The following is a 121,896-nucleotide window of genomic DNA, read 5'->3' on the forward strand; positions in this document are numbered from 1 at the left end:
AGAGATTGTGCAACAATACAAAAAACTTGTTGTGGACATAAGAATCAAGCCAGGCCACGATGAGATTGTTAGGACTATCAATGAGCACCTTGAATCTGTAATGAGTAGATTGCTTACAGCAGAATAAGAAATAACTGGCCTAATCGAGAATCATACAATAATCCTTGAATTGTACAGTATCCCCAACAAAGAATATGATTCACCATTTACACCAGGTGGCAAAATATATATGCTGTCCCCTGCACAATTTTATTACCAGTTTTTTGTTGGGGGCACACTTAGACCAATCAAGATCAAATATTGGCTACAACCACAGGCACACCACTACCCTACCTTATCAATAACAAATGCTGACAACAAACCAAAAATCACCAGTGTAGAGTTAGAGGATTTTACAGACCCCAATACATTAGAGACATCTTATGCTGAAGATGATGGCTCTCTTGAATTTAATATACAAATAGGAGACAAATTATATTTAGAAAATCCTGTAGTATCAGCTGCTGAACACCCTATAGTTGCAATATTCTTGTTTACATACTATGTCTAGACAAATTATTGTTGATGAATTACACAGACAAGCCAGACATAATTATAAGAGACTGCCAGTGGTTACAAAAGGCATAGATGATTTATGGCAGTGTGACTTGGTTGAGATGGCAAGTGGACAGCTGAAAAACGTAGACAAGATCAACAAGGGCTACAAGTATCTACTCACTGTCATAGACACATTTTCAAAATATGCCTGGGCTGTGCCATTCAAATCCAAGACTGGATCATGTGTTACAGAAGCCTTCAGGACAATCATCAATCAGAGTGGAAGATCACCGCGCTATCTACAAACAGATAATGGCAAAGAATTCTATAATTCTGTGTTCCAACAATTTATTAAAAGCCAGTCAATACAACATTACTCGAGTTACAGTGATCTCAAGGCCTCTATTGTAGAAAGATTCAACAAAACCCTAAAAAATCTTATGTATAAACAATTCACACTTCAAGGTAATTATAAATGGCTCAGTATCCTACCAGAACTTTTAGATAGATATAACAACTCGGTCCATTCCACAATCAACATGAAGCCCTCTGAGGTAACTTCATCTGATGAGCAAAATTTGATCAGTACTGTTTATTATCCTAGATACCAGCCAACAACAAGAAAAGCCAAATACAAGGTTGGTGATCAAGTAAGAATCAGCAAATATAAGCACTTATTCAAAAGAGGCTTTACCAGAAACTGGAGCACTGAATTATTTACAGTGGTTCAAGTTAAACCTGGGACCCCTAACACATATATAATAAAAGATCACCGAGGAGAAATTCTCAAAGGCAGGTTTTATGAAGAAGAACTCAGAAAAACTAAGCAGCCTGACACATACCTCATAGAAAAAATCATCCGCAGAAAAGGCAATAAAATACTGGTGAAATGGCTAGGACTTCCAGAACACAGCTGGATCGAGGCAGACAAAGTGATACTATGAACACCTGGGATGTTATATAGAGACTGCCACAGCCTGAACAGCAGATTAAGAGAAATGGCAAGCTGCTGCCTGATAATATTAGATGTCTTATTGTTGGGCCATCGGCTTGTGGTAAAACTACACTAATGATTGATAATTTTTTATTGGCACCCAACTGGTTAGACTGGAAAAACAGGCACTTGTATGTCTTCTCTAAGAGCTTGGAACAATTAAAATATCAGCAGCTGATAAAGCTATATGATGGACTGGATGTTAAGCCACTCCATGAATGTCTTGATATAACTGTTGTTGTGTTTGATGACATTATACTGGATAATCAAAACAAGGTTAGAAATTTTTTTACACAGGGGCGGCACAAAAACATAGATTGCTTCTACCTGGCACAGACTTTTTCTAAATTACCGAAGCAGCTGATCCGAGACAACAGCAATTTTATATGTGTGTTTCATCAACATCATACCAACCTCAAACACATACATGATGAATATGTAGGTGGTGACTTGAGCTACAATGATTTTTCCAAGTTTTGCAGTAGGTGCTGGAACCAGGACAGCTATGGGTTTGTCACAATTGATATGACAAGGAAACCCAATAGTGGTAAATACAGAAATAAAATTACCAATTTTCTAGACATTGAAACATATATAAATAACCATGAAAAGGCCAAGCATTGATGATCTTAAATTAAGAGATTATCTTGTAAAAAGATTTAAGGGATGGAAATCAGAGAACCAAGGAATCTATGAACAACTCAAGCAAACAGAACAGCCTATTATTGATGCTATTAGTGAAATAGGTAAAAATATCAAAACTGTTACAGAGCAAAATCAAAATTTGATCACAGAGCTTGTACCTGTAGCTGCTAGGAACATATTAGATTATCCAATCACCCCACTTTCTAGTATTCATACACCTAGTCCTGTTCCTCCTCGAAGAATTGAAGCTACTCTGGATCCTATTGAATTGGGTCTTCTTGCTCAAAAATATTTAAGCACACCTAAAGACAACAAAGATGATGTTTGGCTTATATGCTGACACAGAGCGTGATGGTAGCATCATACATAGAATTGGCAATTTCAGAGTAACATTTGGAACACCTGGATTGTGGGAACTGATGACTACTAAGAGATCTGGCAGCTATACAGATCAAGATTATGAGCATTACAAAGAAATATTAATAAAATCAGATGCTCTATACCAGAACAATGATCCCACACAAAAAAGAGTCAAGTCTAGCAGTGGAGCAAAATACAACAACTTAATCAAGCCCATATGGTCACAGATCAAGACAGGTAGTGGAATCAAATATTACAACACCCTGCCTAAAGAATTTGTGTGGGTTGATGATGTCAGGAAACTTGTAGATAGGTTGCTGGTCATAGCTGGGGAAGAAAATGCTGGCAACCACAATTTTTACAATGAAAAGGTTGGAATTATGGACATGATAAGCACCAAATTGTCTAATTTTATAGTGAATGACACTAAGGGGATTGGATATCTTATAAAAATTATTAATACTCTACCACCTAAATTTTGGAATATCTCTGAGGGTCGGGGGCTGGTTAATGACATCATAAACAAGCTGCCATTTGAACTACACATACCAGGCTATCAGTATTGTGGTCCAGGCACAAAACTAGATCATAGGCTAAACAGAGGTGATCCTGGTGTTAATCCTCTAGATGCTGCTTGTAGAGACCATGACATAGCATACAACACACATTCTGATCTTGACAAGAGACATGTTGCAGACAAGAAATTAGAAGAGGCTGCATTTGGTAGATTTGTAAGCAAAGATGCTTCTTTAAGTGAGAGAATAGCAGCATTGGGGACCACCATAGCTATGAACACCAAACAAAAACTGGGGTGGGGGTTGTGATAAATTAAATAAATTTAAGCCACTTAATTAAGCTATGTAGACCCAGGATATGTATATAATAAACCTAGGATGAAGGCCAAGGGTGTTATGTATCAGATACCTTATGCAGGTCTTAAATCTCTTAAAACTATTGATAGCCTTCTAACCATAAAGCAGCGCAAGAAAAAAAGCTCTTGTCTTGCCAAGGGCCATGGTATGAAATTATTACTTAGTACCCCTCAATTAAAAAAATACAGCATTCCAGGAAAAAATCACATGTAGGTGGCTTTATATTTAGTATCCCGGCCATCTTAGCAGCTTTGGGGGCTGTGGGGAGCTTGGCTGGGGGATCAGCTGCTATAGCAAAAACAGTAATAGATGCCAAGAAGAATAAGGCAGAATTAGATGAATTGAAGCGCCATAATCTAGCTATGGAAAAACAAGGCAAAGGTGTTAAGAGAGCCATGAATAAGTTTTAAAAAAACAAGAGCCGCTTACAAACCAACATATTGAAGCTTTAATCAAGCCACTGGGCATCAAAAATTTTAGAGGTGTGTACATGTCTGATTCTTTACCAGAACAATCACTCAACAAAGAGTGTGGCATAGTTAATTTGGATAAGTACAACAATCAGGGCACTCACTGGATCTGTTATCTTAAATATTTAAAAGATGAGGCATTTGTGTTTGATTCATTTGGAGGTGTTCCACCTGAAAATTTAGTAAAATATCTAAAATCAACTAATCTTTATTACAATAATGCCCGTGTTCAAAATTTCAAAGATGTTAATTGTGGACATCTGTGTTTATCTGTTCTTAGATATCTGTCTCAAATAAATAAACCATCAATTGAAGATTTTCAAAAAGCCTTGTGGTATCTGAAGCATCATGGGAGTATTCCATCTCACCAGCCAAAATTTAATATTGAAACTTAGATTACATGATGATATAGTGTATCCCAAAACAATAGCTCTCAGAGCATTTTATGGCATGTACTTGATCCCTAATATTACACACCACAACAACACAATTGCAGTTGGTGATCAAAAAATTGTTATCACTCCAGGGCAATATAATCTATCCACTCTAAATGCTCAGTTACCCAGAGGTATAGTGTTAACTCAAAATTCTGTCACTCACAGAGTAGAGATTGTGTCTGCTACAGAAACAGTGGATCTGGGTACTATAGGAGAGATGTTAGGCTTTGAGAACAACACAAAATTGAACCAGCCATTAAACACACTGCTATTAATATACCTAAATTCTTAGCCATAGAAACTCTAAATATTCACTGTAATGTGGCCGAGGGTATGATCACCAAATCAAATGGCATAGGCACTCACAAACAAACTGGCATCATTGCAACATTCAAACCTAACTCTGAATTTATGGAACCGATCATCTACACTCCATCACCAACATTATATTTTCCTGTGTGCCATAATAGAATAGATAACATTGAGTTGATGGTCACTAATGAAAAAGAAGAATTAGTTGATTTTGCTGGAGCCACAACAACTGCTATCATAGAAATTAATATTTAAATAAAAATACATACCAAAAAAATGGAAAATATTGAGAGTTATGAGCTACAATCATTCCCCCCAAACCGGAGGACCTTTGCAAATTTAAATCAACCCAACACAGGGATTGAGGTTGATCTTGATGTAGGAGATGGCTTTATACACCCCCACAGAGCAGATCTATACATCACATTTGATGTTGTAAAGCTCGATGGTACAGATTATGCGGCAAATTCAAATATAAGATTGGTAGACAATTTTGTGCCACATCTGTTCTCTGAAATTGAGATCAGAAAACATGGTGTTGTTATAAACAGAGTAGATTACCCTGGTATTACCTCCACAGCTTTGGCCACACTAAAATTATCCAAGACCGAGGCATCATACTACAAAATAGGTGGATTTGAGGCTGGTGATAAAATAATATCTAAGAGCCACACAGTGCTGTTCCCCATGCGCCTGTTGCCAGGATTCTTCTCAGATTACAAAGATATTATGTGGAAGGGTGGTTTAAGAATTACATTTAGAAGAGCTGCCAATGATAATAATGCTTTGATGAGGTACAGTACATTAAACTCTACAGGGGAAGCTCTGCCTAATACCCTACCTGATGAGGGCAAGTGCCTTATTCAGACTATGGAGCTAAGAATGCCAGTAGTTGAATATGAAGCTAGTTATGCTCTTAAATACAAAGCAGATATCCTAAAAAATCCACAGGTTACTTTACAATTTTATACATATCAATGTGTGCAGAAGCCTGACACTGGTAGCTATTATGAATTTGATGCTACAAACTCATTCTCCAGTATACAATATGACATGCCAGATTTTGTGGTGGTACTGTTTAAGACTGGAAGACACAATAATCAGGAAAAAAATTCAAGTAAGTTTGATAGCTGCAACATCAAGAACTTATATCTTAAAAATGGCAGAAATGAGGTGTTTCCTAGAGAAAATTATAATTTAAACATGTCCAAGGATGATTTCCTCAAATTATATGAAGCATTTACAGCATAGAAAAGGGTCACTACTGGCAATACTGACATGTATTACACACCAGATGAATTCAAAGCACAGAGGCCCATGTTTGTCATCAACACCTCAAAAAGAAAACAAGTTGTGGTTAATGACAGGACAAACATTAAAATTATCTGTGAATTCCATGATACACTCCCTGATGACACCATATGTAGTGTTATTCTTATAGGTGAAAAATCATATGTTTATGATGTAAGAAATGAGAGAGTCACAGAGCAATTCTAGAAAGCCTCTGCATATTACATTGTCTTAGTACTAGATATATGAGTAGAGCCTGGTGTCCAATTGAAATATTCGGGTTAACATATTAATACTCTGAACTGACTGTCAAGTATTACACTAGAGGCAATAAGCTCTTATGAGTATCTTGGCTTAGTTTTAAGTGTAGCCAAAACAATATCAAGAGGGGCATATTTTTGACAAGCTTATGGACAACAATCTCACAGATGTAGCTTTTGCACACATGGCCAAATCAATCTGTTGAGGTTTCTTCATTTGTACACTAGAATTCAGGATTCTTGTGATTTTGACAGAGTAGCACACTGTAAGCAATAAGATCATACTGACAACTTGACATAATTTTAAGTGTAGCCAAATCTGTCTGTTGAGGGTTCTTCATTTGTACACTAGAATTCAGGATTCTTGGGATTGAGAGCATATCACACTTGGGCAATTTAGCCATATGGGCATCTTGACATAGTTTTAAGTGTAGCCAAATCGGGCTGTTTAATCATATGGCTCTTCATTTGTATGATTTTTGTGCTTATAATATCACCAATTATACTACTTCATATAACCAATACATATCAGCCCCACATCGTATACTACAGTCCAGCAGAATTAACTTGAGAGAAATGGCCGCTCTGTGAGTGATGCAACTGCGCTCGAATTGGCTAGAGCGGGGGACTTCCCGCTGTAACAGGCCAACGGAAACTCTAGAGTAGAGTTTGTAGAGTTTCTGTTGGCCCGTTGCAGCGGGAAGTCCCCCGCTCTAGCCAATTCGAGCGCAGTTGCATCACTCACAGAGCGGCCATTTCTCTCAAGTTACTTCTGCTGGACTGTAGATATGACTTATTACTTCACAGTTTAAATGGCCCCCCGATGGTGTAGTGGAAACATCGTCGCCTTGTGATCAAGGGGTCCCGGATTCGATATCCGGTGGAGGCAATGGTGTTTCGAAATCCACTTTAAACTGTAGGTCCAGTCCCGATTAGCTGTACATAAAGTGGACTTAAAAACATAATTCAATCAATCAATCAAAAACTCGCAGTTTAAATACTACTCAATTCAAGGTATTATTCTATCATTATATCTTTATTGTATTGGCATGCTCATTATGTTTTTTGTATAGTTTTTATTCTTATTGATTGATTTATTTGGTGTCCACTTTATGCACAGTAAGGCTAATCGGGACTGTATTTGTGCCTCCACCGGGTATCGAACCCGGGACGCCTTGATTACAAGGCTACGACGCTACCACTGTACCATTCGGGAATGTCCTTTTATTCTTATTGATTCACTGTATCTGTGACAAGGGTTGGTTGTAAGAACAACTCATAAAGTCGAAACATACCGCTTAAATAAAAACCTATTTTATTCTATACAACTTGAAATTGAGTGAATGAATGATTTCGTTTATTTTACTTCCTTTCTGCCACTTTTAGCTAATTACGAAGATGAGGATGAGTGATGATACAATGAAATAGATGAAGTCAGAATCACAATACACAAGTCCCATAGAGGATTATACTGGCCATGAGTCCAGACGCCAGAGCATCGTTAGTCTGCAACAATGCAGTCCAGGCTGTGGAAGTGAGGTTGACATTTGACTGTCTTCTGGAAGGGTCGCCCCTCACACCCCTGCACAGCATAATATTCTATATAATTAGAAGAAAATAGAAACTCAACATTTGCTCGAAGTGACACAGGGTTAGAAGATACCAAAAGACTACAGCCATTATAGTAAATTCTATCCACATCAGTGGTTCTCAAAGGAGCTACAATTTTCCTTTGCACTTCATTCATGCTTCTTTGTGCCTCATCATCGACTTCCTCTCTTGTTACTCAAAAGGGAGGTAAATCCTCTTTGCAAAGACGCTGTAAATATGAATTAATCCGAGGTGAAACCGTGAGATTACAGGAACTCAGCTCCATTGTGCTGCATCGGGATTGACTAAGTTAATGGATTGTGGCGAGCACTTCTTTTTTGAGCTCCACCTTCTAAGCTGCTTTTAATCCACGGTGAAGGAGTGTTTGCCTTATTCATTAAGCTGGAAACCCTTTAGAAATTTACCCTCTTCTTCCTGGTGTTGGAGATCTTTAAGTGTACAGTCAGCAGCAAACGTAAGTTAAATACATCATGGAAAAGTAGCTCAGAGACGAGTCTTGGCACGGTGAGTAAGGAAGACTCGTTCTGGGCCTCATCTCAAGTTGCAAACCCCTTTGCCATTTCCATATCTAAAGTTGACTCATTCTCGTTCCAGTCTCGAAGGTGACTGGCAGAAAGATATACGCAAGTCTCCTAAAATGTAATTATTTGTTTTAATAGGGTCCAATGAGGACCTTGCAACTTTGTAAATGTATAAAAATTTATTTGGAAACGTTACAGAACTGATTGTGGTGTCATTTTGTACGGAAATACATCACGTTTGACTAGCGTTATGGAATAATACCGAATTCCGCACCGCAAGCGCCAGCGGCAGGTCGATCAAGAATGGCAGCTTGAGCGAGCTAGCTGTGTGTTTTGGTTTGATGGCCGCATCCACTTCCAAATTGAAACCCCAAAAGTAAAGATCGAGGGGTGTCAGATTAGGTGAACGAGGTGGCCATGCAATTCACCTAACTCGACCTATCCATCGACCTGGAAGTCGGTTATTGTTGAGGATATCCTGGACTTTGGTGAGGTAGTGAGGTGGTGTGCCATCTTGTTGGAAGTGGATGCGGCTGATCATCTTTCTCGATTAAGTAAAGGCAATACAATTACTTTTTAAAACCCTCTTGAGTAAAGCGAGGGTGTTGAATGGTCGACTCACGGTATCATCCTCACCAGACTCGAACCCTGGTCTGAGCGTGGGTACCCCTTCATTAGTTTCACCTATTCATCATTCAATCTCATCTTGTTCCCCGAACAACCTCCGTGGCGGAATTATAATCATCATCACTCAACGTCGCCATTAGCCAAGAATGACAAAAATTAAACCATCTTGTGAATCAGCGAAATGTGGCAAAAAAGTATAAAAGAATAAGAAAACAAAATAAAGAAAAGTTACTTTTTACAACGTATTGAGCACCTTACTCATAATATAGCTACCATAGGTTGTGAGTTCGAATCCCGGCCTGGGCATGAGTTTTTTCTTTGCGAGTGTCCATTTACGGAATCAAAATTCGCCCTCGTCGTAGCGATCAGCGAATAGAGACAGAAAAGCATCGCACAAGAAGATATACAAATAGAAATGGTATGTATGTTAGTCAAAATTCGCTACAAAATTGCAACCGCATTCATTCTTTGATACATTGAGAATTCCAAACACGTGCTTCGTTTGAAGACACCAGGTGGCAGAGTTATCAACGAGACAAAGAACATCCCCCAAATAAACCTTCCTCCCCGCCTCCACCCTCTTTCCAAAATAAACCCTTCCACACTCCACGAGGCAACAATGGACTCGCGTAGCCGCCATGACAACGTGGAAGGTCACAGAAGAAAATGCCCGATTGCCATTACTTTCCCCGGGAATCCTTTGTCCTCGCCAAATGGCGGGAGAAATGAATTCTGCGCGGGAAACAAAAGAGTAGCGGAGAGCGAAGCGCCAGGACTACTTTCCGGGGAGACACGGTTTTCGAAATTGATTGCTTTAATCTGTGAAACGGTTCATAATGGGGAGAGAATGGTGGGAGCCTTTCACGATGTATGATTTTTTTTTTATGCGATGACTTAGAGGAATTTTTACGGCAGAGACATACGGAAGAATGTCATGATATTGTTATATGCAGGGTTGACCCTATGCTTGTACGGGACCTGTGGTATGTCAAGTCTATGACCTGAATTTTTCAGATGTGTGAAACAATCAGAGAGTTTTGTTCCTTAGCCTCAACCGTCTGAATTATGGAATGCTACTAAATGTTTCTAAATTATTGTTCCTTTTGATTTTAGATGTGCCACTGGTGCGACATTCATTATATTTGATTACAAAACTTGCTAGCTCAATTTGAAACTAGTTTATCTTCTTTATAACTGTTTTAAATACACTTTATGCGAATAGGCTAATAGGAACTGCACTTACGGTTTAAACTGGGATCTAAACCCCTGTGCAACATGTCTCCATCGGGTATCGAACCCGGGATCCCTTGATTACTAGGAGACGACGTTACCACTATGCCATCAAGTGCCCTTATTATTTTATCAATCAAGGTTTTAACTTTTAATCATATTAAATAAGATTTTCTATCATAATTCTCTTTTATTTACTTTCAATGAAGTTTTACGCTGAAGGTTGATAGGTTTGATTTATTTTACATCGCTTTTCTTGCCACTTGTGGCTAAGCGCGAAGATGAGGAATAATGACATGATGAAATTGCACTCACAAACACCCATACCGAGCTCTGGATTCGAATGTGGTACACTTGGCTTCTTAGTGCACTGTGATAATGGGGCTGTTCATTGCCAAACTTTTCCGGTGGCGGCGCCACCCCTGTTGTGTCCCTAAATAATTTCGTTCGTCATTTGGTTGCCCTAAGCTTTAACATTGGAAAGCGATTGGATGGCTATTGAAACGTTATTTTCACGGAAGGTAAGAATTTATCATGTAAATCGATAATAAAAATGGGTTTAGCAAAGCTTTAAGATTATGTAGTCAGTCACAAGTTTCCGATAATTACATTCTCCTAAACCTAAGAATTAATATATTAAAGCGCAACGGAATGGTTGCTATAACGAGCTAAATATAGTAAGTTTATGCACAAAGAACACTAAACCTGACGTCATTTGGGTCGTCTCTAGCTTCCATGGGTCGAAAATACAAAAATTTAGATTTTTACACTATGCTTTGATTTTTTTTCTGGTTGCGAGCATGTGTAATTCAACGGCGAATAGGAATCGGAAGAAACTCCGAAAATTATAAAGAAAACATGTATTAAGTGCGTAAACGCATGATATACAGGGTGTCGCAAAACTCTTTCAACAGCGCTTGGGTGCTGGTAGATATCATAAAAGCAAGTAACTTTTCCCTATAAAGTTTACCTCGAAAGCGCTTAGTTTCTGCGCTATAAGCGCTTAAAATCTATCCTGTACGTATGCAACCCAACACAGCAAACGCTTGCTCTGACATAACTACCAGGGGCGCGTGGCAGGGTTGCCACTAGCTTTCCTCGTTATGAGAGACGACTTGAAAACAACAACCTGAGAGTCTTGCCTGGTCAAAATCCAAAACATTAATGATACTTGGCGATGTTGTAAGAAGCATTGACAGTATTTATAAGCTGACCAAGACAAATAATGGGCAGACTAAAATTCAAGATTGCTCATTCTAAAATATATCCATAATTGATTGATTGATTTGGTTTATTTTAATTCGTTTTTCTGCCACCTTTGGCTAATCGCGAAGATGAGGATGATATGATGAAATAACAAATGACACCAATGTCTAGACCAGGATTTAAGCCCGAGACACCTGGCGCCGTAGCGAGCTGTGCTAACCACATCACCACGGAGTGTTTCGTGTATCATGCAATATCAACAATTGCAAGGAACACGTGAGATAGGGGAAATCCACGAACGAACCAATGTAAACATGATGTGCTTGCTGCTTCGTCTCGAACACGCAGACTGTAATGTTATTACAATTTATTTATTAGAAAATTATTCCTATCTGTGTTATTGCTAATCGTGTTCGTCTCATAAGGAAATAATTGCAATGCTCTTTTAATTTAATGATTGATTGATTTGCTTTATTTTACTTCGCTTCTTGTGCCACTTTTGGTTAAATTGCAAAGATGGGGATGAGTGATGATATGATGAATTTGATGAATGGACACTCACAAACATCCATGCCCAGGCTAGAATTGAAACCCGGGACTCTTGGCGACTCCGGCACGGGGGGCGGCTCTGCGTGTTCGAGACGAGGCAGCAAACACATCATGTTTACATTTGTTCGTTCGTGGATTTCCCCTACCTTACGTGTCCTTTGCAATTGTTGATATCGCATGATACATGAAACACTCCGTGGTGATGTGGTTAGCACAGCTCGCTACGGCGCCAGGTATCTCGGGCTTAAATCCTGGTCTAGACATTGGTGTCATTTGTTATTTCATCATATCATCCTCATCTTCGCGATTAGCCAAAGGTGGCAGAAAAACTAATTGAAATAAACCAAATCAATCAATCAATTATGGAGATATTTTAGAATGAGCAATCTTGAATTTCAGTCTGCCCATTATTTGTCTTGGTCAGTTTATAAATACTGTTAATACTTCTTACAACATCGCAAGTATCATTAATGTTTTGGATTTTGACCAGGCAAGACTCTCAGGTTGTTGTTTTCAAGTCGTCACTCTTAACGAGAAAAGCTAGTGGCAACCCTGCCACGCGCCCCTGGTAGTTATGTCAGCGCAAGCGTTTGCTGTGTTGGGTTGCATACGTACAGGATAGATTTTAAGCGCTTATAGCGCAGAAACTAAGCGCTTTCGAGGTAAACTTTATAGGGAAAAGTTACTTGTTTTTATGATATCTACCAGCACCCAAGCGTTGTTGAAAGAGTTTTGCGACACCCTGTATATTATTATACGCTATGACTGACATTATGCCGTATCCGATAATTTAATATTAACGTATTGTATTAAGCAGATATTCTCTCCTCGTATTTTCGTCCTTCTTTTTCTTGGTAACAACAGTTTTAAAATTATGATTTCTGTAAAAAAGATAGCCCTAAAGGTTGCGAGACATGAAACAGAAGAAAGAATATTTTTTGTAATAACTATTGTTGACGATAAACAAAGGACCATATTTACTAGCTACGAGGAAAAGTATGATATCACGTGAAAAAAAGTCAGTTATTAAAAACAACTATAAAAATAAAAGTACAGTCGCGCGGACTTCTTATGCATTATTCTTTACCAGATTCTCAATTAAAGATAACTTAAATTGTGAAAATTGCAAATGACGTTAAAAAGTGCTTTGCAAATTGTAAGGCTTCTTTGAGTTCCGATATCTTTTCTGTTGTTGACGATCGTCTTTTCAAAAATCTTACTTTTACAGCACTCATTATTCAACTATCATGTTCAGACATCATTTCTGAGGTTAAGATTATATTAAACTTTCAATCTAATGTAATAGCAGCACGTTCGGCATCAAATTCCCCATGTATTTAAATGGGAGAACAATTGCCGATCAAAAGCGTGGGGACAGAACAGGGCTGCTGCCACCTACAATAGTTTGCTTTGACCAGCGTAATTATTTTATTCTAGTATAAACTAATAGTGCATTTAACTATATTTCATTGTAATATTTTAAAACATTTTTAAACTTTGTATAGAATATGATTTCAGTAATTCTGAATATTTTGAAGTGTGTCAAGACAATCCGTGAAGTCTGGAAAATCAGATTAGTTACATAATTGGAAGCACCGGCGTCCTATGAACTCGTAATGAACCGTACACATAGATGGTATCACTGTAAATCTTCTCCTTCCATTGACATTATAGCCCTTTTCAACAAAGTGATACCATGTCGTCTTGTATACACAGGTTCTTTCCACGCACAGAAACCGAAACCTATTAATTTACACAATAGCACATTAACGTATATAAACTGCAAATGATGCATTTTTTGTGTGTCAAAATACACACGGAAATGCATATCAGGTTGCTTTTGTCAGATTCTGTTCCGTGTGATGTACTAAAATGCATCAATCGGAAACAAAAGAAAAGATAACAGAATGACACATTTGACTGTGTCAATTGATGCATTAACAGTGCATTAGCCTTGATATGATGCACTTCGAGTTATATGTGCAGCTTATCGCATTCAGCTGTCTCAGGTCTTCACACAGGTTGTCTATGCATCGCAACTTCGACTAAGCGTCAGGTTAACCTTGCAGCAGGTTTTATGTATCAATCCGCGCGAGAACTGAGCTCAGAATCTTCCGTGCCAGTCTTTCCTCAACCGCCGAGCTGCTTACATCGGAGACACTGAGAAAATCTACAGTATTGCCAACCGCACAACACATCAAAACCCGCATGCATGTCAAGTGGATTGTATTTTTGCTTCTCTTTGTCTCCTGAAACATAACATTTTAAAAGTACTTTCTGCGCATATATTATTTAATAAATGTGTCATTAATATAAGAGCGAAACAACTTCTAAACATGAGAGCATGTGTGTATATTTCGAGCACGCAAAAATAAAAATAAACAAAGATAAAAGTAAACAACGATAGGCTCCTCTTGAATTTAATGACAAATTATTGTTTTTGGTTTAGAAAGAAATAGATTTATGAAAAACTTGGTTGCTTCGTTCGCAATACATCCGTTACTGTAAGACACACGCACTTCAAGTTGTACCACCAAAAAAGCATGATTTGTTATTGGTGATATATACAATCAGGTGCATTGTCTGTCGCTATTACTCTGGTTTCAATTTATGAATCACTTCACTAAACCAGGATTCAAATCTTGGTCTGTCCATTTCTTGCTGATAATCACCCTTCCCTTTCTTTGCGCGGAACAGTAAATATGCGCCTTCAACAAAGCTTTCATTGCCGCCAGTGGGTGAAACAATAAGCCTCCCCCTTCCCCTCATCGTCGGTTTCTTCAGCCCTGGCGGTGGTTTTGCATGGTGGTATCCTTCCATGTTTTATTACCCCTTCCCCCACCCACCGAGTTGAAGGACGTCTCGTCCAAATAATAAACATGTTTCTTCTCACTGCGATATATTTTAATACCGCGGAGATTCTTTTGTCGTCAAACAACAAACAATCGTTTCCTCTTGCTAAACTCAAACCGCAAATCATTCAACACCCGTGATACAATTCGTGTGCACATTGACGGCAAATCACCTCACGCCCTGTTTTACTTTGATCTTGTTGCCGCAAGGAGGATTATGCATTTAAAACAACTTGCTTGACTTTGAAGAACATTTCCTTTCGGATGAAGCCCAAAATAACATTCGGGTAAAACCGCGCGCTGAACAGGAGATTCAGCCATTCTCGCCGCTCTACAATAAACATAGGAGGTGCAACACTGGTATCAGCGATTTCACGCGCTCTGCAACGCATTCAGTCTCGCTCGACTCGCTCTAAAGTTTCAATGTCTCTTCAACGCATTACAGATTCGAGTTGGCGAATCTGCGGTTCTAAGTTCGTCTGCACAGTGATTGCAACCAATTAAGTCCATACCTGCTAATCAATGTATTATTTTGTCTGTATATTACAAATTAAATAACTGTTTTCTTGCAAGTATGCAGTTGTGTCGGAATAGAACCCGTCTCAGTGGAACTATATTCTTGCGCGCACGTTTGGATCTACATATGCTAAAACCTGCTGCAAGGTTGACCTGACGCAGGGCTTAGGTATCTTTTCCAATGGTATCTAATTCTTTACTTTCTTTGGTAGCCGAGCAGAGGGCATTCTTTGTACATTACCCAGCCACATGATTCTTTGGGCTTTAATATGTCGCATGGTATCAGCTCCATTTATTTGTTTCTTCAATTTTATATTATTTTTTATTATACAGCCTCCATTTATCTCTTGTACTGGTCTGTATATTCTTCTGAGAATCTGTCTGTCAAAAATTCTGATTGGATTTCCATATCTCTTCGTTAAGAGTAGATGTTTAAGGTCATTAGTTATTCATACGTATTTATTTTAATTTCCGTTTCAAAAGTTGGACAGCATAGTGTTACGTTCCCCGGTTTATTCTCAATTGTTCTACTTACTTTTATTCCTCGACGGCGAGTATGAGACTTATCAACCTACTTTGAAGCCCTCAGGTAGTTGGAAATCAGATAAGGATATGTTCACGTAAACCTTACTAACTCTCGCACACCAAAAATATATTTAGATGTCAGTTAATGTTAATATATTACACTTGCACTCGCAAATAAACTCCTTATTACAAACAAAATTGTATTACGATCATAATAGTTCTTGACTACACAAATTAACACATTCACATTTACAAAATCACTTCCATTATCCCGCCACATTCATCATATCTCTCTCACCTCACAACCCCACAATCAAATGTTTTTAAGGTTAGTCCATAACCATAACAGACTACCCAATTGAACAAAACAAATTACGTCATCATAGACAATTAACATATTAAACACTTAAAATGATACAATAAGTGGGTGCGTATCAATAGTATGTTCTGTTTTCCTTTCCCTAGTGTTTTCTCAACAGCTTCATATTAAATCTGGTGACACACTGTCAGCAGAATCCGAACAAAGTTCAAGTTCAAGTTTCCGCTAAATTTGACTTCAGCAGTAGTAGGCTGTTGACACGTCGAGAGACTTAGACGTGCAGAACGTCGAAATGGCCGAGTTAGTGACGTCGAGTGCGGAATACAATCGGAGAGCGGCGATGGTTGAAAGTTTTCGCGCTGAAAGGTCGCCGACCGAAATCATAAGATCCTTCGTGTACCCGAGCTCGACTGTTTACTACATCACACACAAGTATACGGCCTCGGAAAATGTGGGACGAGAAAAATTCATTCGAGGACCCCGGCAGAACCCAAGAGCTCGTATTAGAAGACCCAGGGACGTAGCACGGGTTCTGAGGGCGGTAGTGTTTAGCCGTGGATGGAAACCGTGGCACCCGGAATGCCGTACACTCAGTACTCCGCCAGTTTGTTTCTTTATACAGCATATTTGCAGAAGATACATCTAAACCTGCAGGTGTATCAATATGTGCTGTATAAAACACATCTTATTACTAACTTCGTTGACCCTGTACATCTTCTAGCAGGATGGTGCACCAGCTCACACGATCCATTTAGAGCAAAACTGGTTCTCCGACAATGTAGACAAGTTTTGGTCCAAGGAATTCTGGCCTCCGAATAGTCCAGATTTAAACCCTCTGGTCTATTATTTGAAAGCGTTACTAACAACTCCAGACACCCCAACATGGGATCTTTCCAGGCCGTTTTTGAGGCAGCATTCGTAGATTTGGACCAAGAGCAGTTAAAGAGGGTGTGCTAGCGTTCCAGGCAGAGAACAGAGGCAGTGATCGAAGCGAAATGACTGGACTCAAAGAACCCTTTCAATGACAGGTATAAGCTTGTTTGGTACTGTTTTGCTAACACACCCTGTTTTACTGCAGCTATTTGCTTGAAATCAGTTATGTTTATTCAAAAATTTATTATATTTCTTTATCTCTGCAAATTGATCTGAATTTACTTTATTTTTTGCTGGGCGAGGTTCAGCTACCATCCAACCCCAAAGTACAAATTAAGATAAAGATACAATTCAATATTACAAAGATATTACACGACAATAAATTACAATAAAATACACTAAAAATACAATCAAAGACAGATAGGAACAATTTGGACAGTAAATATGATCATAAAAATAATTAAGTTTAAGAAAGTTTCAATACATTGAAAAGTTTCATAAGATTTTCTACAACTAGGTGCAGATGTATAAAGAAATTACTAGTCTTCCATAAATAACACTTTTCCTTAAAAGTTTCACCGATAAAAGAACCGTTGTTAGCACAAAGCGCTACGACGCTAGGGGTCCCGGGTTCGAATCCCAACCTGGACATGGGCGTTGTTTGTGAGTCTCCCTTCACTTTCATCATATTACCAAACATCCTTATCTTCGCGATTAGCCAAAAGTGGCAGAAAAAGCGAATAAACCAAATCAATCCATCAGCACACGAGACAAAGGACGGAAGGCGTGCAAGGTTCCTGCGAATAATGTAGAATCATACTATTATCATGATATTATGAGCGTGAACTAGTCTAGAAAGAAGAGGACTGTCATATCCGTAAAGCTGTGGGGATACTGAAAGTTTGTGTCAAACTGAAAAGGTGATTTTCAACATTCCGTTTGATTAATTGCCCCTCTCTTTATCTCATCTTCTTTGCTCTTCGTCTTCCCTCCTCTCTACCTCTCGCCAAATCTCTCATTCTCCCCGTACGTCTCACTTCTATCTCTCTCTTTCTCTCTCCGCCTCTATTCTTCTCTTTTCCTCACGCCTCTCTCTCATTCTCAGCTGTTTTTCTCCCCTTCTCTCTGCCTCTCACTTCTCTATCTCTCTCCCTCACACTCTCCTATCCACCACTGTTCTCCCTTTCCTCTCATTCTCCTCCTGTAATGTTAATCTTCTTCCTATCTCTAGCCTCTTTTCATCTCCCCTACTTCTCTACTGTTCTTCTTCCCTCCTCTCTACCTCTTTCCATCCCTCTCATTCTCATCCTCCGTTCTCTTCTCTCTCTCTCTCTCTCTCTCTCTCTCTCTCTCTCTCTCTACTGTTTTTCTTCCCTCCTCTCTACCCTTTCCCATCCCTCTCATTCTCACCCTCTGTTCTCTTCTCTCTCTCTCTCTCTCTCTCTCTTTCTCTCTCTCTCTCTCTCTCTCTCTCTTTCTCTCTCTCTCTCTCTCTCTCTCTCTCTCTCTAATTCTTCTCCACTGTTTTCTTCCCTCCTTTCTACCTCTTCCAATCCCTCTCATTCTCACCGTCTGTTCGCTTTTCTCTCTCTCTCTCTCTCTCTCTCTCTCTCTCTCTCTCTCTCTCTCTCTTTCTCTCTCTCTCCAATTCTTCTCCACTGTTTATCTTCCCTTCTCTCTCCCTCTTCCCATCCCTCTCATTCTCATCCTCTGTTCTCTTCTCTCTGCCTCTCTCTCTCCAATTCTTATCCACTGTTTTTCTTCCCTCCTATCTACCTCGCACCTCTTTCTCTCTCCCACATTCTCCACCGCTGTTCTCCTTTCCTCTCTCTCTATTTCTGTGTGTCTGTGTATGGTCTCAGTTATCCCTTATCTGTTTCCTTTTCCCTATTCAAGTCGCCTCCGTGCAGTGTGGTTAGTTCACTCACTACGACAGCTGGGGTGCTGGGTCGGAAAGGCACGGACATTTGTGTTGTTCATTATTGAAACCGAGTTGAGAAGTAAGAAAAAGGATACGTATACCTGAAATAAAATTGACAAACAGCAAAAACAAAGGAAGTTGTCACATTAAGCGACACCCGGCACACCCCGTATATATATATACTGATGAAGGAATTGGGAGCATAAAAGTCGAAACATTAATTTGCCTCAAACATCGCTCTGAAGCTCGCAAGTTGAACGCTCATTCACCCCACATTCCACCGGATGCAGAGCCGAGCAACAAGAATTTTCCACTCGGCTCTGCACAGTCAGCAAGGCAACGGCCCTCGCCAGCGGTGAGTGCACCTCCACTGTAAATTTCCATCTGCATCCAGGGATACCCCAGGTGCACAGTGGAGGTGCAAAGTCCACCAACCTATGACTCATATCCAATGTATAAAACCGCTGGAGACAGTAAATCGATCTCTCACTTCGCTCGAATATCACCACCAAACTGATCGACGAGAAGAGGACGACGGCCTGCTGAGAGATCGCGACACTACGAGGCGGCAACAAGCGAGAAGTCCATAAGCAGTCCGGATTAAGCCAACCGAAGAATCTGCAAGAATAAAACAAGTCGCCGAATTGCCTGCCGTCTCTTATCGTCATCTTCGATCTCTCCAGCGGACACCTGTCACCGTGGCCGACGCCAGAAGCCGAGGGCCAGACCAACAGCAAGGGGTGAGTAGCGTTCAACAACACAGGCTCCCAACAATCCTTCATCAGTCTCCTTAAGGGTAGAGGTGGTTAGCCAAGTCAAACTTAAGACCTATTGTATTTATCTGAGCTACGTCCCGGCGTGACTCGATCCCGTACCTTACCCGACGTCACGCTACAATACACACACAGGCGTAGCTACGGGGTGTGCCGGGTGTGCCTATGTGCCTAGGCACACCCTAATGGGCTGCTTTATCAAAGAGAATTAAATACAGATATTTCAATAAGAGAGAAAATAAGCGGCGGTTTGTAAGAAGTTGAAAATGTCATTACTTGGTACAGTGTCTCTCAAAAGTTTTAGGACAACGACATTTTAAACTAGGCAACCCAATTTACACAAGCCGTTGGTGCGTTGCGTGCAGAGTTAGGCTCAATTTCAATTTTGCTTTTGTATAAATGAATCTGTTTCTTGCGCAAAAGTCTTCAAGCTGCAATATTGGGTGGTTTTAGTTTTATAATCATTGATGCAAGGCTACCAGACGTCCGATTCACTGATTTCGTCAGGACAGTACGTTACTTTCAATCCCTGTCCCGACTTTTTCGAACTGCAATCGTGATGCGAGAATGTCTCTTTATTATTACTTTTTCTTAACTCACAATTAGACATGTTCTTTATTGTATGAATAATTTAAGTACGCAACATGGAATTATCGTAACCTTTTAATGGCGCTCGCACTATTTGAACTATTTTGTAATATCTGTCTGTCTGTCTGTCTCTATCTCTGGTCTACGTCAATGACAGAAATGCAAGCAATATTCTTATTTATTTTTAACCCAATTAAAGGAAAGTGTAAGCATTTAAAAGAAATAAGAAAGATCATCATTGTTGCTCTTCCTTAGAAATTGTTGTTCTCCGAGGAAGAAAAATTAGAAGGATTTACTCCAGCACCTTAACACAGTGTCCCACGAGTCTCTCTTGACTAACACTGTCAAATGTGACATGATTTTATGAATAAAATTTTCCGCCTGTTTACGTATAACGTTGCACAGATTTGGTAGTTCGTACACGGTGTAATTATTTCGTGTTATCTTACGCAACAGCAAATACATTTCATAAGACTGTTCTGGACACAAGACTTGCATCAGTAAACAAGCATTTTGTCTGTTACAGCATCACAGGAAAAGAACATCGTCCTGTAATGTTCAAGCCTCTAGATATTTTCCATTAGTAATGTCTAATCACAATAATAAGTTAGAAGAAATAACTCGCATTTTCACAACTACCAATATTCTCGTTTTTAATCACTTCGAAAATTATTTCTCGAAGATATCGGTTATACTACAAGAAAGCAAATCAAAATTAAAATAAAAGTTCAACTACACGTATACCAAACGACATTTACAATATTGGAGGGACAGAATACTTAAAAAAAAATTGTTGTTTCATTCGAAGGTAAAGGCGTGGTGTAGTGGTTCTTCTACCTGGTTTAAGGAGCTAAAGCTTGTAGGGTAGTGGCTACCGTTCAGGATTGTCAATCTGATGGTCGTAGGTTCAAAACCTTCCGGTGGCAGAAAATTTTCGTAGGTTTTAGACATATCCCATTGTGTTCATTGTCCACGCCGTGTGAAACGGAATGATTCAGTTTGGAATTAACGATGGGGGGAGGGGAAATATTGAATTACAAAATCTCCATTTCAACGGACCGAGAACTGGATAAAAATTGAATAATTCTTATAAATATTAAAAATTACATTCATTTTTTAGTGGTGTAATCGCAGGTAAAATCAAAGATCTTACATGGAAGATTTTAATTTGCTCTGAACTCAGCCAAAAGGCATTTCGCACCGATCTAATATATTCTCCAATACATTTCAAAATGTTATTGAATGTTTCATGTCGATAATTTGACCAATGCATCCATTCTTGACGCTCAGACGATATTTTCTGCAACTACCTCTTCTCTCCAGTTTTATCTCCTTCTTCTCTCCCCTCTTTCCGTTCTGCTTTTATCTCATATCGTCTTCCCTACTTTTCTCGCATCTTATCTCCATCCCACTCTTCTCCAATCCTCCTATCTCCTTTCCTGTCTTAGATTTCCGACTCCAGTGCACTATTCTTCTCTTTTTCTCTCCTTTGCCCTACTCTCCAATTCCCTCTTCTCGTCTCCTCCTCTCCTCTCCTCTCGTTTTCCTCCTCTTTTCTCTTCTTTGTTCTTTTTTCCTCATCTCTTCTCGAATCTTTTTCCATTCTCCTCACTACATCTCCTCTCCTCGTCTATCCTATCTTTCTTCTCTCCTCTACTTTTCCTCTTCTCCTTTCGATTTCTCTTTCTCCTCTCCTTTGTAACCTTTCGTTTCCTCTCACCTCTTTTCCTTACTGTAGACTCATCATGAAATACTAGAAAACCTATTTTTTCTTTCAGAAAGAATTTTGTCATTTGCGATATAATAGTGATATTTTTAATAATTTTATACAATAATACTTATATATATTTCTTTCGCGTATTTTATAAATATCTATCGTGCATGTGGCAACCCTGAAATTGAGCCTAACTCTGCACGCAACCCACCAACGGCTTGTGTAAATTGGGTTGCCTTGTTTAAAATGTCGTTGTCCTAAAACTTTTGAGAGACACTGTACAAACGTGTGCATTATCACTGATGAAACGAGTGTCTATAGATTTTCGATTTGTTGATGTCATTGGAGATAGAAGATATTTACTGCATTCTACTCTGTACTGCAGCGCTTTTCTTCTATACCTGTCACACGCTGCACGTGTGTGAGAGAGCTTTCTCCAAGCTTACCCAAGTTAAAACTAAATTAAGAACAACTCAGAAGCAGGATAGATTGGAAGCCCTGCTCTTGCTATTTGTGGAACAGGAAAAAGCTTAGTCTATTGATGTAAATGAAACTACTGATGAGTTTAAGAACATTGTACCTTTTGACAGACGTCTCTTGTTATAGATGACGTGTATTTTGTATTTGTTTGTAACATTTATGAACATTTTGTGTGTGTGTGTGTAATTTCTATGCAATTTGATTTTTTCTACTACATTTATTCAGAAATTTTCAACACTGTCATTTAGTGAATTTATATTCCTTTACAAACATCAGTGGAGTTAAAGAGCCAAGTGATTGTGTTGCAAAATATGCTATTAAAAAGGTACAAGACCTCATTTTTTTTCATTGTGCACACCCAAATATAAAGTCCTTGCTACGCCTATGTATATACTCACATACAAGAACAAAAGACGATGCAATTCTCAGACAGTAGCCAAGGTCAGAAGGCTGCCGAGAAGGCGCCACGAGAGCAAACAATAAAAAATAAAACAAGAGAGAGACTCCGCAAAAATGAAGCAATGCGGATCCCACCCAAGAAATCTGGATAAGTTGCTGGCAAATCGAGACGCTGGCCAACTTTCGCCACGGCGCCGTAGAATTCATTCAGAAAACCTCCGCAGTACAACGGAATTCATTCATAATTCAGGCGCAGAGACATGAAGTTGTGAACCCGGTCATAAATTCAAAAGCATTCAAGCCGAAATGTCTGGTTCAACCACCGTTCAATAAGTGCTGGAGTCTGGTCTGCTTGTTGTGCTACCCGCGTCGGTGTATATCTGCTGACTAATGTAGCATGTTCACCATACGCTATATAATATGCAAAATCTACATAGATTAAATTTTATTTATTACTTTCGCCTTTCAAAAATCTTCGAAATCTCGCTCTACACTGAAAAACAGAAATCGATTTTTTTATTGTGAAAATATGAATTTATTAATTACTTGTTTACGAACGCAGATGATGATGATAAATAGAGAGCGGAAGTTGATGAACTGAAAAGTATAGGTATATGACCTATAGAATGTCCTAAAAAATTGGGGAAAAATGACGTAAAATGACCATTAAATTTGTTGTTGAACATGGAATTCCTACAAAAGCTGCTCATTCTATGAAAGGAAAAATTCCATAGGAAATTAATTAAAATTTCTGATGTATGAAAATGCGTATTCATTTCCACCTTTCACGTGTACAAAGGCAGCTGTTACTTCACGATACTTGTTTAATGTTTTGCACTTACATTAGGATTTGGTACAAAATTGCCTTTATTTTTTACAAAAATATTCGGTCGGAACGAGATTTCTAATAAAAATGCCTTATTTAATGTTCCTAAAAAAAATGTTGTTATTCAAAAATTAAAATTGCTATTATTTGACGTTACACTTAATCAAAAAAATATGATGGTAAGTTTCAATGATTAATTGTGTGTTGAAAATGTGTTACGTAATAGTAAGGTTTGTTGCTACCACATTCAATTAAAATATGCAACGAGGATTTTCAATGGAAACGACCGAATAATTTTAAAACAATTTAATGAAAAAGTCCTATACACTGAAGGAATTTGTGTAAAATGCATTAATTCACCTTAGTGAAAAGACTCAAGAATATTACCAAAATGAAAGAAGTGACAATACGACGAAACAATACACCCAATTTTGCGAAAAATGACGGGAAAATGCCGAAAATCGGGGGAAATGACCTAAATCGTGAAAATTGGCAAGAAATGCAAAATAATGCACTTTACAATTACCTTTGTTTGGTTCTAGACGAAGTGTAATGTTGTGTATATTTAATGGGCATCGTGTCCGAGATGTCAGAAAAATATGACATTTCATCAAATTCTCTCCCTATTGATAAATAAATTCGTTATGTGCTCAATTTCCAATATTGTGTAAACAAACTGATCCTTTCTCCCCTTTAACCAATAGGTAAACGCCGGATCCCAATGTTAGGTTCGCGGTGCAGGTTTCGACTTCTTAGTGTTTACCTAAGACCTTTTGGATCTACTTGAAAGCAATGCCCTTGACCATTATAATAGCGTTTGGTTGACTGATTTGTTTTTTTTAAGTCCACTTTATACACATAAAGGCTAATCTGGACTGGACCTACACTTTGAAGTTGGATCCGAACCACTATATGCCTTCACCGGATATCGAACCCGGGACCCCTTGATTTCAAGGCAACGACGCTACCACTGCGCCATCGGGGAGGCACAATTTATATAAGCTTTTTGGTATACCTTTGATATGTTCATCGAATTCAAGGCGATTTACTGTTTTAAAAAAATATTAAGTATGTCACAGGCATCTTTATTTAGAAGAATAGCTGTCATTTACGCTATTTTGTGTTTTAAAACACCACTAGAGTGCGCGTCAAATCTCTTGCATATGGCCTTGAACGGCTGAACAGCACCAACGAATCACAGACGTGCGGCGTTGCCGGGTTCCGTGACAAGGTATTTCTCTCAACCACGCTGTCTCTTTTCCGTGTGAGATTTCGACATGGCACCGCTGCAGTGCGCTGCTATTGGCTATCGCCATATGCAGGAGATTTGACGCGCACTTTAGCAGAACATTCAATCGAGGGACATAGACCAGAATTCAGCAACACAGAAATCATAGCCAAAGCTTCAAACTACTGGGACAGTATTATCAAGGAAGCAATAGCCATTTATGAAGAAAAAGACAATCTTAATCGCGACACGGGGTTCGAACTGGACCCAGCCTGGTTAGCGTTAGTTAACCAGATACGCGCACGTAGCAGACACGCCTCACGATTGGTCCGCTATTTTCCCCCCGGATCCCCCCCTCCACGAACGTATATACACTGGGTTGACGCTCAGAACTGCACTTCTATAAACTACTGATCAGTGATCGGTTAGTTCGTATGAACTTTCCAGCCTAATTATTGCCTATTTTTGTGGGAGCAGGAAAAGGTTTATTATCCAAAAGGTTTATTATCCAGAACTGCACTTCTACCCTGAAGATGAAATTGATATTAGCTCTCGAAAGCTTGAAATCATTTCCACAACTCACCTGGTCGATAGCCCGAGAGAATCTGTTCAACGCCTCATAACCTATTATAGTGACGTCATACTTCCAACACGTCAAGCTGATGGACCAACCTGTATGTTGCTGCTTAACACGGAAGCTCCAATAAAATTAAGGGTCGCATATTCCAATGACAGGAAAAAAAAATTAGTTGTACATGGGCCACAATATCTTTCGTGTACCAAATTTCCAACATATTCAGTTTTTTCTCCGAGTAAAATCATTTCCATGTTGATAACTAGGGCTCGAAAGTTGAGGAAAAATCCTTTTTTCCCCTAGTGTCCGAAGACGAGGCCAGCATAATATATGTTCATTTTGGGTCATTGTAGGCCAGAAAAAGGTGGGTTTTATTTGTCCTTTTTTGCCTTTTTCGGCGTTTTTTGGCTTATTGGTCCTTTTTTTAGCCTTTTTTTAGATCTTAACGGCTTTTTTTTGTAACTTCACCTTCTTTCGACTACAATTTTCCTGCCCATTCTCAATTCGAATCATCATCAGTTCATCACCTCTTAAACATCCTTTCTGTAGTAAAGAAATGAAAAAAAGATATAGTATATTTGAACCATCCCTGAAACGAGATAAAAACATTTTTGGACGACTGAAATAGGATCCGATGTCCTATTTCTGTAACCCTAGTGTAGTTAGGCGAAATATGATTCTTCAAATATGATTTTTCAAATTATGTTAATCTAAAAAATATATAATGTCTGAAAGAAGATGCATTTCATTCATATAGTTTTTTTCGCACTGTGTGTTCCATATCACCAGAATTTTGTATTTTTTTATTCATTAAATATGTAATTAAAACTGAAGTTATTAATTAATTTGGATCACATTTATACGCCCTTTTTTCAGTTTTTAGGTCCTTTTTTTATATATTTTTAGGTCTTTTTATAGGTTTTTTTTTGGCAATTTATAGGTCTTCAACTTCCGAGCCCTCTCCACATGGCGATTAACTCTTAGCAAGACAAGGTACCTAAGCCCTGCGTCAGGTCAACCTTGCAGCAGGTTTTAGCATATGTAGATCCAAACGTGCGCGCAAGAATATAGTTCCACTGAGACGGGTTCTATTCCGACACAACTGCATACTTGCAAGAAAACAGTTATTTAATTTGTAATATACAGACAAAATAATACATTGATTAGCAGGTATGGACTTAATTGGTTGCAATCACTGTGCAGACGAACTTAGAACCGCAGATTCGCCAACTCGAATCTGTATTGCGTTGAAGAGACATTGAAACTTTAGAGCGAGTCGAGCGAGACTGAATGCGTTGCAGAGCGCGTGAAATCGCTGATACCAGTGTTGCACCTCCCACTATTTTAACCCTATGTTTATTGTAGAGCGGCGAGAATGGCTGAATCTCCTGTTCAGCGCGCGGTTTTACCCGAATGTTATTTTGGGCTTCATCCGAAAGGAAATGTTCTTCAAAGTCAAGCAAGTTGTTTTAAATGCATAATCCTCCTTGCGGCAACAAGATCAAAGTAAAACAGGGCGTGAGGTGATTTGCCGTCAATGTGCACACGAATTGTATCACGGGTGTTGAATGATTTGCGGTTTGAGTTTAGCAAGAGGAAACGATTGTTTGTTGTTTGACGACAAAAGAATCTCCGCGGTATTAAAATATATCGCAGTGAGAAGAAACATGTTTATTATTTGGACGAGACGTCCTTCAACTCGGTGGGTGGGGGAAGGGGGAATAAACCATGGAAGGATACCACCATGCAAAACCACCGCCAGGGCTGAAGAAACCGACGATGAGGGGAAGGGGGAGGCTTATTGTTTCACCCACTGGCGGCAATGAAAGCTTTGTTGAAGGCGCATATTTACTGTTCCGCGCAAAGAAAGGGAAGGTTGATTATCAGCAACAAATAGACAGACCAAGATTTGAATCCTGGTTTAGTGAAGTGATTCATAAATTGAAACCAGAGTAATAGCGACAGACAATGCACCTGATTGTATATATCACCAATAACAAATCATGCTTTTTTGGTGGTACAACTTGAAGTGCGTGTGTCTTACAGTAACGGATGTATTGCGAACGAAGCAACCAAGTTTTTCATAAATCTATTTCTTTCTAAACCAAAAACAATAATTTGTCATTAAATTCAAGAGGGGCCTATCGTTGTTTACTTTTATCTTTGTTTATTTTTATTTTTGCGTGCTCGAAATATACACACATGCTCTCATGTTTAGAAGTTGTTTCGCTCTTATATTAATGACACATTTATTAAATAATATATGCGCAGAAAGTACTTTTAAAATGTTATGTTTCAGGAGACAAAGAGAAGCAAAAATACAATCCACTTGACATGCATGCGGGTTTTGATGTGTTGTGCGGTTGGCAATACTGTAGATTTTCTCAGTGTCTCCGATGTAAGCAGCTCGGCGGTTGAGGAAAGACTGGCACGGAAGATTCTGAGCTCAGTTCTCGCGCGGATTGATACATAAAACCTGCTGCAAGGTTAACCTGACGCTTGGCTTAGCAATCCGTTTGATATATTGATTCATTGAATTTAAATTTTGAGTTCGTCAGCTCTAAGGCTATTTTGCACCCGTCACATTATGCGGGGTCCAAAAACTAATAAAAAGTAATGTTGAAGAACTAAAATAACAGTTGGGCTGAAAAGTTCGTAGGCTGACTCATAGATGGCGTTACTAGAATTAAATCCATGTGATTTTTACTTAGTACTAACCTTCAAAAGATACGTGTATAAATTTCACAGCTGCCGGATAATTAGTTCGTGAGATATAGCATTGTGAGTGAAGCAGCTTTTGTTATTGTGAAAAAATGGATAAAAAAGAATTTCGTGTGTTAATAAAGCATTGCTTTTTGGCGAAAAAAAAATACTGTTGAAGCCAAGGCTTGGCTTGATAAACATTATTCGGACTCTGCACCAGGAAAATCAACCGTTGAGAAGTGGTTTGCTAAAATTAAACGAGGCGAAATGAGCATCGAAGACGATGCACGCAGTGGACGCCCCAAAGAGGCTGTTACCGACGAAAACATCAAAAAAGTCCACAAAATAATTTTAAATGATCGTAAAGTGAAGTTGATCGACATAGCTGAGACTTTAGAAATATCAAAGGAACGTGTTGGACATATTGTGCATGAATATTTGAACATGCGAAAGCTGTGTGCAAAATGGGTGCCGCGCGTGCTCACAATCGATCAAAAGCAACAACGTTTTGATGATTCGGAGCAATGTTTAGCGATATTCAACCGTAATAAAATTGCTTCCCCATCCACCATATTCTCCAGATCTGGCCCCCAGTGACTTTTTCCTGTTTGCAGACCTTAAAAGAATGCTCGCTGGAAAGAAATTTAGCACTGATGAAGAGGTAATCGCCGAAACTGAGGCCTATTTTGAGGCTAAAGAGAAATCGTACTATAAAAATGGCATCGAACAATTGTATGACCGCTATAATCGTTGTATCGCCCTCGAAGACAACTATATTGAATAATAAAATCGAATTTTGTCAAAAAAATATTTTTTACTATGTTAGCCTACTAACTTTTCAGCCCAACTGTTATGCTTACTTGGGTTAAAAGCTGAGGCTGTAGAGAGGCACTGAGCACACATAAGGACAAAACACAGGATAACACACAACAGAGCCTTACAGATGATTATACTGGTCATAGGTCAGTTAGCCTACGAAATGCAGTCCAGGGTGTACTGCGTGGAAGGGTCGCCCCTTACACCCCCCCCCCCCCCGGTTTGAAAGAGAATGAAGTTATAACATAATTACTTGATGTTGCTTTTAATAAAAAAATGTTCAATACCATGTAAATTTAATTGAGGAGTTGTAAATATGGATGGGCTTCATATTTTGCAAATTTGTAAACTGTTGTGAAATGGGAACAAACCTTACTATTACGTAATACATTTTCAACATACAATTAATCATTGAAACTTACCATCACATTTTTTTGATTAAGAGTAACGTCAAATAATAGCAATTTTAACTTTTTGAATAAGAACAAGTTTTTAGGAACATTATGTAAGACATTTTTATTAGAAATCCCGTTCCGACCGGATATTTTTGTAAGAAATAAAGGCAATTTGTATAAAATCCTAATGTAAGTGCAAAACGTTAAACAATTATCGTGAAGTAACAGCTGCCTTTGTACACGTGAAAGGTTGAAATGAAAACGTATTTTCATACATCAGAAATTTTAATTAATGTCCTATGGAATTTTTCCTTTCGCGGAATTAGCAGCTTTTGTAGGAATTCCATGTTCAATTATTTATTTATCTGTCCACAATTGAAAAAAACTTCACAACCAACTCAAATTGTTTCATGTACGAATACATTTTTTAATGGAATGTTTGTGAATGTTTGTATATTAATATTTTTTCGCGAAGTAAAGGCAGTTTATCTAGTACGAGTGATAGAGAGCCATCTACCGAGTGTTGTGGGGAACTAATTTTCACGAACCAGACAAGCGAGCTAGCGACGAGGTCTCTGGTGGTCAAATGGAGAACTAGTTGCACAGAGATCCACAAAAGGTGTTGTGTAATTCATTGAGAATTATTATTAGCGACTGGCGGGAGGATGTACCCCCAACCTACCAGTCCACCCCCTAAATATCTTGTATTCATATGGACTTTTACTCCAAATAAAGATGTAAAGAATATGATTCCCTATTATCCCGGACACACACTCATGAAACACTTTCATCAGCTCACATCTTCAGTTGCTTTCTTTGCCGACGTTAGGGAGATTTCAGACTGAAGTGACACGTGGCAAGCGGCACTTGTCGCTTCCAAGCAAACTCTCAGCAATCAATGCTACCTTTGTAACCAATACGACACAGCAATCTGCTCATGTCGCTTGTTGCTCGAACGGGGCCATTTCCACAACAGGACATTTGGTGTCGGTCTGGTCTGTTGTTTGCGCATGCGCGGTGAATGATTGCTTATAGACTGAAGGGACTGTCGCATGCCGCTTCTCACGGAACAAAACTCCGGTGTCACTCGTCGCTACGGTCTGATTCGGTGTCAGGTTCTATTTCTACTATTCCAAAATGGCGGCTTTCAAGATGGCCGCCCCCCAATACACATATCCGAAGCTTCATCGTCCTCCGTCAAGCTGTTTTCAAATTAAATGGGTGTGCTGGACTTTTGCCTGCAGTGTGCGAGCAAGTATTTCATTAATTGCCGTGGAGTAATTGACTAAAGAACCGACTTTGTAGTAAAAACCAGGATTGTTAAACTTCCAGGAACATAAAAATTCTAATGAGTTCTATTGGGTTCCGCTCCAGGACCGGAATCTTTTTTCTCGCACAATTTATATTCGGTCCAAGTTGCGTATTGTTTCATTGAAGAACGGTTCCTGGACCGAATTTAAATTGTTCCTGAAAAAAGGTTTCTGGACCCAATTTAAATTGATGTAGGGAAAAATGTTCCCGGACCGAATTGAAACTCTTCCGGAAAAAAGGTTCCTGGACCGAATTTAAATTCATCAGGATAAAAGTTTCCTGGACCGTATTTAAATTGATCCGGAAAAAAGTTCCTGGACCGAATTGAAATGCTTTAAATATGAAAAGGTTCTACACTGTCTAGAACTCATTTACGTTTGCTGATTTTCTCTCCCAGTCCGGGATTGAATTTATTTACAATTCCTGAACCAGGAATTCGGCAACAGATCTTGAACGAGCATGTGATAACTAGCACATTGACTCTTGACAGTCGAGTAGCGAACCTTGATTGCGCTCAAAATTGTATAACGCTCAAAATATATGCTTACAGGCCGAAACCAAGTGTTAGGTAATAATCAAAATCTAATTATTGATAACAACTCGTTTGAACCAGTTTCCAAATTCAAATACTTAGGAGTAATATCAACAAATGAAAATTATATTAAAGAGGAAATAAAAAGTAGGCTTAATTCAGGAAATGCATGTTACTTCTCTCTTCATAAACTTTTGTCTTCTCGTTTAATATCTAAGAAACTAAAAGTTAAAATATACAAAACAGTAATTTTGCCTGTAGTATTATATGGGTGTGAAACTTGGTCCCTTACATTGAAAGAGGAACATAAATTGAGAGTATTTGAAAATAAGATCCTTAGGAAAATCTTTGGACATAAAAGGGAAGAGGAGACAGGTGAGTGGACAAGGTTACATAATTTAGAACTACATAATTTGTATTCATGTCCAGATATTGTTAGAATAATTAAATCAAGAAGATTTGGTGGGCAGGCCATGTGGCACGAATGGGAGAGGAAAGAGGAGTTTACAGGATTCTTGTTGGGAAACCTGATGGTAAGAGACCTGTAGGAAGGCCAAGACGAAGATGGAGGGACAACGTTGAGATGGACCTAAGGAAAATCGGTAGGGATGGAAAAGAGTATATAGAACTTGCTCAAGATAGGGAAAGATGGAAGGCCTGTGTTGCTGCAGCCATGAACCTTCGGGTTTAAGAAGGCTAGGGAGTTAGTTAGTTAGTCATTAAACTCTTAAAAAGTAGAAAACTGGAAATAAGTATAAATGAAACTGTAGGAAGTTCCTCACTTCCTACATGGAGGAATCGCCACTTCCGTACATGTGTGTTATGTGACATTTTTCATGCTTTGTAAAAAATTTCATTTACACTTCCCGTTACATCTGGCAACACTGCGTGGTCACTAATAAAATCCAATCATTGTTCCCCGGTTTAAAAATATATGCATGAACAAGGCTTCAATGTGGTATAAGGATTATATGTGTACCACTTCCGGTTCAAAAGTTGTACTATCCCCAACTCCGGGTTGCGTTGTAAATGGAACACCCGATATTATTGTTGTACTGTATAATGTTTATATTATTTTTATTGTATTATCATGATCAATATGTATTTTTTTTTGTTTGTATTCGCTTATTGTATCTCTGACAAGGGTTGGTTGTAAGAACCGCTCATGAGGTCGAAACACACCTGCTTAATAAAGACAATTCTATTCTATCAGGACTTCCGTTTAACCTTACTACAAGAATACGAACGTATGTATTTCTACACCATACGTAAGGTCACAGTATGCAAAATTACTTAGTGTAGCTACTACACGACAGAATGTAAGACCATGTAATGTATTTTCTTATTTGCGCATGTACACGTACATAAATTCACAGCGTACTATGCACTGAATGTGCAACGATTGTGATATAAATTCTCATGTACCGTATGTATCTATAAACGTGAACAAAGAAAGTTAAAAAGGAAGTGGTTAGCACAGCGCGCTACGACGTCCGGGTCCTGCGTTCGAATCCTGGCATGGGTGTCCATCGTGAGTGTCCGTTCATCAATTTCATAATTTATCCTCATCGCCGCGATTAACCAAAAGTGGAAAAAAAGTGACACTAAATAACAAAAATAAAATAGAATTTATGTTCTTAAATATTATTTATTATTGTCCAAGTAACACTGGCATGAAACTATTTAGGAATAACGATCCCATTCCAAAGCATATTTTCGAAATTAATCTTTCTTTCACTTTTAGTGTAGCGTAGTATGCAATAACAAAGGTTTACAATTTCAATAAGGTCACATACACACACACACAACACACACACACACACACACACATATACACACACAAACAAAAGGCTGAGTGTTGTGTCAAACTTGCACTCCTATACGAAAATAATTTTTATTTTTACCCTAGGGTCAGGATCAGGGGCAGGTGGGCAACTGCATTCCCAAAAATTCTTCTGCCCACCCGAACAAATTCAATAAGTATTAATAAATGTTTAGAAAGATATGAATGCCACAATAAAAATATTATTATTGTCTTGACTCCGTGCATATTTTCCGAATTAATATTGTCGATACTAGAGTGTGCGTCAAATCTCCTGCATATGGCCTTGAACGGCTGAACAGCACCAGCGAATCACAGACGTGCGGCGTTGCCGTGCTCTCCTTGACAAGGCGTTTCGCTCAACCACGCTGTCTCTTTTCCGTGTGAGATTTCGACATGGCACCGCTGCAGTGCGCTGCTATCGGCTATCGCCATATGCAGGAGATTTGACGCGCACTCTAGAAAGGCTAACAAATTATCATCCTATAAGATGTTTCGCTGTCTTTTGATTTGCATTAGTTCACAGAGTAAGATAACGAAAATCGTAGCAATATATGGTGACTGATAATACATATTTCTATATAATTCATTTTATTCCTTATTTAAAACTTGAAACAAAATGCTTGTTGTCAAGTTAACACTCCCGTGGCTATAGAAGTAGCAATACCGATCTACGGCGAAGGTGCAGGTTTTCAGAGGTGGGAATACAAAATCATACATGATATGATAATAAAAGTATTAAGAGAAACCAAACCAATATATAAGAACATCTTCGATTCATGACCTAGCGTTTTGGGTAATAATGGATGACTTATTTCGCTTCTGTGAGTAATTGAAACTGTTTCAAAGAGTTTCAAAGCGTTATGAAGAAGATAAATTGTTCTGCTTCGTTCGCTTAATAAAGTGTATAGGCTATGTTAAATCCCTTCTTAATTTAAAGGGATGATTATAAAATATCCACTGCAGAAAGCAGTCGAAAGGCATGGACATGGAGATATAAAAGGGCAGGGACACTTAATGAGAGAAATAGGAAGGTGACATCAAGATTGACACAGGTAAGATAGCCAAGAGGCTTCACAAAGGTGACCACACATAGAGTCCCTTCGCTATACTTTTTCTAGATTGGAGTGGATAGAGAGAATTTTGATCGGGAGATTTGACCCACTCGTCCATGTGTGTGAAAGCGAAAGAAGAGGAGGGGGTTAATGCAAGCATAGGAAAATTGTGGAAAAGGATAAATAAGCAAAAAACGAAAGAAATATAAAGGAATTCGGGAGAGCGAGAGAATGTGTGTTTATGAAACGCTTAAACTTTACATCTGCCCACCCTAGTTTATCAGTATTTGTTGGGCAACCACAATAATTTGACCCAAAAACGGGACACCCGAAGGAGATTCGGTTCGGTTAGGACTAATTATAAAATTAATATTAAGGTATACATAATCAGATAGATCATATTCTCATTGATAAGAGAAGGCATACTAGTATAATTGACGTTCGTACACATAGAGGTGCTGACTGTGCCAGTGACCATTATTTAGTAATTGCTAAATTAAGAGAAAGACTCTCAGTGATAAATCATAAGCAACAAAATCTAAAAGTTCTAAAATTTGATACAGGAAAGTTTACTGATGAAAGAATTAAGAAAGATTACCAAATTAAACTGTCAAATAGATTTGATGTTTTGCAGGATTTAAATGATGATGAAAATATAAATGAAACAGACGTAAATAAGAATTGGGAGCACATACGTAATGCAATAGAAGCAGCAGCTAAAGAAAGTATAGGATACCATAAACCGAGAAAAAGTAAGCCATGGTGTGATAATGAATGTCATAATCTAATAGAAATAAGAAATCAGGCTAGACTTAGGTGGTTAAATAACTCTGATGATACAAAACTAAACAATTATAATAGAATAAAGCGAGAAGTTAACCGCACGTTTAGAAGTAAAAAAAGAGATTACTTGAAAAGCAAAATTAACGAAATTGAAACAAACAGCAAAAATAAAAATATCAGAGATTTATATAAAGGTGTAAATGAGTTTAGAAAGGGGTGGCAACCTAAAGTAAACTTGATAAAAGATAAAGACGGTGATTTTCTAGCTCACCCAAGCGATATTCTAAATAGATGGAAGAACTACTTTAATGACCTTTCAAATGTCCATGTAGGAGATAAATCAGAAGTAAATGAAGTACACACAGCAGAACCTTTAGTTCCAGAACCTAACTTGACTGAAGTTAAAGATGCTATTAAAAGGCTAAAGAATAACAAAGCACCTGGCATTGATTTAATACCAGCTGAGTTAATTAAATATGGTGGAAATTCATTAATATGTCAAATTCATAAATTAATTTGTTTAATATGGAATAAAGAAGAAATCCCTCAACAGTGGAAAGAATCCATAATTGTTCCTGTGTTTAAAAAAGGGATAAAATGAACTGCAATAATTATCGTGGAATTTCTCTACTCTCAACAACATATAAAATATTATCTAACATTATTTTAACAAGACTAATCCCATATGCTAATGAAATTATAGGTGATTATCAATGTGGATTTAAACGTAACAGATCAACTACAGATCAAATTTTTCACATCAGACAGACGCTTGAAAAAAAAGTGGGAATATAATCAAAATGTCCATCAGCTATTCATTGATTTCAAAAAAGCATATGATTCGGTCAAAAGAGATAAATTATATAATATATTAGTAGAGTTTGGAATACCTAAGAAGCTTGTTAGTATGATAAAAATATGCACCAGTGAAACAGGAAGTAAAATTCGTGTGGGTATTAATATGTCTGACAAATTTACAATTCATGATGGGTTAAAACAAGGAGATGCATTATCTCCATTGCTCTTTAATTTTGCCTTCGAATATGCTGTAAGGAAGGTAAAAGAAACTAAAGAAGGACTAAAATTAAATGGTGTGACTCAGTTGTTAGCATATGCAGATGATGTAGACTTACTGGGGGATGATGTGAATACAATTAAGAATAATGCTAAAATATTTTTCAAAACTGCTAAAGAGATAGGTTTGGAAGTTAATAAAGAGAAAACTAAATATATGCTTACAGGCCGAAACCAAGTGTTAGGTAATAATCAAAATCTAATTATTGATAACAACTCGTTTGAACCAGTTTCCAAATTCAAATTCTTAGGAGTAATATTAACAAATGAAAATTATATTAAAGAGGAAATAAAAAGTAGGCTTAATTCAGGAAATGCATGTTACTTCTCTCTTCATAAACTTTTGTCTTCTCGTTTAATATCTAAGAAACTAAAAGTTAAAATATACAAAACAGTAATTTTGCCTGTAGTATTATATGGATGTGAAACTTGGTCCCTTACATTGAAAGAGGAACATAAATTGAGAGTATTTGAAAATAAGATCCTTAGGAAAATATTTGGACCTAAAAGGGATGAGGAGACAGGTGAATGGAGAAGGTTACATAATTTAGAACTACATAATTTGTATTCATGTCCAGATATTGTTAGAATAATTAAATCAAGAAGACTTAGGTGGGCAGGCCATGTGGCACGAATGGGAGAGGAAAGAGGAGTTTACAGGATTCTTGTTGGGAAACCTGATGGTAAAAGACCAGTAGGAAGGCCAAGACGAAGATGGAGGGACAACGTTGAGATGGACCTAAGGGAAATCTGTAGGGATGGAAAAGAGTATATAGAACTTGCTCAAGATAGGGAAAGATGGAAGGCCTGTGTTGCTGCAGCCATGAACCTTCGGGTTTAAGAAGGCTGTTAGTTAGTTAGTTGTTTAAAGTATGGGTCACATAAATTATACATCATATACAATAAATGAACCATGACGTGCTGTTGTCAAAATGTATTAATTATTATAAACCCGGTATGACTTACATAGTTTTTCTGGTTCTTTCTGATCACCCTTTGATGTTATTCCTACGCTGAAGTTGAGTAGTGCCAGAAGTATTTATTAGAGGAACGATTGTTCTTCAGATCAACTTTATGCTTCACCAACTGTTCATAAGAAACACATATCTGACACAGAACGCGAGATTTGTCTCTTGTTTGTGTTAAGATAACTAACTAACTAACTCTCTAGCCTTCTTAAACCCGAAGGTTCATGGCTGCAGGAACACAGGCCTTCCATCTGTCCCTATCCTGAGCAAGATCTATAGCCTATACTCTTTTCCATCGCTACCGATTTCCTTTAGGTCCATCCTAATGTTATCCCTCCATCTTCGTCTTGGCGTAGGAAGGCCAAGTTTCGCATCCATATAATAATACAGGTAAAATTACTGTTTTGTATATTTTAACTTTTAGTTTCTTAGATATTAAACGAGAAGACAAAAGTGACATGCATTTCCTGAATTAAGCCTGGTTTTTATTTCCTCTCTAATATAATTTTCATTTGTTAGTATTACTCCTAAGTAGGGGAGGCGGGGGCTAGTTGAAACACTTTTAAAATTTTCAACTTCAAAAAATTGTATAATTTTTGCTTTTCAACATACGTCCACGAAGCTTTGTAGTTGAGAGGCGGGATACATTCCACTTGCACAGAAAATTTGAGAACCTCGACACTCATGTACTTTTTTTGGAAATTTAAAATTTCCAAACACCTAACTTTTGTTGCAATTTGTCCCGTATGCGGGGCAAGTTACAACAGTGGAACACATGGAAACATAAATGAAAGTAAGAACGTATATCTTAATTTATTTAACAAATGATACAAAAAACGATATGAATATTTTGTTAGAAACTGTTCAACATATGCTGACATTGTAACAATATTTTAAACTTCAAGTAGGCCTAGACCTAAATTCAGCATATTTGAGGTTTACAAATGTAGATAAAGGAATATACAAACAAACAAAAAACAACACTTTCTTTAATCTGAGAAACAATGATGACAGACATAAAACGCATCTTCTTTCGCACATTTCTTGAAATGTGCCAACTCTATACACTGTACCCACTCCCTTCCATCATCTTCATATGCCTGTTGCAACTTACCCCTCACCCACTTTACTTAACAGAAGGACGAAAATGTCTTCAACATGAATCTCATTGTAAACATGGCTGTTATTCTTTTACAGGTGAAAGTACATGTGTATCATTAATAGCAACATAGTCAACGACAGTTATTTGTCCTAGTCGCCAGTCACTTCAAAATAAATTCTTCAAATTTTATTCACCTGGTCTGAAAACAACAATTCCTCTTTCCTGTAACTGTTATCAGCTCGCGTACACCAACAATCTAGAACGTTTCTTCCTCCACAAAATGCGCATGCGCGAAGTGCAAGTTCATTCTCTTAACTCTTCACGTTGAGGAGATATTAACAGTGCTGCAACCTACCCCTGTTGCAACTAGCCCCCGCCTCCCGTACTTGAATTTGGAAACTGGTTCAAACGAGTTGTTATCAATAATTAGATTTTGATTATTACCTAACACTTGGTTTCGGCCTGTAAGCATATATTTAGTTTTATCTTTGTTAACTTCCAAACCTATCTCTTTAGCTGCTTTGAAAAATATTTTATCATTATTCTTAATTGTATTTATATCATCCCCTAATAAATCTACATCATCTGCATATGCTAACAACTGAGTCACACCGTTTGATTTTAGTCCTTCGTTAGTTTCAAAATTAAAGAGCAATGGAGATAATGCATCTCCTTGTTTTAACCCATCATGAATTGTAAATTTGTTAGACACATTAATACCCACACGAATTTTACTTTCTGTTTCACTGGTACATACTTTTATCATATTAACAAGCTTCTTAGGTATTCCAAACTCGACTAATATATTATATAATTTATCTCTTTTGACTGAATCATATGCCTTTTTGAAATCAATGAATAGCTGATGGACACTTTGATTATATTCCCACTTTTTCTCAAGAGTCTGTTTGATGAGACAAATTTGATGTTTGTGTTAAGATGCAGGAATTTAAATTCTAGTGTAAGTTCACTATTGAAACTACATATTATATATGCTTCTTGATCAAGCTTATTCGTTGCTCTACAAATAACGGAACTCATACAAAACAATACAACTCGGGACGCGAGGTAGCTTAAACAGTAAACTGCTGTCTGTTCGAACATTCTCGACCATGGGCGTCCGGAAGGGGGGGCAAGGGGGCCGTGCCACCCCCTTGGAAAATGAAAGTCTACCAAAAATGATGTATTTCACACATAAAATTTCATTTTAGCCACAATAATATGTGTTAATTATTGCATGAACACCATATATTCAAATTTAAGCAATGTTTTTTTTAGGGAACAACACACTTTTGGGGGAAAATGTGACTTGTTTGCCCCCCCTGGAAAAAAATACCTTCCTTGCCCCTGCGAACGCCCATGTTCTCGACGCTAATAGTTTAATTCCCCTTGGTACATAAGGTTTAGCATAGTGCGGAGGCAAATATAGCAAAAAGCAGGGAGAAACCGCAACCCTGATTAACATAAATTACTGACTGAAATGAAATTATTTGTGCGAAAAAATATAACTTTAGATAGACATTCATTTTCCAGGGAGGCTGTGTCCCTCTTACCCTCCCCCTGGATGTCCACGTTGATATGTATTAAGTCTCATTTATACTCCAAGAAAGTGGAGTAAACATTGAGATACACCTTGCAGTCTTACTGAACTATGTAGTGAAATACAAAATTAAATTATTTTTGCCTTTAAAAACACAATTTTTGAACCTTTCCAATGTAACAAATGGAGGTACAAAATACATGTAGTATAATACATAATATGTACCTTCCGTCTGCCACTTCAGGACAAAGCGCGAAGTGCACAGCAACTTCGTCTTCGTTAAAATCCCTTCTCTCACACTATCCCCAACAACGAACTGTAAAATTTATTCTTGAACATTGGGCCTCTTCCTAACAGCTTTTGAAAAAGCCTGAAGTGGTACGCTTACTAGACATGTTACGTGAAACCAGTACGGGCGATTGGGTTCCAAAACTGGGTGGGGGGGAGGGGCAGTTTACTTTCCCTTGGTAGATAAGGTTTAGGATAGTACGGGATCAAAAGTGGTAAAAAGTGAACGGGGCAACTGCCCCCCCCCCTTTCATCCCTTCTAATCGCGGCCATTGCGTGGAACAAATACATAGAACGTATTAACAAGAAAACTACCTTCACGTTACAACTCCCATTAAATAATTTCCCGAGCACGACTTGGTGATACCTTGAAAGCAGCTGAAATTTTTGCTCCAGTGTGAGGAAGAACAAGTAGGCGTAAAATAAACCGTTTATCAACAATGCAAAACAAAAAAAGAAAAAAACATAACTCTCATTAAGCTATAGGCAATTATCGAAAACCACAAACAGACCACTTGAAGAAACAGAGGAAAAATATCATAACAACATTGCTGATGATAGAAAGAAAACGGCCGCTGATCTTACCGCCAGTACAGAAAAATATGTATATCGGCATCTCTTTCAGTGCTTACCTGTTGCATAAAATAATAACGGTCCTACTTCAGTACCTAACATTCGGCACTCAGTATGACATGACAAATTATGACACTCTAAGGTTTAGAGTTTTCAGTGAACGTAGGGGGTTCTGAAGGGGGTGCGGAAGAAAATTAAGAAAAAAATAAGAGGTGAGCAAGTACCCACTGGCGCCGCCCCTGCTAATAGATCATTTGGATTATGAAGTGCTTCAAACGCAGTCCAGCTGTTTGCTACAGAATTGCCGTGACGCGTCTTTGAAAAAGCAATTTACATTTTTTTTTAGCAGAATTTAGACTTGGTTTTCAAGCTAACTCCTAGACTTTTATAAAACGGGAGAAATCGTGTTTTTTAGATAATATCGACGAGACGACCGGGACACGCCTCTGAAACGGGACTGTCCCGGTCAAAACGGGACGTATGGTCACCCTAAGTATTTGGCTTCCACCCAGTCAAAATTTTCTGGTGACGCCCCTGCTGTAGGTCCAGTCTCAATTAGCCTCTTAAGTTCGAGCATAAATTGTAATTTAACTTTAATAATATAAACAACTGTGCCGAAAAACATTTTCATTGTAATAATTATGAAGTGAACCGTACATTTAGATTTCTTAATACGGTGCTGAAATCTAAAAATTTCACCCGGAAATTAATTAACATGTTTGTTTTATTCTTTCATGTTTTGCATTTCCATCGCGCTCCCTTATAAATATCACCCTCCATAAGGGTCAGTTGTAGTTTCTTGAGTTGGTGTTTTAAGTCCACTTTATGCACAGTAAGGCTAATCGGGACTGGACCTACAGTTTAAAGTGGGATCCGAACCACTTGTGCCTCCTCCGGGTATCGAACCCGGGACCCCTTGATTACAAGGCAATGACGCTACCACTGCACCATGGGGGAGGCCCAGTTGTAGTTTCTATTACAATCTCGTCTGATTGAATGTAATTATAGTTTACTGTCGTCTGATTGAATGTAATTATAATTTACTGTAGACGTAGAGGATTATTCCCTGGAGCATGGAAATCCAAACTCTTCCAGCTGTTCTTTGCACTCGCCCCAGCCTTTGCTTATCTTGGTTGTCTTCAGTTCTGCAGGATCGGCCAACCAATCAGTAAGTAGAATTATCTCCTTTGCACACACCTGCGCCGGAAAGCATATTTAATAGACGAATGGCCATTATATAGCATAGCTTTCCCTTCCATTATCGTTCCTTCTTCCATTATTTAACTCTACACAGATTTGTAAAACTGATGTACACGTTGGCTCTCCGTGGGCTACCCCCAGTAAACTGGACGCTCGAAGCAGACGACAAACGAGCTCTATGAGTAGTGACGTATTAACATGGCGGGGCGTGTTTTTCAGCGCAACGCAACGCTAGCCTCGCAACTTTGGAAGTCTGGTTTTCCGCTTAAACTGAACGCAGAAAAATGCGAAAAATTGCAGGGGTCATTTTCTTAGGGCGTAGTTTTTAAAATTGCTTTTAGAAAAATGAGTGGAAATTGTGAAAATTGCAAGTCACATAAAAAAGTGCTGTGCAAATTTTAATGCTTTTTTGAGTTCCGATATATTTTCTGTTGTTGACGATCGTCTTTCCAAAAGTCTTACTCTTACAGCACTGATTATTCAACTATCATGTTCAGACATCATTTATGAGTTCAAGATGATATTAAACTTGCAATTTAATGTAATAGCAGCACGTTCGGAAACGTGTGGACGCAACAGGGGTTTGCTATGACCAGGCCCATTCGCTTTTTTGTGATGTAGTGCAATTTCTTGTGATTTTTCACTTTGCCTATAGTGCTTTTTGGTGATTTTTAAGCTGGAATCAAGCGCGTTTGTACGCTGGCATTTGGCAACCCTGCACGTGACGTAGTTGGCCCCGGGCAGTCTGGCCGCGGGCAACAGCTGACTGTCAACCGTGAACTACTGAAGTTTGAACTTTGTAGCACGTGTGAGCCAAAACTAAATTAGTCATTTATATTGAACAAGACAACCCAAGAATAAAGGGTGAGGAGCTGTAAGTATCCATTTGTCGCTTTTTAAAGAAATTTTGTTTGCTTGTTTTTCTTTATTAGATATAGCCAGTTTCTAGTAAACGTTAACGATAGAAAAGTGGAACCATCCGAGGGCTGTTTTGACAGGTGCTTTTCAATCTCCACTCAAGTCTGTCATTTTCTAGGCCCGGTAAAATTTTCGTATCCGCAAAACGTATTTCTTCAATTTTACAGGAGAAAGTATTTACCGAACTGACTTTCCATACACTTTTGAAAGGTCGTGGAAGTGTTTTTTTCCCATCGGTTAATTTATTTCGCCGGTAAATCATGTATTTATTAATGTGTCTCCAATGCACGAAAGCTGTTGCCTCTATGTCCTTCCACTACGTGAATTAAATGTTGTGTGCGTTCGATGATGTAACCCCCGGTCAGTGTTTCCAACCACGCCGTTATTTCCAAGAACATGACAATTTTGAAGATTACAATTTTAACTGTTTGCCTAACCTAACTGAACCTAACCTTGCCGTGCATGGTTCGTGGGGCTATTTATGAATGGTTTGTGGGGCTATCTGTGCATGGTTCGTGGGGTTTTCGAACCTGAAAAAAATACGAAATCAGTAACACGAAAGTAGGTATTTTTCGATGAAGGAGGTTGCAACACTGCATAACCACTGATCATGGCCAACGCTAGTCAAGATTTCTCCGCCATATTGCGTGTAACGCAAGCTAAAACCAACAAACAAGAATTACTCGATATGTCAAAAATTGAGATTATTTGCGTAAAAAAACTAATTAAATGTTAAGGATCCCCGAAACGGCTGGAATTCTTTTTTCTTCTTTTTCACATTGGTACTTACGTATTCTGCATTCCTAAGGATTCTTAAAGGTGCCATTTCGTTTTTTTCACGCAAATAATCTCAATTTTCGACATATCGAGTAATTCTTGTTTGTTCGTTTTTGTGAGCGTTACATGCAATGTGGCGGAGAAATCTTGACTAGCGTTGTCGATGATCAGTGGTTATGCAGTGTTGCAACCTTCTTCATCGAAAAATACCTACTTTCGTGTTACTGATTTCATATTTTTTTCCAGTTTCGAAAACCCCACGAACCATGCACGGCAAGGTTAGGTTCGGTTAGGTTAGGCAAACATAGTTAAAATTGTTAAAAACATTCATAAATAGCCCCACGAACCATTCATAAATAGCCCCACAGTTACATGCACGTTCATTTACGTTATACTACTGTTACACAGTAGGAAAACAGTGTGTTTGGCAGTGGCGATGCTACATAAAGGGCAACTAGGGCACTGCCCCACAACAATTTTAACATAAAAAGTTCATCTGAAGAGACGATCGGTATATACGCGTAAATATTTTTTTTGTTTTTTCCCTCAACCCCTACGTTGCTGCAACCAGACTTACAGGGCATGCACCCTGTGCGAGGTTAATATATTTCTCCGTCCTGTTGGAGAGAGTCCAATTTCGGCTCTGCCCTGGTGACGTGACGTCACTGACTGATCCAAACATTTACAGCATAGGCAAGGGACGGTCCCCTCACAATGGAAAAGCGCAAAATTCGTAGCTTTCTCTGGGCAGTAAACGAGGTGCCCTGCCCATTCATGTTTGCCTCATTCACCGTTCAGTGTTTCCAACGCTTGGTAGGCAGTTCATTCGTTCTTCCAGCCTGCAGCAATAAGATAGAAAAAAAAACCCTCAAATGCTTTTCTTCGCGCTTGTTCCGGCGACCTGAAAAGTTGACAACACTTTTTATTGCACAAACTAGTCCCTCGTATTTTCAAAAAGATCCTCCTTTCCTCTTTTCTTCCCATTGTAATACGGATTTGGATTTGAGTTAGTGTGTGAGTTTGCGTTGCGTTCCGTCTGTGCGTATTGGTCGCTTATGAAATAATTAGTTTTTCGAGATTTTATAGTTACTGTGCGTGTTTATTTATTTGTGTAATTGTGTCTTTGTTCCAGCAACTTGATATGCAGAATATCTTCGTAAGTATAAACGAACTTTTTGGGGGTACATGGCCAATGTAAAGTGTTGTAACTGAACTTAACGCTGCATCATCTTCCTACTAAGTCATTGATATTAGTGGATACTTGGTGAATATGACATTGAATCATGTAGAAACTTTAATATCTACGCCTTTCAATTCATTGACAATGGAAGAGAAACTGCAGTGTAACATTTTCCTAATCATTCCAGTATCTACCCAAAGTTTAGTTACTGCAAGCGACGTCAGTATTCGAGGGTTTTTTTTATTCATGTATTTTTGTTCCATATGTTGCTGATTTTTCGTATTCCTACGTAGTGAGTATTTAATGCTCTTTGGAGAGATATCTTGATCAGAATGTTAATTTTATTCCAAATTGTTCGAACAATTTACTTACTCCATATCAAGGAACTCCCCTCAAAAACCTTAAAGAGGAATATAGAGGCTAACTGCCCCCCTCCCCACCCAAAAGAAAAATGTGCCCTGCCTGACTGAAAAGGCACGCGCCGCCCCTGGTGTTTGGAAACACTGACTGGTTGTTACGTCATCAAGTGCACGCAAAATGGTTCACGTAGTAGAAGGACTACAATGGAACAGGTTTTGTGCATCGGAGAGACATTAATGTTGAAAAATAGATGGTTTTCCACGAAAATTCATTCAGCGAGGGGAAAAAACACTTCCGAAATCTTCGTAGAGTATACAGAAACTCTTTTCGGTAGGTACTTTCTCCTGTAAAATTGAAGAAATACGTTTCGGCGATACTGAAATTTTACCGTGTTTCCAATCTTATTCACTGAAAAATACCTACTATCGTGTTCGTCACGTGTGCAAATTTCATATTATGCACAGGTAGCTGACGGATAGCCCCACAAACCATTCACGGATAGCCCCACTAACCATTTCCAATAAGGTTAGGTTTGGTTAGGTAGGCAAGCATAGTTAAAAAAAAGGGGGTTGGAAACACTGACAGGTGTCATCAAATGTATGGAGCATCCGGTTCACGTAGGAAAGCAATGGCAACTGTGCGTCGGTGAGATATTTCTCTTGCAAAATACATGATTTCCCGGTCAAATAGATTCCACGATGAAAGAAAATACCTTGGCGAACGTTAGAAACCTTAGAAAAACTCATTTCCTTAAGTAGTTTCTTGTGTAAAAATGAACAAATGTGTCTCCGATATAACGAACTGTAACTGTCTTTTTGAACAGGCTTTCCCTATCCTGTGGGTGATGTGTATTTTAAGTAAAGATACCTTACCCACTCATTGATAATTCTATAACTTGGGTAAGCTACAAGGTCGTTCAAGGTTGACTGGGATTTTCGTACGTAAAAAATCGATGAATAGCCGGATCATGATGAAACGTGCGGCTGACGTATTCCTTCGCGAATAACTAGCGCCTGGCATGACGTATTTCGCGCATGCGCAGCAGTTGCAGCGAACATGGCGGCAAGCAGTGTGTCTGTGGCTGTGGAGCAGCGGTGTGTAATCAAATTTCTCGTGAAGGAGAAAGTGAAACCAGCTGAGATTTTCAGACGATTGCAAGCACAGTATGGTGAACAAACGATGTCGCGGACAAGAGTGTACGAATGGTGTGAGCAGTTTCGCGAAGGACTGGAGCTGGTGACAAATGAAGCGCCTTTTACACATTCGCCCGACTGCAGTCACACCAGTGAATATCGCACGTGTTGAGCAAATGATTCTTGAGAACCAGCGAGTAACAGTGCGGGATATTGCTGCCGAGGTGAATATCAGTGTCGGGAGTGTTGAGACAATCATTCACGACCACTTACGCTTCCGCAAAATCAGTGCAAGGTGGGTTCCCCGCCAGCTGACATTCGATCAGAAGTGGACACGCAGGATGGTCTGTGAACAGCTTCTGAATCGCTTTCGAGCAGAAGGTGATGAATTGTTGCAATCCATCATCACGTGTGATGAAACATGGTTGCACAATTCAACCCCAGAGGCCAAAAGACGCAGCATGGAGTGGCGGCATAAAGGTTCCCCGCCCCCCAAGAAAAGCAAAACGCAGCCGTCCGCTAGAAAGATCATGGCTAGTGTCTTCTGGGACATGAAGGGCATTATCCATGTGGATTTTCTGGACAAAGGGAGCACGATTAATGCCCAGTATTACTCCACATTGTTGAGTGGTGCTGTACGAAAGGCCATTCGCAAGAAAAGACCTGGGATGTTGTGTGGAAATGTCATTCTTCTCCATGACAATGCCCGCCCTCACACGGCCAATGTGACAACAACAACTCTGGCCGACATGCACTGGGAAGTTCTGCCCCATCCCCCCTACAGTCTGGATTTAGCCCCCAGTGATTATCATTTGTTTGCACCCCTTAAAGACCATCTGGGAGGGAAGAAATTCACGACAGACGAAGCACTGTGGAGCGATGTCCTCCAATGGCTACGACAACAACCAAGTTCTTTCTACGCCAAAGGAATTCGGGAGCTGCCAGAACGATGGCAACGGTGCCTCGGCGCGCACGGAGAATACTTTGAAAAACTGACATAGTTTGGTGTTTCTTCTGCTACCTATTTCCTCTGCAGAAATAAAAGTCCCGGTCAACCTTGAACGACCCTTGTATATCAAGATGGAAGAAAGCATATATATCCATGTGTGTGTGTGTACACAACTGCTCTGGTGCTTGCCACGATGGTTGAATGGTAAATTTGAAATCTGGTTAAGACATGGATATGCCGCTCACATCATTCATCTTTATTGTCATGATTAACCCAAGAACTAGAAAAGCTGTGTAAAGATAGAGAAAACCATTCTAAGATTTTGTTCTAAAATGGAATTTGATAGAATAATAGCTTAATTTTGGTTTTTAAATGTGCTCACAGATACTGTTACTAGTGATGTTCTAATTCCATTCAAACATTTTGATAACCATGTGCAGATGTCATCATCATGCTGAAAATGTATATGGATGGAAGTTCAAACTATATCTAAAACTTTTCAGGAGTTGCTAGAGGAAGTGGCTTGGTCCCATACAGCACACATCTCCAAGGGACGTCCACAATGTCCAATTCAGATCCTTGGACATTATGGATGTCCATAAGATGTCCTATGGGTTCCGGTCTCTATATCCAGAATGAGATATCCAGAGAATCTCCCATCCTGGATATCCATAGGACGTCTCATTCTGGATATTCATGGGATATGTGGTATTACGTCCAAGTGTTATCACAAATTTGAAATAAATATTTTGATATCGGTGTAAAGAATCAGTCATAGTATCTGGTGTCAAGTATGTTAGCACTCAAACTCTGTTATGCAAAAATGATCCACAGGATGTCCAAAACATGTTCAAAAATGATCCAAGAATATCCTAAACATACCCAGAATGTCCCAAACACATCCAAAAATGATCCACATAATGTCCAAAACACTTCTTTCCTGGATAGCTTATAGACGTCCCCTGGATGGATGGATGTCTACTGGGCATTCCGGGACATCCTATGAATATCCAGAATTTTATATGGATATCCAGAGGACGTCCATTAGAAGTCTCTTGGATATGTGTGTGCTGTATGGGGTACTAGAAATGTCAAATGTTAGGTATAGTGGTCATGACATTTATCGATTTAGAGTGTAATGCATTAGTGAATAGTGATCATGATATTGTCAGTTTTGGGTAAATTTGCTTGCTTGATCATTTTGACAGTTGTGTTACCATTTGAGGATAAGAAAACTCTTTAGGATACTGGAAAATATTTTTACTTACTTGAAAATTGCAGAAAGACACCACCAGTGTGTCTGGGTTCAGTTCCTGGCCACATAATGGATGTTTGCATGTATCCTAATTCTCACTCACGCTTATTGTGACTTAGAAACAGTGGTGTACGCAAGGGGGGGGGGTTACGGGGTTTAACCCCCCCCCCCTTGAGCTTGTGAAATGTTGTGAAAAATGCCGAAGAAAAAATAAATGGCCAATTTACCACAGTCAAAGATCTGGGGGACAATACTATTACTACTACTACCACTACTAATAATAATAAAAATAATAACTTGAATTATTGTTTCCATGCACCACGGAGAAAATAACAGCATTCCAAACACATGCGTCTTTCAGAGAGAAAACCTTGAAAATTAACAAGTATTCTTGAAAATAAAATATGAGGGCAACTATGATTTAAAAAAGAGAAAACTTGTTTTGTATCTCAGTTTCAACATTGTTCAATACACTGGCGTACGCAGGATTTTTTTTTTCGGGATGGGCTGAAATCGTAAATGTGGATAGCACATGACAGTTTTGGAGGGCAGGATGCATAAAATATTTCGTATTTTTGGAGTTTTTCAGTCTATTAAAATTGTATTCAAAGACAAATGGTAATCGGGACTCACTTTAAGACAGATTTTTCATTTACACATTTTTATTTTTTAAAGTTCTTAACGGATTTTTATTTGAAAATTCTGATTTTCTCAAAATTTCGGTAGGGGCTGTAACCCCATCAGCCACCCCTCTATGTACGCCAGTGTTCAATGAACATGTATTTTTTTGTGTGAACAATGAGAATTAACTAAAGAAAGTTCTTAGTTCGTTGTAAGCGGCTAATGTATAGACAAAGGCTAGGCGGACAAGAACAGTCACCAGTCCGCTTCCCGTTGTTTACTGCAGCATGTTTGAATATGTCTCTAAAATGTCTCACCTTGTTGACTAGACAATTATTCAAACAACAATAAGCTTAACTATTGTAAAATGTTTTGTTGGCAAGAACAGAGAGACAATCCAGATGTGAATTATCGGGAACATTTATGCGGGGAAGAAGCTCCAACCAATTCCGGGAATTGAACCTGGATCTCCCACGTGGTTGTCAGATGTTCTACCGACCAGACACCGCAGCTCCTTGGATGAGTTCCATACTTTGATTATTTTAATTTATTAATATATTTTCTTGTTTTTCTTCACACTTAAAATATTTCACTTCGTTGAGCAGACAATTATTTTGTAACAAAGAAACAAAAAAATGCTCCCAGAATTTGATAAAAATCGAATGACTAGAAAGTGATACTGTTCTATTGCTTTTGTAGATACTATATTTATGTAGATCTCTACTACTTAATAGTAGTAGTGGTATTAGTAGTAATTTAGCTAATTAATTAATTATAAGTATTATTAATTAATTAGTATTATTTAATTAAAGTATAAAAAACAATGGTAATGTGAATTTGGAGAGTTTTAGAAATAACCCCCCCCCCCTTGATAAAATCCTGCGTACGCTACTGCTTAGAAAAGTAATGTAAAATAGGAATTTATATATGCTTCTACTAATAAATGGGTTCTACTTATTAATCATAAAAATAAAAATCCAATAAATAATTTTCTTAGCCCACTTTGCAGGTAATGGATTGTTGACCTTTGATAGTGATGTTTGAATATCTCCTCGATGTTCTGGGAGGTATTCAGGTGTAACTCAGTCTTGAAGGATAGCAGGACTTGCATCTTCGTGCGAAGTTATGGAGTTCAACATATCTTCCACTGTAAGTTTTCTTTGCTTTATGCAATTATGAAACTAGCAATCTGTTTACTTACAGTTCTGAATGTATAATGAATTTTGCAAGTGTTTTAGATTACTGGAAGTCAGTGGCGTGCCCAGGATTTTCGAAAGGGAGGGGTTATGTACAATTTTTCTGGTAGTCAGCCCTCATTTCCCCATCTTTTCCTACCTTTGATGTTCTTTTTTTTTTAGGAGTATTGAGGCAAAGTGGGGGGTTATAACCCCCACCCTTTGGGCACGCCACTGCTGGAAGTGATAGCTGCACTACATATTACTTACTAGAGAAATTGATTTGAAACATAGTTTATGCTAGCTTATGTGCTTTCCAGTGAGTAGCTATTCTTACTTTACTGAAATATTGTTGGGGATTTTCACATGAGGTTCGGAGGGGGTATCATGCATGAGACCAGATATATGATTTAGGAACATTATGTTAATGTTAGAAGCCCACAACTGGACCTACCTCAACTTACAACAAAAGCATTTAGTGACCTTACTCTGTATCTGCAAACTTAGCCTGGTGTTCAATAGTCTTTAAAAATAATGATTGCCCTCTGATATGAGCATTGGTGGGAGATGGATCTTAAATTTATGAAAAATGTGATGTGGATATTATGTATGATTATTGATTGGGGGCTTAACATCTTGTAGCTAATGGAGCAGTGGATATAGTAACTGCCAAATAATTTCACACCCTCTGAATGCCATCGCAGGACCACTACATTTCCTGACACCAGGATAACTACTAGTGGCGAATCTTCCAGTGTAGGTGTTCTGATAATTGAGTTGGCCCTTCTGTTCAATTGTCAAGTTTTGTGTAGGTAGATTTGCTTCTCATCTTTTATTGCTAATAGTAAACAGAACTTGTGGATTATTGAATTGCATTGCTTTCAAAATTTTGTATAAAACTATAATTTAAAATATATTAAATGCCAATTATTACCTTTTTTTATTTTTGTTTGTTTATACGGTAAATATTTACTATCACACAAACAAATTTCTTCATTTTTACAGAAGAAACTACTTATGGTAATAAGTTCCTGTAGCATTGTCTAACACCTGGAAGGTGTTTTCTGTAATGTGGGAATGTATCATAGCGGAAATTCATGTTTTTTGTTGAAAATGTATTATCTGACGCACAATAGCCTTGGGCGTGTACACCTTCGTAGATTATCGCACGTCGTGCTTTTGTTTTGTTGGTGTTCATTGGGTATGCAGTGTTTCCAACCTTCTGTGTTTCAAACCAAAAATACATAGTTAAAATCCGTTGAACCATTCACAAAGCCCCAAGAAACATTACGTAAGGTTAGGTTAGGCAAACATAGTTAAACGAATTTTAACTGTTTGCCTATCCTAACTAAACCTAACCTAACTAGTTACATGAATTTTAACTGTGTGCCTAACCTAACCTTACGTAATGTGTCTTGGGGCTATCGTCAATGTTTCAAAGCATTTTAACTATGTTTGCCTTTTTAGGGTTAAGAAGGTTGGAAACACTGCATACCCAATGAAAATCGACAAAACACAAGCACGTCGAGAGATGATCTACGAAGGTGTACGTGCCATATTATCTTACACAAGCGAAATAACTAAAATAAAGAAGTACTTGTAATGTGAAAAATTGAAATTACTTTCATGAAAAAAACGTCAATACACCTTAAAGAATGTTCCGCGAAGCAGATAGGTAAGTACGAATGTTAAAAATGATAAACAAAGAAGTTAATGTGTTTGTGGAATAGTAAATTTTTACCGTTTATACTTCATAGTTTGAGGATTCAATAAATTCTATTCACTTATACGAGTATATGAACAAATTAAATTTAAATATTGAAATTATCTAGTGTCTTTTCATAGCATGTCTGTGATAATCGGACAGAATTTGTCACATTTATTTGGTAATAAGTTGAAATTTTTATACTTTTCATTTAGAGTTGCTGTTTTATTCATAGCTAAAGCTTCAGCAATTTGTATATATAATAAATTAGTATGTGATGGAATGTGTTCGCCTGACCTACTGTGACCTTTTAAATGTTGCTTCAGTAGAGCTTTAGTATTGCACTTTTTTTTTAACCCTTGTACAATGCTAACTTTGTTTTGTAATTTTATCTATCTCGTCTTCATAGAGTATATAATATTAGCTTGTTGTTCAAAATTGAACTTAAACTCTTTTAAAACAAAACTAAGAAAAAGAAAAAGCTATCAACATGGAACAAAGCATATATACGAATACAACTTTCTCTGCCACTGACCTTCATGGTAGAATGGTAAGTTTGAAATCTGGTCAATGCATGTGTGTGTCAGTTTTTCTATCACCCATTTCATCATTCGTCCTCATTATTGGGATTGACGCAACAGCTAGTGAAGCTACGTAAAATAAATGAAAATAACTATTCTGTAATTTTTCTTTTTAGAATTTGAATTTGACAGGATAGTGGAAGATTTTTTTTTTTTCAAAAGTATGATCATAAATGTGCATTATTATAAGAATATTAAACAATTCTAATTTTCATTTCAGGTGAAATGGATAACTTTGAGTGATGTCCTCTATTCTGTTGAAGCATGTGGATGGAAGTTTCAAATTACATCTACCACTTTTCAAGAGTTTCGTGGAAGGCTTTTAGTGACTTAGGGCTAGAAATGTCAAATGTTAGGTATGGTGCTCGTGGCATTTATCTATTTAGTGTGTGTATTATAGTTGTAAGTTTTGGGTAAAGTTGCTTGTTTGATCATTTAATAACTGGGGTGTCCATAAGAAAACTAAGATACTGCAAGATATTTTAAAGTTAGTAGAAAATTGCAGAAAGACATCACCAAAGAGTCTGGGTTCAATTCCTGGCCATGTGATGGATATTTGTCATAATTCTCATTCACACTTATTGGGATGATTAAGAGGCAAAACAGTAATGTAAAGTAGGAATTTATACATGCTTCTACTAATTGTAATTTAACTTTGTATATAATGAGGCATTGACCCTTGATAGCAGTGATTGAAGATCTTCCTGGGAATTTCTACTGGGTGTTCTAGGAATTACTCTGGTCTACCATGGTCTTGAAGGCTGACTAGACTTGCATCTTGGTACAAAGTCTGGAGTTCAACTTCTCTTCCATCGTAAGTTTTCTTTGCTTTGTGATTATGAAACTTTAGCAATGTGTTGATTAAAAGTTCCAAATGTTTAATGAATTTCATCTTTGGTTGCTTCCTGATAGCGTTGGAGAATTTTTATCCATTGTTGTAGGAAATGTGATCTTATATTTATGAAAAATAAGATTCAGAACGATTACTGATTGTAGACTTATCATGTAGGTGATGGAGCTGTGGGTATAGTGGCTGTCCAAGAATTTCACACCCTCCAGATGTCATTGCTGGACCATCATATCTCCTGACAACGGAACAACTTCTAGTGGCAAACGTTCAACAACATATCTCCTCCCAGTGTAAGTGTTCAGAGTGTTGAATTAGCCCTCATGTTCTGTTGGCAAGTTCTTTGTGTAGGTAAATTTGCTTCTCATGCTTTACTGGTAATAGTAAATAGAACGTGTGGCTACATTATTGTAACTACGTGTTATTCATTAAATTGAATTGCTTTCAGATTAGCTACATTACGAATAAAACGATTTCCTAGTAATTTGAAGACATTTGGTGTCCACTATTGCTTTTTTGTGTACAATTTCAATAGTTCGATTAACCCGCGACAAATCCTACTCTTATTTATAAAGTAATTGCATTTATTTCTCATTATCATAAAATTAACAAGTATTCTTTCATAGCATGTGAATATCAGACTACATTTAAGAATTAATAGCTAAGCATTTATACTGTTGTTCAACTTTCAAATATTCTGTTTTCATTTTGTATTTCTCGGTTAACAATTTTAGAATTGAGCACTTCAAATTCTTATATTTGGATTTTTTTTTATCATGTATACATTAAATTGTTTATTCCAAATCTTGTTTAACAAGTGTAATTACTTTTTTTCAGCCGTCAATATTCTTCTCATACCTATGGACAATGAAGATACAAATAATTCTTCATTGGAACTCCTTGGATGTCCTGAAGATGGAACAGCATGGTGTTACGGCAAGGTACCCATACCATATATTTTTTACAAAGTATGCATTATCATCTCTGTTCAAAATTGACTTGTACCCTTTTTGCACGTCAAATCTTTTGAAGTTTATTCTTGTGACTGGTATAGCTTGGCTAGTCCATCTTCCTCAAACATATTTATTTTTTGAAAAATGTTTATACTAGCGCACACATTTTCCAGTAACTCTTATTAATAGATTTGGAGCTTTTTTAAATGTGGAAACTTCATGCATCTGACATAATTCCAGTTTAAATTTTACGAAAGTGTTAAACCCATTATCATTTGAGTAGTAATAATTGGCCGTAGTTCATTTTGTTTGTGATTCCATCATGCTACACGTGCATTAATTACATGGTTTGATATCTATTTATCTGTTAACACATACTTTAGTGTTTTAGCAATTACTTTTTGCATGTTTCCATATACTTGGTATAATACTTTTATTGCCATGAGCCATTTGTTTTACTGACTTAGTTACAGACTGCATGTTAAGCCTCCCCGATGGCGCAGTGGTAGCGTTGTCGCCTTGTAATCAAGGGGTCCCGGGTTCGATACCCGGTGGAAGCACAAGTGGTTCGGATCCCACTTTAAACTGTAGGTCCAGTCCCGATTAGCCTTACTGTGCATAAAGTGGACTTAAAACATCAAATCAAATCAAATCAAACAGACTGCATGTTGCCATCTAGGTCATATGTGTGGAGTGTGAAGGGTTTTTACGAATCTGTGTTAACATGTGGTGACCTATTGTGTAGCTTTCTTTTACTAACTTCTCTGAATGCTTTCGTAGTTAGGTTGGAGGGTCTCAAACATGAATTTTGTGTGGAGAGTGAGTATCAAGTAAATATGGAAATAGTCTGTGAAATGCCTAGTCGAAGGGAAATGGGAATGTTTGCATAAGGTACCTTTTTCTTCGATAAATAGGATTTTTTGGAAATGCAAACGGTGCTAATTATTTCACAATCGTTGTCACTATTCTGTGATACTTCATTCTTTTAGGAACAAAAAATTACTTATGTGAAATTTAGAAAATTTCGCACTTCCACGTTGCACAATTTAATGGTTAAATCCTATTAATTTCAAAGATCCACTGTCTTCATTCACAAAAGGGTACGGCGTTTGAAGCAGAGATGGTACCGCGTCACTGCATTGTTTGTTCCCGGGTGGCGGTAGTATGACAGATCATAAGTTCTCTAGTTGAAAATGTTGTATATAAAAATAATCACGCTGTACAAATTACAACTTTGCCAGCAATGTGTAAAAAACTACAATGCCAATCACGCTGTACAAATTATAACTTTGACAGCAAGATACAGAAAAGTGATATTGGCAATCACATTGTATAAAATAGAGGAATAGGAGGGTGGAGATATTCTGTGGCTTAGCTTAATGGAAGCGGTGGTTGTAAGTTTATGCGATGCATGTTAATCGGATTGTTTTCTAACAAATTTCAAGCATGTTTGCATGTAAAAATTAATAAAAATCTGAATTTACTAACACCAGACTTGTTTTTGACATTTTTCATGAGTTGGCGTATGTAGTTTAAGCCTGAAAGGTAAAAATCCAAGTAAGGAAGTTGGTCCCCTGCGATTCTCAAGAAGTTGCGAGAAGTGCTACGAGAATAGGTAGGCGGTCGTAAAAGATTTTATGAGACTCAGTACGCTGTCTCAAAGATTATAATGTGAAATATTTTACATTATCATCGCAACTAGTTTGCAAAAACGAAATATGTGATTCCACGATTGTGATAGTGTTCAACTAGTTCTTGTTTGGTGCAAAGTGAACTTAAGTTGTTTTACGTGATAAATAAGAAATATGGAGCAAATATTGGCTGAATTACGAGCAATCTCGAAGTCACAAGAGGAACTTAAACAGGAGTTAGGACAAGTGAAAGCAGAATTTAAGAGTGATCTAAAGAATCTAGAAAAAAATATAAGAGCTGATCTGAACATCCGACTGAATGTCATGCAGAAAGATGTGTCCCTATACAGGCAAGAATGCATTTCTAGGAATGAGAAGGTTAGGAGTGAAACCCAGAAAGTTGACATGGAAGTGAGAAAATTGATAGAAGAAAAGGATGAATTGCGTCAGGAACTGGTGGTTGTGAAAAACAAACTTTTTGAACTGGAAGAAAGAATAGAAAACAATCAAGCCAAGACTGTATGGTGTCATCGTCAAGTACAAGTACAGGAGTCTGTCTGCAACATGCCGCCAAAGACAAGTGGAAAAGCCGCCAAAAAGGCCGGAAAGGCCCAGAAGAACATCTCCAAGGGAGACAAAAAGAAGAAGCGGAGGAGGAAGGAGAGCTACGCAATTTACATCTACAAGGTGTTGAAGCAAGTTCACCCTGACACCGGCATCTCCAGCAAGGCGATGAGCATCATGAACAGCTTCGTCAACGACATCTTCGAGCGCATTGCCGCCGAAGCTTCCAGGCTCGCTCATTACAACAAACATGTCAAGCTTGAGCAATTACATCCTATGAACATATATGAACTCTTAATGAGTTTCCATGGATGTCAATGTTTGTCCTCCCTAGATTTGGTTAATGCTTTCTGGCAGGTCCCCTTACACCCCAAAGCAAGAAAGTATACTGCTTTCAGTTTTCAGGGAAAACTTTACCAGTTCACAAGGGTAGTGTTCGGATCAATCAATGGAACGTCTGCTTTCATTAATGCTCTGACACGAACCTTGGAAGGTACGGAATCTTTTACAGTATGTTATGTAGACGGCGTAATTGTCAAAAGCACATCTTTCGAACAACATCTTTTTCACTTAAGACTTATTTTTGACAAGTTACAAGATGCCAACATGACACTGAGACTGGACAAATGTAGGTTTTGTCAAGTCAAGGTGGAATTTTTAGGGCATTCTATCAGTGCACAGGGTTATGAGAAATCTCCCAAGTATGTTCAAGCCATAAAAGACTTACCTGTCCCTTGCAATATCAAGCAACTGCAGAAAGTCTTGGGAAGTTTCAATTGGCTATCAAAATATGTTAAAGATTATGCCATCATGGCACATCCCTTGTACCAGTTATTGAAAAAAGGCAAAAAGTGGGAATGGGATGAAAGTGCACAATGCTCCTTTGAGTTGTTGAAACAGTCCATTATTGCAGAAACAATGCTTTACCATCCAGATTTGAACAAACCATTCTTTGTTCAAACTGATGGATCAAATATAGGCATTGCAGGATATTGTTTTCAACTGGTAGACAACAACTTGCGTCCGATTGGATTCGTGTCAAGGATTTTGAAACCTTTTGAGAAATCATATACATCCACTGAAGTAGAAGTGTTAGCAATACTCTTTACACTGGACAAATTTAAATCACTATTGTTAGGTAGAAAATTTACTGTTATCACAGATCATAAATCCCTCACGTGGTTAGAATCTGCACACACTTGGAACAATAGGCTGACTAGATGGTTTATTCAAATACAACAGTACTCATTCCATGTCGAGTATTGTAGAGGTAAAGAAAACCTCTTGGCAGACCTGTTGAGCTGATCTTTTAATGACCATAATAATGAACTCCTTTTCATGAATAACTTTGAGTATCTTGATGAGTCATTAATATGTGATAAAAACAATTTTGTTAATGAACAAAATAGTGATCCGTATTGCAGTGGTGTTAAATCTGTTCTCGCTGGTTGTGAAAGTTCACAACAGAGCAAACATCGAAACTGGAAGAATATATACCTTATTCGCAATGATCTACTTACCATCAAAGATTTTCACAATCCAAACCGGATAAGAATATGCGTGCCTCAATCATTAGTAAATCTTGTACTGCACAAGTATCATGATCAAGGTGGTCATTTTGGTACAGACAAGACACTCGGTAAAATTTACCAAATATTTTACTGGCCTCATATGAAAAGACACACAAAATCTTACATCACTGATTGTGAAATTTGCATGAAAAATAAACCAGATAAACATCCTCCTAAGTATCTGGAAATCATGCACAAACCCTCAAAACCAGGTGAAATATTATTTATTGATTTACAAGGTCCATTCATACGTTCCTCCAAAGGTGAAAAATATTTACTAACAGTATTAGATTCTGCTAGCCGTTATCTTGTGGCATATCCTATTGGCAATAGTACAGCTTCCATCGTAACTAGAAAACTAACACATTCTTACTTCATCCATTTGGGAATACCAACAATAATTATATGTGACAATGGTCCACAATTTCGTGCAGAACATTTTACAAAAGGTATGAATGCTCTCAATGTAAAAATTTTTTACATTCCCAGTTATCATCCAAGTGCCAACTTAGTGGAGAGATATCACCAGGAAATAAATAGATTGATGCGTATATTTTGCAATGGTAAACATAAGCAATGGTCTAGCCATGTTGCTGCCATTTTACATCTGTTAAATAATTCAATTTGTTCCAGTACAGGTTATGCTCCTATAGAACTCAGGCTAAATATTGAACCTCAAAATATCTGTAAAAAAGTACTAACGGATCGCATTCCTGATGTAGAGATGTGGAAAAATAAGCTGCTTATGGCAGAAACATGTAGTTTCAATAAGAGACAAAAACATATTATAAAACAGCATGAAAAACAAGCAACAAAAAATCCAGTAAAGCAAGGCGATCTGATCTTCATAAAACTGCATCCTCAAAGTGACACTATCACTTGCATTATAAAAAAATATTGTAATTTATACCAAGGTCCTTTTGTCTGTATGCAAATTCATGATGATAACACAGTGAAAGCCATATGCTGCAACACTGGAAAAGACATTGCAAATATTTCCGTAAAAAATATCAAAGTTTGGCATTGTTCATTGGACAAACAAAAACTTTGGATAAACAAACTTTTAAGCATGCGTAACGATTTGCAACTTCATGAGTTAGGTTTGGAGCAGTTGCATGATGCTGTCTAACTATATTTATTAAGAGCATGATAACAAATTGTAAATTATAGTGGTACCATATTTGTGATATGTGGAGTTTGTGCATACATGTTGTCTATTGCATGTTATGAATGTATGCATGCTAATTTATGTATGCGAGATGCATATGTTATGATTTTATCTCTGCATGCAAATTGTACTTGATGTGTTTTCTTTTTTTTACTGATGAATGTAAACTGCACGTGTGTTGTTTTGTGTTTATGCATGAAAATTGTACAAATTTGGTTCTGCGATTATGCATACACACTCTACATATGTGTATTCTGTTTTGTGTTTATGCATGTTAAGTTATTTAATATATGAATCTGATATTTTGTCATAATCTTACATGTTATATCTTTGTTTATGTGGTGTTTGTTTTGTAACTAACTTCTTGCATGTAAACAATGTCATAATTTTAGTAATGCATGAAGTATTTGACATTTCTTCTTGATTCTCAGTAAGAAAGTCAAATTTCCCAACCCCAGGGAATTTATGACAGATCATAAGTTCTCTAGTTGAAAATGTTGTATATAAAAATAATCACGCTGTACAAATTACAACTTTGCCAGCAATGTGTAAAAAACTACAATGCCAATCACGCTGTACAAATTATAACTTTGACAGCAAGATACAGAAAAGTGATATTGGCAATCACATTGTATAAAATAGAGGAATAGGAGGGTGGAGATATTCTGTGGCTTAGCTTAATGGAAGCGGTGGTTGTAAGTTTATGCGATGCATGTTAATCGGATTGTTTTCTAACAAATTTCAAGCATGTTTGCATGTAAAAATTAATAAAAATCTGAATTTACTAACACCAGACTTGTTTTTGACATTTTTCATGAGTTGGCGTATGTAGTTTAAGCCTGAAAGGTAAAAATCCAAGTAAGGAAGTTGGTCCCCTGCGATTCTCAAGAAGTTGCGAGAAGTGCTACGAGAATAGGTAGGCGGTCGTAGTAGTTGCGATTTCTCCCGTTCTGCGGCGCTGGCGTGTGCATCCTGGTTTGAGTCGTCTGCTTCCTGTTGTCAGGTGGCGTTGCCACTTGGTGGTTGTGGGGCTGGGCTGTGTTGTTTGGCATGGTGCAGTTCATGTTCCCCACGTGGCTGGAGGGGGTCGAGTATGTGCACCGTATCATGTTCGTTAATTCATTCTTGGATAGTGCGGATGGTTCTGCCAATGTAGGTGTAATAATTTTCTAAATTTGATGTAAGTAATTTTAAACTGCGTTTACCGCATCCATCATGAAAAATTACTTGTTGATGGGAAGAAGAAATGCTTTCTTAAGGTAGTTTTCATGACTTACTTTTGCTGATAAATTGAACTTTCGGAACTCCAAACAGTGGTGTTTACGTTATCAATGTTGAAATTTACTGTAACAATCATTTAGAGAATTCTGCGATACTTTGCCTTTCTCCTATGAAACTTTGAAAAAAAATCATTAAGCATTTTGAACAGTTACCTAATAATTTCTTGTTACTCTGCTGTGACAGTCTTTAGAGCCTTTTAAAATGGTGTGGTCATAGTTTCATACCATTTTCGATTCTCTCAGATATTGAACACACACACAGGTGCAAAATTAATTAACAAAGTGACCCTTTTATTCATTTTGATATTTGTTTGTACAAAATGCGATATAAATTGAACAAGTCGTTGCTTGTCTTTAAGAAATGTGCACTTTCACCAAAATGCAGTTACAATTACAGAATAAATGCACTCACTTCATAACAATAATTTCATAGGCTTTAACACATGCATTCATTCAAGCACAACAAAAAACTCGCCCAGGGAGATAACTCATAATTAGGTTACAATTACAACATACAAGCACATGCATTACATAATGCGAGAGATTTGGTTACTGATATTGTTGCAGTGTTACACAACGACTTGATATTTTACCATGGAATGTCATACTTTTTGTTAGTATTTTTTAATTGCTTTCCTATTAAATGTATTGAACGTAAACAAATAATTTTACACTTGATTACTTCAAAAAAGTTAATTACATTATGATCCTTTGAAAAGAAGGAAGCAACCTGCAAGATTTCACATTATACAAGTAGACGAACAGGTCGATGTTGCAGCACCGAAGCAACGGCCTCACTGCCTGATCTCTACAGTGAGGAGTATTGGGAGTGAGGTTCAACGCTGTTGTTCTTATCCTCGCACCTAAGCCGAGAGCAACATTGTGCGAACAGTATGCAAGGTCTTACTGTCCCGTGTCGTAGAGCAACAGACAAAATGTCTTGGGGAGAATTTTAACAAAATTTACTAACCTTACCACCAATCCAAATTCAGTTTAAAATATATGTAACTTATAAGTGGCGAAGCCTCCGGGCTTACCCTAATATATTTGGCTATTACGGATTATTTTATTTTTTATAATTTCATTGAACGACGCCTTAATACAAGAAAACTGAAATTCTCGGCCTTACGATAATTTCCACAAATTTCTACCCCTGCCAGAGGCTCGATCGTCGCATGTCGAGCCAATTCTCCGAGGGCCTCAGCTGGTCCCATAACATTCTATGTGATTCATGCGGGAAAGCATAATTTCAGGGGCACGTTTGCCCGAAATGGACACAGTGAGTCCAGCCTCACTCAGTGATACCAACCCTAGCATAATTGTGCAAAACGTAGTACAATTTGAACTTCGTTGGCACCTAGCACCCTGTGTTTGGGATAATAGCATCATCTATAATAATGTGCCCCTGGGAGACAGATAAATTGAATTCAGAAGAATATAATTTGAAAAAATAAATTTAAAAAAAATCGCAGATCTCATTAGTTTCAAACAAGAAGTAGCATGCTGATCCAGCCACATCTGCTCCACCGTCTTCTTGTCATATTTTCTTTATCTTTCCTTACTTAGCTCACAAGGAATATTTTATTGAAGGAAATTGCTAGAAAGTTGGGGGTCACACACAAAATAATTTGTAGTCGTTGAATTTTCTCAAACTTTTTCAAGCGTTATATTAAACCAATTATAGTGGTTAAACCATTGTAATTAATTTAATGGGGGAAATTACCAATATTGTGTAACTAATCAACAATGCATTTTCACATCACAAATCCCCCCAAAATAGATGCATAAAACGAACTTAAGACTTAAGTCATCCGAGCACAATTTAGTTGCATTTAGCAAAATTTAAGAGATTAATCGGCACACTTTTCCTGATTGGGAGGTTGGCAACGCTGGACACATGGTACAACCTGGGCTTCACATCTGTTTCTTGTCCAGCGTGGGACGTCCAACGAGGGGAAAGGGAAGGTGAGGGTAGAAAAGCAAAGACAACTTGTTCCGAGGGAGAGAAAAATATTTATATCACAGTGTTCTGCATTTTCGTTAGTTTCTCGATTTAGTCCTGTTGCATTGTTGTTTTATTGTTATACTTTTGGCTAATTTGTGAAGATGGGGAAGAATGTTGATATGATGAAATTGACGAATCTATGCTCGGAAACATCCATGCCCAGGCTGAGATTCTAACCCAGGACCCCTGGCGTCGTAGCATGATATGCTAACCACTCCACCACGAGGGCCGGCTTTCATTGTTGTTAGTGTGAAGTGAGCAAGGGAAATAATGACTTGTATTACTCTGGAATGTTGCAAAAACAAGCATAAAAGCCTATTACTGGGCATAGGAAGAAAGAAGGGTCATCGGAACATTCAGGACTGCCACTCGAATCTAAAGCATCAATTTTCAATAAAATGAAGAAATACGATTTAAGAGTTAGCACACATCAAGAGTTACTATTCAGGTACGTTGGTAGATGCAAGAATATGTTACATTTTCAAAAATAACTTTAAAGGTTATATTTTTTATATTTTAAAAAAGTCTCACCCATAACACAAACTCACACGCCTGTGCCTACCCTTCCAGCAACACCACGCTTCGCCACTGCTTATCATATACAAGTCGAGTGCTAGTTATCTTCCCTGGTGTTGTGGCGTGGGTGCTTGTTCTAATAGTCTATTGTTATAGTTGCGATATTTAGTGTACTGTCTAACAATTTAAAATTGTTCAAAATCGTGATTAATATTATTGGGTGAGCCCAATTAGAAGCATCGATTTATCGGAGTTTTCCTTCAAAATATTCAACAGTTGAATCTGAACATTAAAGTACTTCTTACGTAACACAAAAAACACAATTCTGTACAATATTGTTGCCGAACAAATGGAAACTTGAAATTTTGCATGATAATTATTAATTATGCCACCTCAAGTATCACGTCGCATTTTGCGGATCCTGAACAAAATACAAACGATACATCGACATCGGCTCAACCTGAATATAAATACATATAAAATTATGAATATATATATTCGCTGCAACCACCAACATTCCAAACCACGAGCCGCCACTGAACTTGGTGGAGTGGTTTTCACAGCATGCTACAATGTCAGGGGTTCTGGGTTTGAATCCTGGCCTGTGCATAGGTGTCCTTTGTCTCCCTTCATAAATTTCATCATATCGTCACTTACCTTCATTGCAATTAGCCAAAAGTGACAGAAGATCGATGCTAAATAACAACAGCCAAATAAGGGAATGCTAGATACATGCATACATATTATGCATATGTAGGAGTGATGGTTGTTTTGTTTTATTTTTTTTTTTTTTATTAACATGTTTATACAGTGGAACCTCGGTTTTACGTTTTTCAGGGGATCAATAAATTAAAACAGAAATTTTATAACATTTTGCTATGTTGGGAAACTGTAACATCCTGAAACATAAAATTGGGGTCCCACCATATATTATTTGACCAACGAAGCACAAACTATTTCTAGGGTCAACTTTTTCTTTATGCCCCTAGAGATTTTACTATTTGTAATGAGTTTGTCTGGTCGACGTAGATCGTTGAATATTTTCTGAATTGAATATTGATGATTTTAGCCATGTTTCAATACACACTACAGTATCATAACTGTTACTAACTACACTAAGAATAGCTTAGTTTTGTAATGAATTCATCTTAAGATTTTGATGATATTTACGCATCCTGTGATTTTAGATTGTCAATGTAGTATTGATTGGAATTTAATTGATGCCAGTGGCTAATTTTCTAGAGCTTGGGTGTTTTGTATAGTCTGCAAAAATGCCACGTGCACTTTCATAAAATCTGAGAATCCTGGAAATTATGTAAAATGCATAACTTTTATGTTTGTGACAGCATTGTAGAGAAATTAAGTAGTTGATTAAATTATCATCTCGTACAAATTATATTTCAGAGCGATGATAGTTACATTGGAATATTTACATTAGAGATGGACTGATGGGAAGATTTGGTAGATACCAATACTGTGATAAGGGATATTCTGCCAATCCGATATAAAATTCCAAATGGTTCATTGACCTCCCTCATAAATGTGTTACCAGATGAATCAAGCTTTTGCAATGCAAAAGAAGCTGCATATTTATGTTCTTACTTCTAAAAAAAGTATAGAATGAAGATTATATGTTTACATGCATAAAAATTGCAAAGAAGTGGCACAATATTGTCTAAATTGTAAGATGTTTATAGATATATTGGGTGGGTAAAATTATTGGTAATTTTACAGATAAAGCAATGTACTGATGTGCTTATACACATTCGCCGATACCAAAAACAGTATTAATTAATGTGCCCTATTCCTAATTTAGCACAGTACATTAAGACTGCAGGGGTCCTGGGTCAAATCCCGGCATGGGCATTCTTTGTGAGAGTCCTTTCATCTTATTTCATCACTCATCTTCATCTTCACGATTTGCCAAAAGTGGCAGAAAAATGAAGTAAAATAATCCAAACCAAACCATTTCCTAATTTACATATTGTAATTAGGATGCAGATTTTTGCCCATTTGCCTTTTTTTATTCCTTTGTAGTAAAACAAAAGCTTTTAATTTAGTTTCTAGTCCGAAGATGCATTTTATAGTGCATATATAAATGCCTGTTTTGCTTAATTGTGCTAATAGCCTATATTCTGCAATTTTCGCTTGCTTCAACATTTATTTTTCTTTGTTTCTTTCCTTAAGATGGAACTTATATTCATGTTGAACTGACTGAAATCTTGTATTTACCAGATTTGAGGGTCTAAAGGGATGACATGATCTTTAGAAATCCCTAATGTCACTTAATCAGGGTAAGCAAATTGGACAAAGATTCATACTTGCACAAAATGACACAAATTCCCCCTTTTTCCCAGCTGAAATCTTGTAGTCTATCATGATTAATTTGCTTTGTTGTGTGTGAAAAGAAGTAAGATGGTTCCTTCTCTGTATAAATCGGTGCTCAAAGTTAGGGGAATGGTACCCTGGAGCTAGCAAAATTTTTGACAAGTACCCCTCAGCTGTCTCCGTATTAAGTATGTGAATCATTACCTTACTTTTATGTATAAACTATAATGCTAATATAGTATAACTGTGCATTGGAAGAAGCAAATTGAAATAAGTTCATGTTCAATGCTTATTTAATGTCTTTTCCCATTTTTATGGTGTCTTTTTGAGTGCCTATTTTCATACTTTTGGTGCCTATTTGCCTGCCTATTTCAGAGGTTTCTAGTCCCTATAAATCCAGATCCTAGTAATTAATAAATATCCTGAACTACTTTGAACTGTTGCAATGTCCTCCCGTTGACACAAAGTTAGTCCGTTACTCCTTGTGTTGGGAACATGAGAGACTAACTCTGTAGGGCTTACTGCGTTTACATGGTTCTCAAAGATAGACAAAGTTTTATAACCCCATTCCTATAGAATAAGAACACAAAAACAACACAGATTTGTACACATTTTTTTTAATTTTGTCATTTGATACCTGAAGACTCAACAAGAACAATTATTTTAGCATTTCAAATCGCAATCACTAAAACACAAGTACATATAGAATTAACGTTGGACAAGACAAACAAAAATACAAATTTCTGAATGTAATTATTTTCGTGTATAGCCAGAAAGAAACAAAATTAATGCATACCAATAACACTATTCTTGCATTTTCTTTTCAGTAACCATGTTCTTGTTGATTACCCACCTTCACTTGTTTTGTGACTCAGCCCTTTGTTAGGTGAAAATATTCAGGCAGGTCCATTCACTTCCTCTGGCAAGTTGGAAATGTGACATCAAGACTGGCAGATTATGATGCATTTCAGAATGTTTCAATTTCAATGAACTGCTTTACCATCTAATTATACTTGTCTGTGATGTGATTAATATAAGTTGAAATAGCAAATGTTTAAAAAAAAATCTTAACATCTCAACAAATATCAAACCTTAAACACTAAGTATCAGTACACTGTTGTAATTTCTAATATTTCCATGGGTTATGGGGTAGATAGGGACACAACCCTAGCTACTATTATCATTTATGTTTTGGGAAAATGAGATGTAGTAAATAGAGGAACTTTGTTTGTTCTATTAATTTCGGTGGCTACTGCCACTATCCTGATTGGGACTTACTGCACTGTTGTTTTATGTAGAACTGTACATGGATAGTTGTACACTTTCAATTTTGATTAATGAAATGTGTAACTCTACCATAGGCATGTCCTAGTCTCATAAGACTTCTACTCAACTTCCGAACCCTGATCGTAACCACTAACTAGTAAGAAACTTAAAAAATGTTGCTGGATTTGTGGTCTAAAGGGTACCCAGCATCGAATAACATGTGCCAAACTTGAATGAAAGGCTAGTTGCGAAGATAGCTTCATTTTTAAGAACTATCTTCACTAAAGTATAAACATGCTTCAGTTCCACTATTTTGTAACTTTGTCATAATGCTTTTTCATATAGTAGTGTGCCCACTGACCTTCTGAAGCCAGAAGTCTCCAATTCAAACCCTGGTCAGATGCGGATATATCTTTGTCCTAACACTATTTCATCAATGCAGTGTTCATCCTAATCATTGTGATTAATCCAAGATTGTAAAATTATACAGTTGCTTCTATGTCGTTTGTCTTTTCTTTTGTTAATTAAGAGAGGAAGCAAGGAGAAATGTACATTCATGTAGCATGTTCAATACCCGGCAGGTTCAAATCTGGGAACTTTTCTAACGTAGGAAGCGGTCCCGGCACCCACCCAGCATCGAATAACATGGATACCTGGGGGAAACCCTGGGGGGTAAAGGCGGTCAGGGGCGTGATGCTGATCACATCACGCCCACTCACGACTCACGAAAGTGTGGGGGCGTTACCCCCACACCCCCTATACGCCTTCATGGCGTGGTGCTAAGCACAGGGGAGCACTTTACCTTTTTTTTACCAGTGTGCACTGAATGTTGAGTGCTTTTCTACCCTTTCATGGTCACAAGTGATCAGATGTTGAGAATTTTACTATTAATCTGAAGCACCCATGATAATTATATGAAATGAAATCAGTAGTGACAGTTTCAAGCTTGTATAGTAATGCAAATTTGATTTTGTAATGTTACCACGGCTGAACTATTTTTCAGTCAAATGCTAAAATTAATCTCATGCTCCACAGACTGTTACATCTAAGGATTAATATGAATGACAGAATTATTGTCTATATATCTTAAATATTGAAAATAAATCAATTCCTGCCTTATGAGTTCTCATCTTCCGAAGTGTGTCAGTCAGTTACGCAGTAGCTTCACAATCCTTGCATTGGAAATACTGAAACCACTGGAAACTTATCTTGATTTTGCTTTCTTGCTGTGTCTGTCAATCCCGAAATTTTCATCTCTCTAATATTTTACTAATTGGAGGAAATACTTTCTTTCAAATAACTGCATGAGAAAACCAGCCAATAAATTACTTATCAAATACTAAATTAATAAATAATGCTTGACAGTTTTACATGTTCTAAATCCCCTAACAATTACTTGTTAGGCTTAGGCTGCTGTTTTTTGCTTCTCCTGACATCAGATTTTTAACTATGAATTTTATTGCAATATGTATTTACATAATTTTTTGAGTTTACTAATGAAGTAGAGTGTAGCAAATTTTCATGCTCGAACACTTTGAGGTCATCAAGCAGAAGGAATTAAGGATAAAATGAACAAACATCTCAATGTTTTGCAGTGAAGGTATTGAGAGTTTAGACATTTCTTCCATTCAATTTTTCATGTAATGCTACTCATTTTTCAAATATTTAAATTTTCATATAATATTATTAACAGTTAGGTATGCAGTTAGAATCCATTCCTGAATCCTGCTTCGGTTAATTACATTCACATTCCTCAGTATTTTCATAATTTAAAAAATCATCCTGCATTGAGATTTTTCATACACCATTCATGTAGGACCACATGCATGTGGTATGAATGATCAGTCTGATGATTTCCCCCCCATTATTATGATAACTGTAATCAGGCACTTCATGTTATAATTAGTCAATTTGGATAAATTTTGCAATTAAAGTCAACTTCCAACAAGAACTATCTTTAATCAGCATATGCATAGAAGTATACAAAAGGATTATATACAGCGCGTATCACCTGAATATGTAGTGTAGGAAGGGACAAGATACACATAACTAGAGCCCGGAAGTTTGGCAAAATGCCTCTTTTTATCTACTGCATATATTGATAAAATTTTTCCGGATATAAGTTTTTTATGTTGTTTCGAATGTTTTGGAAGCCTTTTCATTTTGCCTATTTGGGACCCTACTGCCTATTTTTAATTATAATGCCTTTTTTTGCCTTTTTCAATGAAATTTGACATTTTTTTTAAAAAAAAATGTGTATATAAATTATTTTTCTCCCAAAAAACGTTGTTGACATTTATTTTTCTTCCGTTTATTATGTGAATAATTTTCGCCTTATTTAAGTAATATTGAACTCACGCATGTTTCAACATTGCTGAAGGAGAAAAGTGTGAGAAAAAAGTATTTCATGCTGAGTCAGGATATTGCCTTTCGGTTAACATTTCTTGTGCATGATTGACTGCTGAAGTGGACAGGTTGATTTCGAACACAAAGAAAATATTTCTGAAATCTCCCTCTCGAACCCGAAAATTTCAGGAAGTTGCGATTGAGCTTAGTTTACCTCAGCAACCAGTCTTGACGAGATAGGGAACCTGGATATCAGCAGCTATATATTATGCTAACAACCTTGAAAAAATCAGTGAGGTGATCGATGCTCTTCCAGAAAATGAAGAGGCTTCAATTCGTGAAGTGAAAAAACTCCTGTGCTATTCAAGTTTACTTTTGCACATTATGGTGCATTGCCAGAGACAATTACAATTATAGCATCCATGAAAATCTTCGAGGAATCTATGCAGCAGATGATGGAAGTGCCAGGAGAAAAGGGGTGAGCTGTTGCGGAAAAGTGCTAACGGGTAGTGAGTGCAAATGATGACTTGAAACAATTGAAAACAATTTGTGATATTCTAAAAGGTGAAAATGCTGTTACCAAAATGAGTCCAGCTACATTAGCTTGTTATATGTATGCTCCAATAACTTCTGTCAAAGTAGAAAGATCATTTTCTATTATGAAAAACATTCTCTCTGACGGACGACTAACTATCAATGAATGTTGAGAACTTAAAAAACACCTTGTAGTTATGTGCAATCAAGACGGAGAAAATTGAAATGCTCTTCCCAATTTAGATTTTAACATTTTGCCAGAAATTATAGATAAAAGTAAGCGACTTCTAAATGTGCCTTTTTCCGGTTTATTTTGCCTTTTTTTTCATTTTTAGTGCCTATTTACCACATTATAAATGCCTTTTTGCCTGCCTATTTTAACGAAAATAAATGCCTGAACTTCCGGGCTCTACACATAACATTGATAGATACAAAAATCTGTCTGGTCAGACTACCAACAAAAATCACACATGCAGTGTTGCATCACTTGACAATCCAATCTGATTTTGTGTTGCTATGTACCAACACTTATACTTATCAAAATTTGTTCAACTTATTAATTTGGGAATGTGGTTGCTGGGTTGATTAAGAGCCATCCATTTCATAATCTACTTTCATGATGACCTTAATGTGCATATAGAGCCACGTGGGGAGAACAGTCTTGATGTTTTCAAGCAGGATGTGAGGAGACTTCTATTACATGTGTTTGTATAGGGATTATTTTATATTATTGTACTATATTGTCCTCCCTTGATAATTTACAACTAAAATTGCTTATGGAAGTAATGAATGAAAATTTAGATAGGAAACTAGACCAAAACCTGCCAAACAGCATTTCACTAGGTGGTGCCTGATCAGCACATGACCGTCTAGACCCGACCCTGTTACCCCCAATTGTATTGATGCTGTGTCTGTCCGTACCAAAATGTTTCGAAGAGTCTGCAAGGAACTGACCCAGGACTATATGCACCAAAGTAGCACTAAACACTAACTATTCAACTAGTAAGAAGTTTTCACATTTAGGTACTTCAATACATTAGAATCAATTAAAAGGTAAAAATATTAAGAGCAAATTGGAATTTTTGTTTCTGTATAATTTAGAACGTGCAAAACTGTTCTCTTTATTCAAATCGACGATGGTTTAGTTAATTTGAATGTGTTAACATTGATTTTGTGTGGAAGTCTTTAACGTAGTGGTACCCAAATTTCATGCAAAACTTTTTTAGTAATTCAAAGAGATGAATGTTGTTAACAAAACCCAAGTATTTTATTGATCGAGCAGATTGTCTTCTGTTTCAGTAAAAAGGGAGATGTTTTTTAAGTTAACTGCAGCTGGTAGAATGGCTACTATGCTTGCACACTTATCTTAAGATTCAGTAGTGAATGAAGATGCCCCTTAATTTTCCATGCAATATTTTTATGTAGTCTAATATTTGATATCATTTGCGGGATTGGACGACTGAGTGCAATAGGTGTACGACTCAACAGTTGACCACCCACTCCCTCGACAGGCATAGATAGCATAGTACCTCTGGGTAAAGGTAAAGTGTTCCCCTGTGCATAGCACCGTGCCATGAAGGCGTATAGGGGGTAACGCCCCACACTTTCTTGATCCGGTCGTGAGTGGGGTTGATGTGATCAGCATCACGCCCCTGACCGCCTTTATCCCCCAGGGTTTCCCCCAGGTACCCATGTTATTCGACGCTGGGTGGGTGCCGGGGCCGCTTCCACCGTTAGAAAAGTTCCCGGATTTGAACCGGCCGGGGATCGAACCCGGGACCTTTAGTATGGTAGTCAGACACGTTACCGACTGAGCCACCGCGGCCACCATAGTACCTCTGGGTATATGCATATAGTGTGTTCGCCAGTGCCTAGGAACACACGTATGACTGCTTAATGTAGAACAGAGATTACAAATTGATATTTTTGTGTGGACTGAAAGATCAAATTATAATTGTAATAATTAATTACATTTGGTAATAATTCACCATTGATAACTTTTCTTGAAATCCTGGTGAACCTGGTAGAAAATTTATAATAACATTAGAATGTTAGGTCTCTAAGTAAAGCAGTGTAAACAACAAATCAACTCCATTCCTAATGTATATTTAGTGTTGATGGAATTTGTGGCATAATTCATTGTACAGAGGAATATCATTTTAAATATCCAAGGCTGGGGTAACTGTGGTTAGGTATGATGGTGATAGATTCCCATGCATCCTTGATCTCATCACACCCACGATGAAGGTGATGTATTCAGTAACAAGCTTAGTTTACCCTTTACCTTGCACTGTGGCTCCCAGGAACCCATTGATGAGTCAGGTTGAGTCCAGAGCTCCATGTGCTGATACGTTAGATCCTACCTGAGTTGATCCACTCTGGTAATAGAGCCAGTATCTCAAATGTAGCAGTTAGATACCACGTTCAGATTAAGGATGGTTCTATAAGGATATGAAATCAACAAGGTCCTCAACCGTAACATTTTTTGATTCTGTTGAAATTTGTTATATTGGAAGGGACACCTGAGATAGGAAAATATGCAGAGTTGCAGATCCATGTCTTTTATTTTTTTTTTTAAATAATTTCAGTTTTGCAAACTGCTATTTTGACCATTTTTTTCCAACATCTTGTTAATTAGTTTGGACTGTGTTGGAAAGGCTTTTTCACGCAAGATATAGCATGTCTGTCAGAGTAAAAAAAGCAATTGAAGGTGGTGTAAAGAGCATTTGGTAGCCATTTTCTTAAAAAGTGGGTCTTTTAATTATTTATGGTTTTTGCAAAACAATACAAATTGCATCAACACGTTACTCAATAACTACATAATTTAACAATGGGACTAGGGTTACCAGATCACAATGAGGGAAAAGTAGGACACATTTGTCCCAAAATGTAGGACACAAACATTCACAATAAATATACATTTCTATAACACTTTAGAAAGTAATTCAAAATTGATACTCTTCAGTTTGAAAATGATATCCTAATGAATTCTTAAATGCAAAATTTCTAAACTTGTAATTTGTTACTAAACTACACACTTCTTACTACATGTCTTAACTGGTACTTCTCAGAGGAGCCAATTTTCTAAAAAAAATCAGGTTTAGTCAAAATATATTTATGAGAGACTGCACAGTCAAAGTCTTTGAATATAAACTGAACCAGTACCAAACTTTTTACAGACGCTATAAAAAAAATATTTCTCTCATAAATCGTTGTGCTGGTCATAATGAAAGTGCTCTCTGAACATTTACATTATGACCTGGAATTTAATTGCAATTATTCAGCAATTACCATGACTTGAAATAGTTCAAGTTTTATCTGGGGTAGTTTTTAGTTCAATAACTTTGTTCTCTGTACCCCCTGCTTTACAGTCAAAATATTGAATAAGAATGGGAAACACCTTGTTCCATCAGTATATAAACCCCAAGGCAAGAAATTTCGCTCAGGCACTGAACACTGACATCATCAGAATATGGCCTCCAAAACTTTGTTCATAAATTGCTTCCATTTTTGTTCTAGCAGGACAAACTTTTATTTTTGGGCAATGTCTGAATCAAAATAAATTCCACTATTTGGTTTGGGAGCATAGTCAACAGACTTGTAACATGCATGATTTAATGTTTCTTCAACTGAAACACATATTTTCCAAATTAACATTACGTGATGCTCGAAATGTAGGACATTTATGATATTTTTCAAATTCCACTTGGACAATAGGCTGAAATGTAGGACATATCTGGGGAAAACAGGATGTTTAGTAACCTAAATGGGATCCGGAGTTATGTTAGATGTAGGCTAAGTTAGGGCTGATAACAGATTTTGATACACATTTCTATAATTCAAAAGTGAAAGTCTAACAGGAAAGAAATACAATATTGTTTGAATTATCATACATGAAGGTGACGTTTACAATCCAGTTATTAAAAATACAGGGTGATTCAAAAGTCTGATCCCATTGGCAACTCTGTTATTGTTAACATAGAAAAAAATGGAAAGAGGTAAAAGTTGTTGGAAATGCAGGAGTTTCAATCTAAAGTGCATGAATTTTCAATGTATCGTGCAGTTGAAGAAATGCTTCAATTATTTGAATATTATTTAATGTACTTAATGTTTTATCCTTATTTAATTTCTTTCGCACTTGATTTCGTGAAAGTTTATGGCCATAAACTCCTTAGCAGCTCTGTGGCAAGCACCAGCCTCAATGCTTGCAACTGCTCTCTGGAAAAAGAAATCATCCAAAGGAGTCACATAGCGAAGTGCGAAATTCGGGTGGAACTCAACCGAAAGCAGAATTATACATTGCCAGCAAAACTAGAAACCAATATTTGTTTTCATGAATACGTAAACAAGATCATGAATGTAATAATAATTCTTAATCATAAAATATCTAAGAAAAAAGTTATCACTGTTATATTACAGATTATTTTGGATTTCACTAATTATAAAATGTGTCAAAAAATTGAAATTGGGAGTTTGTAAAGGCGAGAGTTTGTGTTTCGAGGATGTGGAATGTTTGCATTCTGTATCCAGCTCAAGTTAAATTAGCAGTGTTGACCGCTACCATTAAGTCAGTAGTGCTTGCAACTGCCAAATTATTTACACAGTAATTCAAGTGAACTGTTTCACAAATTTTACAACTGCAGTCAATAAATTTAAGACTTTCGGATAGAACTTGGGGTGAAAATGAACTATGGTATCTACTGACATTTGTAAACAGCACAAAAGTGGATCATGTAATTTCTTTTAGTAACATTATGTACATACTCTTTCTGCTGTAATGATTGATTCAATCAAATTCCACAGTATAATTTCTAACTCCAAACTGATATACGAGGGTTGGAACTTAAATAGTGGCAACTATTTATTCACAACCGATACACAAGAGTTACATGTTTGTACCTGTTACTGTCCTTCAAAGTAGTCACCAGCGTTGTGTAGAACCCGTTGCCAGCGATGTGGAAGGCATAGTATACCGTTAGCAGAGCCTGTTCTGTTGATGGTGCAAATGGAGCGGTCTACTGCCTGTTGAATCTCTGGAAGAGTTCTGAAGCGAATGCCATGAAGTGGTTCCTTCATCTTCGGAATCAAATCAAAGTCACAAGGACTTAAGTCCGGGGTAGTATGGTGGATGGTACAGTACTTCCCAGTCCCATCGACCGAACAGAGCAGCCACAGCTTGCGCTGTATGCGCCCGTTCATTGTCGTGCAAAATGATGGGTGGGTTGCGCAGAAAGTGTCGCCGCTTCTTTCGCAAAGCTGGTCGCAGTTGATGCTCCAAAAATGAACAGTAATACTGGGCATTGACAGTCTGCCGTGGAGGAACGTAATGCGTTAGGATAACACAAGCACAGTCGTACACGAGAATCACCATAACTTTCACCACACTGTGGCTCTGACGCACTTTCGACTTTCGCGGCGACCCATAATGACGCCATTCGTTGGATTGGCGTTTCAGTGTTGGCTCATAAGATCTGGCCCATGTCTCATCCAGTGTTACGATACGGCGTAAGAAAGCCTCACGTTCGCGCTCATAGCGCTCCAAGTGCGTCTGAGCAGCGTCGTAACGCATCCATTTCTGAATTTCCGTCAACTCATGCGGAACCCATCGTGATGCAATTTTGTGCATGCCCAGGCGTTCCTTCAGGATGCGAAGCACAGTCGTATGCGCTAATCCGGTTTCGTGGGCGAGCTCACGAATCGTCATGCTTCGATCACTGTCCACTAACACGGCAACAGCTTGCACTACTTCTTCAGAGACGCTAGGACAACCTGCCCGATGCATGTCTGCCACAGTTTGCCGACCTTCGTTGAAGGCTTTTACCCACCGTGCCACTGTTCTGTACGGCAATGCCGATTCCCCGCACGCCTCTTGAAGCCCTTGATGACACTGTCGTGCTGTACGACCTCTGGCACATTCAATCTTGATCCAACTCCATTGTTCCTGTTTGGAAAACATAGTGACCTTCACGTTAGACCGCTCGCTCACAAGTGACTGTGTTTCCCTCGCTTGTGTGCCTGCCTGTGACGTGGGACGGGCGAGTCCATTTGCTCGGAGGTTAGGTAGGTATGTCAACAACGTGTGCTATTAGCGCCACTACTACATTCCATTGCATAGTGTCTCCACAGCAGTGTTGCCACTATTTAAGTTCCAACCTTTGTATCTTTCCTTCCTGTGAGTGATACAATTAAGCATGTAGTTTGGTATCACTTTCTGTTTCAGAGATTTTCAAGTGCTCTTGTGTGGATGCTTTGCAGTTGTGGAAAGAGCATGGGAGAAAGTTAGTGTTTGTTGCATTGTGTTTTATGCTCTGAATTTATTGAAATGAATAGGTATTAAGGAACGTTTGAAGTTAGTGTGCTCAAGCACAAAATATTGTGATCTGAATAACTGCACAATGCATTAGAGACATGAAAAACTAGCTCATTTTTAAATGCTTATGACATTTCCACTAAAGTACAAATACGAGTATGCTTCAGTTCCACTATTTTGTTACTTTTTAATTTTTTTTAAAAATTTTTTTGGCCGAACCCTGTGGCTGAGTGGTTAGCACATCACGTTGCGACACCAGGGGTCCCGGTTTCGAAATCCCGCTCAGGCATGGTTGTTTGAATGTCCATTCATCAATTTCATCACCCATCCCAAACTTCGCAAATTAGCCAAGAGGCACAAAACGCGAAGTAGAATAAAATAAATCAGTCAATCGATCATATGCTTTTTCTTATAGTAGTGTGTGTGCGCCCACTGACCTGAAGCCAGAAGTGTCAGATTCAAATCCTTGTCAGATGTGGATGTACCTTTGTCATATCACTATTTCATCAAATCAGTGTTCATCCTCATCATTGTGTTAAACCAAGATTTAGAAATGCAATGTAAAATGATACAGTTGCTTCCATGGCATTTCTTTTTTGTTAAGAGAGGAAGCAAGGTGAGATGTATATTCATGTTAAATTCTATGATCAGCCATTGTGCACTGAATGTTTAGTGCTTTTCTACCTTTCAAGTTCACAAGTGATCAAATGTTGAGAATTTTACTATTAATCTGAAGCACCCATGATAATTGTAACACTGAAATTAAATCAGTAGTGACAGTTCGAAGGTCGTATATCAATGCAAATTTGAATTCATCATAATACCACGGCTGCACTATTTTTCAAAGTCAAATAAAGGTAAAAAGGTAAAGTGCTCCCCTGTGCTTAGCACCACGCCATGAAGGCATATAGGGGGTGTGGGGGTAACGCCCCACACTTTCTTGATCCAGTCATGAGTGGGGGTGATGTGATCAGCATCACAGCCCTGACTGCCTTTACCCCCCAGGGTTTCCCCCAGGTACCCATGTCATTCGATGCTGGGTGGGCGCCGGGGCCGCTTCCAACGATAGAAAAGTTCTCGGATTTGAACCGGCTGGGGATCGAACCCGGGACCTTGAGCATGGTAGTCAGACATGTTACCGACTGAGCCACCGCGGCCACTTTTTCAAAGTCAAATACTAAAATTAATGTAATCTCATGCTCCAGAGGCTGTGTTGCATCTAAGGATTAATATGAATGACAAAATTAGTGTCTATATTTCTTAAATATTGAAAATAAATCAATTCCTGTCTTGAGAGTTCTCAATTTCCAAAGTGTCTGAATCAGTTATGAAGTAGCATCACAATCATTTAATCGAAAGCATTGTACGGTGGATTTAATCGGCTCTGGAGACTTGCCTTGTTTTTGCTTTGATTCTGTGTCCATCGATTCGAAAGTATCTCTTTAATATTTTAATAATTGGAGGAAATACTTTCATTTCAAATAACTGCATGAGCAACCGGGTGAATAAATTACTTACAAATACCAAATGAATAAGTAATGCTTGACAGTTTTACATGTTCTAAATTTTTGTTCTTTTTTTAATAGGGAGCTCTCCTGACCTCAGATTTCAACTATGAATTTTGTGGCAATATGTATTTACATAATATTTTTAGTTAACTAATGGAGTAGATTGTTGCAAATTTTCATGCTCGAATGACACATTGAGGTCATCATGCAGAAGGAATTAAGGATAAAATGAACAAACATCTGAATGGTTTGCATTAAAGGTATTGAGAGTTAAGAAATTTGTCTCCCATTTAATTTTTCATGTAATGCTATTAATTATTCAATTACACTGATAAACAATGAAATACTCCTTTAAATAAAACTAAGTGATCTTTATGTATTCAGATGTGCTGATAACGAATATCGCATCCGTTTTCCTGTATCACCTAAAGTTTTTACAGAACACCCACATTTTATAGTTTTATGGTTTCAGGTCTCCGCACCCTGCTCTGTATCCGGCTTAACGTTTGGTTCCTAGCAAATGGATATGAACCTATTAGCAACCTTGTGTGCTTATTACTGGCACTTAATATTTCGTGGAGGAAACATCTGGCAGTAGGGTAATTTCCTGTTTCTCTCTTAAAATTTGTTCTTTTGTGGGTTAGTCGAGTCTTAACTTCCTTACTTCCTTTCCGAGTAGCCTTCGCGAGTAGCCGTATTTTATGTTTGTGTATGTTCGTGAAATTGTGAATGTAATATTGTGTTTAGTGAAGTGAAGTGTAAGTTGTATTTTAACAAAACGATCAGAGCATTCATAATTGTTTTTTTAAAGAAATATATTATAACTCATTTAATGAGTTATTTTCCTGTAGTTTACGGTTATTACAAGCATAAGAAAACAGTTTTTTCTTTGTGACGTTTCAGGAGAACACACGCTCCTTTCATCAGACATTTATTTTCATTTTGACTAAAGATACAGTTATAACAATGGTTAGTAATTTTTAAACAAAAAGAATCTGTTATATAATGGATGTTGTCAATGTTACATTGTTGTAATATAGCAATAAATGTCTGATGAAAGGAGCGTGTGTTCTCCTGAAACATCACAAAGAAAAAACTGTTTTCTTATGCTTGTAATAACCGTAAACTACAGGAAAATAATTCTATCATGCAAGCAATGCGTACATACAAGAAAAAAAAATCATTTAATGAGTTCGCCATGTAACGCGAATGTGTAAGTAACCCGAACTTGTTTTGTTATGTTTGCGGGGAATTTACTCCGAAGTCACAGAGAAATACTATCACTCCTATAGTGAAAAAATCATATGAGTTGTATTTTGGAAGTAAAGTAGACGAGTGAAAAAGCTGGGCACCAGGTAAAATTTGTTGTAATTGTTCGCGAAATTTACGTGGTTGGCTTAACGGCACTCACAAATCGATGCCCTTCGTAAACCCTGTAATATGGACAGAACAGAAAGATCATACTACGGATTGTTACTTCTGTTTAACAAACATAGTGGGATATAGTTCTAAATCAAAACATTCTATATTTTATCCTGATGTTCCTTCAGCCAATAAACCTATGAGTCATGATTTTATACCAATTCCTAAGCCTCCTAAAGAATGGACAGTGGATGAAACAGAACCAAGCAGTGCTTCTCCAGATGACGAACCTGGACCCTCATGTTCAAACACCGATCCAAATTTTCCTGATCCAAATATACCTCACTTTATTTCCCAATCCGAACTAAATGATCTAGTCAGAGACCTCAACCTTTCTAAAGTTCAATCGGAATTATTAGGTTCTCGTCTCCGAGGGTGGAATTTATTACAAGATGGTGTTAAGGTGTCATATCGGAAACGCCAACAATCACTGACACATTTTTTTTCTGTTCGTAATGAGTTAACTTACTGCAATGATGTAGAAGGCCTTCTGCAAGAACTTGGAAGGAGTCACAACCCAAACGAGTGGAGACTATTTTTAGATTCATCTAAGAATAGTTTAAAAGTAGTATTGTTGCATAATGGGAATATATACCTATCAGTACCCCTTGCCTATTCTTCCACCATGAAGGAAACATATGAAAATATGAATACAATGTTAGAAGTGATAAATTATGAAAAATATGGTTGGCAGATATGCGGAGACCTCAAAATGATTGGTATACTGTTAGGCATGCAGTCTGGGTTTACAAAATTTTGTTGCTTTCTTTGCGAATGGGACAGCTGGGCAAAAGATAAACATTACAACATTGTGGATTGGCCCATACGAAAAAACTTAATTCCTGGAGAGAAGTGTGTTAGGAATCACCCTCTACTTGAGAAAGACAAGATTTTGGTACCACCGTTGCATATAAAGTTAGGGCTGATGAAAAATTTTGTTAAGGCTTTGGATAAACATGGTGAGGGTTTTGGGCACTTGAGGAAAACATTTCCTAAACTCAGTGATAGTAAGTTAAAAGAAGGCATATTTATTGGGCCGCAAATCCGTAAGATCATTCATGATGACAACTTTGTGGAATTGCTAACAGAAAAAGAGAAATGCGCATGGTTAGCTTTCAGACAAGTATGCTGTAATTTTCTTGGAAATGTGAAAGCTTACAACTACAAGGAACTTGTTAAGAACTTGTTGAAGTGTTATCAGCGCATGGGGTGCAATATGTCCTTGAAAATTCACTTTTTACATTCGCATTTGGAATTTTTCCCCCCTAACTTGGGCGCGGTTAGTGACGAATGCGGCGAGAGATTTCACCAGGATATTTCTGTCATGGAGAAACGATATGCAGGAAAATCGGTACAGAACATGTTAGCAGACTACTGTTGGAACCTCAAGGAAGAGGTTTCTGGTGGCAGTTACAAACGGCAGAGTTCAAGATAGAAATTTGACAATGTGAGTAAAAATGTGTTTTTTTTCCTTTTTTTTTGCATGAAATTTCTTCATTGAACAGTCAAAATCGGTCCTATATATTTTTTATATTTCATAGTTATTCACTTCAATATTTAAATCTTATTTCATGAGCAAACAAACAAAAATAATTTCAAATTTCGATGTATTATTACAAAGTGAATTAAATTTTTATTAAAAACAAAAAAATGAAAATCCAGGGAAAACGATAGGTGATACAGCATTTCTACTTTCAGATTTGGATTCAGCGGGGTCGAATTATAAATAATCACCTATTTTCGTTCAAAGGAGCAAAAAAAAGTTTGAATTTGTTCATCAGTGTTATTTAAAGTTTCATATAATGCTATTAACTGTTGGGTATGCAGTTAGGATTCATTCCTGAATGCTGTGTAGGATATGTTCAGGGTGTATGTAGGATAATTTGGATGGCTGACCTCAAAATATGTGAACATCCCGTATTTGAGATTTCCTTTTGCTCAATTCCATTCACATTCTTAAATAATCCTCAGTATTTTCATGATTTGAGAAATCATCCTGCATTGAGATTTTTCATACACCATTCATGTAGGACCCCATGCATGTGGTATGAATGATCGCAGCGTGATGATTTTTATGCCCATTATTATCCAAGCTATAATCAGACATTTAATGTTGTTATATTAGTCAATTTGGATAAATGATGCAATGAAAGTCCAAATTCCAACAAGAATTTTCTTTAATCACCGCACATGTAGAACTAAACTAAAGGATTACACATGTGTATCACCTGCATACACACTATAGGAAGAGACTAGATGCACAGAATATTGAGATACAAGAAAGAAACTGTCTGGTCACAGACTACTAACAAACATTACACATGTACTGTTGCTGTTGCATCTCTTGACAATCAGACTTTGTTTTGTTGCTGTCGACCAACACTTAATATTGTCAAAATTTTTTCAACTTATTAATTTTGAAGTTTCCATTTTATTATGGAAATGACGTTACTGGGTTGCTTAAGAGCCATCCATTTCAAAATCTAATTTCATGATGACCTTAATGTGTATTTAGAGCAATGTGGGGAGAACACAAGTTTTAATGTTTTCAAACATCTTACATTATGTATGTTTACATGGAGATTATTTAATATAATTGTATTATATTGTAGTCTCTTGTTAATTCAGATCTAAAATGAACTAATGAATAAATATTTAAGATGTAGATAGAAAACTAGACCAAAACCTGCCAAACAACATTTCACTAGATGGTATCTGGCCAGCACATGGCCTTCTAGACCAGACCCCATTTCTTCTTAAGTGGCTCCCCAATTGGATTGATGCTGCATCTGCACCACATTTTTGGGGGAGGATCAGCAGGGAATTGGCCCAGGATCATCATATGCACCAAGTCGAGAAGTTGAACCATTCAGAAATACTAACATTTCACATTATACTTGCATGCTCAGTACGTTAGAATCAATTAAGATAAATATCTTAAATACTGTGGAGAAATTTTGTTTCTTTATAATTACGAACATGTAAAACTACTTTCTTCCTTCAAGTTGCTTTAACTGATGGTTAGGGCCCGGGACTTTGTTATAATATATTTTTATTTGCCATCGGATTGAATAAAGGGGCGAGATCTTTACGTATCTGATGAAAATCAGCTGAAATAGACTAGCTTGATAAGGCATGTTTTGACATATTTTACAATTTAGCGTTTTTTACAACATATTTCTGCAATTTTCTTGTATTAAGACATATTTCTGTATAATTTCATAATTGTCTTGCATATAATCGTTTATTTTATAATTTATTCTTCGTACCTTTAGCACAACGGATAGTTTATATTCTTCTTTGTAGCTAATCAGTGGTGATTTATTCATTCTAGTTTTTGGACTTTTAACCACAGTTATTTTTTAAAGAGATTTACCTACGTTTCGGAGGCTGAATCTGCCTCAGTCTTCAGGGTAGCGTGTAGTCTGTTAGATCATATAAATGGTTGTCTTGGAGAATTATTCTTTGTGGTCTAGGCTCCACCATGTCTGTCTGTCACAAGGACCTCTATATACAAAAAGTTGCCAGGTAGGATTATCAGTTGCCCAGGCTCCACTTCGTCAGATGTCCACGTCAAGGTCACGATCAAGGCTTCGTGTGGCACTGTTAGGTTTCCGCCTTGACCTCCGGGGACTGGACCGCCCCAGATTGCATTTATATGATCTAACAGACTACACGCTACCCTGAAGACGGAGGCAAATTCAGCCTCCGAAACGTAGGTAAATCTCTTTAAATAATAAGTGGTTAAAAGTCCAAAAACTAGAATGGATAGCTTGTATCAGGTGTATAAGCTTAAATCTGCTGTTTGCACATAGATGCATTAGTGAGCGTATGAAGCTACCATGGGCATGCCATACCTGGTGTTTGTATGAGTTGGACAACTGCCAACACGAATCAGTGCACATCGTCAGCACATGCATACAACAACAGACAGTGTTCCTGTGGTAAGCATATGCGGGAAGCTCTGCTTTTCTGCTTCCATTTGAAGAAATCTGCTGCCGAATCGCATTGAATGCTTTTGGAGGACTATGGTGACAGTGCTGTATCGGAAACAACGTGCAGGGATTGGTTTCGTCGGTTCAAAGACTGCAATTTTGACCTGAGCGACAAGAAGCGTGAAAATCGGCCCAGGAAGATTGAGAACCATCAATTGCAGGCTCTTTTGGACGAGGACGTTACCCAAACGCAAAAGATGCTTGCCGAGCAATTGTGTGTTACTCAAGCAGCCATTTCCATGCGTCTACGTGCCATGGGAAAGGTTCAGAAGATTGGAAAATGGGTGCCGCATGAATTGACTGATCGGCAGCTGGAGAGACGCCAAAACACATGTGAAATCTTGCTTGCCAGACAAAAAAGAAAGTCTTTCCTGCATTGGATTGTGACTGGCGATGAAAAGTGGATATATTTCGAGAATCCTAAATGAAAGAAATCGTGGGTTGATCCCGGCCAACAATCAACATCTTCGAGACCAAATCGCTTCGGCCGGAAGACGATGCTGTGTGTTTGGTGGGATCAACAGGGTATCGTCTACTTTGAGCTGTTGAAACCTGGTGAAACTGTCACTGCCCACCACTACCACCAACAACTGATCAAATTGCACCGTGCTGTGTGTGACAAAAGGCTGGATTATCAACAAAGACATGACAAGCTGATTTTCCTCCATGACAACGCTCCATCGCACACGTCAAGACTGATCCAAAACTACTTGGAGACATGCAACTGGGAGGTGCTATCCCATCCCGCCTATTCACCAGACCTGACCCCTTCCAACTACCATCTGTTTTCGTCAATGGGCCACGCCCTCTCTGAGCAGCACTTCGATTTGTATGCAGACGTCCGAAAATGGCTTGAGTGGTTTGCCTTGAAAGAGGACTTTTTTTGGCATGGTATCCACAAATTGCCTGATAGGTGGGCAAAATGTGTAGCTTGTGAGGGCAAGTACTTTGAATAAATTTCTTGTAGCTTTCTATGAACAAACCATGTGTTTTTCTGACTACAAAACATCAGATTTAAGCTTATACACCTGGTATTATCGATGGTGGTAGGATAAGGAAATTACGGACAAAGAAATTAAAAGCAGATGCCTTATTTCTTTTCAAACTTGTACAGAACAATAATAACCTCCCTCATTTTTATCCCGCCGACAATCGATAGCCATACAAACATTATTGAGGAAATATGTTCTCAGTCATTGTTGTACGTTCATGAGAATCACCGAAAACAAATTTCAATTGTTTTCATTTCTTTACTTTTTTCCACTTCTCATAACAATCAGTGAAAAGTAAAAATAATATTTGGTATATTACAGCTTATACTCTATCGGCAATTGAGTATGGGACTTTCAAGATCACTTGTTGTTTAAGCCACACATGTATACTCTGTCTCTTCTATCTCTGGAGGAGGCAAAGGAAACCCAAGTCTCTGCGCAAGTAGTTATGCAAAAAGGCTCCACCACACAGTTTCCACAAAGGTGTAAATCTGACATAATAGTAAATTAACCTTAGGATAAATGCAGTGAACATCATGATATTTTCAGTAATTCCCCACTACATTCTTCGGTTAAAGGGACTCTTAACTTCATTTAATACCCTACCTCCACCTTAGTCGATCTTCCTTGGAAGATACTGACTTCCCATATAATGAAAAAATTGAAAGTACTGTTGTGCATATTTTTGGCTTTATTGGGAATATTTTTGCATATTTTTCAATTTTTGACATAATTACATACATATTTTATAGTTTTATAGGATATGAAGTCCCGGGTCCTACTGATGGTTTAGTTGATTTGATGTGCTAACATTGATTTTGTGTAAAAGTTCTTAAAAGTAGTGGAACCAAATTCACTTAATATTTATAGTTTCTCTTAAAACTTCTTTTAGTAATTCAAATAGATGAATGCTGTTGATCAAACAAGTATTTTTTTAATGGAGCAAATTGTATATGGTCATATATCGTTCCTTATAAAGTAACAGATGGTTTTGAAGTTAACTGCAACTTATCGAATGGCTATTATGCTTGCACACTTACAGCTTGAGCTTGTGACTTGCTACAGTTAGATATTTTGTTTCTTGATTTACAATGCTCCCGCCACCCCCTCCCCAATACACACACACACACACACTCACTTGGAACCTCTAGCGTACACAGGATTTTTTTTCCCCAAGGAGACCAGAATTGTAAAAGTTTGTATCACATAGCTGCTTTCTAGGTAGGGGCAGAATAAACAATAAAATATTTTGCAATCACTTCTTTAAAAATTCATTTTAAATGCTGTTCAAAGACAAAAATAGTAATAGATCATTTTAAGAGAGTTCTTTAAAGCTTTCATCCAAAACTCAAAAATTTCGAGATGGGATGTAGTCCCCATCAAATCCTCTGCCGCAACCTCGCGTATGCCACTTCTTGGAACAAGAAGACACAACTGATCCTTCACATGCCATGCCCTTGACATTGAACCGCGTGAAATTTTTTTGTCTGAATCTGTAAAGCTTTCCGCAAACTTTCTTTGTATGCTGAGATGACAACACTTGTCGTGCTATGGATCTGTAGAGCATGCTAGCAGACTGTTTTCCCGAGGTACCTCCCGCATAAAAACCGAGGGGCACAGTGAGTTGTATTCAGGTGCTCTACGAAGTGGTGAAAACGTGCTATGAAGCCAATAGCCCAGTATCTTGTAGCTTAACAGCATGCTGAAAATTTTTGAGCCTCTTAAACCTCCGTAACCTGCACGGTGGCACTGAGTGCCGCATTTTTTAAAATCTTGAATTATTTTCCTTACCAGCGGAATAATGGTCGGGAAAGCACTAGGTAACATATCGAACACTTGTAATGCATCACAAAAATTGTTGTTTCTCTACAAAACTGTAAAGTTACTTCACAATATGTTCAATAATAAACGTACAGTAACATCGTGAAACTGCTTCAATCATTTGTAGACACCCTGTATTTAGTAGGTGTTATAGAGTTTAGAAAGTTCTTGCATAGCAGGGCCATAGCCAGGCTGAGCTCCCCCCTTGACATTAGGTAAAACTATTTTGTATAATTTGTTTGCAGTGAAGAGTGAAAATGTAGACAGGAGAGATTATTTTGCTCACAGCTTGTTGAAGGATAAATTCACAGAACATAAACTTCATCTTGTTTATGAGCTGAAGTCGAAGTAGCGGCACGGCAAGTATTTAGAAGATTCTCTAGACTATAGAATGACCTTTCACAGAGGAGCTTCTTTATCCGTACCTTTGCTGCCCCTGTTGCGGTCTCCTGTTTAGACAGAAATCTGTGACTTAGACGTCATCATTCACATTCCTTACATATCTGCATCAAAGGTCAACAGTTCCTAAGTTTTGGGAACGAAGGGAAGTTTTATTCCTTCAGCTGGGGGTGGAATGTGCGGTAGGCACTATGATTGAACGTTATTCATTTTTTTGTATGATATAAATATCTGTATCATCAAAAGTAGTGTGTAGTATGTAATAAGGGATGATGTCAATAGCAATTAACACTTCAAGAGATGTTTTAGAAGATACCTATAGAAAAATGTACTATTAGTGTGATTTTTTTAAATTTTATATTAACTTAATGACCCCCACACACACACATAACTAACTGTAATGTTCAGTTTTCATGTTTTTTAAAGGTTTTAGTAAGCAAGAATATGGTAAAATTATACCTAGGTAGTATGAAAAAAGGTGAGATGCATTTTACTGTCAATTTTTGTCATAAAATGGTGTAAAATGAACTGGAAAATGCCAAATCAACTTTTAAACATGAAATTCAGACTGTAATTACCAACATGACACTTTCTGAAGTCTGACTTATCCTGTGAGTCATGAAAATCACAAAAATAATATGAATATATCATCGGCTGAGTCCCTTCAATTTAGCAATATTGTATACTTACAGCCTTTGGAATCACCATCCCGTCAAAAGAGGAACTAACTATTGCCAATGCATATCTGAAGAAACTTAATTCCCCTGATACTTTTGAAGAACTGTACAAAGCTAGAATGGCCTATGAAGATATTTATGCTCTACTTGCTCGCATAAGAACTTTGCACGCAGTACAGCATTGTGTAAAACCACTTTCTCTGTGTTAACCCATATCAATAGCCATCAGAGACTCAATGTGCAGCAAGCGCCTGGCAAATCTTGTTTTTCTGGCATTTGAGAAGAAACTAGCATCGAGCATAGATATGTCGAGACTGCTTAACAGGTTCAACAACATGAAGAATCACAGACTACAACTTTTTTTAGGCAGAGGTATGTACTGTAGTCACCATGATTGAATATTGTACATTTTTCATATTTGATACAAATATTTGTGTCATCAAAAGTAGTATGGAGTGTTTAGTAAGGAATGAGGTCAGTAGCGGTCAATTAACACTTCAAGAGATGGCCATGTTTTAGAAGATATTGGAAAAGAATGTAGTATTTGTATTACATTTCTAATGTTTTTATGTTTTATAATAACTTAATGACCTCCTTAACACACACACAATAACTTACCAGCATTTATGTGAAACTTTTTTTAAAACTCACTCATTATATAGTGATAAACTGTGAGCCCCCCTGGAGATTAATTCTGGCTACGGGTGTGTATCGGCATCGGTGAGCATTGGTTGATTTTCTTTTACTGATACCATATGATACAAAAGATTTTCAGTGGCTAGAAGAGTGGGCAAGGGCAACAACTTGTCTCAACATTTGTCCTTTTTAAAAGTTCGTTCACCCTTCCTTGTGACAGATTGGGAGACTAGCACAGGAAGTTCCATAGATTTTCCCAGAAACACTGAATAAAACCACATCCTCCTAGGGAGCAGATGGCAAGATCAAAGGCATGGGTAAGTGATAGCTTAACCAAACATGACCAGGAAGGTATGGAATTGCTTAGTTAATGCTGTAGGAAATAAACCATTCATTGCCAATTCTTGCTTGAAGCTCGTGGTGGTAAGATAGGTGGATTGTTTTTAAACCATCTGCTGTGCCAATACCGAGTCGGATAGTTGCGGAGTTCTTGGAAAAGAGTGATGAAGCTCACTGTGAAATTAGCTTTGTTTTATCTATGTTCAAGCGGGAAGGGGATTCAGCAATTTCTTCTTGTCCTCTTCCCTTCTGTATCAGTCTCTTGTGCGACTGCCGGTATCCTCCAATGGCTGTTAATGATTTCCGCCGAGATTACATTGGGAACATACTGCTTTGAATGACAGTACTAAGGAAGATTGAATGTTTGTTTCAAGTCCACTTTATGCATAGATAAGCTAATCGGGACTGGACCTACATATTAAAGTGGGACCCAAACCACTATGTGCCTCCACTGAGTATCAAACCTGGGATCTATTGATTACAAGGTGATTGTGTTACCACTACAACATCGAGGAAGCCCCTCTAAAAATTTATGCACACCACTACTTACAATAATATACATAAAATATTTATCAGGAGTTTTACTTTTCATCAAATGGACGTACCATCATTCTTTTTGTTATTCAGTAAATATTCAAATTTATATTTATAGCGTCCTTTTACTATTTATGTAATAATAACAATAGCTTTTAGTCAAGAAACAAAGAACAAAATATGTATTAACGTTGTCTTTCCTCCATTTCTTAGTCTGTGGTTACATACAACAATACTCCATATGCATCGGAGAAATTAAGTACAAATTAATTAATTTACATATTACGAATCAACCTATAATTATATTAACATATTAGATAGAAACACTTTTATTATTATTATATTTGAGACACTTGGCTCAAACTGGCTCTATAAATATGTTTCTTGATATGTGCCTAGTAATGTGAAGGGTTGGTATGACTCTGTAACTAGCCATTGTTTTTTTATACTGGAATTATACAAGTATTGGCATCGGTAGGAATCGGTCATGGTATTGATATCGGCAAATGGTGGTATCAGGTCAGCTCTAATTAGTACACATTGTTTGATTCAATGAAGAAATTGCTTTTGTATTAATCTGTTTCACTTGACAGCAAAACAAATTCATTGTGTGTGTACTTTCATATTTTGACAATGCTGCTTTTTTTCATTGTTCAATTAATTTTGAAAGGCCACTGCCTTTATTAACACAGGCTACAGCATCTAGGATGGAGAAGATAGCGTGTCACTGTTTTGTTTACTCATTGTTGATAATAGTTCTGATTTTGCCTATCTAACAACACTGTTGGATGTCGTTTGTTAGGTTGAGTAGTCTGCTGTGCACTCACTTGAGTGTAGTTTTCATTTTCATCTGGTGTGCGTTGATAGCTGTCTGCTGTGCTGCTCTGTGCAAGTGTTTGTGCTCGTTGGGTTGGTTGTCGTGTGGCTGGTCTGCATTTATTTTTTCTTGTTTTACAGGTCTTTTGAAGTACAGGGTGGCAAGTGGGGTGGCAGGGTTGCTACTCACTGGGAATTATGCGTGAATTATTGGATCTGGAAATTGTGTATATTTTTCTTTGTAGACGTGAAAAATTGCAACATTTATTAATCCAAATCCCATTGAATTTATACAGATTTATAAATGTTCGGAGACAAGTATTTCACAGTTTAGCTTTTATTTTTATCAAGGAAGGAGGAAAAAACTGCATGAAAAAACAACAGAATTCTCTACTTTGTTAAGTGTCCTTTGCAAAACAATCTGACAGACAGAAGATCATTGGAAGATACGATATCTTGAAGTTGATTAAGTAATTTTGAGTCTGAAATTCTTATACAATTAACAATTTCTCGTAGATTAGTATATCCCATAACATTTGTGACTTGAGGTTGTAGATATATTTAGTCTTGAGTATGTGAAATAGTAAATGTAAGCTCCACACCTTAACTTTAATGTTTTAAATATATATATTGTTTAATTAAATTGAATTAGAATTTTTGGATGCTTTGAATCACACATACCCTTTATATTGTTAATATATTTATGTGTCTCTGTGTGTGTTGGTAGTGAGAGGTGGTAATACGTAAGATTCAAATTGTACCCTTTAATATTGCCAGTTCGCCTTGAAAACCTAGAAATATACTTGAATTTTACCATGGTGCTAGAGTAGCCACCCTGGGTGTGCTTGTCTGGTGCCAAGTTTCTGCTGGTTGGTTGTATGCTTTTTTTTATATTCTCAGTGAAGGAACCTGTTGGGTGAAGTACAGATGTGATAGAATGACCTGTGACATTGAGGTGTTGTGCAGAGTTTGATCTTATATTTTTTTCTTGGCATAATTTAAGTGCTCTTGTATCCGTCCTTGTACTGTGTGAATTGTCTTGCCGATGTAGTGGCACGTAGCCTTTCAAATATTGAGGGATGTAAGCTTCGGTAATTAATATATCTTGGAGTTCAGTAAGGCTCTTCCAATCTGGGATACTAGTTAGTGTGCTATTTTGATGTTGAATAGTTTGAATGCCTTAGTCTACATCAATGGTTCCCAAAGAGCGTGTCTGGCTTATAGGGGTGCCGCAAAATGTTTCATTATTTTCACTGAAATGACACTTACTTGTTAGTCTACGCATGATTTTAGAATCTGACCATCACATCAATCAAACTATATGCTTATTTATGAAAAAATATAAATATGCTGACCAAGGCAGTAATTTATTTTTTCATAAACATGGAAACAAGGCTTAATGGTGATATGCTTATTTAGTACTTTTTACATGTAAAATGTTTCTGAATTAGAAATGTGTGTTTATTTTTTAATGGAAACACTATTAAACCTTGTTTCCATGCTTAACAAAACACTAAAATGCTGACCAAGGCAAAATTTATTGTAAAATATTTGTCGTTTATAGTGCCTTATTTTATATTAATTTTGCCTTCGTCAGCACTTTAGTGTTTTATTTTTTAACTTAAGGCAAGCAATTTAACCACACTGAGTGTTGCAAATGTTAGATAGGCCTACATTCTAACTTGGGCGCCATGGAAAAATCTTAACACTAAAGGCGTCATGACACGAAAAAGTCTGGGAACACCTGGTCTACATGATGGTTTTGGGTGGTATGGAAATGGCAATCCATTTGGGTTCTAGGTTTGGATCATCTCAGCATTGTGGGTGTCTGAACTGGATGACATCAGATTTTGCACACAAGCCAGTCATTCAGTGTATCTGTTGTTCACTCTAATCTCTTGTGATTTACACTAATACGTTTTGGAGGTTGTCAGCCATGCAACAAATTTTACTCGAGTCTAACAATTGTTAATCAGTATATGGAAGAAATATGATTGTTTTCTCAGAACTTGTGCCAACAGTTTGTGTAACGAACGGAGCAAGTTTTCAGTGGTTTGTACAAAATGCACTTGCATCGAAGCAAGCCCATAGCTTATGTCCTTGTACTTATTGATTCACATTAATAAAAAAAGATCACAAGTGTAAATGTAATTTATTTCAACATAGTATGGAGAGAGTAATAAAGTAATTAACATATTGTTTGCTCGTGGCATCTTAATATTTTTTCCTTAATAATTTTTGGATATCTTTCCATGTAAATCTAAACTAGGATCAAGAGCATTTGGAGATCTTGCTAACTACAAAACAAAAGGGACTAAATAGCCATCTTGCAAATCTTCTGAATTTGTCCATTATTAAATTGAATACTTAGATAATGGATAACTTGTTTTATCTCCCTTAATGAACTTCCATAATTCTGGCTTGTGCGTAAATTGCCTGAAGTTTTAATTAACCCATTATCTGTGGCAGAGATCTCTAAAAGTGGTCCTTTTTTGTGGGGTCATCTATATGTAGATGGTATTTCAAAATTGTTGTATTGCGGCAAATCATTTTTATAGACACCTTTTTTTCATGCCTTTTATTAGTCTATCAGCAAACAATTCATTGTTTGTTGGTTCCTGAAAAATATTATTTTTGTAATGAGTGTTTTCCAGCACATTAATTGATTGATTTGGTGTTTTAAGTACACTTTATGCACAGTAAGGCTAATTGGGACTGGACCTGTAGTTTAAAGTGGGATCCGAACCACTATGAGCCTCCACCGGGTATCGAAACCAGGACCCATTGTCTTGCATGTTAAATTTATGACAAGAGTCTGCATATAGATCGCTTTCCTAGCTTCATTATGTGCTTAGTCTTCTTATAGTTAATTTTTACATTATTTATGATGAAACTAATTTGCGGTTGCATCTATATAGAGATGATTTCTTTTTGGAAACACTTTCCTTCAGCATCACTGCAGGAAGGGTCACAATACAGGCAATTAATGGTGTCAATTTAAATGAGATGTTGAAATTAGTTCTTGCACTTGCAAAAAGTAGATAAAAAATTATTTCAGAAGTCTGTTGCCAATTTGTTGCACCATTTTTTTTCAGTAAGCTTCAGTTATTGAAAATTTTGGTCTCAATTTGGTCTATTTCAAATGCGCTCTGTCCATAAAATTTTTGTTACATTATTGAATGTTGAAATCATACTACAGTGTTTATTTTTATAATCCACTGTAGTATATAAACATTTGACTCAAATGAATTGTACATATTCAATTATATAAAAAATTGCATAGCCTTCTAAGGATACATGCTTTGCTGCATACAATAGAAAAGGTCACAGGTCATGCATTATCCTGAATGCATATACAGTGTGTGGCAATGAGTCTGGCAATTTTAAATACTCCACACTTAAGACAAAATAATACATATCAGAACATACATAATTAAGGCGAAATGAACTACTTTATTCATTGAAAAATACATAACAAAAGAAAATACAGATACAATCCTTGCATTTTGATTTAGTTGAGAATAACATTATACTATGATGACCTCCATTTTGTTCCACTTACTGTCTTGGGTTAAGACTTTGAGCCACCTCTTCTTGATCTGATCTTTAAATTCATTCAGGGTGGAAGACTTGCTTTCAAATACCCCCAAAGAAAATAATCATACGCCCACAGACCTGGTGATCTGGTGTGTGAAGAAGTATCCAGTTGTTGTTTTTGGAATGCATCTTGACATCCAATGTGTGCAGTGTCCTGTTCTACGACAATCCTAATTAAATGGTAAATCGGGAACTGAAAGATGGCGTTAGTCTCAAGTTACCTCTGACCATGGACGTAGCTAGGTTGATCAGTTTGGGGGCCCCAAATGTAAGATTTTTTCTATCAAACTATTATAAATTAACAAACTATTTATACACCATATAGGCCTAATATGTGCATAATGAGTTCAAGCTAGGCATCTCATGTATACAGTTCATACCGGAATCGAATCCGGTATCTCTTAGTTCAAGGCGACCGCGTTAAGCACTATTCTAAAGGGCTGGCACAAGTCTTCTATGGCATCTGATTGTTCACCTGGGATATGATGACGATAAGAAATTATATGCACATGTCTAATTTCTTAAAATTAATCTTATTTGTGTGTGGAAAACTGAATATATGATGGCACTGGATAAAACAAAATTCCCACATGCTCAAATGATTACGTTCTCGTCTTTGGTTCGGCAGGTTCAAGAACCTGCCCGGGTTCGATTCCCGATGGAAGCACATAGTTGTTCGGATCTCACTTTAAACTGTAGGTCCACTCACGGTTAGCCTTACTGTGCATAAAGAGGACTTAAAACACCAGTTCAATTAATCAATCGAAAGGTTCGATCCCTGGTGGTCAGGCCGGTAGCCAGAATTTGATTTTGGAAGGGGCTTATCCCTTATCGGCAGCCGCCATCTAAAGACGAAAAGGTTGGGGGGAGGAGTAAATGCGCTGAAGATGAATTTCTTGGTATATTGCAACTTACCATATACAAGATGTTTAATCCTGTTAATGAAGTAAATTTAATTACTACTACACATTATTAAAATCGGATATTTGTAGGATTTCGGGAAAGGACTACAGCCCCCGAGCCCCTTCCCTGGGTATGTGCCTTCTTGTATTAGTTCCCAAATTTCTGTGCTGTTCCAACATCGTGAGGACAATTTTTGGAAGTATTTGAAAGCGATATAGAAGCATATTCTGCTCTCGAAACTATGGGAATCGATGTGATGACCACGTGCAACTGAATGAAAGAAATCTTCACAGGCCTTGTCCCTTAATATTAATTTTACTGACTAATTGTAAGTTTTTCTCGGCCTCCTTGATGATGCAGTGGCAGTGTCGCCACCTTGTAATCAAGGCATCCCGGGTTTGATACCTGGTGAAGGCACATAGTGGTTCAGATCCCCGATTAACCTTACTGTGCATACAGTGGACTTAAAACACGAACTCGATAATTGGAAGGTTTTAGAAGAACTAAACATGGCTTTTTATGCATCGTACAACTTTGCTTCTTTTCACCCTACTTTTACAGTTTTTCTTCCTAAGAATTCCACTGATGTGAGTATAACACGCTACGAAACTAGAGGTCCAAGGTTCGGACATTGGACAGGTATGGTTTTAGCATGTCTGTCCCATCGCCATTTCTTCGGCTCATCATTCATCCTCATCGTCGCATTTAACCCAAGAGGTAGAAAAGCAACGTAATATAGAAATATATAAATGATTGATTTGGTTTATTTTACATCGCTTTTCTGACACTTTTTGGCTAATCGTGAAGAAGAAGATGGCAATGAGTGATGTGAAATTGATGAGAGGACCATCATAAAGAACACACACGCCCAGTCCGGAATTCGAACCAGGACCCCTGGCATCGTAATGCACCTTGTTAACCACTGCACAGCAAATAGAAACAGAAAATGCTTGATAAGTTATTTGCTTCTCCATAACTCATGATTATATTATAAGTATTATTCGCTGCATGACTAGGGATTAATTATATTTGTATGTCTATCCAACCTAGGCACCTAAGCAGCAGCAGCTTCCGCATTTGCAGGTGGAGGCTAAATGAAGAAAACTCACAAAGTCAGAAATATATACAAATTTTGTAACATAATACTTATAGAGCATGCAGACGGCTGTAAAAACAATTGCTACATACCTAGTTTCCTTCCTTAATTGAAACATTGTTAGAACGCGGAAACAATAGAATTCTGTTCTTGGAATTTGAAACGCATGGGGATATCTTTTCTGAACCATAAAGTAACCCAGAAAGTTCTAGCCACTAGTAGCTAAATCTTCCTGTTTGTGTCGTCTTTTTTTTCAGTGCCCATGGTGCCAGTGCAGGGCCAGATGAAGAGAAAGTGCGGGTTTTGAGGGGGATCCTGGATCTGGTGTGCAGCAGGGAGGAAAAGTGCATTTTCAATAGGTATCAGATTTCCCTGACCAGGGCAGACCACAAAACCATTAACTCCATCCCCACCCAATACATCTGTTTGTGTTCAACAAGCAAGGAACAGGGAAATAGGAAAAAAATGCCTTGCTTGGGTTCGTGCTACTGAAAATTGAAGAAGTGTTTCAAACTGCAAGCAAAATTTACTGAAGAATTATTTTGCAATATTTGTCATCATCAAAGTAAAATTTCCAACAAATACAGAACAGTTTCCCGGGGCCACATGGACGTTTGCTGGGGCCAGTGCCCCCGCGTGCCCCCCCTAACGACGTCCCTGCCTCTGACCCAGCTACTAGTCAGTTGCAAAATCACCTGATTCATTGCCACACCCTGTATATGTAGAAAGCTGGAAAGCAGCAAACCTATGAAAGTATTGTCAATATTATATATATATATTTTGTTTCGAAGAACAATTTATACTGTACAAAGAAAAGACATGGATAATTGGGAAAGGTGAACTCAATAATGTGTGTCTAAAAATGGAAGATCCATTTTTTTCTTTACTTGTCTTGTTCTATTTTTAACTTAAATGCACTGAAAACCTTAGTTCGTTCACATAGTTTTAAGAAAGATTAAAGTGTAGGGGAACCTGTCCTAAAATGACACTCAGATAAAATGACATACCTTGAATTTCTCGTTACTGCCGCAAGGGGCAGTACTTTTCAGTCTCTGATTGTGTACTGTAGTAGACAACAAAGAACCTGTGTGAGTGGCGGTGCCATTGTGTAAACGATTTCAGAATAGGAGTGTAATCCTCAAATACGGAGTTGTAAAAGTTTGAGGTGATCAGATCATTGTTTGATGCCAGATTTCTACAATTACAATAAGCGGACCAACATTTGTATAAATAAGGTAAGGAATTAGTTATATTGTGCATATTATAAACCCATTGTAAAATCTTGCAAGTATTCATAAACGCGAGCATTTACACACCTGTTTGAGGTTATGACAGAGGGTAAAATGACATACTCTTAACTAGGATAAACTGACATAGTATGTCATTTTACCAGAGTAAATATTTTTGTGGACCTACACATTTAATAGGAATTCTATTATTGCCAAGGCGTAAAATATGTAAGTGTTGAAAGTTGTTCAATGTGTATATAGTACCAGTAATGGCTACAGTTAATTAAATAAATCACTATTGCAACTGAATTATTGTAGATATTATGGAAAGCAGACTGAAAATGTTTTCTTTCATTATTATTTTAGGCTACAGAAATAATGGTTGGAGAGTACGTAAGAAAAACTGACAGACAGTCATGGCATAAGGACACTATGCAACGTGCTATAAATGCAATAAACAATGGAGAAATGGGTTTGCAACGTGCATCCAAGACATTCTGCGTTCCCCAGGCTACTCTGCGGAGGAGAGTGCAGGGGAAAAAGAAACAGGTGATTGGAGTTGATAAAGGATTGGGTCGTTACCAAACAACTTTTCCGCCGGTGGGGAGGTGGGACCCAGCCGGGAATTGATACACCTGAAACTGCGGCCGAATCATCATCATCTCCAGCTTTGACTCCTGTAACCGAAATTGCACAATCTTTTCCTCCGCCATCTGCAATGCCATCACCTTGTGGTACCACATCTGTAACTGCAACTTCATTACCCTCATTGCTCAGTCCAATCGACATATCACCACTACCCTCTACATCCCAGGCCAGGTCCTCCAAAAAAAGGAAGCATAAGGGACCACAAGTCTTAACAGGTAGCCCTTATCTCGCCGAAGTGAAGACAAAAATTTCAGAGAAGAAAATATTAGAATCAAGATGGGCAGCTCGACAAGCCAAGATTAAACTTCAGTTTGATGATAATGACGATGATGATTCTGAGCTACATGATAGTAATGACGATGCGCCATGCAATGCCATTGCAACGACATATTCAGTCATTCGAAACCTAACGAAACATGGCTGAAGTGCATACAATGTTCAATGTGGGCGCACAATTAGTGTGCTGGTATACCAAAGACATCAAGGACATTTACTTGTGATTTATGCAAGTAAAAAGTTTCAATTACGTGTTATATGAATGGGTATGTAAGATTCAATTACGTGTTATAAATGGGTATGTCATTTTATCTAAGTACCTCAGGTAAAATGACACACTGTTGCATTTTTCAAAAAACCTTTGTAAAGAGCATATAACATAACAAATATTATTTTTAACTGTACCATATAAAAGGTAATGCTTTGAGTTCTTAATATGTAAAAAATAAACAAAGAGTTGCAATTAATACACTTGCTACAGCATTTTTTCCTTACCGTATGTCATTTTAGGACAGGTTCCCCTAACTCTGCTTGTGTCAATGAATGTATATACCCATAAAGCTACAAATATTGTTATTGTATTCAGTTTCCGCTGTTACTTTATGAACTTGCAGAAATATTGTTGTGTGCTACTGTAAAAATGAAATTGATTACTACTGTCTGTATTATGTAATGAATATGATCACAAGTGTGAAAATGAAGTTCCAAACTTGTTGAATTAAACATTTGTTGTAACCTGTTTAACATCTTTGGTGTCACTGAAAATCAGTTTTGTTGTATTATTTATTAATAAAATTATTTTTGTTCATGTAACCTCTTGTAATGTTCTTAACTTTTTTATATATTGCTTGTATTCATCTTGTATAGAAACTTTTTCATGAAATCTGATTTGAATGTATATTAATGATCTTGTAATGTGTTGATTTAAAAAAAAAAAAAAAAAAGTTTACATTTGTAGCCAAAAACACATTCTTAGTTCTTTTATTTTGAATAAAACAAAAAAATGTTACAGTAGAATATTATTTATTACCTCATTTAAATTGACACCATTAATTAACTGTATTGCAGTGGCTTGGCATGGGATTTTTAAAAGTATTACCGGTTATCAGTAGGACATTTAAGGGAGGAGCCATAAGACTTGGGTGCCTCCCCACCTCATGCCCCCCCCCCCTAAGTCTTCCAAGTAGTTCATATAATATTAATCTGGTACGTCTGCAATTCAATACTAGATTTTGGTAAAGTTATTAATCAGGAAAAGAAATGACATAAGAACTGAAGTGAAATCGCAAACATTGGTTGTTGACACAATAATACGTAATTTGATACTTACAGAAACATCGAAGGCTACTTATAGAGCAGATAAATCCGACGACTCTTCTTTGAAAATAGTTATATGATGCTGGGATCCCGGGTTCAAATCCTGACTTGGGCATGGACGTTTGTGATGTCTATTCATCAATTTCATCATATCATCACTTATCCCCATCTTCGCAAATTAGCCAAAAGTGGCACAAGCAAAGCAAAATCAATCAAATCAAAAAAGTTCTATGATGCTGTCATAAAGTGAAGTTTTTCATTTGAATTTGAATTTTTGGGTGCGTCATGGTCATGGTCCATGTTATCCACACCTGAATTCCACACTTTTTTTCACCCGAAAATAGAGCTACATGGCCAACAAAACAGTTTCGACAACTGCACATAACCACGGATAGTAGTTATACCACGAAACATTAAAATGTCGGTCATACCCAGCAGACGACTTGGTTTTTAAATCGTTCAAAATAGGCTTTGGCCTCCCTTCGCCACAATTTTGCTTTTTTCTGCAAAAGAACGAACCGAAAGATTGCTTCAAAATATCTTCTATCGGACAATTACACACATTGTTCAGATAGGATGAACCTGCCACCTCGGAACTGTGAGGAAGCTCCATTCCGCTTGTTAATTAATTGACAATGCCCGAAAACAACCAAGACGAAAGACACCACTCACAAAACTCGCACTGCACAGTCCCTCCCGCAAACCGTTGTTTACTTTTGTAACACGTGAAGCACCCTCCTTTCCCCCTCCCCTCTCAGCATCAGCGCTTCCCTAATATTTCCTTCGGAACCTGCAAGAAATCCAGTTCTACTACTGTTGCCATTTTAGTTCTTTTGAAACCAGATTTGCCCAAATCGCAAAACTTTTCGCTTCAAATAAGACGTATGTAGAGTAGATTTAGTCATCATCTGTTTTCTGTTTCCTAACTACTCCCACTCCCATGTTTCGCTAAATCCACAGAAATCTCGTTTCTGACACCACTACTATTTTATATATCCCTTGCTACCTTTAAGGCTTCCGCTTTATAGGATAATCGTGACGACGAGGATGCATTGTGAATTTTTGAAATAAAATTATTATTTTGTGTATGTAATTATTAATTTTTATAATTATGTAAGTAAAATAACAACAACAAACCTTGAAATAACCATTTCTTGCTGAGGATTCGAACCTGCGACACCTGACACTTCAGAGCGTGCTAAGATGATAATCGGGAAATTATGCTTGTAAGTAATGTTTTCACCCATAAACATTACAGTACTCTTGTAAGAGTAATAGTGCTTGACATACAATATTATTTTCAGAGGGACATTTATTTCTTTTTTAAATAAAAATTACCATACTATACTTGTTAAAATGTTATCTGTGGTATGACTTTGTCCCAGAGTTTCAAAACTCGCTTATTCATATAACAGTAACAATACCAATTTCCTAATCTTAAAATTGAGGTCTAGTAAATATTGATAAATAGTGCAAAATAAAAGTGATAGTAGACCTAAATTGAAAGTATCCACAACTTGTCGATCAGGTAATCACTATTTTTGTGTGTGCATGGTGTGCACAGTCAAACAACTTCAAATTTTCAGGCAATTCTTTTATTTTTTCCATAAAATTTCCCTTTTTTTAAAACCTAAATTTGGACCTGAATTTTTTCCCTTCAACTAGAAACACTGCCTCTGCCAAGTGCAGCACACACAGCAGAAACGAAGAAGCAGTGTTCTCCCGACAACACTGTTTGGAGTGGTGGAACTGACACCCTGACTTGCCAACCTGGATGGAGAACTATCAGTGGCGTGCGTAAACCAGTCTAATTCTTTAAAAATTTATTTAAATTGTGGTTAGAAGCTTGGTTTAATAGTTTGTGTAATGTATAACTAGCAAATACTACTGGGTGTTCGAAAATGAATATCTGGGTTTCAATGAAGTGTGTCTTCTATTACATATACATTACAGAAATGAAACATACCTTAAAAGGAAGGGTAACTCAAACAGTTTTTGTTTCTACTTCGCAGGTGATGTTTCGTAACTCCGCCTGCAGCACGGAGCTAGTAGTAAAGATGGAGATGACTCCTGAGCATAAAGCCTTGTGTGTCTTGGAATTCACAAGGTGTAACTCTGCAATTGGAGTGCAACGTGCTTTTCGGCGGGAATATGGATGATATCCCCCATCGGATAACAACATCTGAAGATGGTACAACCAATTTAAGAATATGGGATGCCTGTGCAAAGGAAAGAGCTGCGGAAGACCACGTCTACCAGATGAGCAAGTGGAACAGGTCAGAGCAAGTTTCGGTCGGAGTCCCAGGAAATTTGTAAGGCGGGCGAGTCGATATGATATGATATATTTCATTTCTTTGACCATTGTACAGTGGTTGTTTTCCACACATGGTATGGAACATGTCGGTACATTACAGTTAATAATTATTTTCAAATAGGTACAAGTATGAAGATATTATGCATAACATTTAAAAAAAACATTGATTACATTATAATTGATTCTCCTTGTTCTTGCTAGTGTTAGTTGCAAGGTTTACATTAATTTACATACATAGAATAGATAAAATCAATACATACATATACATGTCCTAGGAGTTCATTTAGGATGTGACAATTTGCAATTTATTGTCAGGTACTCTTTAACATAATAAAAACAATGATCTAATAGATATTTTTTTACATGCTTTTTATATGAGGTAGCTGATTATATTATTTTTATATCACTTGGAAGGTTATTGAAACAGTGAACAGCCATGTATTTCGGTCCTTTCTCAAATAATGTGGTGTTGTGTGATGGTATTGTAAGGTTGCTGCCATTCCTTGTATAATATTTATGTGAGGAGTTGTTACATTTGAAGGAATCGTCTAAGTCAGTTTTTACATACATCAGCAGATGAAGTATATACAAGCATGGTGAGGGTAATATGCCTAAGTTTTTAAACAGTCTTCTGCAGGGTGTATTTCTCTTAGCTCCTGCTATTATTCTGACAATTTTCTTTTGCAGCACAAACATTTTATTACTATTAGTGGAATTTCCCCAGAAGATTATACCATATGTTAATAAAGATTGAAACATGGTGTAATATAGTATTTTCAATGTTTCTAAGTTTGATATTGATTTCAGTGTATTAATGGCAAATATAATTTTGCCTAGTTTTGCGGAAAGGTGATCTATGTGTGGGTCCCATTTTAAGCTTTCGTGAATCCATACTCCCAGGAATTTGACTGTTTTAACGTGATTTACTGTCATATTACCTAATGTAACATTTGGTTCATTTATCATTTTATTCCTTGTGTGATGGAAATTGATAGCAACAGTTTTGCTGCTGTTTAATACTAAATTATTGTCAGTAAACCATTCGCTGAGTTTAATTGTTACATGTTTGATATTAGAGTTAAGGGTTTGTTCCTTACCACCGGTGATGGCTACACTTGTATCATCTGCATAAAGAGTGGTTTTTGCTGAATTTAAATTTATTGGCAAATCATTAATATATATTTTATGAGATCATGACGATGGGGGAGTTTTCCTATGATTATGTTAGTGTGAGTGAGGTTACGTAGGTTGTGTTTAAGTGTACGGGTTACGTTGCACCCTTGGTTTTTCGCAACATCGTTTGTCCCACTGATGATTATAACATAATCATCCGAGCCTAGAGTTTTGTAATCTTTCAGTAATGTTTCTGTGACTTGTTGCGAGGTCGCACCTGGGTTTACTACAGCACTGCAGTCTTTTTTGAGATTCATCATGGATAAGTTTTGCAAATGCTCGTCCGTGACTGTCTGCAAAAATGAGAATTTTGGTATTGTCGTTTTGTACACTTTTTACACTGGCTGTAGGTACAGTTTTTTTTCTTTCACACGGCACAGGATTGGAGGCCTGCGCTTATGTGCACTGATCGAGTTGTACCCTACCTGAGCATTGTGTATTCCGTTTGTCAATGCTGTCCACGACTGTTTGGAGGGTGTTACGAAAGAGACTGCACATGAGGCTGGCCATACCGTCTACATCTGTTACAAGCCCTAAAGCCTGAAGATAATGTGACCCATGCCAACTTCTGCAAAAATGTGCTGGACATGGAAGATGATTTTCTTACACGTGTGATCTTTAGTGATGAAGTCTCATTTCATCTTAGTGGACGAGTGAATATGCATAATGTGCTTATTTGGGGGTCTGAAAATCCACACCAAACAGTGCAGCACATGAGGGATTCACCAAAAGTGAATGTCTTTTGTGCTCTATCCAAAGGACAAGTGTATGGACCTTTCTTCTTTGTGGAAAACACTATCACTGGTACTGCTTATTTGAACATGCTCCAGCAATGGTTCTTCCCTCAACTGGATCGTGAGCAAAAAAGGAACATCATCTGGCAACAAGACTACGTGCCCCCTAACTTCCATCGTGAAGTACGGAATTGGTTGAATGCTGTTTTTCCCCAACGATGGATCGGTTGTCATTGTGAGGATGACGTGGCTCTTCTGCAATGGTCACCAAGATCTCCCGACCTCACCCACTGCAATTTCTTTTTGAGGGGGTATGTAAAGGATAGTGTATCCGTGACACCGCTACCTGCCGACCTCCCTGAATTGTGACGCAGGATTGATGCATCTGTGGAGTCTGTTACACCAGACATGCTAGCTTCAGCGTGGGAAGAAATTGCCTACAGACTAGATGTGTTCCGTGTCACAAGGGGATCCCACATTGAACACTTGCAACTTGTGACAAAAAACTCTTTGAGTTACCCTTCCTTTTAAGGTATGTTTCATTTCTGTATTGTATATGTAATAGAATATACACTTAATTAAAACCCCGATATTCATTTTGGAACACTGTGTATATTAAAGCCTAACATATAAGAGTAAAGTCAGTTTACCGGAGGTAACATTGAGAACACTCCACTGATGCACAGCTCGAGCTTGCTTGGACAAATGCTAATGTTTGTGAAGCTTCCCATACACCATATAATCTTGACCTTCTTCACCAGGCAGGGGTCAGGAAGGCTGAGCGTTCCTCCCTCCCCTCCCCCCCCCCACACACACTGCCTTCAGCCCCCTTGACATTATACAAGACTATTTTCTGTAATTTGTTTGCAGTGAAGAGTGAAAATGTAGACAGCAGATATTATTTTGCTCCCAGCTTTGGTGAAGGATAAATTCACAGAACATGAACAACAGCTAATACTTCCTTTTACAAATAAGATGAACAAATGTATAAGTAGCGGCAAGTATTTAGAAGATTCTCTACTCTAGACGGTTCTTTCACAGGGCAACTTGTTTATCTCTACAGAAATCTGTGACTTTAAAATGACATCATTCAAATTCCCTCCGCATCTGTGTCAAAAGTCAAGAGCTCCCAAGTTTTTGGAACTAAGGGGAGTTTCATTGCTTCCACCGGGGGTTGAATGTACTGTAGGCACTATGATTGAATATTGTGCATTTTTTCTTGTGTGATATAAATATCTCTCATCAAAAGTAGTATGGAGTGTGCAGTAAGGGTTGATTTCAGTAGCAGTCAACACACACACACACAAAAAAAAACCTTCTACAAGATATAGAAAAAATGTAGTAGTTGTATGATATTTCTAAATTTCATATAACTTAATGACTCCCCCCCACATAATTTACCTTCATTTAATACTGTTAAACTTTTGAAAATTGGACTTGGTTTACATAGCCCCCCTGATAACCCGTGAACCACCCCCTGGAGATCAATTCTAGCTAAGGGCCTACCTTTTTTGGTCGGGAAATGTCGAATTTTTCCCGTTCCGAATGTCAGGATTTAAAAAATTTCCTGTCCCGACCAAAAATATTCTGTCCCGCATAGCCCTAGAGAAAATAACCCCTTTTCTGCCCACTGTGACCATGCTGCTATTGAGTTAACAGAATCCCCCCCTCCCATATTTTCTTCTCCCTCGCAATTGGTTCAGCACTACTGGACAATACATATAAACGGTTTCCAATCGCAGGAAGGGGATGAGGGAGGAATTCCCCCTTCTGCTTGATAAATGTTATCCTTCGGGGGAAACAATCATTTATTGGTGATTTAGTTAGGGGGACCTTGCCCCCAACCTTGGACGTAAATCATATCCAAAGGGGCCAAACATTGAAGTAAAAACAAGCAGGACAAAATATATTACTCAAGATGGAATTAGTTTTCTCGTATTTCTTGCATTTTTTTCTTCCAGACTGCCGAGAGCTGAAATCTATTCAACTATTAAAAATAAGTTTTCTTCAAAGCTTTTGTTTTATAAGAATCAACACACACAACGACGTTTGGCTTGACTTCTTTCGCCATATCCAATTTTAAAATTGTCAAGGTAACCCCCTAGCGGGTGAGTTTTTTACCTTGACACAACGAAATATCTTGAAAAGTATGCATCTGATCAAAAAAAAGTTCTGAATAAAATTTGTTCGTCTCAAAGGGGCTCATCCAATGATGCCAAACTCCACCCCCAACCCTACCTCCTGGGGGTGGGGCGAGGGGCAACTTTAAAATCTCAAATGGGAACCCCCATTTTTTCTTGCAGATTCGGAGCCTCCAGGCAAAAATACGTAGGTTTTGTCAAACTTTTTTTTGGATCTGTGATAGATGGCGCTGTAATCGCAAAATTCGGAAATGGTAAAAAATGCACTTTTAATCGCAAAATGACATGAGGCATGTTGAATTTTTATAAGAAACTGCACCCAGGAACAACGACGTGGACGTAGCAGTATTTTGTTCCCATCGGGGTGCTTTTGTAAGGTGAGTCCCCTCGCTTCTCACCATCGGGGTGCCTGTTTTTAATAATCATTTTACATTAAGTGCTCGAAAATGTCACCACCCACTTCGATACACTGATTTATCCGCACTTGGAATGATTGGACACACCTGAGAAGCGTGCCCGGTGTAATCTTTTGACATGCATTTGTGATTCGCTCAATCATGTTCTCACGCGTTGTTGGCAGTTCATTATCAACTTCACTCTTCACGTAGCCCCACAAGCAAAAGTCAGGCGAAGTAAGATCTGACGATCTTGCAGGCCAAGACACTGGACCACCTCTTCCGATCCACCGACGGTTCTACACGCGATCTAATACTTCCCGTGCTGCAACGGAATAATGTGCTGGACAACCGTCATGTTGAAACCACATTGTTTGTCGCACGTCTAAGGGAAGGTCTGCAAGCAATACTGGAAGTTCGTTCTGCAAGAAGTTTCTATATTTCTCACCATTTAAGTTCCCATTGATAAAATATGGACCAATAAGTTTATCGCCAATTATTTCACACCAAACATTTACATTCCAAGGGCGCTGATGTGCAACTTGGCGTTACCAATGCAGATTTTCGACACTCCAATAATGCATGTTGTGTCGATTAATCGTACCGTGGTTTGTAAAAGTCGACTCGTCAGAGAACAAAACGCGAGTAAAGAAATTGGGGTCTCCTTGTATTTGCTGAAGCGCCCATTGGCAGAATGTCACTCGGTTCTGAAAATCATCGCCATGAAGTTTTTGATGCAACGAAACATGAAACGGATGATATTTTCTACGCTTCAGTATTTGGCACACAGTAGTCTGCGAAATTCCCGATTCACGACTTATTTGTCGAGTACTAACGTGGGGGTTATAAGCCACTTCATCTAACACCGCAATTTCATTATTTTCTCCAGCAATTGTTCTTCGGCGATTCCTTTTTTTTTTTTGGTTGTACAGTTCCCTCGGTGGAGAACTGTTGAACAACTGCGAAAAGAAGCGTGCGATCGCACCCGGTCTGGTAAACGTTGAGCATAACGAATCACAGCATCATTGATATTCCTGCCACTTTCTCCATAAATGTACACCATTTCAAGTTTCTCTTGCACCGTTATAGCCTGCATTATAACCACTATTGGAGTCAAGGAAGAAAAACACTACTTCCGTCCTCTTCTTCAGGCTTCGTGGCAGATTATGCCGTGTCTGTTTGACTAGGAAACAAGGTCAAATGGTATTTAGGAGAACACATGCGGTCTTGAAACATGCTCGGCAATCTGTTCAAAACGTTGTTAACCACTTATAAAACTGTAAAACGTTGAAGATTTCAAAGCTCCGTAAAAACCTTTTACCACGTGAAAATAAACAATCTCACCTCCGCGGAATGGATCGTCGAGTTACTCGTCTTCACAGCTAATGTTGTGCTGCCGATGGCTGGTACTGACCCCGCCCACTTGCTTCCTCCCTACCCCTCCTTTTCCCCGCTACTCCTGAATTATTACGTCATCCCCCCGCCTTGGAACTCTTCTATCATCATGAACGCTCGTGTCATTTATTTCGTTACATTAAAGCCTATTTGATTTTATCTTCTCATTTTGTTTAACATCTTTACCCATCTTTCCTCTACATTCCCTTTCTTCAACGTTTTACAGTTTTATCATTGGTTAACCTCGTTTTTAACAGATTGCCGAGCAAGTTTCAGAACCGCATGTTCTATCTTACAAACCATTGCACCTTATTTCCTGGTCAAACAGACACGGCATCATCTGCCACGAAGCCTGACAAAGAGGACAGTATTTCTCGAGAATTGCGCAAAATCTTGCTTTTTGTGATTACAGCGCCATCTATCACAAATGCAACAACATGTTTCAGACAAAACCTACGTATTTTTGTCTGGGGGTTCCCATTTGAGATTTTCAAGTTGCTCCTCGCCCCACCCCCAGGAGGGGTGGGGGTGGAGTTTGGCATCATTGGATGAGCCCCTTCGAGATGAACAAATTTCATTCAGAACTTTTTTTTGATCAGATTCGTACTTTTCGAGATATTTCGTTGTGTCAAGCTAAAAAAACTCACCCGGACAATTTTTTATATATATATATATATATATATATATATATATATATATATATATATATAAAAAGGTAAAGTGTTCCCCTGTGCTTAGCACCACGCCATGAAGGCGTATAGGGGGTGTGGGGGTAACGCCCCACACTTTCTTGATCCGGTCGTGAGTGGGGGTGATGTGATCAGCACCACGCCCCTGACCGCCTTTACCCCCCAGGATTTCCCCGGGTACCCATGTTATTCGACGCTGGGTGGACGCCGGGGCCGCTTCCAACGTTAGAAAAGTTCCCGGATTTGAACCGGGCGGGGATCGAACCCGGGACCTTTAGCATGGTAGTCAGACGCGTTACCGACTGAGCCACCGGCCACCATATATATATATATATATATATATATATATATATATATATATATAGAGTATAAAATCATTATCACATGCTCATGGACGTCCGCAGGATTTTTTCCAGGGAGGGGCAAGGAAGGTATTTTTTTCCAGGGGGGCGCCAACATGGCATATTTGCCCCAATAATAGTGTTCATCCCTCAAAAAACATTGCTCAAATTTGAATTTATCATGTTCATGCAATAATTAACCCACATTATTGTGGCTGAAATTAAATTATATATGTGAAATATGTAATTTTTGGTTGACTTTCGTTTTCCGGGGGGGGGGCACGGCCCCCCCTTCCGGACGCCCATGCACATGCTGTCTCTAGACAGTCAGCAAAATTCCCCCCGGAAATTTATTAAATACCACACTGACCAATCCCTAACTTGAATGTTTTAAAATAGCATTAAACAATTGAAAAATCACTGCTACATACCTTGGCAAAATGAAGCAAAAACTACCTCGAATTACCAAAAATTAATATGCCATTAACAGGTTAAATAGCAATCGCTTCCAAGGGGAAATTATTAATTGATCATGCTCCAGAACGTATTTTTGGTTTCATCCTGTCTCACACCCTGGCGATAGTTTCTGGAACAATTTGTGCAGTTGTCCTTTGTGAAAAAGGTCTAATCTCGCACAAGAAAAATAAACTTTTTTTTTCGGAAGGTTCGCTATTTCTTTTATTTCAATTTACAGGCAATACTATGAGGAAATACTAGTAATAAACCATTCAAAAGGAAGTAACAGCGTAGCCTGGTGGATAAGGCAGCTGATCCAGAGGTCGAGGGATCGAATCCCCGCATTGCCGAGAACTTTTTCAGAAGTTTCCGGACTTGTATTATTTAAATTCACAGAACTTGGTATGAGGAAATAGCAGGAAAAGTTGATGCCGCAGTGTGGCCGAGAACCAGCCATTAGACCCCCCAAGCGCATGTGAAAAAAAAGGTAAAGTGCTCCCCTGTGCATAGCACCACGCCATGAAGACGTATAGGGGGTGTGGGGGTAACGCTACATAAGATAATTAAGGAAAGAGAAACTACACAAAAAAAATAGATATTTTTCATGAAACTTTTATGTGGTAATCTTGTGGCAGTCACACATAAGGAACGAATTTAAAATTATATCCTGATGTAGAATACAATGAAAGTTGAAGTGCCTTTGTATTTACGGGGACCATATGTTCCGAACAAGATTCCAAAGAAAATATATCACCGTTATTTTGATCTTCCACCTTGGAGCGCTAGGTAAATATTGTTACGTTCAAACAATAGCGGCGTTGCATTCAACAATGAGTTCCTACAATTGTTTCTTTCGAACATGAATGAGAGAAGCTGTCATTGTAGAGACAAACAGAAAAGCAGTTTTGATAGGGAGAAGGGATCAGTTCAAAGAAGTGAATTGAGTTTGTCAATTTGTATTGCGTGTGGGACATTTAAATATGTACGCCTGAATGTGTAGCGATCCTGTAGAAGCGATTCAATTGTGTGTCATTGTTTTATCAAATGGTGATCACTATAGTTCATTGGCGAAATCACTCTTTTCGAAGTCTTTTGTGTGTGTTGCACCGCGTCACCAATTTGTATGCAAATGTGCCGGGTTTATTTGAATTTTTCATTGCATGAAGGCGGTACAGTTGAAAGCAGAGTGCGGAGCGACTTCGAAGCGTCAGTTCTACTCCGCTCCTCGCTCCGGAGGAGTACAGCAGTACTCCGCTCGGGAGCGTGGTGCTTTTGACAGCACGCTCCGATCCGGTTAGGAGTTTTTTTTACACGAATGCTGTAATGCAACTATGAATAATGGGAATGTGCAGTACATTAAAGCCGACTTGCGTGACGGAGTGGTTATAGTTCCCACGTACTCTAGTTGTTTGTCTGTATGATTGCTCCCGCTTGGAGGGGAGGGACAGAGTGGATCATGCTTCCTTATGGCCCTAGTCAAACGGGTGAAGGGGGAGGTGCGCGGGGACTTTTGGCAGAAGCTTTTTTGTTTGTGGTCGCTCTACACCACAGCACCCTACGACGTCAGGGATCCGTGGGGTGGTTCAAATCCCGGTATGGGCTTGTACAGGGTCAACGAAGTTAGTAATAAGTTTGTTTTATAGAGCTTACGTTGATACACTTGTACGTTGAATTGTATCTTCTGCAAATATGCTGTATAAAGAAACAAACTGCCGGAGTACTAAGTGATGCGAGTGTACAATCTTTGTGTGTATCGTTCATCAATTTAATCATGACATCGATCATCCCCATCTTTGCGATTAGCCAAAAGCGACAAAGATGAGAAGTAAAATCAACTAAAGCAATGAATCAATCATGCACATTAAACATTGGTAAGAATGCTGTTTTGGCTCAAGAGAGAGAGAGAGAGAGCTATAGTACGTAAATTGTTCATTTGATGTAAGTTGAAATATGAATTACGTAAATACCATAGTACCGTGCGTCCATTTCGATCTTCAGCCGAGAGATCGGGAGAAGCGTGGCGGGCGGCGCTGACGGAGATGCCGACATTTGTGTCCTGTAATGACCGCTTATTTTTATGGACATATGCATACATTCATATAAATATTGCAAAACGAGCGCTAACCTGTGTTATAATTCATCATCTGTAATTCATCCAAGTTCTGCCCTTATATACACAAAAAATACGCTTTAGAAACGATGTTAAGAGCCACAGATAATGAAACATTTTAATCATAGTTTTGACCAGTAACGTCCTGCTTAAGTTTATATCCTTGAAAGAGTTTTGTGTCGATCGTTTGGAGGTTTCGAATGTGCAACACTGTATCAAGATTACGCTGCAGACAAAACCGTTAAAAGTCAATGGTTTTCGTGAGCTTCCTTGCAATCCGAAATCTCAGAGCTCGAGTTTTTTGTTCCTTCGTGACTAGATGAACACAGAGCTGTGAATATAGTGGCGAGCAGATGTAAACCAAGAGCGTGTTAATTTCGTACTGTGCCCAAGAGTGTTATTCTTGGTTACTTGCAGTTACTTGTTTCTGTTATTGCAGTGTGTATGTGTGTTGTGTCAGTGAGACGATTGGAATGCCAGCCGCAAGGTTCACGTTAGAACAAAGAATTCTTATGTATGACACTTACGTGAAAACAGACTCGTGTCGAGACGTGTGTAGGCAATTTGTACAGAAATTCCTAGGCGTTTCACCTCCACATAGAGATACGGTTAGATATCTTGTCCTTAAATTACGTGAAACTGGATCGTTAAATTTTAAAACACCTAAGCAAAAACGACGGATTCTAAACGAAGCACACTCGATGAAATTGGTGCAGCGTTAGAACGTTCTCCAAACAAACCTCTACGCCGTGAGATGGACGTGTCAAAATCATCAGCACATACAGCTACTAAGCTACTAAAATTAAAACCGTACCCTTATAACACAGGTTAGTGCTCGTTTTGCAATATTTATATGAATGTATGCATATGTCCATAAAAATAAGCGGGCATTACAGGCTGCAAATGTCGGCATCTCCATCAGCGCCGCCCGCCACGCTTCTCCCGATCTCTCGGCTGAAGATCGAAATGAACGCACGGTATTTCTGTATTCGGATGTACTATTTTGTATTGTGACTCTTAGATATAAGAGTTTGAATGTTATGTGTTACGAATAATGTCAAGCAATCAGTTTTTCTGCTTTGCAGATTTGTCCGACCCACCTCCTCCATACAATAGACAGCTTCGTTTTGTGCCGTATTCCGTGTTCCTTGCAGGTGACTCAGTGCAATCGGCTAGCGCATTGATCTTGTGCCCGTTTCAAGAGGGGAGGAGGGTGAAACTGGTACATAGCTTGTTTGTGCATGCTTTCGGGGCTGAGAACTTCGTTCGCTGCGCTGTACGTTGCGTTCGACTTATCCAGTGTTGCCAGTTGTATTAGAATTATGCTACACCAATTCTGGCTAGATTGTTCTATCTTAAAAGTATTACTTGCGCGAGTTGTTCTTCTCTTCACTGTCAAATACGGTAAAGAGGCCTTTAAAAGCTGTGTTCTCTTGTATCATTACATGCATATTATGTGTGCTTGTCAACGGTGATATATAGACATTTAATGAAATTTTTAACGCAGCTGATACATGGACGTCTTCATGATTTTTTCCAGGAAGGGACAAGCAAGGTATTTTTCCAAGGGAGGGGGGACGATGACAATGAGGCAGAATTTCCCCAAAATAGTATTACTTCTTTTAAAAAAATCTTCAGTTTGAAGTTATCATGTTCCTGCAACGTCCTTACAATAATTAACATATAACTTATTACTGTGACTGAAATGAAATTATATGCGTGAAATATGTACTTTTTGATTGACTTTCATTTCCGGGTGGCGTGGCCCCCTCCCTTCCGGAAGTCCATGCCTATGGAGAAATCATTCCAACCAGTCTCGGTTAATGGAATTATAAGGTGACTAGATTTGTTAAATCAATATACAAGAACAACAAACAAAAATCCGTAATTGTTAATTCTGTGTATCATAAGCCACGAGAACCATGGAAGATCTATACTGTAATAATGAATTGAAGGAAATCATGCCGAGTTTTTATTTATAGTCTACCTGTTCAAATAGGAATGGAAAGGTGCACAAAAAGAATTACAAAAAAATGTATGTAAAAGAAAACCAAGTATTTCGATCTAGTTATTTCTATAATTGTAATCAACAATGACAAATTGTACTTTCAACTAAGTATAAGTTTCAATTTGTCTTTTCCGAACTATTACCTTTGCCTTGCCTTTAATCGTATATTTCTCATGATCCGTAATTTTAAACAAATCCTAGATAAGTCGGTAAAAAAATAGGACACCGAAACTATGGAAAAGAAATGTACTGTGATAGAGAAACAAACACAAAGGAAACACCAATGACATTAACGCGGGTCAAACCAACACCATTTGTCGTTGAGAGCTGAACTCACATCCACGAACTCGCAGAAATATTCCCATGGAATTCGTTATTCGTCTGATATTGAATGCCCAATGATGCTTTGTGTTATGTAATAGACACTTATAAGCGAATACATTATTAGGACTTTGCCAGATTTCAGAAAACACACACACACACGTAAAAGATGTAAATAAGAGGTTGTTCATTTGGAAATTAATTTCCAAGTTGTATTTTTATGCTCTTGTGAATAGATGTAAAGGAAAGTGAAGTCTCTTATTGTTAAACAGAATTACAAATTTATATTTGCTTAAGGATTAATTTATCACAATATACATTGGAATTATACATTCAACACATGTTGAAACAATGTCTTTTGTTATGGACTTTTGGTGGATTTAAGACTCAACAATACGCTATCGAGAATAGACCTACAGTTTAAATCCTACCTAAAGTGGGATTCGAGCTACTATGTCCCTCCACCGGGTATCGACCCCAGTGCCCCTTCATTACAAGGCGACGTTGTTACCACTATGTTATCGGAGCACAGCGCGCTACTTTTTTTTTCAGTACACATTTATCAATTCTCTCATTATCATCGTCGCGATTAGCCAAAATTCAAAACTAAGAAACAAAAATCAAATCAAATGCAATCAGTGAGGAAGGCCCGTATTGCTCGCAGCCCTGTTTTCAAAATGAAACCATAAAATTCAGGACATGCCCCTATCCAAGTAGGTAATATTACATTTTGTGTTTATCACGGTTATTAAGATTTATACATCTTGTTTCGACTTATCTGCTGACTACACATTGTTCATTACTGAAAACTTGCTTTCAGTTTGCTGTGTACAACGTACTCAATACAAAAATTATTAATTTTATATGTATACGTTTTCTGGCTTTCTAGACTCAGAAAGTTAAATATAGCAACATTCCATTCGTCGTTTTTCCAAATTTTTGCAATTTTCTTATAACCACCATGCCTATTTCCAGTTACTGCTTACAAATTGAAATATTAAGATATGACAACCACACATTTCTGTCTTTTATAAGTTCCCTATTTTGTAATATACGTGTGTAACCATTAAATACCTATTTTAACTTCCTGCCTTTAAAATTGGGGAAAATAATCGATATGACAACCCTATATTTCATACTATTTAAATTCCCCTGTTCGGCTGTATAAACAGCATTCCGATTTTCGACTTTATACCTTCATAAAATTAAACCAAATGTGGCAAATTACATTTTTGGTTAAGCCGGTTTTCAACTTTCTAGTGTCGGGATTTAAAAAAAGTTAGATATGACAACTCTGTATTTCAAATTAAAACGTTTCCTAATTGGCCGTGTTTACGGTAACATTAATAAGCATGATTCCGATATTCAACTTCATACATTCAAAAATCGAAAAGTTAAAATTAGCAACCTGAATTTCCAATTACTTTAAACTTTCCTCTTTCGCTACATTCAAAGTATCATACATAACCAGCGTAAAAGAAAGTTAGATATGGCAATCATGCACCAGCAAGTGTTTTGCATGAACACCCGTCTGCCTTTTATATTCATCCGTACAAGTTGCTTCGCCTTTCCTCTGCGCGCTCTTGGCCTTTAGAACAGAAGGTCGAATGGATTCTCTCCAGTAGTTTCGCCAGTGTTACTCGAACCAATATTCCGGAATAACTCACTTCTCCCGCGGCGTGGACTGTAACGTCGGGCCGATATGCCGAAGTGCTTAGCCCGAACCAGATGTTGAACCGAAATGAGTTTCAGTCACGATCCCTGGTGGCAGGAAATGAGAGTGGTTCCATTCTCTCAACTTATAAAACCACAGGTGGCACACCTGCTATTCAAATATATTGTCCCCAGAAGTAGTAGTAGAGTAGTAAAAGTTATACTGAAAATAGTAATAATAATAATAATAATAATAATGGTAACAGTTTCATACATCGGAGACACATTTCTTCAATTTTACACAAGAAACTACTTACGGAAATAAGTTTCTCCAAGGTTTACAACCTTGGTCGATATATATTCTTCCTAAAACTTCATCGTACAATGCAGCAGAACAATAAATAATCACTTTTCATGTAATAATATTACGCATTTTGTGAAAATCGACAACATCATGCCGTTGTTTCCAAGATGTACCTGCAGATGGCTCTAGCGTCGGAAGTCACGCGATCTCGCTAGTGGAATCAGGGTTTCCAAACGCGCGATTTTTTTCTTCGAGAAACGCGCGGTTTTTTTGTCGAGAAAGGAAAATGGTTTTTCGATGAATTTAGGGGTGAAATGGGTGCTAATGGAACCTAACCTAACAGGCCTAACCTAACCTCGTGTGAATGGTTCGTGGGGCTACCCGTGGATGGTTTTTGGGGCTAACGTCAATGGTTTGTGGGGCTACCCGTGGATGGTTTTTGGGGCTAACGAACAATGTTTCATCAAAATGTACAATTTCCAGACGTGATCCCCGGTTTATTACAACTTTCCTGCACAATAGAGTTGGAAACATTGATATTCGAAAACAAAAGAAGCGTTACCATTCGCAAAGCAAGCGATATCGCACCGTGACGTGTTTTCCGTAGAATTAAGGAAAATGGTTTATTTTAGCAGAAAAAGTGTTTGTTTTCGTGCAAAAAGCATAATGGCACCTTCCACTATGTTCCGCAATACATAATTGGTAAGTACTAACCACGAGAAAGACAAAATATCTGATTTAAATGTGTCTCCGATGTATGAAACTGTTAATATAATAATAATATCGCTCTCTGCACGAAAACAGTCCAGTGAAGATCGAAGCTTCCCCTTGCCTCCTCCACACCCCTGGCCCTCCAGGTTTGCCACACTTCTTCTACGCTTCACAGTTGACACATTGCGCGTTGTACGTGTGCGGTTGAGTGTGCCTTCCCTGGTGTATTGTGTAAGGCTTATTCCTTGCTTATTGGCAACACTGTAGGTGAGTGACGTGATCTTGACTGGACTGTTTCCGTGGCGTTAGCTTTAGTAATAATCAGTTTTATAACAACAATAACGGGCGATTTTCAAATGCCGTACAAATTCCACAAACAAAATTACTAATGTACTCGGAAACTTTGATCGTTAGTTTTCTGTATACACTCGTATTATCCAACCTCGGAGCGCTCCGGAGCGGAGTGGTCAAGTTCTTAGAATATCGCTCCTCGCTCCGGAGCGTGGGCAACAGCCGGAGCGTTGATCCGCTCCGCTCCGAAACCTTGGTTGAAAGTTGTGTTAAACTCTCCTGGTGACGGGTGAATCTTGTGGATCACTTCCAGGGATGCTGCTCTAGGAATCTTACGTATCTCTAAATAGATTCATTCTTCTGGAGGTATGAAGAAGCTTATTTGTTGTTTCAAGTAACCCATAGGAAGATTATCGTTGAAGGATACGTGCTTATACTGGTTGCGTAACAGCAAGAAATCTTAATCATCTTTTGGAGATTGGAAATTATCCGAAAATCATTATTTGATGTGCTCATACTGTTTGTGAAATTAAAGCACAGATGGCAGAATGATCATTCCTTTTAATTAAGAGCTTAGACTATTGAATTTCAGAAATAAATTTAAAGAATGCATAGGCAAAGTGATCACATAAAATCTGCTCCGAATGTAATAATCGGGTTTTCTTTTGAAGTCACTTGGCCAGGGTTATATAAAAGTTATTTAGTCGACGATCCCCATTTAAGTATCTAGTTTTCGTCAGGATAATTATATAATATTTCGCCTACAGATAGCAACTTTCTACATGCTTCATGCAATCATTTATTAGTGCATGTTCCATTGTTTAATATTTTGTTTCATTCAGACCTTCTTTTCAGGCACAAACGGTAATTCTTTTAATAAAAAAAATGAATTTATCCTTAAGCCTACACAGAGACCAAGAATAGCGCACCTTTCGCAATAATTCAATAACTTACGAGGTTCTCAATTTTGTAATAGTCCGTAATTCTTCATGTCCTTAATTCATTTATTCAATTGACATTCCTTTAGATCCGAAAGCGTCATAATACCTATAGTGTTCCAGTTTAGTGCACTTCATTTCAGAGCCCCATTGTATCTACATATAAAAATACACATTATTTCGTTACCTTTTTTTATATACACGTCGCTGCTCATTAAATGTAGGCAAAACTTATACGTTGCTGTTCATTCTTATTTGGTTTCAGATTTGCCAAATAGGCGGTACTTGACTAATTTGAATCAACGAAACTTAGAATGGCATTTGTTTCTCTTCGATTAGATATTAAGCACAAGGGCGCCCACAGAGGGGGTGGAGATATCTGTAGCAACTTCACACAATTAAAAATTTTAAATTGTAGCGTGAAAACATGGACGAGGGGTGCCGTGAAAGATAGCAGATTAAGTGCCTATGCAAATTATTCTAGTGGTGGGCATGATATATGAAAATTCTCTTATCTGGGGGAAAGCAACACCCCACCTTTCCTCCTCTAAGATTATTAAGATAGCAAACCAACTAAGTTTATCCCCTCTCTAAGTTCATATTAAAGTTTTCTTCACGAATCGAGTAGCAAGTGGTTCTCAGTTGTAGGAAAATGCGAAGTTTCGTTGCATAGAAATGAAGGAAATTTAAACTTTTACTTTTCCATTACCTTTGTAGATTGTGCTTTTAAATGCCTTCCAGCATTATAATTTGCTCAGTACCATGAACACATGATTAACAATCACATATTAAAATTATACCTTCTTTATTCTAAAGAAGAAATGTGTTCTTTAAACCCCCCCCCCCCCAAGCGGACGGGCAAAACTACGCCTATGATCGATGACCAGGCCTGGAATCGAACCAGAAACTTTCAGCTGGTAAATAATATTAATTTAAACTGCATACTATTTCTCTATATAAAGAAGTAGAAGAAATAAAATTATTTTAGAAATTAAGGAACTGTCGAGGTACGAGAGAAACGTACAAACAAATCGGTTTGAATAAAACACGAACAAGGACTTCATGTTGTCTTGATTCAAACTAATATGCTGAAAATTCGCTTGGTATTATTTTCTTACATAATTTTCACTGAATATAATTAACTGTAGGCGATTGTGGTAATTAGCAATCATAGTTTTTAATTCATAATACAGATAATTAAAAGTGGCATACAGATATTTACAAATTGTTCTTCAGATGCGCAAACAGTAATATTTTTTATTCGAAAGCATGAACAAAACTGTAATTTCTAGTTCTGAACCTGCTCTGCCATCTCATGGCGACCACCTGAACTGTTCTAGTTCTGCTTGCGGAAAGAAGCGCCAGCGTGGACAAAGAGTGAACTAACTGGAATGAAATCTCGTCAGGACAGTTGACACGTTTTAATTGCGCGTTATATTATTATACTATTAATAATAACTTAATAATACTCAGCGGTGAACGATGAGACTCGGCGAAGTACACAGACTACTCTCACGTACAGGGATAGTGTTAGGCAAAGACAATATTCACAGCACAGAGAAATAAAACCACATTACTGCAGTAGATAAACTGAAAGGTTTTATTCTTTATTTATTGCAATTATAATGCAAATATACTTGAGACAAAGGCGAGGATTTTGCTTCAATGGTGTTTTGACTCAACTATAACACATAACCTCAATGAGTGGCTATCGCCGTACCTATGGTCCCATAGGCCTAGCTTGCGCCCCGAACTACCATACCAAGATGTATGCACAACACCGAGAAGTTCTTGTGTGTTTAAATTCTATCGACGATCTACGGCGAATCTGTGTGTTATTTCTTACGCGATATCCTCGCTTTTAGACTTTTTCAAGAACACAGATTCAAGTACAGATGAATCACTTACTATCTACAAAAAGATGCCACCAACAAAACTGACATCTATACAACTTTAGAAATACAAATTCATATAGTACACTCTCTAAAACATAAAGATACATTAAATTACTCATAATATAGCATAAAATACAATAAATGTTAAATAAAAGGTAGACATTAGTACAAACAAGGGACAATTTACATATAATAACACAACATTTACGTGTCCTTTCATAAAAAAATAATATATCAGTGACATATTTTAAAGTTGTGACGTCACAAAAATATGGATCATGTCACAGTTCTGTTCTAAGCAACTTTTCTACACTGAGTTAGTTTCTAAATCTATTTTATGCTCGGATAGGCTTATAGCAGATGAACCTTCAGTTTAAAATGGGATTCGAGCCATTGTGCATTGTATACTCAATTGCAAGAAATAACAATAAACAAAGCCACTTCCAAGCATATTAACATAAAAATATTTATGTTACAGGAATTTGTCTTCCCTCGCTGACGACTCACAAACGCAGCGCTCAAACTCACGGATGTATTAACCTGAAAGTTAAAGGGTGTCTTTGTCTTTCCCAGTGTTGAATCCAGTCACTTTCCTCCGCATGATTCTTCCGGGGGACGGGGGAAGGGTATCAAGCTTCAAGGGGAATGATGTCACAGGCATCAAATTGTAAGATAGGACTGCACAAGCACATCACAACAGTTACCAGTGACGGATTTCTCTCTCGGAGCTAACGCCATTGATAGGGTGACCAGACACATACATGTCAAGAGGACAGAGCATGGCGAAAAAGGAGGACAAAGCCCAAGAGAAGAGGACACCGCAAAAAAAAATCGCAACACATTTACCATTTTTACTCTTAACACTAGCTAACCTGAGGGAAGTGGAAAAGGGGGGGGCGGGGGGGCTGTCAGACCCACCACCTCTTCATAAAGACATAAATGTAACTTACATAGAGAGATACCTAGGGATCAAAATGAATCGGAGCTGACCGGAACAGCGTTCCGGTTTCATAAATGTCTGGAACCTTCCCGTTCCGTCTCGTGACGGTCTTAATCGGAAATAAAAAAAACAGACAACAGCATGATAACGAAAGTAAAGGGTTCCGTTTTGTGCAAATTTCCATTTTGAACCCTAGGCTGTGCCGAACAGAAATTTTTTTTGGTCGAGACGTAATCGGCACTGGAAATGTTTTTAAATCCTTGCGACCGGGATGGGAAAAATTCGCAATTTCAGGACGGAAAATGTTCAAAATTTCTCGACACTGCGGAAATCTCGATTTCTACACGTTATATCCCCTTGGGTGATTGTTTCTTTTTTCTTTTTTCGTATTTCTGAAATAAAAAAATAATTCCAAGAAGTTTCAGACACTTACAATGCAGAAAACCTCAAGAATTTATCACTTTTTATAAATCGCGACGATTTAAATGCTCGAAAAACGTAGGGTTGGATTACAGCTACCACTGAAGGAAAAATACTGATGGCTGGGATGAGACGTAGCAGGTCTCTGAGCGCGATTCTACTGCGCATGCTCGTCCATGGTGACGTTTGCAGAAAGGCTGGAACCAAATACTCCCGGACGAAGGTATGGTACGTACAGCTTAATCAGTATAAGAATGCAAAATCTCGACCTAAAGCTTACAGTCATTTGTTTTTTCCTCTCGCTTCCTCTTCTCTTGTGGCTTTTTACAGTGCTGCACAATTAAGCAACGCAGGAACATGGGAACAATGCAAGCAGCTGATTACATCGCCCACGCCCTTTCCGCTCCCTTACAATTCGACTGAAAATTCGAATACAGCGGCACAGGTTAAGCTGTAGAGAACATAGCGTACGTGTGGCCGCAGCTTACGGAGTTAGGTCTAACGTAATTTTATTTTTACTGTATGCAACCACGTCGCACAAATGACATCAGTGAAGAAAAACTAAAGTTGCATGAAGGCACACGGGCGGTGTGGAAAGCACCACGCTACGATCGCCTTTACCACAAGGTATCTATTGGTTAGATTGAATGATTAGCTTATTTTACTTCACTTTTCTGACACTTTTGGCTAATCGCGAAGATGAAGATTAATGGTGAAGGGTCAATCACAAACATACAGGGGTGGCACAACACGGGCCCCACACAGGATCCAGACGCCAGATCCTCGGTAGTTTGCAAAATTCTGTCCAGGGTGTTCTACATGGAAGGGAAGATAAAATGTGGCTGTCTTTGGAAAGAGTTACCCCAGAATCGAACCCAGGTCACCTGCCTAACCAGTCAGGTGCACATAGCAACTTGATTAAGTACATGTCCGCTTGGTATGTCGGAAGTAAATTTCAAATATCACACTTCATGAATAAAGTCTAGGACAATAATTCTACTGTCGGATTAAAAATTATGGATACTCGAGTTTGAAATCCAATTAAAAATTAACCATCAGGCATACATAAAAACCAGTTACATCGAAATTTAGTTTATTCAAATCTGTGTTAATCTATGCTAACGAAATCTTTTTCGAGAATTCCATCTATTTTTTATCGCCCTGAGAACAACAAAGTGCTTTTTTTTCTTCTTTTTTTAGCTTTGCAAACGATCGTTCTCTTTGAAATTCTATAAATAAAAAAACCTGATGATCGTGATGAAATTTTAGTATGAGGCAGGCAGAGAGGTTCTAAACACAGTGCTTAATTTTCAGTTTTTAATATTGGTCAAAAAAACAGTTCTTATCAATTTTGTGAAACAACTTTTTCTTAGTATTGGGTAGTCCTACAATATTGGTCTTGTTTTCAAGTTACTTGCATCTGTTTTTAAAATCCATTATTGTCAATTCATATTACAAAACCGATTTTATACAGATTTTTCAGTGGCGTATGCTAAGTCTAAGACCCAGGCTTGACACCTGGTGTTAGGCTATGGAGGAAGGGAGAAGACTAGACTTATTCTTGACGTCTTCAAGGAAGTCATGTTGCCATCCCAACGGTAGTCAGGTTGCAAACTTATAAAAATTCAGGTTGCCAACTCCTAAGAATTCAGGTTGCCAACTCCTAAGAATTCAGGTTGCCAACTCCTAAGAATTCAGGTTGCCAACTCCTAAGAATTTAGGTTGCCAACTCCTAAGAATTTAGGTTGCCAAGAATTTAGGTTGCCAACTCCTAAGAATTCAGGTTGCCAACTCATAAGAATTCAGGTTTCCAACTCATAAGAATTTAGGTTGCCAACTCATAAGAATTCAGGTTGCCAACTCATAAGAATTCAGGTTGCCAACTCATAAGAATTCAGGTTGCAACTTCAGAATCGCCATTATCTTCTTTTTGAAATCAGCTTAATTCATACAGTTTCTAAGAGATTTCTCTTCAGTACTTTACTTTCTAGGCTTTAGGCTTGGCAAATAGCCTAGCTAGCGTGGAATATACGGTCCTGAGATTTTTATTCAACGGAGTAAATATGTACGTGGAGCGTGGCAACGCAGCACGCACTGACTCGCAGTGACAGTCCACAGTTTCCACAGATCAACGGACAGTTTTGCCAATAAATAAAAAGAAAGCAATATTTTCTGGTTCTAACTGAAGGCAAACTGCCTCCTGTAAGGTTTAGCATTGTCTTCAAGTTCCAGACGAAAAAAGATGTTTTTTAGTCAACTTCCAAAGCCTAGCTATGAACAAAGGTCGGTGCCACAAACACAGCGCAAACCGCTACGCTCGGATTAAGGCGGATGTTGCAAAGCAAATACTTGCAGAACTTCTGTGAAAAATACAAAGATTTCCCAACAGACGAAACCCGACCACCAAAATTACATCGCCTCCCCCTCCTCAAAAAAGAATAAGAAAGAAGATCCATAACAAAGAAATTTGGCCACGTCACGCAAACGATACGGCTAGGAGTAGTTTGTATTTTCTTATAAAAATAGGTTTCTCTTACCAAGAATAAAAGGAACATCCTTTCGTCACGCAACCAAGTTTGCAAACGCTCAAAGAGAGAGAGAATTTGGCCGCAACGTAGGAATACCTGACCTGATTCGTGTAAACATTGGCAAAGATTTAAATTCAGGTCGCCATCCTTTATAATGTCTAAGGAAGACAAAACTAACGCTGGGACTGCACGAACAGTGTTGACAACTATTGCTGTTAATGTTCTACTACTGTTAAACACAACAAGAAAACCTAGCTTCACAACTCATTCCAACCTCTTGACGCCGTGTT

General features: G+C 37.8%; 1 long non-coding RNA gene across 3 annotated transcripts; it reads left to right on the plus strand.

The window, feature by feature from the left end:
* The first annotated feature begins 42,446 nt into the window (after positions 1–42,446).
* LOC146003133 (uncharacterized) lies at positions 42,447–100,120 on the plus strand. Of its 3 annotated transcripts, XR_014443785.1 has the most exons (6): positions 42,447–42,545; positions 49,874–50,013; positions 52,546–52,681; positions 53,335–53,463; positions 54,010–54,113; positions 99,862–100,120. It is a non-coding gene; the product is annotated as an uncharacterized LOC146003133 (long non-coding RNA). The 3 variants fall into 3 exon arrangements; XR_014443787.1 differs by lacking the exons at positions 52,546–52,681; positions 53,335–53,463; positions 54,010–54,113; positions 99,862–100,120 and adding an exon at positions 50,682–50,912; XR_014443786.1 differs by lacking the exons at positions 42,447–42,545; positions 49,874–50,013; positions 52,546–52,681; positions 53,335–53,463 and adding an exon at positions 52,990–53,139.
* The last annotated feature ends 21,776 nt before the right edge of the window (positions 100,121–121,896 follow it).

The sequence above is a fragment of the Lepisma saccharinum genome, chromosome 19 (assembly GCF_977018435.1).
Source record: "Lepisma saccharinum chromosome 19, izLepSacc3.1, whole genome shotgun sequence".
NCBI lineage: Eukaryota > Metazoa > Arthropoda > Insecta > Zygentoma > Lepismatidae > Lepisma > Lepisma saccharinum.